The 144,179-nt window shown below is 38.3% G+C and overlaps 1 pseudogene; it reads left to right on the forward strand.

Moving 5' to 3' along the window:
* The first annotated feature begins 14,711 nt into the window (after window positions 1-14,711).
* Window positions 14,712-99,987, forward strand: LOC129206315 (uncharacterized; annotated as a pseudogene).
* Window positions 99,988-144,179: the final 44,192 nt, after the last annotated feature.

The following is a 144,179-nucleotide window of genomic DNA, read 5'->3' on the forward strand; positions in this document are numbered from 1 at the left end:
ACATGGAAAATAGTGTTAGGGATATTATCCGTATAAATACTTTTAAACGCTTTCTTTTTAAAGGCTAAGATAAACCATCAGAAATGTAATGCTTGGTAATATTTTACTGGGTTTTATCATGTTGCTGTCTTTCATTTCAACATCTGTTTTTCTGTCCTCTTAATTAAAAAGGTCTAAAATTATAACAGGTGTGTAAATTGGAATGAATTCATGGACCATTTATTTTCCTAGTCTATTTTTACCTGTGTCTTTTGCCTTTCTACAAAATCTCTGCAATTTTAAATAGTTCTTCAAAAGTTGATATATTAAGTTCTGGGAACTGAAACGAATCACTGATCCATTTTAATAAATACTATATTGTCATGCATTTGCTATCTAATTTATCCAGTGATTCATCAGTTTAGCTTTCAATATACATAATAGTGATAAGATTTAGTAGATCATATATTTGATTCAAAAGATGTATTAGATTTGGTAGGTCCTGACTTCAATTCAACATAAGATGACTTTATCTGTCTTATGAGGATATATGTGATTTCCAAAAGCAATGTATCTGGTTTTGAAAAATCCTCCACTGAAAAGGGAAAAAACTTAATTTATTGCAAGGAATGAAACATTCATTTTAGGAATCTGAACATAGAAATTACCCACATTTATATTAGAATTTCATAGCAAAGCAATATATTGTGCATGTCTTCACATTTCATATACTGCAAGCAATATTTTGATCATGATAACTTCACTGCATGTATTTCTGAGTTCTGAACTGAAAAGCACTTTGCTCTGTAGAATAAAAAAAAATCAATTTAACATAAGGTGATCTCATTAAACTCTATTTATCCGAGATTACAACAATTTAGAAGAAGATTGAGAGTGAAAGTAATTGTTCTTTTATTAATCCAAGTAGCTTTTAAAAAGAAATCTAGTGATTAGGAAGCTCTGCTTGACTTCTAACTTGAATCTCCCAGGACTTATTCCAGGAGGTTCTGATTTCAGTGATGTGTTCTGATGATATCATAAGCAAGTATGGCCATACCTTGCTGAAGTCACAGAAACAAGATTGCATAACAGGTTAACGTGATCTGTCAGTATATTTCAGTATTAATTTGCCATAGAAATGTTAATATTTTTAAATGTTCTGCATATATATGCTCTCTTGCCAACTGGTGATTTAAAAGCTGAAACTTTAGGCTTTCACTTTTTAGGGATGTAGGTTTCTAGGTTTAGTTTGAAAAATTAGTACAGTGCTTTGAAGATTCAGTTTTTCAAATTTTAATGATATTTGGCTTTGAGAAGTTAAATGGAAAGATCTTCAGAAGTGAAATTGTTTCTGAATAATTCTAAATGAAAAGTTCACAATGGTTAAAACTGAAACAGATAAGTGGGAAAATAAATATTTGTAATCCTTTCTCTCTCTCTCCTTTCCAGAACTAGATGGAGGTCTTTGTGCTGCTTCAGTGTTCCACTTTCACAGAAATGATCTCAAAAGAGGTAACCTTTCTGAAGTCTTAGTCACCTTTTGTTGCAGTTACTGGTTTTATTTTTTTAAAACTTTTCATACAAGGTGTGGAGAAAAATGAAAGGTTGAGCTAAGTTTGCAAGAGAGAGGAGTTTATGGGCTTTACTTCATTTGGTACTTGAAAGTACACGTCAGAACAATGATGTCTTTAAATGGTGTTGGGCTAGAGGAGGAGCTGAGCAAATAAGGCAGGTTGCTTCAGAATAAGTCAATAGCTATTGTGATTTCATAGAGATGTTTTGATTTCCAGAGAACTGATAATAAAAGGAAATGTGATGTTCCGTGTTGTGTGGTAGGACAGATTCTGCAGTGTGTGGTAGAATGGTTACTGAAGGCACTGGGTTGATCAAAAAGAGCTAGACCGGCAGAGTCTCCTTTCCACGTTGTTTGACAATTAGATTTTAAGATACCTACATGTCCCTGGCTGTGCTAAACAAACCATTTATAGTTAAAGATTTCTACTTCAACAAAGTGCTTAGTAGGTCTCCTGTGTGGACATTTAAAGTAGCTAGATAACTGTCATTGTGGGTGATTTCTCTGTTAATAAGATGTGCTATCTGATACTGTTCATAGAGTGGTGAAAGTAATACTACTTTAAATATTTGTTGAACTGATCTATAAATCTCAAGTTCATATTTCTTAAAACTTTAATTTGTTAGAGTATTTAGATAAACAGAGGCTTTGAATTAAAAAAAAATGGAACGAAACTGCAGTATCTCAATATTGGGGTTCTGAAAGGAAGATTATTCTGCATCTCTAAAGTCCCAATGTGTACTGGGTTTGTGTGGCAAGGTTTTGGTAGCGGGGGGCTACCGGGGTGGCTTCTGTGGGAAGCTGCTAGAAGTTTTCCCTGTGTCCAATAGAGCCAATGCCAGCCGGCTGTCATTACAGACCCACCACTGGCCAAGGCCAAGCCCATCAGTGATGGTGGTAGTGCCTCTGTGATAACATAGTTAAGAAAGGGAAAAAGTTGCCGTGCAACAGCAATTACAGCGAGAGAAAGGAGTGAGAATACGTGAGAGAAACAGCTCTGCAGACACCAAGGTCAGTGAAGAAGGAGGGGGAGAAGGTGCTCCAGGTTGCAGAGCAGAGATTCCCCTGCAGCCCATGGAGAAGACCATGGTGAGGCAGGCTGTCTCCCTGTAGCCCATGGAGGCTAACAGTGGAACAGATACCCACCTGCAGCCCATGGAGGACCTCATGTCAGAGCAGGTGGATGCCCGAAGGAGAGTGTGACCCTGTGGAAAGCCCACCTTGGAGCAGGCTCCTGGCAGGACCTGTGGACCTGTGGAGAGAGGAGCCCATGCTGGAGCAGGTTTGCTGACAGGATTTGTGACCCTATGGGGGACCCACACTGCAGCAGTTTGTGAAGAACTGCAGCCCATGGGAATGACCCACATTGGAGAAGCTGGTGGAGAACTGTCTCCCATGGGATGGACCCCGTGCTGGAGCAGGGGAAGAGTGTGAGGAGTCCTCCCGATGAGGAGGAAGGAGTGGCAGAGACAACGTGATGAACTGACCACAACCCCCATTCCCCATCCCCCTGTGCCACTGGGGTGGGGAGGCAGAGAATTTGGGAGTAAAGTTGAGCCTGGGAAGAAGGGAGGGGTGGGTGGAGGTGTTTTAAGAATTGGTTTTATTTCTCATTACCCTTTTCTGATTTGGTTGATAATAAATTAAACTAATTTACCCAAGTCAAGTCTGTTTTGCCTGTGACAGTAATTGGTGAATGATCTCCCTGTCCTTATCTCGACCAACGAGCCTTTTGTTGTATTTTCTCTCCCCTGTCCAGCTGAGGAGGGTAGTGATAGACTGGCTTTGGTGGGCACCTGGCCTCCAGCCAGGGTCAACCCACCACAGTGTCATAAAATTCTGAGTGTGCATATTGTTTCTGGAAAAACTTAAATTTAGGTCTTTTATGTTATGTCTTGAACTTGTTTTTTCTTTATGAAGGACTACTCTGCATATCCTTATGGCATAGATATAAACCATGTATACACTGTCAAATGGAAACAACTGTACACATCTGCAAATAGTGATGATTTTCATTGCAAACCACCTTTAGGGAAGCTTCAGAAGTTCTGTTTTAAAAAATTAAAATACAGAGCTGCTACTGAAATCTCTCATGGCTTCATTTTTGCTTCAGAGTACCTTTGCTTTGCCTTTTCCTCCCTTTGTCAGCCATATCTACTATATTTGATATTATATTTCTCTCATGCTTTTCCTAGTTGTGTGTCTTGTTGTTAACACCATTCTGTCTCAGATATATCTGTGGTGTGGTACCCATTCTGTTGTGATGTTTTCCTGCAATACTGCTTGTTATCTTATATTTTCTTTTCCATACATACATGTACCTTCAGATTAACAAAAACCCCTCAAAATATGATGTTTACAGCCTGGTACTTGTTTTGAACAGTTGTTTATGCTAGGGAGAGTTGGGGACCGATGACTGTAGATAACTGTGCCTCAGCACTTGGAAGCTAAACAGAAAAGTAAAGTAGATTCATTCCACTGTTGAGATAACAAGAGGGACACAGAGATTCCTAAATCCCCAGATGTAGCCAAAGAAAAAGTGACAGAGTATTTTGAAGGCCTAGAGCTCCCCTAAGCATAAGTAGTCAGAGAGCAAAAAAAAAGGTTAGCATCCTATGGCATGCTCCTTCAACTGACAATTCAGTGCTCGAATCTGTGTTACTACTTATGCTGTCAGTACTATACACAGAAGGAGAGAGTTTCAGTTATTCCTGTGGAAGTTATAGGTCTTTCTAGACATAAATGTATCTCTTCACTTATTGCTAGTCATATCCCATAAATGAGGAAAGGGAGACAGGTTTTTGGCAATGAAAGAGAAACTCCTCTTACCTGTTAATTTTTATTTTTGGACAGGAGCCACTTGATCCAGCTGACCTGCACAGTATTTAATATTCACCAGCAATTTTTTTTGATATGCAGTATTTTCATGCTGCTTTTCTTTCTCCAGCAGGTTCTGATATTTGCAGCTGACCCTATACTTTCCTCTTTTTTCTTAGCCTTTAACATTTACAGTTATGAGTCAACCTGATACTTTTATTTCCCAAGTGACTGCTAGAGCTAATACCATTTTGGGATTGATTTGCAACTTTGCAGAAGGTAGCATTACCATGATGTCATTGTTGTATTTTTCTGCCACAGAGTATTCTCGTCTCTGCTCCCCCATTAAAACAGACAAGCAAACAAACAAACCAACCAACCGAAACAAGCCAAAAAGCTGAGCACTGGTACCTTGGAAGAACAACTAAGAGAAACTTCTTTATTAAAAATATTAGTTGTTTAAATATACCAGATTAGCAAAGCCTTTTGTAAATGGTAATAAGTTGATTTTATATATATTAGGAAAAGCATGAAAAAGCCAGTGTGGACCCAAGAGAAGTCAAGAGGGCTGTGGATGATGTTCAGGACTATTGTTAACATTAGAACAGCTATAGAATGCTTTTTAACAGCTCCAGGAGTTGTGGTGGTGTCCATAGCACCATTCTATAGATGATGAAAACAAGATAGAGTGCTTTAGTCATAAAGCTTAAGTATTGAGCTTGTCTGCCCTATGAATAGCCAGGGATTCTCCCTGCCCAGATCCTCTTTTTGAGGGTTGGCCAAATTCCAGGCCCTGCCATTGAGCTCCACCTGAGCCAATCACCCAAGGAACTTCAAAGGAAGAAGGGCTCAGTTTGCAAGATGCACAGCCCATCTACTACCACTGACTCATGCTGGTCTTCTCACAGGAGCTGCTTTTGTCCTGTTAGTGCCTTTCATCTTGCACTTAGGAGAGAAACACCTGTCATATTTGGGTGTATTTCTTTGCACCTCTGACTGTTTCTGTACTACTAAATAAAATGAAGGCCAGGATCTGTTCTCTGGTCCTTGAGGTCAGGTGGAACAGACTGGACACATTCACATTCCTGGGCATTCCCCTTTGCCCATGTTTGTCCATAGTGTCAAATAAAAGAACAGCAGTCCAACTCAGGCACTGGACTCTTGCTCACTGTGTTTTGTACTACTTCAAACAACTTTCTCTAAGAGAAATCAGCATCCCTTGGCCTCAAAGCTGGGGCTTGGTCCTGGACCACCGTTTACTTATTTATATTTAGACATAGAAGGTTTTATAGACATTCCCCTGGCTTCAGAGTGAGCGTTGAGGACCCACCTGAAAGAAGTGCCAGAGCTGGGACAGGAACTCCAGAAAGGCTACCTAGTAGTCCTGTGTTAAGACAGATCTTTTCAGTCTCATACCATCTATTGGTAACACAATCTTATCTTAACAAGGAGTGGTAATGGCAAATGAGGTTTTCCCTACCAATAGTTTCAGGTCATAAGGTTTCCAAACAGTCTTTTAAAAAAATTATTTTATTAAATTTTATTTTTAAATAAAGCCATAGAATAATACAGATGAAAAGACCCTCAGGAGGACTTTTGGTGCAGTATTACTGAACCTCCAAGCAGCTGATCTGTGGTAGTTGATAAAGCTTCTTAAGGTGATCTACAAAATGACTCCCAAATCTGAAAACCCTGCACATATACTCATGAGCTGCTGATATGGATGCTCAAATATCATCATTAAAAAAGATCAGAATATTCCATTAAACAACATTTTACAAAGGAGTTAGTTTATTTACCTAAAAACTAAATACTTTTTTAAAAAAATATTTTTTCTGGAATGTGCCAGGTAAATCAGATACAAGATGACCCTCTTTTTCTCAAATTCATCATCCACTTATTAATTACAAAGACAGTTATATATATATAATTGTCCACCCAAAAGCAGGATAAGCTGTAGCAATACCATCCTGTATATGCTCGCCAAACCTCTAACAGTGGTGCTCAGCAGATTCCCATAACAATCCATTACAGCATTTCCTATCTATTACATTGTTTTTCCTCATAATTAACCTATATCTACCCTGCTGCAATTTTATTTCTTGTCTTGTCAGTTGTGGATAGAGTGTATTCTTTACAGATAACTATGTACAAAAGCTTTTTGTTTTTCCCATTCAATCATTTTATTAATTGTCCTTGTGAAGTTAAGACATCTTTGCGTGTGTGTATGTGTATGAATAAAAGCGATTTTCTACAAACAGGAATGGAGGGAGAAAGGGAAATTAAATGAGAGTCTCCCCAGAAGTCTTCTTTTGCTTTCATCCTGCATGTGTACCTTCCCACCAGCTAACTTCCAAACATATTGTGAGAAGCATTATCTTTAATGACAGCAGTCCAAGGTTATTCCTTGCTATTTAACAACTGGTAGCAATGCAGTAGGGAGCACAATTAGAGTGAGTCTAATCTGGGTTAAAACAATAGTTTGGAGGTAAAAACAATGTGGTGAATTTGTAAAGAATTGCAGATTCCTTTCTCAGAGACATCCCAGAAAAATAAGGCCCCGCTTACTGCATCTGCTCATAGTAAAATCCTCCTTTGACTGAACACTGCTACTTCAACATTGTCATTTTCAAGAATCAGATCGGGAACTCCAGGGTCATTTTGATGAAGAAGAAGTCTTTTCAATGATTAGAATTAAGAGGTTTCTCACAGAGTCTCCTGCTGCTCAACTAGTCATTGTTTCAATAACAAGAAGTTACCCTGTGGTGATGGTATCAAACTTTTCTGCTTCCTATGGTGCATTCAGAGGTCAGCTGCAATGAGAATACAGAAGTCTGTCTGACAGCATAAAAGGAAAACTGCAACCTTATAAATCATCAGGAAAGAGGTAAAAATTGATGTCTTAACAAAATAGAATTACTTTTTTTGTCAGACGGGAGGGTAAGGGAACAGGTTATATTTCTGGACATCTTTGGGAAAAGAGAGAAGTAAAGGCTCTGCAGAATTTATGGTCACATAAGGTAGTGTTTTGGCTGCAATTGCCACAATGTGAAGGTTGAAGGTGAACTTTCTTTCTACATTCCCCTTCACACTTTGAAAAATTATTTTCACCTGTGCTGTAATTCTAAGATGATTTTTTGAGAAAAATAACCCATGAAGCTTTAAATTCAGGCACAGGGATGTTGATTAAAGCCTTATTTTCAAATATGGTAGTCCATATTCAGGAAGAAAATGATTGTGTCATACGTCTAAACAACTTGATAATTTTTCTCTCAGCTCCTTTGCTTCCCTCCAATTTGCCTCCTACTGGCTATTTATCATGGAACCTGCTGTCATGAAAATATTGCATTTTATTTTTTACCTAATTATAGATTTCTTCTCTGTATAATTTTTCTTTCCCTGCAGAAATTATCTACATTGTTATTATTATTTATTGCAATAAACAATAACATGTATTTGACAAAATAAAATCAGCATAATCTCAAATACATTACTGCAGTTTAATATTTCATACTGTTCTTTATAACAGAGAATCTTTTAAAGTTACAAAACAAAAAATATATTTGGAAACATCACCAGAATACTTCAGGGTTATAATAAACAATATTTAAACAATATTTAAACCTTTAAAAATGAAGCTGATGCTGAAAAACTAACAAATTAAAGTATTTCTAGGTGATTAGTCAATGTGTGTACAGTACTTTGAAAATTAAATGCTATATCCTTGCTTAATTATGAGTGTCCTTAGAGTTACTAGATGCAGTCTGAAGAAATATGAAAACATATGGATGTTCGTTTTAATTTCTGATGCCCCTCTTACCCTTTTGAGTCTTCTTCCCCCCCCCCATTCCTCTTATAAAATACGTTTTCAAGAAAGCTGGAAAATGCTGGGTCACCTACCCCTCTCGAGCAGATGAGGATTCATTTAGTATATGGTCAGTCTGTATATGCTGCAGTTTATATTTCTCTGGTGCAATTTATCTTTTCTGTTGCAGTGGTATTAGGAATCCCTCTATTCTCCATAGGTCCAATGAATTCAAAGCTGGAAAAATAATCTAATCTAGACTGGCTTCCTGCATAACATGGCTGAGGAATTCTTGCATGATGCCACAACTTTTTCAAATACATCCTTTAGATTAACATCCAATCTTGACTTAAAGATTTCAGATTATGGAAAATCTAACATCTCTCGGTGAGTTTTATCTTACAATGTCTACCTTCAATGTAAACAAGTGCACTTCATTTTAATTCTACATGTTGGGTTTTGCTACACCTCTCTGTGTCTGATTAAAAAGCCAATTACTATTTGAAATCTTTCCAAGTAGGCACATACAAATTGTGATTTGTTGCACAAACCTTCTTCTGTTATTACAGAAGATTTTTTCCTTCACTGTAAATAGGGAAATTAGAATTTGATAGTTGACACACAAGGTTTAATGAATCTTTGTTGGAAGTAGCACAGTAAGTGTTCTTAGTTTGCAAGCAATTCAATTTTTGTTGATTCCTTTAGAGATATTGTCTGTATTTGATGAGGTGGTTCTAAAGGAATTGTCCTTTCAACTTTCTCTGGATTTTTCTTTATTTCCAATGCTGTGGGTTTTTTTTATAAAAAAAAAACAAAACAACAACCCCAAACCACCACCACCCCCAACCTCTGAGCCCCATTTAATGTCTCCATCTTCTTTTCAGATCTGAATTTATCTTAATCCTTCTTTGACCAGCTAATCCAGATTCCTTTGTTCCTTCTTTTTGAAGGAGTGGTGTAAGAAAATACATTATGTTTTCAGCTGGTGACTAAACTTGTTTTTTTTCTGCCTGGCCTGAAAAGGAGTAGTGATAAGGCAACATCCCTTCCTTAACTCTGATATTGTCTGTTTTCCTGATTTCTTGGAAATTAACACTGCCAAACTCTCACTTTAAGAGCAATGATACTTTTTATATTGAGCAGTATTAACAGAAAGGGAAAAAACCTTCTGCAGGTACATAACTAAAAACTGTTAAATAGTTTGATTGCTATCTATCTGTATGAATTCTGTATACATTACATATATGTGTTCCTCTAAACAGCTGAGACTTTAAGCTTATTGTCTTCCACACTTTCTGCTGTTTTACTCTAGCTTCTCTCAATGTGAGCAAATAATCTTCTAGCATTCCCTTGATTAAACTAAGTATATTGACCTTCTCTGGTCTTAAGGCAGATTTTTCAGGTGTCAAAGTATTCTTCTGAATATTTTCCATTTTTTAATATGTTTTTAAAAACGCAGATACCAGACTAAACATCATGTTCCAGCATTGGTGACATCAGTTTTTGAATACAGAAATAATGAAAAGCATCTACTTCTTTTCAATATTCCTTTACATTTCCAAAGATCGAATGAGCTCATTTAGCAACAGCTTTGCACTGGGAGTTCACAGACAGTTTCTTACCTACCTACAGTTTCAGAGTCACTTTTTTCAGTGTCGCATCCTATAAATATGACCTGCATTCCCTATGCCTAGATTTATGACTTTGCATTTGTCCTTATTAAAATTTATCTTGTTCAAATGAAGCCACCTAGCCAATCGAGACAGATCATTCTATAGAACATTTACCTTATTACTTGCCACTCCACCAATTTTTGCATGGTCTTCAAGTTTTACCAGCAATTGCTTTGTATTTTCTTCCAGATCATTGAAAATGATACTTAGGACTTAAGACGTAGACACTGGCTAGCCCATATTAGAAAAACTGTGATTAGACAGGCATTCCTCCTTTATAACTGAAGAGGAATGTAGAATATATTTATAGCAGCTATAGCTAATAACTAATTAATACTTTTAAAAATAAACAATGATTTAAATACCATTTAAGTTATTGTATCTAATACTATCCACCCTCACTCCAAGAAATCAGCAAGAATGTGGTAGCTCGGAATGTGGAAATAAGTCAAATGCTTTACAGTCATGTAAGTACAGTATATTAACCAATTTTCTTCTCTCAAGAAAAAACTCTAAAGCTTTCAGCTAGAGTGCTCAAGGTACAATCTACCATTTCCATAAAATCAATTAAACTTTTGGGGAAGATAAGAAAGCCACATTTCACAATCCTTTTTTCTAATAGTAGGATGTAAGCTCCAAAATGTTATTTAAATTTTAAAACAGTAGTTCATTCTAAGCTTGCACAAGATTAATGCATTGTGATGTCCCTGCTGGACCATGAAGAATGACATCTGAAGCTAGCAAATGGTGTCAGGTGTTTTGGTTATGAGGATGGTGGTACCTCTATCTCCTTGTTGGTCTGTTCCTATTGAAGGAGCTCCAAAACAGAGTAAGCTGATCTAAGTCAGAGCTGCTGTAGTCCTTTTTCCCTCATGCTGCACAGAGCTGCATGTTTTGTATCACTATCAGTGTTCACTTGGATCTGTGGTAAGGAGGCTTGGGGAGTTAAACCAGCTCAAAACTATGAGGATGGTGATGATGATGATGCAGAAACCTGGCCAGCTCAGCTGTGCAGTAGGAGTGTGAGAACATGGTCTGAACTGAGGAAGGTGTAAAACTGGGGATCAGTGTAAATTTGATTTAGCAGCCTGTGCAAAATTTTTTACGTCTGTTGTGCCTCTCCATTTTGTAAACTGGTGACACATGATTTTTTAATTCTTAGACTGGCAGGATCTTAAAAAATATTTGGCTTTGTCTAGCTCTGTTTTCTGCTGGAGTCAATGGGACTTGCCTTCCTGCTGATGATGGACTGGGAGAGGAAGGAGTTATTTACTCAACTGCACCATTTCCTTATGGAGCTAGTGTTCACAAAATAGTTCAAATGTATGAGCAGCTGTAAAAAGAATAGATAAAACATTCTTTATCACACTGCACATTAATTTTTGTCATGCAGGCACCATCTTGGTGATAATTTTTTATTTGTAATGAACAAGACTATGCTACGTAAGTAAACATAGACATTACACAGAGAAGTGTGATGTAGCATGCATTTGCAGGGTGAAGTGACATGCATTCACAGATAATTTTTCCTACAGGTAAATGATATGAAGTTAAATACGTGATGTTGTTTTCCATAGAAACATATGCTATAAAAAAGCAGTTCAATCTGATTAAGCAGTTTATAGATGCTGTGAGCCGCATAGTACCTCTCTATACACAATACCTCAAGCTGTAACATGCAGGCAGGTCTCCCTTCAGTAATTTCCACTGCTCCATCTCTTTAGAAATCTAAATTCATTGGCTCTGCAAACAGAAGTATTTACTTCATTTCTGTAACTACACCTTGAGTCACTTCTAGTCAGTGTTCTGTCTCAACACTTTCCTGAAACTCCTCTCGGCTAGCCAAATCTTGGAATTGCTTGGAATGTCTTCCACTCTTTTCTCTCCTTTATTTCCTTTATGCCACTGACACTTTCAATTCAATCTTTCCTTCGAGAATAATATCTTTTGCAGGGTTTGGTGAAGCATTCTTCTAATTTTCTGCCTACCTCTCTGCTTAATTCTACAGCATCTCTTTCAGTTGTTTTTCACACTGTGAAAATGCCAGGGGCTTTCTATCTGTCCCTAAAGGGTTTCCCCTCTGCACTGCATCCACTACCATTTTTATATTGTTAATTTATTTCTGACCCATCTCCTACAACTACTGATCTTGGTTCTCATCACCCATTTTGGTAGTCCTCCTATCTCTAGCTTTACTATGCCCAGACTTTGTACCTCTCCAGATCATCTATAATGCCCATCATACCCTTTCAATCCTTTTACTGTCTCATTCCTTCTTGCTAAATTACATTGTTTCTATTCAAGTTTCTTCCACAGTTTCACTTTTGTCATATGTACTTTAACCTCTACTACATCATCAGTACTCTCTAAGCCTCCCTAATGAAAACAAATTTGATGAGGAGTGCTATATTCGTGCTTCTCTTGTGCCTGACAAGATCATATCCTTCTTGAGAAAAGCTATATAAGAAACTCCTACCTTTTGCACGTCCCTTCTAAAGCTGGTGTCAAATTAAATGCCTCATGAAAATAATTAATTCATAATTTTCAGGGAAAAGGCAATTGAGGATAGCTGCAGTTTCATCCTTTTCCCTCTCATTCAATGTTGCTTGTCTTTGACTGTAAGTGCTTTGAATTTGGGATTGTACACAAATTTGGAAAGTGACTAGCCCAGGATGCAGATAATAATTTTTAGAAAAGAGATTCTCTTGACTTATGAAGAACAACACCCATCATCATTGTAAAATATTTAAAATATTACTACTTGGTGTGTTTAACACATACAGCCAAATAACTGCTAGCTGCCTTCTCCAAACAGTGCATCATTATGGTGATTTTTATTAAAATACTTGAAAACTCACATGATTCTCCTGATTTAGAATCCAAATAGGCATCATTAAGCCAACAAACTCTTAGAGTGTAAATATCACCCAGCACCTCTAAGTTACCAAGCAGAAGACAACATCGTTTCTGATCATTGAAAATTTTTTCATGTAGGCTCCGAAGAAGAAGGAATAAAGGAAGGAATGTAGCCCCTTCAAAAGGATGAAGTCAACAGGAGAATGAAAATTCTCTCTTATTGCATCTTGGGCAGAGGGTTGGTGGAGGAGGAAGTCACAAGTTTCAAGGAGCCTACAACAAATTCAGATTAAGGACAAACCTCTTGAGGAAGGTCTCGGATGACACAAATTGTCATAGAACTGATTAAGTTACCTCCCTTGCTTACTTTACCTTTCATCACCCATGATTATTAAACAATTATTAACATATATTCAGATGAGAGGGGCAGTCTAAGCATAGCTTGACCACATTAGCCTACTGTATTTGAGCCATGGAAAGATGTAGTCAAGTTGTTTGTAGCAGCTTGGAGAAGCATGTACCACCATACAGAGCAGCACAAATGTGGCTTGTGTTGGGGTGCAGTGCAGGCTAGCAGTTCCCAAAGGAGAGGAGCCAGGAGCTCACCATGGGGCCACCAGCAGGTCCCATCCCTCCACCCCAGTGAGGGAGTGGGGCAGCCCAGGGCAGCCATCATCAGGCAGGGAGACAGGGATGGTTTACACCCAAGGCTTGGCCAGGAAGCCATGCTGCGAGAGCGCCCTTCCCCAGGATTGCACTTGGGGTACTCATTTGTGAGGCGTTGTGGCTATGGCAGGAGCACACATGTTATCCGCTGCATCCCTGAACAGTGGCCCAAGAAGTTATTGCAAGGCCATCAGAATGTACAGTGAGGAGAACTTAAGATGGATGGATGGATGGGATGTTGGGCACATTTTATCAATCAAGGACACTTTATTTTCAGGGGAGTGAGAGAAAAGGGAGAATTTTGGTGTCATTTGACACCAAAGTGGGAACTTGTGTCCTTAACTGAAGCTAGAAATTCTGGGACAGTGAATGCATTGATACGCATGACCTGTTTCTTTTTTGAATCTGTCTTACAAAACCTCTCTCCCTTTCTTTTTTTTCTGCTCAGCTGCTACCCTTCTTGAGTCTGGTCTGTGCTGTCTGTTCCAGCACAGAGACTGGTTCTCTCCACAGCCCTTTCCTACTGGTTTCAACAGGAACTGGCTTAGTTATAAAAGACCTTTAGGATATTTTTCACCTACTGAAAAGAGTAGTTGAGGCCTTCTGAATGCACCCCTCTTTTGTGGCATTACAGCCATGGCAAAACCAGGCTCAGAGTTTAGATGGAAGAAGGACTCTCTAAAATACTGTGTAATTACCACAGTAATTGACCTCTGCTGAACTACCTATAGATATGTGTGTAAAATGATTGTCAATTAAACTTTTCATCATTAAAGGTCTAGTAATTTTACCTACATGAGCGTTACAAAATGCACCAATATATTGGTCCTTGTTAGAACAAGGACCTACACTGTACGTTCTCTAGATAACACAGGGATCTCTGTACTTCATATCTGTGAGCTACCAACCATGCTGTGGGTGTGACAGAATACTAAATAGCAGTAACATATTTAAAATATAATTACACGTATTTGACTACATTCATCCATGGCATAATGGGGCAGCTGTATTATTAGGCTGTCCTTAGGAAATTGAATTACTTTAATAAATGGAAATGACTGTTATTTAAATGGAAGGCTATTTGCATAAAATAGGCCAATGCTAAGTGACCAGCTGTTAAATAGGTGTAAAATCTAATCTCAAGGTTCTGGGTCAAGGATGGATGGGTTCTTGCCAAAGATTGTCATATTTGGGCACTTAGGCCGTATATAAAATTTCTGCAATCAGAAGAAACTTCAAGATCTGAAAACTGCAGCTCAATTTATTAATTTTCCTTTTTTCATATTTTTATTTAAGAACAAGCTAGTGATTGTCATTCAACAAAATCAACAATTTCTCTTAAATGGAAATAAAGAATAAAAAGTCAGATGATGAATCTTCATTTCATAAGGGAAATGAAGGGAAATGCCACTGTTGGACTTGTGGCATTTCTGAGGTAACTGTTAATTTCACTGTTATCTTATTTGATATCAGGGGCTTGGAGATAATTCAATACAAAAGAAATTATTAAAAACTATCACCATCTTAATAACATATATGTTCACATTATCAACAGAAATGCAACAGGTCCATATGTTCCCAGCAGCTTTCTGTAACTTATTGCAGCTGGGGCTCATCTCAGACTCCTGTGAATGCTCCTTCTATTTCAGAAAATAATGCCAACTTTTTCAACACCAAAGCTTTTGGAAAGGCAAGCTGGAAAAGAATTTTTCAGCAAGATTTTCGGTTAGAAGAAAAGTTGTACAAGTTACCTGCAAGACCACTTTCTTCTGTAACGTTCAACCCCACATTCCCTGAGAAGGCTGGCAAAAGTTATAAGGCTTACATCTACCCATCTCCACAGTACGCTGTGGAGCAAGAAGTTGAGAAGTCTTTCCTTTCACGTGTAATTTTTTAAACAGGAGGAAATTCAGCACTTTACTGTTTGCCCACTGCTGCCTTTTTTGTCACGAGGCCATGTTTACATAGGACTTGACATTGGTACTTTTCCACGTCCATTAATAGATTTATGCAGCTGATGAGCTACATTCTAATCTTCTCGGTCTGTAAGCACAGTGTAGCTAAACTGCAAACTAGCAAAACTGCACAGTGAAAAAAATTTTGAACAGAACACAATTTTGGAAAGTTGGCTTTTTTTTTGTTTTCTGTTTCTCACAAGTAACTTTTTCTGCTGAAAGCAGATAATTTGGATATGAAATATTAATTTCCTAAAAGCTCCGGTTTCCATCAAAACAATATCTTTTCAGCCAACAGGTTTTTATATTCAACATGACTCTTATTTGTTTTTTCACAATGATGGTCTGAGTCACTCTGATGTGGAAGAAAATGAAGCAGATGACATGTGAATCATGTGGCTATTCTGTGGCATTCATGTGGTGTCATGTGATTGGTCCTGGTTTGGGGTCAATTTATTTATTCCATGATGTGGAAGGGAGCTTCACATTTTGTGAAGTTAAAGAATTTCTTTCTTTCTTTGACTGAAGACCCTGAACTCTGTATGTCAGAAGAGGACACATTCTCCAAACATCTCTGTGTTAATTTTGCTTTGAAGACTGGAGTTTAATACTCTTTTAAACATGAATGTCCTGGCTTCGCGTGTTCCCCTGCCATCTGCTCAAAAGAAAACTACTGTAATAATAGACATTATAGAAATATTTCCAACATTTTCAGACCTAGCCAGCTGATGAGTCTAATAACTTTCACTACTTCTACTTGAGATAAAACAAAACTCATACATGGTTATAAAGGGCTGGTGGATGCATATCTCTGAAGGAAAATACCTGTAAGTCTGATTTTTCCTTTTCTGTAGAGCAAATGTTCAAGCCATTCAACACTGAGAATACTGTTTGCATTTTGGGGAAAATGCCTTCAAACGTTACTCTTTTGGCCATGTCAAGTATTTATTTAGAGATAAAAGGAATGAAGCCACTAAATACTGCAAGTTATAAACCAATTCCAGCTTCCTGTCATCTTCAACCTATAGACTTTTATCTGTGCTCTGTACAGGTGGCCCAAGTCCCACAGTGCTATGAAGTTTGGCAAGTTCTGAGGGAAAAAAAAAATCTTTGCAATTTAGTAAGAATGTTGAGAAAGTCTACCTGGCAGTTCTGAAGCCCCAAAGATCCAATTTTACATTTAGATTTGTTATTTACATTTTTTTCCCCTCAAGAAAGAGTGTACCTACCTTTGGTGGATTGCACCTCATTTCAAATACTCTGAATCAAACCAGCTTCTCCATTAGTATCCATCTATGTATTTAGATAGATAACTAAAACTAAATGTATTTATCTAAATATAGATATCTAGAATCAAACCACAGCAAACAGGAATAGGCAGAGGAGCCTAATACTGTAATATGTAGGTGAATATATGAGTGACCACTCTGTAAAAGGTGACATGGAACTTGTTCATGGTTCATTTCATTAGCTAAGTTTGGGCCCACCAAGAAGATCTTTATTGATACCTGCTATCTTATTGAAGTACGTGTGGTTAGGTAGTTCTCTCTAGGCATGAGAGAAAATAAGAGTGTTTCTAGAGAGAAAGTGTCTAGGGCAAAGTTGTTTCTACAAAGAGAATCCCTAAACAACACAGAAAAGTGAAGAAAAGAATCTCTGAACAACAACAAAAAAGGGGAAAAATCTGAAATTTCTATTTTTATGAACTCATACTTTCTGCCAGTTTTGGTACCCTATTCCTTGAGTTAGTAACACAGCAATAGCTTAAATTATCTGTGTGCGTCTTTATTCTTGTACTGGCAAAAGTGCAAAATGGACAATATTAGCTCTTCTCTGCCTCAGTTAAAAGTCCAGCTCTCTAGCTGACAATAGACCAAGACAGCTGTCAGAGATTTTATTTTCTCACTTTCTCTTACTTTTTCTTTTTTACTTTTCCTAAAGAAATATTTCTGAAACCTTCATTATACTTGCCAAAGCAAATAGAGTTATTGGGTTGCATCTCTTTTAATATTTTCTTCATTTGGGAGCCTTTTCTTCAGGAATAGAAGGATACGATAGCTTCAGAAAGGATAGCATGAGCGTAACTGTATTAGCACACCATGGTAAGTTTTCATGCTCAGCATGAAATCCCTGTTTCCACATGTTGGAGTAGGCTTGAGCTGCTACTAAAGTGAAATCAGGAAAGGTTCAGGGACTTCTAAAAAACTGAGACCTCCTGAATGTGTTTCTCACCTAACTGAATATTTCAGTAGACTCAACGCAATTATTAATCAAAGCAGGACTGGCACAGAATGTGTGAGTAGTCCCACTTTCTTTGCTCTGTTTATAAAACTTCCCAAATTCCATTAAATAAACTTTTCCCTAAAACAATCAGTTTTATAACTTCCTGTAACCTTCAGCTCTAACCTTTTTTAGACACTTGTGAAATCGGATCTCCTGAGCCTTCCATGATATCATCAGAAATGTGTAACGCATTAGCATTGTATTTGTTTAACTGCATAAATACAGGCAAGCAGATTTATTCATTTTAGCCCTTGGTAACGGCAGTCTTTCAGAGTGCTCTCCTCCCCATTAAGTTTTTCTACAGACACTGTTGGTTTTTTTCTAAATGTAAGTGGCAAAGAAGTGTCCCGGGCATGTAATTTTAGTAGTATCTTCTTCCCTTATGACTCATTACTGCTGAAATCAACACAACTTGGGATGTTCTCAGGAACTTCAGTACCTCTTTAATGTTTTCAAATAGTAACATCTGTGCATGTTTATGACTTCATGCTCTGCCTTAGCGTTAGTCTTGGCCAATGTTTCTGGCTGTTAAATGGTTTTACTTTCAGAGAGTAAGGTCCCTGCACATGGCAAGAAGCAGGAGAATTACCATTATTGAATATTTCATTGAGCAGAACAGCAGCAATGCTGCAGAAACAGATCTACTTTTATCAGAACCATACAGGTTTGTGTAGAACTTGCACCATATATTCAAAGGTAACTGATACACCTTCCCCCCCCCCAAATTATGACCAAACTCTTCCTTTCACTTTCCACCTTCATTTGGAGACAGTAATGCTTCTGGATTTGAACACCTCTGGATCTTCTTGAAGACCCACTTATTTCAGCTTGCTGTCTACCATGATGGCTGGCTGAGGGCAGAAGAGAAGAAGGTGAAGAAAAGCCTGGCTTGAAGATAGGTAGTGAGAAAAGGAGAGAGCAGATCTAAGTGAACAGTAGTGACCTAAACCACCCCTTCTTTAGGAGATGGTTGAAAAGGAATCTAGCAGCAGAAGCCTGCAACCATTCTTGCTTGTACTTACGCAAATGTGTATTTGTATAGAGGCTATATAAGAGAAATATCTTAAAGAACAATTACACATAGTCTTGATGGAACTTTTATCATGACCTGACACTGTATCTTGTGTATTAATATCAGAATGCCTGGTCTTTGAAAAAACAATACAATGTGCAAATTGTCAGACATGATTCTGCAGTGTGGCAGGACTGCTGTTTTTGCTACTTTAGACAATGGGCAATTATACTAGCTCAATTTCTGGAATGCTTTCAGGATAATTATCTGTGTCTGACTGTACTCCATCACTATCTTGCTCTACATCATTATATAGTGTATTCAAAGTTTTGTGGCATCTAGATATAGCAAATAAATGAGCTATCTTTCAAAGCTCAAAGTGCTAATAAAACTGTGAAGTATGAAATGAAAGTGCCAAAATGTGAGAGAGATGTTGCAAACTTGCATGCAAATAGGAAAGACAATATCAGCTGGAAAAGCCATGGGATTAATGCTAATATTAAGTCTTCTCATAAAAGATGTGTACCTGGCATTTGGAACAGTAGTGTACTGCTTGCTGGGGAAGTTACAGATGTCCTGTAAAGCTTTTCCATGTACTTGATGATACATAAAGAAATCTTGAAAGGTTCATGCCAAAGACAGAATTTTTCTGCTTGGTTTCTGCATTTGAAATTCATATTCTCCAAGGAAAAGTCTCTGTTGATTGAGGAGCTAATGACATGTTAATAATGACAAGAACAAAGAGACTGAAAGTTGTACAACTCAGAGGAGAATGGCTTTAGGGTCATTCTGTTTAAAACAGAGTTTGCCAAAATGCATGAATGTATTGAACACAAACAAGAGGAAATATCTAAAATAAAGAGAAGACCAAAAATATGCAGCCTGCCTAACTCCCCCCTGTGGAATATGTGAATTTACTTATGGCACTGAAACTGAAAAAACTTTTACCTGTGTTAAACGAACATGTACACATTTTAAATGCAAAAGAGGAATGATCTTTGATTTCAAAGTGATATATTATAAAGTACAATATAAATCTGGGGGAACTTTATATTCCTAAGTGGGTACAAATCCAGCCATCAGCGCTGCTACTCTGGGTTTGGCACTCCTACTAGAGATACATGCTTTGGCAGTATTTTTTCCTGTCTGATACGTGAGTGTGACTGTACAGGCGTATTGCCAGGCTACTGGGAGTGAATGGGTGACAGTTGCATGCGCTGCATTGCAGCTGCTGGAGCCAGGTGAGAGGAGTTCACAGGATGAGTTGGAATCGACTGATTTCTGAATCCCCGTATATTCTTTACTCTCAAATTACAGTTCAAATGTGTATTCCGCTTTGTTTTACTGAAATTAAGGGACTTCATTTGTTTTCTTCCCAGTGTTTTGTTTCTCTGTGAAAAAAGTATGAGTGTTTGTAAGAGACTTAAGTAATGATTTGTTTGCCAGTGTGCGGAACTGGCATGGTGGGGCTTGGAGGCATGAGCATCTTCAGTTCTATGTCACCTATAATGTACTGTTGTATGATTATGTGGGTACTAAAAGAAACAGAAAGCTTCCAAATTCATCTGTCTGTATGTGTGAACACAGTACAAAATTTTTAAAATTAAAATATGCTAATTTGAGGAAGTAAATGGGAAGTAAATATAGAAGGAATATTTTTACTGTTTGAGGAAAGTTCCTGAAGGGAGCGAGGGGAAAGAAACGGTACTTATAGTGTACATATTTGAAGGCTATTGAATGTTTTTGCTATCTTTGGTACTTCTAAAACAATTGCTGTATGTGTACATTCCTAATATCTTTTCTAAAGCAATTTTTATGCTTAAAAGTGGTTTAGTTTTCTCCGTGCTTGTGAATATAAAACAGAGCTATGTGGAGTGTGTGGTCCACTTGCATAATGGTTTGGAGTCCAAAATTAAATGCAGAGTGACACTGGAGGAGAAGTCTGTTTGCAGTATGTGCATATGTTTGTAGTTTTCCTGAGGAGTTTCTCATAGTCTTGTAGAAAAACATGATGACTTGGTGTCTCTCTTTAGCTGGCTGTGCTTATATGTATAGAAATAAATATATTTTAAATCTTTCTTATATCACTTGCCTTTTTCATAGAGAGAATAAGTATGCCTAAGTCATTGTCTGGGATTGACTCTGTCTGTAGAGCTTTGGAAAATGAGAAAAAGGAAAACTTCTCATCTCTTAGGTAAGACCTGAGATAATTGACTGGACTATTGTTTTTCCTCTCAAAGCCAAACAAGAAGTCGACTCTGCCTTTTTAAATGTTATGTGTTATATTTACTGTAAATTTCTTACTGTAAATTCTTTGAGACATTACAAAGTTCTACAAAATCTAGGAATAAAAGTTCTATTTGATTTTTACATTTATTTTTATGGAGTTCACTATTGCCTCTTCAATATATAGATTATTCCCAAGATCTCACTGAAAAATGCAGGATGAGCTATCTTTCCAATGATATACTTTAAAGACTTTAGTTCTTATAGTAAAAAGAACGGAACCTTCCTTTTTATATGTATAAACTTAATAGTTTAACCTCCTGATTTTTTTTGCCATTGACTTTAGTGGTCAAACTCATACTTACAACCTATGATCTCTGGTCAGGCCCTATACTTAAACTAAAACACTATTGGAATGTAGTAAAACACTACTGAAATGTAAATTAAAAAAAAAAAAAGAAGAAGAAGAAGAAGAAAAAAAAGATGCACTTATATAATTTTTAGAGTACCTACTTTGCCTATTTAAAACATCAGCTATGCAATAAACTACCATATCTACAAAAAGAACAAGATCTTTCATTGCCTTGACCAAACAAGGTGGTGATAATTTACAGCAGCTGAAGATCTGACCCAGTTCTGCTCCCAGAAATCGTTTTTTCCCTTTGTTCTGTTCTGATCAGCATGGCATAATCATTCTGTAGCACATTTCTCCCTTGTGGTAGCACCACCTCTTGTGAATCTGCACAGACCTGGGCTGTGCAGCTCTTAACTCTTTTGGTAAGTATTTACTTATGGCTGCAGACCATGTGCTCTGAAGATACTGTATGTATGAACACATGCCCACCCACCAACATGAGTAATGGAGCACACTCTAACCCATTATGGATATTTATTTGCAATCTTGGCTGATACTTTGTGAGCTGAATCTTCCCAAAAGTTGCTTTATGCTTTTGATAATTTGAAAGATTCCTCAAACATCCTTATTACCATTTCAAACACCTTTCTAATAATGCCTCAAAACTGTTGACAATAACTTTCTTTTATCATCTGAATTCTAGCACTTTAAGGAACATTCTTAGCAGAACATTTTCAATTTCAATTTGAGATTAAAATATTGTTAGGAGAATATAGAGATCTAAGTCTTAGAGACTTACCATTTTATCTGTTTAGCAGGGTAATTACATTTGCCTTGCATGAACACAATGAAGTGGCTGCTCACAGGAAACGGTTTAGCTGTATCAGTGAGCTTTGGCTCCTTCTTTCCACATATCCTCAGAGGAAGATGAAATTATAGCTTATGAAAGACTTTTAATTTGTTTCTGCTTCCATCCAAAAAGAAAAAAAAAACCTTAATATATTTACTAAAATGTTTATTGATTTTGAAGGGTTTCCACTGTTTGGTATCCTCTCTTCATCTCCCAACTCATGTGTACACCTAGACAGAAAAGAGAATTGGAATCATAATGAGGGGAAGAAGGAGGAAGTAACAAAGAAAGAAGACCGCTATAAAGCAGAAAAAGCAGAGGTGAAGGATGGCTATGTGCAAATGGATTTTGCACTGAGGTCTACAATCCTGAATTTTTGGACTTCTCTTTTTTTATTACCTTGAGTTTACCTGCACCTTTGTGACAATTTTGACACAACCCTGTGTACTGGAAATCCTTGTGTGTGCCTGCTACAATCTCCCACACCTGTAGTTGCATTTACACCTTCTTATGTGTTTTCTAAGATAGTGACATGAACACATTGCCTAACTACTTTAAGGGCACACGCACATCCATTGCAATTGTATATATGTATTGAAGTGCAGAGACCTGGCTGAAGATAAAATTGATAGTGGCCCACCATTATCAGTAGTACATGAACATGAACCCTAAACTCGCAATCAGTGGAAAATCCTATTCAGAATTTCTCCTTTGCCTTCTCTTACATCAGGCTCTTAAGATTCTTCAAGAATTCCATGAAAGCTCGTTTAGTCTCCCCAAATCCTTGTGAATTTAAGTAAGGTTCCAGTGGTGACACTCCCAAAGAAAAATAAAATATAGCTGTACTTGTGATTTAATCCTGTGTTGCTTTCAGTGTAACCTCTTTTCAGCCTGAGTATGTCATGTAACCTTTCCTTCATACTTGGAATTCACAAACAACTTAAGATCAGCCTCCTGATCACTCCAGGTGTACATTATAAAAGAACATGAGAGATTTAAAACTAAGGCATATAATCTGGATTTTATTTTTAGGAAGTGTAACATATCTCAGTAATAAAGCAGAATTGGGCACTATGCTTCTGGATGATAACTCTTCTTGCTGGGTGTCACAACGTATTGGGTTAAGGAAAAGGCTAAATACATTTTACACTGATGAAATCTGATGATCCTCTAGTAACTTTTCTATACAGATCGTATCCTAGATCTTCATGAACATGAATTTGGCTATTAAATAAAATAGGAAAAAAAATCGCATTCTTTACAAAATGGCATACTTAAATACCAAACCTAATTACATACATGAGTTGCGATAGTGATTTATTTCCCATCAATTTCCTGTTGATCTTTTGATAATATCTGAATCCTTGTGACCATGGTTGCACAGCAGGTATGGAACAAAGTGTTCAAGTTTTAAAAGCACTTTGTTTTACTGTTGACTATGGCAATTCTTGGTAGCTTTATTTCCAAGCCAGAGCTGAAACTGAGCTGTGTGTATCCCATAGAGGCTCCTGTGGCTCTTAGTTATTTCACAACAGTTCTAGAAACTGGCCATGGGAACAAACTCGTTCCCTGGGATGAGTATGTTTTATGTGTCCAGAATTATGCAAAATTAACCATAGTTAAGCAGCTAGGTTGAAACACATTAGATAAGCTTATTTATGTTAATATAATGTATTTATATATTTAATGGCACCCAAAAGCACAATCTCCATGACTGAATTAAAATTCAGCAAATATGTGACTGGTACTCATTAACAGTGAGTAGTTTTCAGTAACTGATTTTTCAAATAGAATATACTTTTTCATTTCTGAAAATCACCCACTATGACAAGCTACACACCACATTGTTTTAATGGTAAAATAAATGAAACATCTGGAACCGACAGAATTACTCCACAGAGCAGGCCGTGAACAGATGAGCAGACAGAACAGCATGACTATGAAGAAGCAAAAGCCAGACCAGCCTGCTCCACCCATCCAAAAGAGAATGAAGCTTCACATAAGTCGTTCTCCTTGTCTAACTGACACCTATGATTCACCTAACAGCTGGAGCATATCTGTAGGCAATGCCACTTGCCCAGTCTTCTTTACCAATGTGGACAATTATGTGCTTTGCAGTGCTACCATAGAAAATATTTGTTTACTTTCATTCTTTGACTTCCATACCCACAATACCAACAAGAGTGGCAGCTAATTACAGTCACAATGACAGAAGTAATTCTGTGAAGGACTAGAATGAAGCCATCAATTTATTTCCTATTACCACAAAGCAATTTTTAGATTGTAATGAATTTAAGCACATCTAATAAGAACAACTAATTTGGAAATTAAAGACTCTAGCATTAAAAAGTCCCCAGCCCAAAAGCTAGTGTTTATTCAAATGGTTAATTTTGACTATTAAGTGTTTAAAAATATGTTTTGAAGTGATATTTTCCACAGTATGAGACTTTATTTTACAATATAAGCTTGTAGAGATAGAGAAAAGATAAAATTTTGCTTTATTTTTTTAAAGCAGATCCTTGGATTTACCCTGTGCTTCTCCTAGACCATATGGTATTCCTGGATTTCAGATCACACACACAGGTAAAGAGGAGTAAATTCTGTTCTGGTACAGAGGGTAGATATAGTCTGATTAACCTATAGTGAGTATTGGAAAAGAAAAGTTATCTTGAGCTTTTGGAGGGAGAGGTATTTAAAAAAAAATCATGTTAAGTGCATTCTTTCTAATGTTTCTAATTAAGTGTAGACAAATTTAGATATATTTTTTTAAAATTTCAGAGGTTTTTGTAAATCCATGTATCTCAGGTACAACACTCAATATTTATCTCCTAATCCCCTCCTACTGAATAGGCTTTACTAGCTTACTTGAAACCTTTATGCTCTGTCCTTCAAACCCAAAGTGAACAATTTCTCTTTTCCTGTGAGCTATTACACATATTTCTTTGTATCCATGAGCATGTACCAAGAGCTTGACTGACTGACACTACTATTGCCAAGTCCCATTGTGCCCCCTCCTGCATTGTGATCCAATTCTAGCATGCATCAAACCCCTTTCCAAACCTTACTTGGATACTTGGGCACCTAATCACTGTCAATCCAAACCGGAGAGAAATGGGCTGGCCACAGTCTGTCCCACAGGGATTTAGACACTGGCTTGAAGGCTTGGTTGATGGTTTTCTCATCAGTCGGGTTTCCCCGTCAGGCACTTGGGTGTAGCTCTGGTCTGTGATCCTGAGACCTAACACCTGTTTCTATCTGGTCCAGCCTCGGTTCTTGATATCCTGACTCCTGGATATGTATCCCTCTGTCCTGCCTCATGTCCCAGCTTGTTCCTGCTGCCAAACAGCCAGCCTAATTCTGCTCCAGCCTTCTTTGTTTGACACCTCCATCTTGCATGATGGATCTCGTAACCCTCAGCTGAGTCTTCCCTTTGCCAACATCGACTGCTTGAATCTTGACGTGAGCTCGTATTAGCGCTTCACTGGCCTAAACCGCTCTAGTATAAGGGCCAGCTGAGAGCCTGAACTCCTGTTCCTCCGTGGAAACTCACTAAAAATAATGTGACTGAAAGGAGATCTCCAGTAAAAGCTCTTGATGCAAAATTGGAGACTTAATGCTTTTGAGACCTAAGGAACTTACTCAGTTCCATCTCTTTCAGCCAAAGGACATTGAGAAATGGATAAAAAAATCTGACTCTGACTTGAAAACAAGACACTTCTCTGACCTGAGTTTTCCTTGATAAACAGAAATAATAACAAAAATGTGTCTGCCATAAATGCTTCTTAGGGCTTTCACAGACTTAACTGGGCTCTGAATCATGATAGTCACTAAACATTTTCTTAATCTACTGCTTTTAAAAGTCCCCAGGTAGGCTGTTGCTAGCAGCAAAATGATCTGTCTGCTCTGATCTTCCCTTTTCCTCTGCACTCTATAATCTTGGTATAAGGAAATGTAAGACTACGAAAAGCCAATGGATTCTGAAACAATCAGGTATCGAGAACGAGTTAACATCCGTTCTGTCTTCCAATGCCTTCTGTTTAGGTCTTTTACATATTTCAAAATCTAAATTTTCATGCAAACAGACAAAAAGAACTGATTTAAGCTACTATCAATAGGATACTGCTGTCTCAATGAACGGGAATGTTTAGACTGTATCCACAATGTGTTTTTGCAAATATTGTTTAAAAAGGCAAAGAAAGGCTCTGAAAACCTTCATTTGATTGTTCTTTAGGATTAAATTGCAGCATGACAACTTGCCTTAAACTGACTCAGCGGCAGCCTATAGTTGTCCACCCCCAGATCGGATCAGGCAGGGAGCTAGCTCTCAATTACAGTTTGTGCTTTGGTCCTCCATTCATTACCAGAAGGAAGCAATCTGTTACCGTCTATTCAGCACAGGATTACTTTTCCTTCCTAGCTGGTCCAGATCTGCTGGCCAACGAGGCTGGATATCCTGCTCCCACCACTCATGCTGTGCATATTGCTGTATGTGATGAAGAGCAGAAACCTCTGTGGACTCACTGGGAGAGCTTGATGCTATTCAGTGGAATGGAAAAATGAGACAATCTTGCAAAAAATCATAATTGTCCTTTTTAAAGGACACAGTTGTTTTTACTTTGTGATAGTCTTTGGGTCTATTAGTCAGAAACATCTACTGTGTTTTTTTTGAGCTGGTATATGCGAGTAAGCCCTAGATGTGTGCAAATCTTGCTGTGTGAATGCTGGCAGATTAGATGGCAGTGCTGGGGTCATGAATGAAAAGAGGGAGGAACATAATTCCACAGCATATTTTAAAACAAAATAACTGATTATTTTATTGGTACTACCTGTACATTTGTACTGTAGGTAGAGAAAGTTGAAGCTGAGCATCGGCTCAGCTATGAGATGATGTTTGTTACATATCTTTATAAAAAAGCCTCATAATTACGTCCTTGCAATATCTGCAAAAAATGTTGATTTCAAAGAAAGAGTTTTAAAAAATCTGCTATTTAATGCTTGTAAAGATTTTAAGTCTTTGCATTTGTATAAATATGATTTTTTTGAAAAAATACACTAAAAGAACACAAACTTCAGATTATTCCTCTTTTTGAGGTAAAAGTGATTCTTTCCTTAGGCTTAATGGGTTTTATCATTAAGAGCTAAGAATTGGTAAATAATGATGAAAAAGGCTAGGAATATGCAAGAAAAATATGTTTTCTAATAATTTATTCAATGGTTAGTGCCAATATTCCTCAAACCATATTCAAGCAACTGTCAAAGTAGCTGAATACCTAAGTCCTCAGTAAAAAACAGTAAATTATTTGATTAAAAATGTCAGGATTAATTCTAAAATGTTTTTAGCAAATGACATTAGTCCAGCTGTCTTGTAAAGTAAGAGGACCAGAGCTTTTTCCATATCTCCTAGGAACAAAACCTGACTAATTCTGTAAATGTTTGTACAGATTTGGTTGTATTCCTTTGAGTCTAAACTGCATATTAAATTATGCATATTGTCGTTCCTCTTGCAGGAGAGGCTTGATACACTGTTAAAAAAGCTAAATAAGTCATTCAATTAAAAATATGAGGCAACAGTTTTAAGGCTGTAGGCAAACATCAATTCTTGTACGTTAACATTGGTGTTTGTGTGTATATCACCAGGCATACGTAAAAATACTTCTGAACTCCTAAGATCTACTGATCCACTTTGCTTACAGTTAACAGCAAAGTGGATAAAAATGCTTTCTTGATAGTACAGAATGGATAGGATCTGTTTATTTGTTAATGCCAAATAATTAGCAAACTGCCTTTTTTGAAACATTAGTAACAAGAATAACCCTCAGTAATGTTCTGTGAGCTTATCAACATAGCTCCTTGCAGTACTTCCATGAACCTCTTAAGGTTCATACTACCATCTTGCATGATGGAAAGGCAACACATATTTTTGTCTGTTTCTTGCTGGCAGTCTTCCTCCAGGACCCTGGAGAGATGTTCCACAAGAGTAAAAGTGGGCAAGTGAGGAGAGACTGAGGGAAGAGGAGTAAAAGCGCTTCTTTTGCTGTCTTCCACCCACCTTTCTTGAAACGAGTTCATATGAGTAATAGGATACAGAGGAACTAGGTGAGTTCAGGGTAGTGTAAACTGTGGAGTAGCCCTGATTCTTTTCTTCTGGTAGTCCACTGTGGCCTACAAGGGCCTAAGGGGCTTGCAGGTTGACCTAGACCCTGTTTTTTATTCCTTCTCCGCTCAGAAAAATGTGAAATCTTTTCAACAAAACTTTAAGGCTGGTTTTTTTCTCTTTATTTGCTGCTATAAGTTATTCCACATATAAAGGTGATAGAATGCAGAATATTTCTCTTTCAATGAGCTAGATATCTAAAGATGTGACTTAAATCAAGGGTCTAGCTTAGCTGTATCAGCCAAAAACAATCCAAGCCAAAGGAGCTGATGACAAATATGTGAGAAATCAAACATATTTGATGATAAGGAAATAATGCCAGAAACCTTGCATTGACTTGGTTCATCCTTATTCATGAACAGAGATGAGTCACAATCAGGCACTGGCTTGAACTTAGTTCAGCTTTTTCATTCTGTTGCCCACCTCTATTTCTGTCATATGGAATAATGATTTTCTAGCAGAATACAAGGAGGCAAGTTGGAATTCAGTTTTTGTCTACTAGGCTGTTTTGGGTTTTCGATTGGGGTTTTTTTTTGTTTTTTGTTTGTGAGGTTTTTTTTAAGATGCATATGCTCAGCAAAGAAAACTTTAATTTCAACACCTGAAGTTACTCCAAGTAGCTGAAAACAGATCATCATAATGGAAAAGCGTTGCCCAATTTTGATAGGAAGGGCTGGTAAAAATGGTCATGTTGCCCATTCATGCAAAAGCGTGGTTGAAGGAAGATTCACTGAACATATTAGCAGCACCCTCGATGTTGAGTGAGGTGCTTCAAATAAGCCATCTGGTTTATACTTTGAAAAAAAAAATAATGCTATAATTGAAACACTTGCAAGACCACTCATCTTTTATGGTTGGACTTACTCAATGAGGTAATACTGCTGTCTCCAGAATGGCTCATCCTGGCCAACAAAGCCTAATTCAGATTCTTCACCTTTCTTTTAATGAGTTGAAATGCTGCACTCTTTCCAAGTCACTGTTAGTATATATATATATTCATAGTTAAGCTATGAGAGATCTGGTTCTGGAAAGAAAATAGAATCCCAGAAGCCATAGATCTATAAATATTTGCCAAACCTATCTTTTCTACAGATAGGTTCTATATGAAAAAATACATTAATACTAGGACTTCTGAATGCCCTGGTGAAAATTAACTTTTACAATGAAAGTCAGTTTTCCTCTCCTGGCTTAACAGATGATTCTAGTAAGAAATCTGTTTTCTGAATGAAAGACTTGGTGTGATAGAGGCCAGAAACTGAAAGGCCAAGTGTTGGATGGTATTGCTTTATCTATGACAGCTGAACAGTTTTGAAAATCTGATCTTCAGAGCTGAAGGACTGCCAAAAGCTGGAGGCCTTAGTATGTTGCTTAGGCTCACCACTAAACAGGGGTTGCAGAATCACACTGTCTCTTGAGTTCACTCAGTGTGAAAACATCTGCGCCCCCTTTTTCCTCTATAAAGGGACATTGGCTAGTTGCTGAGCTTCAGCTGAAGCATAAGTCTTATCTCTAATTCTCTTTTGTGTCACCATTTTAGGTGATCTGTAGTCAGTCACACCTGGGTAGAATGGAAAAAATCAAGGCTGGGATTCAATTTGAGTCCTCAATATAAATGGGTTTTTAAGAAACAATCAAATTACTCCTGTCTGCTTCAGGCACATTTACCTAATTTTTTCTTATTGTGTAAGAGAAATGGCCAATTTTTCTGTCAAAAAAAAAAAAAGTGTCAGATGAAGAGATGTTATCCTTTTTAGATTCCAGTGTAACTGGTTTTAAATTATGTGTTCCTAAAATGGTGGGGCCATTGGTAATTAACACTATTACAATTTCAAACCATCTAGCAAAATTTGTGGGGGTTTAATGTTATGATGGCTCACTTCGATCTTACAACAGGAAACTCTGGAACTGATTATTTTTCTTGCTTGATTCATCACAGTTCATATATCTATCAGAAAAAGCATACTTGTTTAATAACATGAAGATACACAACTGATGGGAGCGTTTTCATAGGAATACATGTAAAATGTTTCATTTCATAAAGGACAGTGTTAGCTGGAAATCAGATTTGCAGCAAGGAAAGGAGAAGAAAGAGCTGTAGCACTGCAAATAAACAGTGCATTTTCAAATACAGCTTGAATCATAAAATAAAAAAGGTGAGGAGATTTCACTTTCTAAGACAGGAAAACAATTTGACCTTTACGAAAGATATTCACACTATGTATTGCTCAGGCCCTTTGATGCTTTGTTGATAAAATCAAAAGCTGTTTAGAGCAAATTAGAGTTAGCTTGATTTTGAAGCAATTGAAAAAACAAGAACAGTTTGCAGCAGTGATAAAACAGACTTTTGCTCTCCTAACCAAGGCCATAGTCTTTTGAACTCCCGTTTTTATTCTTTCCTCTGTTTCTTCTGACCCACTATTATTTCTTGTTCATCTTCTATTTTTGCATTACAGTTTAACATAAAAGCTTTGCTGAATGGAACAGGGTTTGTTTGGGACTACAGCTTTGTATGGATTTCTAAAGGGATTTGTAGGCAATCTTTATGAGTACTGCTATATTTTTAGTAGTCCTCTCACTTGCCTATTAAATACAGGGCTGAACAATAGTAATTACTGCACAAATACCAAGGTCCCAAAGTAGTACCATTTACTTCAATGAAGAGCTGCTGTGAAAGCACATTTGAAAAATAACCCATGGTGACAAGAGATGGGGAAGAAGGGAAAGAAACTGCAGTTCAAAGGGCTTTTTCTGAGGGAACATAATTCATTCATGTGTATACAAGATTCTTTTCCCCGTTGTTTGCATTTTCACTACAATAAAACAGGCCCATGGAAGTGCCTTGTGGGCAGAAAACGAATTCTTTAATGGAAAGGTTTATATGACTGAAGTAAAGAAAGGCAGTGAAACAGGGCATCACTGGGAGGCTGGAAATGAGCTGGATCAGCTAGGAGGGGATCAGCTATACAAGGGGTTGAAGGGAGAAGATTAACTGTGTGATCAGACTTAGTAGCAGGGTGCAACAAAAGACGTGCAAGGTGCAGCAGGAGAGATGTCAAGGTCAAGGAGTGTCAGTGAAGACACTTTCCTGAACTGGAAATCTTAGGGCTGCCTTCCATCAATGTCCCTGTGGAGGTGCAATGCCAATGAAGGACCCCCAAGGTATTCAGGAGCGTGCTGGTGTAACTTCTATTGTGTTTGTAAATCCAGTATTGCTTTGGTGAAGATGAGCCATCGTAGCGGCATAATATTTTCATTATTTGCAAGCACTAGTTGTACACCACAATTGGAAACTCTATATTCATTTATTTTTTCAGGTTATGTTTCTGCTCTTTCAAGACTGCTGCAAAATAAGAACTGTTGATTTTATTAAGCTTTTCCTTTTTTTTTTAGAAATGAAAGCTTTCTTGGGAAAGTATCACTCTTTTAAGGATTTATTTTGGTTTTGCCAATAAATATATTTTTCTTATACCCTTAATTTTTTTCTATGTTTATGGAGCCCACAGTCTTTTTTCTTTTAGATTATAAAAGGAATTAGCAAAGGAAGTAAGGAAAGAGAAAAAAGGCATATGTTTCCTTTTTCCCCAAAATCTTAAGAATATAGAAGATAAGGCATTTGACATTGTTTTCACTCATTCTAGCATTTCACATTTTGTCTTTCTTTTGTACATTATGAACTCCAGATCTCAAACAAAATTGTGTACATGCCAATACTGTCTCGAGACAGGTCCACTGCTTGGTTAAGTAGACCACGTCATCATTGAACTCTGGCATTAGGAAAAAAAAAATAGAGTCTGGGGCTTTGCTCATGTTTCCTTTTAAACAGGGTAGCTTTGTAGATCCGCCTCACCCCATGTTTACCCAGTGAAGTAAAATTCATCATAAACGATCCCCCCCCCCAACTGCCACCCCCTGGCTTTTCAAAAATGCTGTCTGCAAATGCTGTATGGGAACCCTATTTATAAGTAGATTTCTGCCATTCGGGTTGAAGACTCCATTCTCTTCCCTGGTGAGGTGTGGGTGTGCTAACCAAGCAGCTGAACTGGGTGAATGATACTCTGATATTACAGGCACTTGGAGGAGATTTCATGATTTCTAATGCACAAAAATAAAGCTGCTGAGACTGGCATGACATAAACACTTAATATTCTTCTCAACACAAGCAGGAAATGAGACCAAATTTCAGATGTATTTCTTGAATTACTGTTGTTTTCTATATGCCCTTGAAATGTGTTGCATGTAAACAAACCTATCCTCTGGGTTGGCTAACCGGACTAACACATGCATTCTTGATTCTTCAAAGCAATCGCTTTACTTGCCAACATCAAATTCAATTCTAAAGCCTAGGAAAATTTAAGGACATATAATTTCAACATCTGCTTTTTTTTTTTGACCAAAATGTAAAACACAGTCTGAATGGTTTATGATTTGAAACATGCTTAGAAAAAACACACTACTTTAATTGAGCATAAATTTATTATAACTCTAGCATGGGCCCACTCAGTTGCAGTGTATACCAGCTTTTCCACAGGACATTTTATCAGAGTTTGTGCTAAGCAGAGAGCACCATAATAGAAAGTTTAGTTTACAGAGAGCATATTTATTTCAAGTATTTCATGCATGTAGATGTTTTCAACATGAGCTGGCAAAACCACTTTACATAAAATGTGCAACAATGCAACTACCTTTTCTAAACAAAACAAGGTTGTTCTGTTTGCTTGTTAAGCCAGCTTTAGTAGTTCTTAGAAATGCCATTTATTAAATGTCAAACTAATTACTTGTAATATCAACCCTGAAAAGCAAACCTTTGTGGGTGCACTTTCAGAAGCCTTATTCTTCTCTATTCTGTCTGGTACATTTCCAGTAAACAAACTGATGTTTTCCCAAACATACTAAACTATTTGCTAAATATGTATCTTTGTTTAGAATATAGAAGGATGTTTCATAAAACTGTAATGAAAGGAAATGCAGAATGTGTTTTAATTTTAAATAACCAGGTTTTTAAAACGTGTCTGTGATACACAACGAATGAAATCTAGCAAATATCCCATGTCTGGCAGGGACCAGTTCCACTTCTGTGGGGTAGCAGGGATTGGTTTGGTTCTTGCTGCTGAACCTGACACCAAAAGCAAAATTAGTGCCAATTCAATAGCTATTTCTACACCATGAATCATTACATCTTCCATTGGCGGCTTGGCACTGAAAGTGTGCTACCAGCAGTAACTGTGCTATTAGGAAGAGTAACAGACCTCCTTTAGTTGAGAAAAAGAGCTTAGTAGAAAGAAAACAAATTTCAGTGTTATGAGTGCTTTGTCTGCAACAACATGCAAATCAGTAAAAATGAAATGAAAGTTGTGAATCAGTAGAAATAAGAGAAATGGACTAGAGAATTTCTATACTGTTTAAACTACAAAACCAAAATTCTTGCATTTGAAAACTCAACAAGCTCTGAAGTAGCCTAAGTATATAGCTGAGAGGGAAAATGATTATGAGCACTGTCATGGTGTGTTAGTTAAATCTAGTTTACCTAGGTAACCATGAAGTAAAATTGCAGCAGTCCAAATGAGCTAGCATAGGGTTAAAGTCAAGGGTAGAAGTGACAAAGGCTGAAGCTTGCAGATGAAAGAGCTCGGGAACAGAAACTGTAATTTTTGCATTGGTAGCTGCTGTACCTACACGTGGGCACAGGTAGTTCCCGTTCGGGAAAGTTTGCATTCTGCATATCAAAAAAGGCAAGTTAAATTAATGCATTCACAAAATAGACCAAGAATGAGGCTAAAAAGTCAGACTTTAGCAATGTTTTGGCATGTCAAAATGCAGTCTGAGCACTGGATATTTTAGGAAAACCCATCAAGTTTTAATTGTTCTATCGATCCATACAGGAGTTAAGGTCTTAGATTGCTCAAAATTCCATTAGACAGCCAAGTTTTTGTATGCTTTTAAAGTTTGCCCCAAACAAATCACGTGTCAAGCAAAAAAGTTAATTAGCAAATATTTTCAGATGAAGTTTTGAAAACAAAAATAGTTCATAACAAAGGAATTTATTAGCATGATATTATATCTTTAAGTGTTATGAGCTTCTAATGAGATCTTAAATGCTCCTATATCTTATATTACCTGAGAATTGCAAAGACATCATAACATTATGTTCATTCTGGAATATTTAAATACTTTCTTGCTGCACTGAAGTTGTACTTTTAATTCTTATATATGTATATAATCTCTTATTATACATACACATAAATATACATAAAACATTTCCATAAGTTTATATAAAGTTGTATTAAAAAAGACTAATTCTATTACAGCCTGTGCCACTGGAGACATACAGAAAATACTTATTTCTTGTTATGCAACTTAAAATAAATGTAATAGAAGTTGCAATGTAGACAGGGAGTGCAGTCTCCTATTTTGGTGCTCTGCTGAGCCACAATCTTATTTATGCTATCCTGGCAGTGTAAAAGATACCAAAGTGGATACAAACTTCAACCTCATGCATTCCAAGACTGCTTTACGTTTCTTGATCCTGGCCACTATTTTTCCTGTTCACTATTTCAGAGCACTCATAGACTGACTTTATAGATAAAATTGAAATGCTTTGAATTAATTTTCTAACACAAAGTTATTAAACTAGCCCCCTTTAAATTTTACATATAAACTATGAACTGCTAATTCTATATTGCAGTTAATATTTACTTGTAAGTACTATAGATTAAAAATGAGTGTCTTATTCAAAAAGGCGTTAGCTAGCTGTGAATTTTCATCAACTTCCTCCTCTTTCCTCCACGTGCTCATTTTTGGAGTGAAATGGTAACTGGGAAAAAGAGTGCATTTGTGAGAAGCTTGGTTTAAACTCTGGCTTTTCTCAGTTATTTATTGGATCATATAGATGTTTCTTTCACAGGATTCCTGCAACAATCTTTGACTTTAAAAAGGGTCCATGAAGGTTAAAAGCCCTCCTGGATGACTTTACACAAATGTTCTTTATAGGAAAGGGCCAGATAAAAATGCCTGACATCAAAATGAAGCACAATGGGAATTCAGAAGAGAAGTTAATTTGGGACCTGATAAAGTTCAATAAGTGTAGAGAACTTGGGGAGGTATAAAGAATATTAATTTGTTTATTTCTTTTTTAAACTGAATTTTGACTCACTGGTCCCTGGAGTTGCAAAGTGATGTAAACTCTGTTTTTTCCTCACCAATTTTTTTTTATATTCCTGATATTTATTAAGTTCTCAGGCTCCAAGGTGAACGGTGTCATGTATAATGGAAAAGCATATTGCCAAGCTGTGGGAATACACAATCGAAGCAGAGAGCCCCAATGTGTTGTGATCTCTGAATGTCTCTGCATTAAAATATTTGCCTGTGATCATTACATGGCTTCTTTATCTTTCATACCTAGGTGTCTCAGCCATTTTTCAAACATAATTTCTCTTCATAGAGGAGGGATTAATGCAAATACAGGCAATAGACAACATTCTGCAGTATTTCGTAAATGATCAAGCTTTTTAGAAGTGACTCAAATAAGTGAACTTTGCAGTGGATTCCATTAGACATTCACAGACAAAGTTAGAAGTTGTAAAATCTGCCTATGCCTAACCGAATAAATAAAAGGTGCAAAAGAAAGAGATAGATCTTTAAATCCTGTTCTTTCTTGCATGTAGAGGCTTAAACGTCATTTAGCTGCATGTTTCCTAATGGTAAGCTGTACCTGCTCTATCAAATATAGAGCAGAATTTACTGTGTATTTTTTAAATATAGTCTAAGAGGTCATTCAGTCCTAAGGAACTTAGTAGTTAGAAAAATCATCTATCCTGGTAGCAGCCATGAGACTACCATCAGTTCCCTGCAGGGATTAAAATTATGTAACCTTAGAGACAATGCTGGATCTAGCTGGCAGCGATGGCAACTCCTAGGCTGGTAGAGATTGCAGAAATTATCTGGCAAAATAGGAAAATAGAAGAGCATGGCCTGAGTCTTAAGCATTGTATCACAGCATTCTTTACATGGTCATCTTTCCCTAGTGTTTTTCATCTTTTCTCATCGGTAAATCCTTGACAGAATTTTTGTCGGTTTTGGGTAGAAGGCTAAGCTGTCATGTGCTATTAAATGTAAGTGTTGTGCACAGTAGAATAAAAGAAAGCATATGATATTTTTAAGGGTTAATATGGCAAATGCAGAAAGAATAATAAAGAAAAGAAAGAAAGATAATAATAAATTACCGGTGCTGAAATAGAGTGTGCAGTCCTGGTCACAGCATTCCAAAAAGCATGTGGCAGAAGCAGGGTGGCACTTTTACAGTCCAAGGCCTTGACAAAATTTACCTGGAAAAAGCTTCAGAAAAGAGCACTATACTACAAAAAAGGGACATTTAAACAGGTACCTATGTCTCAGGCTTACTGAGTAGTAAAGAAAAGACAGATCAGGAAATTCCATCTTCATGTGCTCCCTTGTTCCTAATAGAAAAAAAAAAAAAAAAAAGAAAAAGGATATTTCAAAGAGAAAATACCCCCACACACTTTTCACAAAACTGCAATTACTTCTTGAGGTAATTTTTTAAAAATGAAATTATTGATACCAACATGTAAAAATATCAAGAATACCTGGAGTCATTATTAACTGTAAAACTAAAATGTGCTAGTGACATTAAACTCCATGACTGAAGACCAGCCAATCTAGAGAGGGGAAGGAGCTCTGTTAAATGGAGATTTCTCTGTATGGTTTGCAATTAAAATTGTCTCAGCAGTGTTTAGTGTGTGCTATTTTTGGAGAATGAGTCCTGGACAAGAAGGACCATTGACCTCTTTCAGTGAGGCAGCTTCTATTGTTACGTATGTAATGGGCAAAACTAGCATGATTTTCATTTTCATTTCATTAGCCAGATTTGATTCTGTTTTTCTGAAATGGTCACATCTACTACAAGAGGTATCAAACTCTTTTGATCTCCCTGATGTTCCAGAGCACTCACTGAAGTCAAGATTGTATTTGCTTTTCAAAAACTAGAGCAGAAAATTCTTTCTCCCATCAGTATAAAAACTATTGCAGTATGGGTTAGGCGTGTTGCCATTTCAAATTTGTAACGTAACAATCACTACCATCTGATGGAATAACTACTTACAGTCATTCATTTGTACAAAACCATCAGATGATCTAATTGTTTTCGAGAACTTTATCATTAAGTACTTTATCTTAAAATGTAAGCTGGCAATTAATGATTTTAAGCAATGTATGCATTTTCATTAAATAAGGTTGTATAGGAACCAGGAATTCAATGAACTTGAAGCTGATAGGAAGTCTTAGAAAATAATGTAGTGTATGTGTATTTTACAATTCAGAATATTTTGACGATAGAGTATATTATCAGAGTAGAGCGAGAACTAAGTTGTGAGTTGGCACGAGGCACTCATAGTGACTGTAGTGGAGTTGTAGTTTGATAAGAAATCAGACTGGCTCTTCAAAATACCTTCAAAAGCAGCCCTGTTCCTGGTTTCAGCCCTGATCTGAAAAGAGGTGTACTAATTAGGTAATTTTCAGATAAAAGAACAGTAAGTCTTGCAGCCAACATGCTTGAAGAGAAGGACAAGAACCTATGCTAATTCTTTCCATGGTAGGGTGGATGGAAGAATGCAGAGCTGCTTTTATGCCTTGCTGTGGAGGATATCTGGATGAAAATTAGGCTTTTTATTTTTCCTTTGAAAATACTTGTGGGACTGCGTTAAAAGCTATGCAATGAGCTGCAGACTTTGAGTTTTTACTAGTTTTGTTGTTATTGATCTAGACAATGAGCTTGAGAATATTTTAAGTGATTTATGGAAACTGCTGACTGACCCAGTAGGAAGCAGATGGCAACTCCACTTCTGGGAACTGAAACTACTAATTCAATAACTTGAGTACAAATAAATAATACGACACAATATGGATAAATGACATATTTTTCAAAAACACACCGATCTTCCCAACAGGCAAAGTATACCAGGACTGGAGAGGCATGATTGCCCCAAATCCTGTGAAGGACTACAGCCAAGCAAGGCAAAAACCATGAAGGGCAAGGAGGTGTGTAAAATGACCAAATATTGGTCAGGAAGAATCAGCTCTGTATACACTAGAAATTCTTGCATTTTAGTAATGACCTTTGCTTTCTACATCAGTGATCTATCATATAAACAATGTTGTTATCAAAACAGGGGAACAAAGTTTACAGTTGGAGCAGTAGCCAAAATTTTGGGTCCAGAGAATTCTCAGCTTACCAGATACCCTTACATTATTATGAGTACCATTATGAATACCATGCCCATTACTATGGACAAAGCAGTGCTTCAGTGTTGGTGCTCTACCGTGAGTAGAACTACCACGAGTACAACTTCCATGAATGTCAGTCTATTGCTTTATGTACATGCATATGACATATTACATACAGACTGTCATATAAAGAACAGATCCCTGTTTTAAACTAAACCAAACAGTACATCTAGATTTCTGGAGTACCCAGACTTTTAAATGCTGATAGTTACCATGTGTTAGATAACACAGGCTAATTTCAAGACTGAAATAACTTTATCTAGATAAACCCTTTCTTTAAGAAGAGGGACAGGTAGACTGATATTTGATTTCCAATATTTGCATCGTCATGGCACGGCTATCTCAGGGTTTCACCAACTTGACTCTTTTACAACATACTATCCAGAAATGTAAGCTTTTTTTCCCAGTGGGCTAATAATGCTGAAATTGTTTGACCTAGCTTCATGTAATATAAGACAGAAACTGGATAATTCAAGTTACCATACCTTTATAGAAATTTAAACAAATATTTTATGAAAAATACCAAACACTTCAAAGATTACAGATTCTCAAATTCATATAGTTAAAATGAGGTAAAGCTCAGAAAGCAATAGAAACATTTAACAAAACTTTACACGTTCTATACACAAGATTTAGATACTATATGGTTTGAAGTACAAAGATTAAATGTTAAAAGTAATTTAAAGTAGCAAGCAGCTGTTGGAGGTAACTTCCCTACTCAAAGTTTTCTATTTGACCTTAGAAGTGAATAGATCCTATTATTCAAAAAATAATTTTAAACATATCTTAGCCTGTTGGAAAACACTTGTGGTGACTGAAAGGCTTGCAAGAAACAAAATATTTCTTTTGCTCTTAAAAAGGAGCCTCTATCTGTGAATAAAGCATAATATAAAAGAAGAGAGAAGTTTTAATAGCATAAATGGAGTTGGACAGGATTCTGGATAGTGACAGTTGAAATTCTAGCACCTCTTCAATTGAGAGATGTTATCCCTAAAAGCGTCTTATAATGACAGTTACTTTTAAATGAGTCATCCTCAGATATATACAGTCAGATAATTGTTCTCTGTATTCTTTGGAAAACACTACGAACCTAGCCTTCGTATAAACAAGAACTCTTCTTTCTGTACTGTAATTCAGTCAGTTAATTCACAAAGAGAATGACTTTGGACTGATAAGGGTATTTTCACCTAATGAATCCAGGACCTTGCTGAGGGTGGCTGTGCCATTTAGATATTCATTAAGCACTAGTTTTCACTTATTTAATTTTTATTTTTTTTTGCTCCCACTTCTTCCATGAAAAACCAGCTCTTGTCTCCTTTGGTGGTCAGAAACCTTCAGTTTTTATCCTAAATTTAGGCAAGGCCAGTTTATACTTACTCTTTGTTTTGTCAGCATTGCTATTTGGTTTTATAGCTCTTCTCCCTCCTTGACCTTTTACACCCACTCCTGCCTGAATCAATTGTGTCCACTGTTCACATTTGCCTCTCTGGGCTGAAAAAGGTGAAATTACTTTTGTCCTCTCGTATGAGACACTGTTCATTGCCCTAATTGTCCTCACAGACATTTCTCTGCACTTTAACTAGTCAGAATTCACCTTGCTGGAATGCTGCGTGACCACAGTGACACAGAATATAAAAATTCTCTCAGACGCTGAGGTAAGCAACTCTGGTGCAGTTTGTGCAGCAGTTCATGTGGAAGGGCATGCACGAAGGGCGCTGTAGCTCTGCCAGTTCGACCAGGGAGCAAAGGTGTCCGCCTGGCAGAAGGACATGGGCTCTGCACCCGCCACAACTGATGCAGCTTCTGAGACAGAGCCCCGGTGGGAACATGCGGTGTCAGGCTGCAGGGGGTGCCCTGCTCTTATGCCAGTGTTGGACAACAGCAGTGAGCACACCTCATTTTACTTTGCTTTGTAGCACTTGGTGAAAAGTGTTTTTTTCAGCAAGGATAAGCCAGCATTTCCTCTACAAGGAGCAAATGACAGAATTAAACCTGGCAAGGATGTCAAGGATAACAAGAAGGGCTTTTTCAAGTACATCAGTAGAAAAAGGAAGACTATGGAAAATGTGGGCCCGCTGCTGAATGAGGTGAGTGCCCTGGTGACAGAAGAAACAGAGAAGGTGGAATTACTGAAAGCCTTCTTTGCTTTGGTCTTTACTGCTAAGGCTGTCCCTCAGGAATCGCAGACCCTGGAGGTAGGAGAGAAAGTCTGGAGAAAGGAAGACTTTCTCTTGGTCGAGGAGGATTGGGTTAGAGACCATTTAGGCAAACTTGACGTCCACAAATCCATGGGCCCCAATGGGATGCACCCATGAGTGCTGAGGCAGTTGGCAGATGTTACCGCTAAGCCACTCTCCATCATCTTTGAAAAGTCATGGAGAACAGGAGAGGTGCCTGAGGACTGGAGGAAAGCCAACATCACTCCGGTCTTCAAAAAGGGCAAGAAGGAGGACCCAGGAAACTACAGGCCAGTCAGTCTCACCTCCATTCCTGGAAAGGTGATGGAACAGCTCATTTTAGGGGTCATCTCTAAGCATGCGGAGGAAAAGGAGGTTATCAGGAGTGGTCAACCTGGATTCACCAAGGGGAAATCATGCCTGACCAATCTGATAGCCTTCAATGATGGCTTGACTGTCAGGATAGATGAGGGAGAGCAGTGGATGTTGTCCACCTTGACTTCAGGAAGGCTTTCGACACCATCTCCCATAACATCCTCATAGATAAGCTTAGAAAGTGTGAGTTAGATGAGTGGACAGTGAGGTGGATTGAGAACTGGCTGAATGGCAGAGCTCGGAGGGTTGTGATAAGTGGCAAAGATTCTAGTTGGAGGCCTGTAGCTAGTGGTGTGCCCCAGGGGTCAGTACTGGGTCTGGTCTTGGTCAACATATTCATCAATGAGCTGGATGAAGGGACAGAGGGTACCCTCAGCAAGTTTGCTGACAATACAAAACTGGGAGGAGTGGCTGATACACCAGAAGGCTGTGCTGCCATTCAGTGAGACCTGGACAGGCTGGAGAGCTGGGCGGAGAAGAACCTAATGAAATTCAACAAAGGCAAGTGTAGGGTCCTGCACCTGGGGAGGAATAACTCCATGCAGCAGTACAGGTTAGGGGTTGTCCTGCTGGGAAGCAGCTCTGCAGAGAAGGACCTGGGAGTCCTGGTGGACAACAAGTTCTCCATGAGGCAGCAATGTGCCTTTGTGGCCAAGAAGGCCAATGGTATCCTGGGGTGCATAAGGAAGAATGTGGCCAGCAGGTCGAGGGAGGTTCTCCTCCCCCTCTACTCTGCCCTGGTGAGGCCACATCTGTAGGCCGGTGTGTCCAGTTCTGGGCTTCCCAGTTCAAGACAGACAAGGAGCTACCGGAGAGAGTCCAGTGGAGGGCTATGAGGATGCTTAGGGGACTTGAACATCTCTCGTATGAGGAAAGGCTGAGAGCACTGGGTCTGTTTAGCCTGGAGAAGAGAAGACTGAGAGGGGATCTTATCAATGCTTATAAATATCTAAAGGGCGGGTGTCAAGAGGATGGGGCCAGACTCTTCTCAGTGGTGCCCCGCAACAGGACGAGGGCCCATGGGCATAAACTGGAGCACAGGAAGTTCCATCTGAACATGAAGAAAAACTTCTTTACTGTGAGGGTGACCGAGCACTGGGACAGGCTGCCCAGAGAGGTTGTGGAGTCTCCTTCTCTGGAGATATTCAAAACCTGCCTGGACATGATCCTTTTCAACCTGCTCTAGGTGATCCCGCTTTAGCAGGGAGGTTGGACTAGATGATCTCCAGAGGTCCCTTCCAACCCTTACCCTTATGTGATTCTGTGATTCTGTGAAGTATACCTTGACTTTAGGCAAATCCTGAAGCTCTGCTGAAATGTTTTCCCTGCAGAAATGAGTTTCAATGGCATTTTTGTCAAGAAGAATTTCTCAGGCCTAGAATATCTACTGTGGGGAGGAAAGGAGAAAAACAGAAACTCTAACCTTTTCATGAAAACAAGCATGCAGAGGGGGTTTTGGGTAGGCTGTGAAAACGTGAAGTTGAAATCACTTTGCTGATTCATTCAGGGCATTTTATTCAATATGTGTTTCCAGCATCACAAGTGAATGTGGTAGCCACTGTGTAGAATCTCTTGACTTTGTTCTGCAACAAAACAAAGCTGTACTTCAAAATCTTGAAATGTCATGTGAAGTTATGAGTGAGCCTGTAAAGAACACATTATCCAAAGACAGGATAGTACTCTCTATTTGTATAGATAAACGTAGCTAACCTACCTTCTCGAAAGAGGCTTTGACGATAGGCCTGTGTTGCCAATGCAGTTACGCTGTTTTCACAACTGAATCTGGGGTACATCCTTTCAATTATTTTCCACATCAGTTCAGCTTTGTATTTGCAATACCCATGTTCCTGGTAGGTAAGTTACCATGTAAACTTAGGTACTTGCTTCATGGCATTTTTATTTGATTAAAGCCAGCTACAGTGTCTAATCTACCAAGAAGAAAAGATAACCTGGATTAAAATGCAGAGAAGAAGTGAGGAATAAGAAGTAGAAAGCATGCCATACACAAAGACATCTTTGTTACTGAACATTTCATGTGAAGGAAAATCACCTTGCAGAGTATTTCCATGTCTGACTGCATTTTCTTTAATGAGAAAAGGCAACAGAGATTTTATGAATCTGGATAAAACAGTGAGTGTGCTCAGAAAGTGCCTGTAGCTTTGCTTACATCTACACACAAGGAGTATTGTTGTTTCAGAATGGCTTTCATGTTTTCTCTGAAAAATTAACAGAAACAAAAAAGTGAGAGTGGCTCATTAAACTTTAAAATGTGCTTAATAAAATTGTTCCCCAAAAGACACATGTGGAAGAATGTGTTATAGGCAAAGTGTTACGTTACCAGAATGCCATTATTTTGAATTATTGATTTATTTTCTTTGAGAGGAAATAGAATATAGCTGTGGTGTTTTAAGAGCTGAGATAGCTGGGTTTGCTTGCAATTTGCACTTTAGTAGGGTTTCGCACTTGACCTAAAAGAGGAGACATATATTTAAATCGAAAGCTCTTTCAAAGCTAGCTGTGAACTACCCATTTCTACATTATGATTCAAGGCTGATAAAGAGTTCTACTGTTTATCATGCAAAGTGGTTCCATGGTTCAAATTCACCAGTTTAGACAGAATACCATAATAATCTGAATTGAACAAAATATGAAACACCCTTTTCCACTCTTATCATCTCTGATTCACAATAGAATGATTAGCTTCTGTTCTTCCCGTTGATGAATGATGCCAGTTTCAATGTTCCAGCATGCAATTGTAGGTGTTTTTCCTGTGCTACCTTGTAGGCTTGGCAGAAACTCTTTGTAGATGGTCCAAAAAAACCTCTTTAATGCACTTTATGTTCATTCTTAAGATTAACCTTTACCACACTATCAGTTCTAAAGTAACAACCATTAAGCTCCCGATGTACTGTGACAACTCGGTGTCATGCTGATCAAAATCACTTCGTTTCCTCGTGTTACTTCATCTGTCTGTATTCCTTTGTTGTCTCACGATTTTTACTGCAATTGTGAATTATCTGAGATAGTAATTGTTCTATACTTACTGTATTTAAGCAGCGTCCAGCATTATGGGGCACTGTGGCCAAGACTAAGGTCTTGAGTTTCTGTGGCGTGGTACCACTAACTATAACAGATGAGCTGAATTTTTTGTGGTTGCTACGTAGTCACCTCTTCCAGTCTTTCATATGACACTCTTCGTCCAGTTTCTTCTGGGCTGCAGTGATCTGTGGTCTTATTGCAAAAGTTCTCTTTATTTATTTATTTTTTTTAACTTTGGGACAGAACCCTTAATGGTCTTTTGAGTCATCAGGGTCCTGCATTTCAGCTTTTCCTCAATTTCAGAAATGCTGGAAATGTTACTTTCAGAAATTGCTGGAAATTTTTAAATGATATTTTGAGAATTTTTTCATTATTTTTGTAGATTAATGGAATTATTATATCCATATATATCCTGTCCTAATAAGAAAATTGAAGGTATTCTCAAACAGATCTTGGGCCCTGTACAAAAGAGGAACCAGACTAGCAGAGCTAGAATGGAATCTATTAGTTTGCTACCCCTGATTCTGGAGTAGCTTTCCATGCAAACATTATTCTTAAATAAAAAAGTTACTTTTATTCCAGAATAATTATTCTGCTCACAAAGCAGCACCAGCTCTGAGACAAAGCTGAGACTTCTAACACTTTGTAAGTTTATCTCTGAATTCCTGCTGTGCAGATGGCACAGTGGGCTGGGGAGCAGCAGGACTGGGAAGCAATAGAGGAGTTGGCAGGTTGGTGAAGAAGATAACAGGTGGCTTGTGAAGTGGAAACAAGGTCTTTATTGCAGGCCACCCTTGTCTCAGGCAGAATAAAACTTTAAATTCAAAGGGGGGAGGTAGCCTTACATGAAAGCGTATGGAACCTACTGGACCACATAGTGGAGACTTGAAAGGTAGTTTGGGAAGTAAAGGAAAAGAATTGTGAATTTTTGGAAAGCCCTAGGTAAAAATTTGAAATCTAGAGGGAGGAATGGCTGTTCAAAGGGTAGCTACACTGAGATGGTGGACCAGTAGAAATAGAGGGCTGTGGAAGAAAAATACTCTATGAAGTCTTCAGATGAGATAGTTTGGTTGTGGGTTTTTTTTCTTTTTTTTTTCTTTTTTTTTCTTTTTTCTTTTTTCTTTTTTTCTTTTTTTTTTTTTTTATAAGCAACCTTATCAGAGTACAGATTGCAGTAACAGCCAATTAAATTCCCTTTGCAAGTGGGTGGCAGGAGACTGAACTCAATTGGCAAGTGGCTCATCATAGTGTGAAGTGGGAACAGCTCAGTCAGAGTCAAACACATGCTTCACTGCACTGTTTTATATGGAAGGTTCTGAGAAGATAAAGCCATTTGACTCCTTTGTTATAGCAGTGTATCAAATAGCCTGGCGAGTGCAAATTGTAAAGAACCTTTGCATGTATTTCTCACCTCCCACTTTTCAGGGGTTGATAACATGATTTTCCTTATTGTTAAAAGGGAAGATCAAGCTATGTGGTCAACTTACTTTAAGAAGGTAAGGTAAAATATACCTTACTTAAGAAAGAATACTTAAGAAAGTAAGATGAAAAATAGTTTTCACTCAGCTGTATTAAGCCTGATGGGTAGCAATCTGCTAATCAAAGGTTTATCTTCTCAAAATGTTCATTTTTTAAATGAACAATACTTTTAAGCATTTGAAACTTGATTCACAAATATCAGAGATATTCAGAGATCAGGTCCCAGCACATACTGATCACATGCATAGTAGGATTATGGTTTCTATTGTCAGCTCATAATCAGAATCACATACTGATAAGCACAGCTGGAGGACCTGAGTCCCTTGGACAATGTCTTGATAGCATTTGGGAAATATGTGAATTACTAAGATAACTTTCTAAGTTACTTCAAATGTATCAAGTATCTATCTTGCTCTGAATTCATACATTTATACCCAGACATGTGCAAAGTCACTTACTGTAGTGTTGGATCTTTGCCCAGGAATTCATTTTTGGAGAATGACTCTTGAGGTCTTATGCAGATAGCATGCTTATTGCACCTCTATGTCCGTTCTTTTCTCATGTTTTCTCTCAGACAGCTGGTGTTACCATCCAATAAAATAACTAGTCACATCTCAATTGCACAAAAAGTGTAATTTCATCTTCATATTAAATCATAGATGGTGACTTTATTAGGCATTGCCTTGGCTTTAGACCACATGAACTAAAATGTAGATTGCCTTTCAGCATATGCCTACATGCCTGACAGGTTTCCAAATGGATGAATGGGATTGATAAAATGATGGCTTTAGCTACTCTAGCTCTGGGAGGAGCAACTTCAGGGCTCAAATCCCTAGATTTGATCAAAACCAGAAGTGAAGACCAAAATATAGGAAGCTAGTATAAAAGCCAACCAAACTGGACCAGAATACTCAGTGGTGACACAGAACTTAATAAATAAATGACCAAAGAACCATACACCTATAAAATAATGTACTAAGTAAGACTATTCCTGAGCATGGGAATGCATTTTAGCTCTCCCACCAGATAACAGTTAATTGCAGTGGTGGCTGATGATCCCAAATTATACAAGGGTGTGCAGAGCCAGGTCTTCTGTTTGCAATAGCAATTGCTTGAAGTGCAAGAGCAGTCTCGTAAGAAGAATGTTTTTTCTAACAGTTGGGTAACTCATACCTCACTGCTTGAAATCTGTAATACAAATCAGCACACTGACTTGCAGCCTTTAAAATCTGCCTTCTTTGATTAAAAAATGATAATCAGTGTCTAGCATTCAAGCTTTGTGGGTAGACTTGCTAAATGAACACTTAAGAGAGTGATTTAGTTGTACTTAATTCATTGCCGACATTAATCTAGCATGTACCACATCTGATTTTTCAAATGAAATCATGTTTTGTTATTTGTTCATGAAAACATGCTGGTAATTGAAAAAGTAATGAAAGCATTTGGTGGAGGGAATCACCCTATACACGTACACCTGAATGAGCTCTGAATTTGGCATTTTCACACAGGCAGGAACTTGGAACCATTGTGGTTAGTTGCCTGAAATGGCTAACCAAAGGGAGTGCAAAACACAGTAGGAGGGTGGGTATGGAAAAGAAAAGAACTTAGTGGTGAACAGAAAACATTACTATGTCTGTGTAACTTGAGGCAAGTAGCAGTGTGAAGAGAGGTTACAGTCAGGAGTTAGTGACAGAAGCCAAGCACGTCAAGTCAGAAGAAGAATCAGGGGAAGTATTGGGAGAATAGCATGGCTGAGAGCTAGGCTGAAGTGTCAGGAAGTCCATAGAGAACGGTAAAGTCTAAATTGGTAGATAATAGGCAAGGCTAGCATACAATTAAATATGAGAGTCTGGTTTGAGTAAATGAGACTAAGGAGCAGGATCTGAGGCATGAGGTAGCCAAAAATATGTGGAAACATACAACCAGTGGGACTCACTTTTTAATGAGGTAGATAGGAGCAATTCACCTGTCAGGCATGCAGTCTTTCCTTCAGCTGATTGAATGCATCAGGTCCTTATCTGATAGGAAGACTCCTGAGACAAACTGTAATGCTGGTAATCTAATTGGAATTTACTAAGACTATCAAAGTACCTGTGTAGCTGGCTGCTGATTGGGATAGAGGTTTTATTACATCCACAGTACACCAATGTCTTAAATACCATGTGCCAGCAATGCTGTCCTAAAAAGAAGGAATTTAGAAGGTAGTGTATGGCATTGCCAGAGGTGTGCAATAGTTTCTGTCATAAAACAGACTAAATAAGCTGGGAATCGTCAGGTAGGAAATTGTTTCATGCTGTATTTACTGATAATGGATATCATATACCATTTTACCATCCATTGATTCAGTATCATAAAATCTAGATGACAGAGGTAACAGAGCAGGAATAAAAATCTTGAAAGTGGGGGAAAGGCTAATAATAATATAAATTGTTTTTCTAGCTCAAGAACTAGAGGGATGTGATGAAATCACCAGGTAGCATATTTAGAAAAAAAAATACAAAAATCTTTTTCATATAATGCATAACTGAATTGTGGATCTGGCAGCCACAGGTGTTGCAAAGTCTGAAAATAGAAAAGGGATCAAAAAAGGGATTAGACAATTTGATGTCTGATTGGTTATTCAGTGGCTATTAAACATGTTGTCTCTAGCTCAATCACTAAACTGCTGATAATCAGAAGTCTATAACGGAGACAAACCAACCTTCAAAGTGCCATGTTTCTTAAGCCTGCCTATACTCCTTTGTTGGACGTTGTTAGGAAGAGCATATTGCAATGGGTTGGTATTTGGTGTGATGTCAGATATTTATTATTAAACATGCTTTGTTTATCGCTGCGTTGCAGGAACACAGGAATTAAAATGACAAAGGACATCTGAGGGGGTTATAGTTACATGCTTCAGTTATATACTGGTTTTGGGGTTTTTTTCCTTCTTTTTTGCTCTGAGACTTTTACAGATGATGATATCCTTTCTAAGAGGTAGCCAGGTCAGAAATGCATCACAACAAAAGCCAAACAGTGATAGCAAATGTTTGTGGGTTTTGTGTTTTCATAATTAATTAAATGAAAACGCTGTTAGAATTATAATGTAGCAGGACAGGGAGTAGTCATTGAGGAGATGGAAAGCAGAAAGCAATATTTACCCTTTTTGAACCTGCACATCTGAATTTATAACAAAATATTGCTAGGTTCATCCCTAACATCTGCTGTTACCGATTAGGTTGGTTTATTTCTTTAACTTTTTAGTTTTGCTCAGTAAAACAGTAAGTCCTATCTAAATTTAAAATCTTTTAAAGTATATGTACAGTTCTTGACATACATGGCAGTTATAAGCTGTCTTAGATTTTACCTATCTATCTAACTGATTAGGTCTTTCTTCTGTCTTTCCAGATTGTGGTAGACTACCAAGCCAACAAAAAGAAGAGTGCTGCATCAAGTGCTAAGTCAGAAAGGAGGAATATGAGGTGCTTTTTTTCCTATTCATCTTTTGTAAATATGGCAGCAGATGAAACTGATTTACTTATTTTCAAACTTATTTTTCAATATTTTTCTTTTAGAAATTAATATTGAAAACTGACAAAGGCATTAGAAAGCATGAATAGCTCTTAGTCATACATTTACACTATTTCCAAGTAGAATCCATAGTTTCTCAATGTCATTAAGTTAAAAACCTCAGAAAGGTGATTCTGGGTTCTTCTGTGCGATGAATGAGATCTGTTTGTTTGATCTCCCATTAACATCATTGCAGCCTCAGGAAACTAGGCAAATTTTAGTATCAGGCCCACTGAAGTTGAAAACTGTGTCTCCAACTGGAAGTGAAAGCTGTTGTGCCTGTCCTTATGGCTTGCCTTTATTCCTCCGTGTTGTTTCCTTGTCGTGTTTTGCCTTCTGTGTACAACCTGAGTGAATAATTTGGGATGTATCTTTGAATTTAAGCAGTGTTTCATCGTCGTCTTAATTTATGTCTGCATGAATTGTAATTAGCTGGTCATCAAAATTCTACTAAGCCATACATTGATTATGTATATGCATATCTTCAGATTTTATTTGTAAAGTGATAATTTCTGGATTGAGAACATACTGACACTTATGAGTAATCACTGGGCTCCAGTTCAGCACTCCATCTGTATTCAGCAAAACACTTAAGCATATGCTTAATTTTAACTCTAGCTCAGGTAAGCATGCAATTGCCTCTATAGCATTTTAAGTATATGCCTCACCTTAAGCATATCCTTAAATCCTACTAAAGCTAAAATCAAACACATCCTTAAGTGTCTTCATGAATATGGATAACTACTAAATGAGGTTTGATGAAATGAAATAACAAGAAATGCCTGGCCATGATTTCGTTAGTGTTCTACAGGCAGGGAAAATGTAACAGAGAAATAATATATTTGTTTCTTGAAATTCTAAAAGCTAAACTGTGTACTGTTGAAGATAAAATATTTTATAAACTGAGGGAGTGTCTTTCTACCCCTAGAAGAAGACTGTATCAGTAGGAAATCAAGACTTCATTCTCAGTATTTCATTAAGTTCAGAATGTTCAATAAAATTCTGTTTCATTCTTTAAACAAGACATTTCAGATAATGTATCTAAATCTGTTTAAAATTACAAATAATAATAAGAGTGCAACTGGTCACAGAAACTTACAAAGCAAATGAGTAAACTGTACAGAGGTGGTAAGGATGTTACAGCTTATAGCGTGTTTGCTATGATTTTGTTTTATTTTCAATGCTGAAGTGTTTGATTCACAGCACCATTCTTTGTTTCAGTCCATTTTCACTCTTGCTGCTTCAACCTCTACAATCTTTCTGCACTATTTATGTGAAAAGCTCTTTGCATTTTTTATTTCAGATCCTCTCTTATTGCAGTTCATGAAGTCTTTCAACAGTAGGCTGTTAATCCTTAGCAGATTAATATGATTTCAGTGATAATCCTTTCATTTGTTGAATTTTTAAGACATATAATCATTAAAGAAAGTGCTTGACAGATTTTCCATTAAAGTAGTACAAAGCAGGTGGTATGTCTTTAATGTATGTTGGTAGCACTTTATGTTTCTCATTTATAAAATTAAATTTGCAGATGAAGCAAATAAGTCTAGGGTTAGTTATTGGTCTTCTCCCTTTGGTATTACAGTTCAAATCCAGTCAAGGAAAAAAAATTATTCAGGGGTTTGCAGACAAACTAGGGTTAGAATACTGTTTGAATACTCTTTTCACAACTCCATTGCTACTTTTCATCTGGAGTAAGGGTCAGCTTGGGTTCTGTCCTGACCATCTGTCCTGTAAAGCACCAAGTTAAGTATATGGAGAAAACGCAGCGTATAATTTAATATGTGAGATTTGCCTTTGGGTAGGCCATAGGATGTAAATGGTACACAAGAGTTATTCCAGCTCTCTGCACTAGACTAATTCCTGTCTTCATTTAAGTTAAACATGTAACTGAAATACTCTTCCCCAGATGGAACTGAAGTCTGTAATCATCTCACAATAACGGCACACACAAATCTCTTTCCATTACAGTTTTTGGTTTGGTGTTGAATCCCAGCTCACTATCCATGACTGTCTTTTTCATTCAAATTCTTTACCCTCTGTTTTGTCTTCTTTTTCCTCTGATATTTCCCATATTGAGTTATTTCTCATTTTCCTGTGTTTTTTTATGCACACTGATGAAACAGTAGACAGGAAGAGAAGGCACAGGCATTGCAATATAGTGATACTGAGTACGCTCGTAAGCCACATTTTAGTAAAGATCTCAGAAGTGATGCTTCAAAGTTATTTTACAAATGGCAGAAATGCTTTTCAGCTAGAGATCTGAGGGAAAGGAAGCAGACACCACAACTCTTTAGGAAAATCAGGTCCTGAACTTGGCAAACCTTTAGCTGATTTTGTCACATATTTGCAGCTTTAAAATGATTTGGCCTATGCAACAGCCAAAATAAGTGTCCTTTAATCACTTCCAACCTATTAACAGATGGGCATACAGCTTTTATAAATGGGGCATACAAAATACTCCGATATCAGCCAAAACTAATTAGTAGCATTATCTGAACTGAAATTTGTGAGTGATGGAATATATATTAATGCAGATAAACTGTTGGTTTGATAGAAATTCCTTTTCAAACATCATGCTTGCTATTTGTTCTGTTCTAGTATGTTCTAAACACTTATTACATAAAAACTACCTTTTTTTTCCTGTTTAGCTATTTTCTTCTATTAAACCAACAAATTTTCCTGTAAAAGTTATCACTAGAGATAGTATGACTGAGAGAAATCACATAAAGCAAGTGGTAGTTTAGTATGCATTTTTTGTGACATATAAGAACAGTGTAACTTGAACACAACCTTAAACTAAATCTTAATCTTTAAGAACAGCACAAAATACTGATATAAGACATTATTTATACAGCAGTGCCAGAGCATATTAAATATATCTTTACACAGCACTATTAATCAGAATATGTAAATTGCATGATTGTGAGATTATAAAAAAAATTGCCACATGTATAATTCAGTAGGAAGATCCATTTAATGCATTGCCATCAGATCTGCAGCATGGATTTGATTTTACAAAGACATCTGTAGTGCAGACAGCTGCTGTACCTAAGTGAGGATTTGATTGTACACTCGATCTTTCAAACAGCCACTTGTCCATATCTTTCACATCATTTTTATTATCGTGGATTTAAAAAAGAATGTAATGGTTACAAAATCAGAATTGTTCTGAAATACATTTTCATTTTTAAAAAGTAAAATGTGTTGATTTTAGGAAGACTTTCTTTCCTTCCCTCCGAGTGCCCTGCCTCCCCCAAATAATCTACCTCTACCTCCACTTACATAGTGATTTGAGGATCTTGCTTGAAAAATCAAACTATATCTAGAATCTGAAATAAATCTGAAAACAGTGGTAAGAAAACATTTCAAACTTTTCTTCCTGTAAGATAGCACAATGGGACCTGCCCTCCCAACATAGATTGTTGCCTTTGATAAAAATTTTCCCAAAATTTGGAAAAAAACAATCTATAGAAATACTGTATATATTCTATATACCCATGTTTCTAATAAGTCAGGTAGTTCCCTTCCAGTCCCTCTGACATAATGTTTTTCCTTGGTTTGAAGACAGTTGATTTGATCAGTCCAGAGATGTAGGTCTTGGGTATCCTCATGCTTGGCACATTCTCGTGTCTCAGAGTAGATAGGCGTTACCTGCAAACTGGCTAGACCTGTCTAGAAGCAGTTGTGGTGATAAGTCCACTCATTTCCCCGAGCAACCTATGAAACTGCAATTTACTTAACAATCTACAGGCAAATTAAAATGCTGCTGTTCTCTGATAGAATCGCTGGGGAAAATAATAAATGCACAACCTCTGCTGGTATGGGGCTGAATTAAGCTGGTAGAGGGTTTCATTCTTTGTTCAGTGGAAAAGGATCGAGGGTGTACCAGATTACAAGTGAGTGGTGAAATTGTGGTCCCATACTGTGAGGTTATATGAAATACCTGGAAGATTTTTTAGCCAGTAGAGAGATCAAGATTGATGGAACAGATTTGTCTTGGTGACATAGAGTGGAATGATGAATACGTGCAAATGATATTTTTTAATTATAAGAAGATGGTCCGATGAGAAATCCTGCAGGCTCTTGGCTAGAAAGAGAAAGTGTTACAGAATACCAGAAAATAACCAGTTTGAAATTCATCATCTAAGTTATTTTGTTTAAAAACCCCCACAATATATTATAAACTCAAAACCAAAAACCAAACAAAAAACCCATCAAAAGATAAGATTTTGATAAATGCTCAGATCTCAATTTCTCAAGCATTTTATCTGACTAGCACCTTGCTTAATTAAGACCAAGCATCAAAAAACATTTTCCTCTCAATTCAATGATATTTCAAGCAGATTGGTTTAGTCTTGGCACAATCTGGATGTGGTAAGTAAAATTACAACTGACTTTACAGCACACAGCTACTTATGACCTTTACTATAAAATTACTGTTTTGATTCACAATTGTACCTTCAGAAAAAAAAAAAAAGTTCTAAATGTGGTTGATGAAAAATCCTCAGCTATGTTTTCGTTTACATTTCTGCCAGTTACACTGCTTGAAATGCAAAATGTAGCATTTTGATTATTCATCATATATATTTTGATCATTTCCTCAGCTGGGACATAGGCGAGTAATCACACAGGAGGACTTTAGAAATGAAACTTTGGAGAGTTCCTTTCTACTCATTCTGTATCAAGACAAAGTTGAGAGCTTTCAGGGTTTTAAAATTACTTTTACTAATTTTACTGTAGCAAGTACATGTACAATTCAGATTATTGAATAGCTTGGCTTTTCTGGTGTTTCTGCTATCTTGTTTTGACAGGAAAATCTCCAATACAGCTTTTCTTGGTGTGTTCTTATGAAAAGGATTGGTTTCAAAACTTTGCTATGTTCTCGTAAAATATTTTTTTGGGGGGTTATATTTCCTGGCAACTTTAATGAATACACATTAATAAAAATCCATGGAAGTTAGCATTCAGATGAAAGAGACACTTAAAGGTTTCGATGTGTCTATCTGCTATAGTTTGTATTATCAGTTCAGTTGTAAGACCTGGTATGTAAGTTATTTTTTTAGTCTTACTCAAATAATTTTTTTTTTTAAATAGTGTATTTTCACACAAAATATGACTTTCTGTGTTCTCCATTTTGTAAAAAACTGTACAGTTGAATAGGAATTCAAAATGTTAACAATGTTTGAAATAATAACTTAATCTTTCTAGTTTACAAAGCCATGGGCATTGTGCAGATCTACACAGCTGCAGCAGCAGAGTTGGAAAGCAGATTTGGATGCTAATTCTGTAATTGTAGATGGTAAATGACCAACAGTTCCTTTTCAATCTTTTCAAGCTATTCATGTAAATAAAAGGATTCTATGTGATTCTGTAATTATTTTAGGTGCACATTACAATTTGTCTTCTAGAATTTTGATTCATAGTTCCAGCATTTGTCCACCAAACTGAAAAATAAATCTTCCATACTTTAATTTCTAGTGACAAACGCCTTGACCTTCAAACTCAGAAGAAGGTGAAGAAAAACGTAACTCACCCGGAAGTCTTTGGAGCTTCTTGTGATAGTAGAAAGCATATTAGCAATAGAGAAGTACTTAAAGCAGTCCTTTGCGTTCAAAGATATGTGAGAGGGTGGCTTGAACACAGGGCATTCAAGAGAGTAAAAATTAAGGTAAAGTCTTGATTGTTTAATCCATGTGCCATATTATAGTAGTTAAGAATTCTTGATTATTACTATTTTGCTATGAAAAAAACACCCATGCTTAGCTAGTCTGTCTGTCATGGCTGTTCTGCCCCTTCAAGGTTAGGGAGAATTCAGTGTTAGCGAGTGCTCTACTGGGACCCATTTCCATTACTTGATCTCAAGAAAGCTCTCTATTAGTTTTTACAAGAGAATGGCCTGTGTGACATTTGCTCCCTCTGCCTTCAGAGAGTCTTGGTGTACATACATGTTGTACTGTTAATTCTGGGGCTTGCAGTTTTTTGGGTAGAGAATCAGGCTGTAACTAAGAGACTGTTTATTGCACTCTTCTTCTCCCACTCCCTTTTAAGCTTCACTTACTGAAAAAAAATTAATCATGGATTCTATAGTATAATTATTCTTTTTCATGTTTGCCATGTAGTATTGCTAAATGACGCACCAGTTCCTGAGAAATGACATACTAGAATGCTGTAATACACACTTTTGCCTTCCGTCTTGTAGTTTATATCAAGTTAAAAGAGCTTATGCACATTGCAGGTTGAGTGCTAATGGAGGCTGCATAACTTCAGTTAAGATATCATTTTTCTGGTGATGTCTAAGCCTCCTATATAAGAAGTATATAATAAAAAAACTTGTACCTAATTCAAATAAATAGGTCAAATAGGAACTAAGTCATCCATTAAACAATCTATTTTATTAGTTTTCTGGAATTGTAAATTAGGGTAATAACAATCAGGTCATACTATTTGATAATCATCAACCTTTAAAAGTATTCCTTCACTTTATATACTGGAGGAGAGGGAGTTTTTGCCACTGATACAGTTAATGATGAGGTCAGACAGAATTTTTTGATATCTGCTCCTGGGCTGTAGAAAACAAACATGTATTTTTCCTCCCACAAAAAACTTTAATCAAAAAATAAAAAAAAGAATGTTGAACACCGAGTTTCTCACCTTGTCAAGTTTCACTGTGCTACTTTTCCTCTGCTGAGGTACAGAACCTTGTCTTTCCCCCAAGATTCTGATTATGTGCAGATGGTATTTCACATAGTTGCTGATCTACTTCTGTAATTTGGGATAAAATTTATTTATCCCAAAATAGTTTTATTCAATAGTTTTATCCAATCACCTTTGGAAAGGATCATTCCTTATAAGCACTATGGAGTAATTGTTTTTATGTATCTGTCCATATGAGTTTATGGGAATGGAATTTGTTCTCGCTTTCTTTTAAGATTTTCTTGTATGCTGCACACCTCTTAGTTCCACATTCTTGGCTGTTTCTTTAGTCACTCTTCACTTATTTCTTACAGCAGTGAAAGTGAAACATCTGTAATTACAGTCTACAAGTCATGGAACATCCCTACCAGCAGTCGTAAGGTACTACTGTAAAATGATAGCCTGCATTAAATGTTGAGCTGGTGTTTTGGATCTCTCTACGCCACTTCAGTATTTTGAATTAGAGGAGTGGATCGACGAGAAAAAAATGTAAAAGTCATCACATTTTTAAATAGAATTATATTTTATTTTAATTTCAGTTGTGTGTCTATTCTTAAGTAATATTCCATGTCCACAACACAATTATTTTAAAGTGATTTTTGGTGCCAGGAAGATTTCATGTCTCCATATGCACAGCAGCATTTCTAAGATGTCATTCTGGCACTGCAGAACTGTAGGGTTTAGCTTGCATGAAGAGACTCTCCTGGTCACTTGATGAGGACATTAATTATTAACTATTATCATTAATTATTTTATCTCTCGCACTTTTTGGTTGTGTTGTGCTGTCTTTCTTAGACTGTAACTGTTAACTATTAAATGATGGGCAGTGTCACAAACTGTCAGGAAGGAGGACTTGTAATGAGACAGTAGGTGAGAAAGTGCGAAACTGAGTATCAAGACAATTTTCTTAACACTTTACCCTCTTCATTCATTCTTGCCAAGACTTTTTCCCCCTAATATTATTGCCCTATTGTATTTTTGAAGGACTGTGCAGAAAATGAATATCGCTTAAACATCTCCCACAATGAAATAACTAGTATGTTTAGTGAGCGTCTTTAAAGATGACCCATTTGCAGATCCTTTTGAGCAATCCATGTAGTATATATTTTATTAATGGAACTAGTTTTTATACCTGCTTTTGCTTCCCGTTTCCTCATCAGTTTGATGGCTCACTGTACAGTCAAGCAAGAAGATAGATTATGTTGTTCAGCTGTATGGTAGAAAATTAATGGACATGCACAATAGAATAAACAGCAATGGTCAGGAGAAGCATAAATGACAATGGCTTGAAGGCATAATCAAGAAGACACAGACACAAGGGCTGCTTCTCCTGATACATAAACAGTGAAGTGTTGAATGAAGAGGAAATAGTTGTATAATACCAAAATTACTTGTTCCTTAGCTCCAGATGCTCTGCTTATTGCCTTCTGCATTCTTCTGAATGTTTCTGTTTGTGTAGTCCTTATCACTCCAAGGATTACAGGAAAATATTAGGGAAAATAAAATACAGTTTAGACTGCAAAATTTAATCTAAACTTTCTTTTTGACCCATCCGTTGCCCCTCAAATTCCTCTTCCAGAGTAAGAGATGGCCATCTCATCACAGAGACTATTTAAGATCAGATGAGTGTGTACACTAGAAAATAACTTTCCTGATGGGAAAAAGCTGAGAAAAAGAGAATTAGTATGAGTTTTCAACCATACACCAAAATGCAATACTGCAAGTTAGACTTAGGTGACCATTTTCATATCTAAGGTTTAGAAATGTACTTTTTTTTTTTCTTCTTCTCTCCTTTAAATAGGCATTAGCATTCCAGAGAAATAAAGATGTACTACCTATTAAATATTGGAATTAGGTTCTAATTGATTCTTATGCCATTTGAGCTTGATATGTATTAATTGTTTATATCTTGATTCCCATTCCATTCAGTCCTTTACTTCTGCATTCGTAGAGTTTTATATTTCAGTATAAAGTAGGAGGAATTAGTATTTAATTTGAACATATTCAGTGGGTAGACTTTGAGTTCCCTCCAAATGCCTCACTGATGCAAATCAGTCTCAGTTTTGACTTCTAAATTCCATGATTAGGTATTATATTCCTAACATCACATAGGAAAAAGAAAAAAAAAAACCAAAACCTGTATATATGAAATGTGTATATATATACATCCCTCTATAGGGGGATCTGGACAGGCTGGTTCAATGGGCTAAGAGTGATTGCATGACATTCAACAAGGGTCAGTGCCGGGTCCTGCACTTGAGTCACTACAGCCCCATGCAATGCTACAGGCTTGAGGAAGAGTGGCTGGAAAGCTGCCTGGCAGAAAAGGACCTTGTGGTATTGGTCAACAGCTGGCTGAACATAAGCCAACAGTGTGCCCAGGTGGCCAATAAGACCAACAGCATCCTGACTTGTATCAGAAATAGTGTGGCCGGCAGGACTAGGGAAGTGATCATCCCCCTGTAGTTGGCAATGGTGAGGCTGCACCTCGAGTTCTGTGTTCAGTTTTGGGCCCCTCGCTACAAGAAGGACATTGAGGTGCTGGAGCATGCCCAAAGAAGGGCAACGAAACTGGTGAAGGGTCTAGAGTGCAAGTCTTATGCGGAGTGGCTGAGGGAACTGGGGTTGTTGAGCCTGGAGAAAAGGAGGCTGAGGGGAGACCTTCTTGCTCTCTACAACTACCTGAAAGGAGGTGGTAGCCAGGTGGGTGTTGGTCACTTGTGCCAAGTAAAAAGTGATAAGACAAGAGGAAATTGCCTCAAGTTGCTCCAGGGGAGGTTTAGATTGAACATTAGGAAAAATTTCTTCACTGAAAGGGTTGTCAAGCACTGGAACACGCTGCCCAGGGAAGTGGTTGAGTCACCATCCCTGGAGGTATTTAGAAGACGTGTAGATGTGGCAACTTAGTGACATGGTTTAGTGGTGAACTTGGCACTGTTAGGTTAATGGTTGGACTTGATGATGTTAAAGTTCTTTTCCAACCAAAACGATAGGAGAGAAAGTCTAGAGAAAGGAAGACTTTCCCTTGGTTGAAGAGGTTTGGGTTAGAGACCATTTAGGCAAACTTGATGTCCACAAATCCATGGGCCCCAATGGGATGCACCCACGAGTGCTGAGGCAGTTGGCAGATGTTATTGCTAAGCCACTCTCCATCATCTTTGAAAGGTCATGGAGAACAGGAGAGGTGCCTAAGGACTGGAGGAAAGCCACTCCGGTCTTCAAAAAGGGCAAGAAGGAGGACCCAGGAAACTACAGGCCAGTCAGTCTCACCTCCATCCCTGGAAAGGTGATGGAACAGCTCATTCTGGGGGTCATCTCTAAGCATGTGGAGGAAAAGGAGGTTATCAGGAGTGGTCAACCTGGATTCACCAAGGGGAAATCATGCCTGACCAATCTGATAGCCTTCAATGATGGCCTGACTGTCAGGACAGATGAGGAAGAGCAGTGGATGTTGGATCCGGACAGGCTAGAGAGCTGGGCAGGGAAGAGCTTAATGAAATTCAGCAAAGGCAAGTGTAGGGTCCTGCACCTGGGGAGGAATAACCCCATGCACCAGTACAGGTTAGGGGTTGTCCTGCTGGGAAGCAGCTCTGCAGAGAGGGACCTGGGAGTCCTGGTGGACAACAAGTTCTCCATGAGGCAGCAATGTGCCTTTGTGGCCAAGAAGGCCAATGGTATCCTGGGGTGCATAAGGAAGAGTGTGGCCAGCAGGTCGAGGGAGGTTCTCCTCCCCCTCTACTCTGCCCTGGTGGGGCCACATCTGTAGGCCGGTGTGTCCAGTTCTGGGCTTCCCAGTTCAAGAAAGACAGGGAGCTACTGGAGAGAGTCCAGTGGAGGGCTATGAGGATGCTTAGGGGACTTGAACATCTCTCGTATGAGGAAAGGCTGAGAGCACTGGGTCTGTTTAGCCTGGAGAAGAGAAGACTGAGAGGGGATCTCATCAATGCTTACAAAGATCTAAAGGGTGGGTATCAAAAGGATGGGGCCAGACTCTTCTCAGTGGTGCCCCGCAACAGGACAAGGGGCAACGGGCATAAACTGGAGCACAGGAAGTTCCATCTGAACATGAAGAAAAACTTCTTCACTTTGAGGGTGACAGAGCACTGGGACAGGCTGCCCAGAGAGGTTGTGGGGTCTCCTTCTCTGGAGATATTCAAAACCTGCCTGGACACGATCCTTTTCAACCTGCTCCAGGTGATCCTGCTTTAGCAGGGAGGTTGGACTAGATGATCTCCAGAGGTCCCTTCCAACCCCTACCATTCTGTGATCCTGTGATTCTGTGAAATGCTGGTTGATGGTTGAGTCACTGATACATTAATAGGAAATCTTACATTTATACCTTCAAAGCTTCTTTGTTTGTAGATGTGATATGATGTTGCAGCCTAATGTATTGTCTTTTTTTGTTGTTTTGTATTTATGGTCTTCAAAGATTAGAATGCAAACTCTGCCGTAAAAGACTCTGCTGTTTTTCTGAAATGTTAAATTGACATTAATTTGCTCTGTTTTGATGAAGACAGAAAGAGGCATGTTACAGATGCTCATGCATAACATAGAGCGTAATATGATCTATTGCTGTTCTACATAGATGTTCCTGCTGTTCAATATATCTGTTGATCTGTTTCTTACAGGAAAGCTGGTGGCTTGTTAATGTCGTGGTTTAGCCCAAGCTGGCAACCAAGCACCACACGGCTGCTCGCTCACTCCCCACTCCCCCTGGTGGAAGGGGGAGGAGAATCAGAACATAAAGGTAAAACTCGTGAGTTGTGATAGACAGTTTACGAGGACAGCAAAGGAAGAGAAAAATAACAAGAACAATCATAGAATCATAGAATAGTTTGGGTTGGAAGGGACCTCAAAGATCATCTAGTTCCATTCCCGCCTGCCATGGGCAAGGACACCCTCCACTAGACCAGGTTGCCCAAAGCCCCATCCAACCTGGCCCTGAACACTTCCAGGGAGGGGGCATCCACAGCTTCTCTGGGCAACCTGTTCCAGTGCCTCAACACCCTCACAGTAAAGAATTTCTTTCAATATCTAATCTAAATCGACCCGCCTTCAGCTTAAACCCATTACCCCTTGTCCTATCACTACACTCCCTGATAATCAGTCCCTCTCCAACAAGAATACTAATAAAAGAATATACAAAGCAGATGATACACAATGTAATTTGCTCACCACCTGGAACCTGATGCCCAGCCCAGCCCCAAGAGGTGATCCCTCCTCCCTGGCCAGGTCCCCACCTTTTATACAGAGCATGACATCACATGGAATCAAATATCCCTTTGGCAAGTTTGGGTCAGCTACCCTGGCTGTGTAACTTCCCACCTTCTTGTGAAAATTAACTCTATCCCAGCCAAAAACCAGGACAGTTAATTAATAGTAAATCAGCTAGACTAGTATCCTCTGTCTCTTGGAGGAAGGTTTGCAAAATTGGACCAATTCTGCAAATATCTGAGGTATGTGTATCAGCTGAAATGTTCTGTGGATATGAAAGTATAGGAGACTGTGAAGTTTTTTGGTTTTAATTTGTACTTTTCCTTCCCTGAGCAGTACAAAATAAATCACACAACACCTATCTCTGAGTTAGTCTTTTTGACTTAAGCTATATTATTTAATATATTAAATTTATCAAGAAAATAATTGACCGTTAGCCCATAGGTAAGAATCCTCCTTGTTCTTTTTTTTTTTTTTTTTTAAGTAGATGTGGCAAGGCATCTATGGGCATTTCTGGTACGATAATACTGGGGACAATGTCTTACATTATGAGTTTTCCCCTTGCCTTGCACCCTAGGGGGAGCAGTTTAATATACTGCTTTAGGTAGCTTGAGTGTATCTGCCAAGTAAAAAAGAGTATTAACCACTTTAATTTTCTACGTACCTTGACCCCTTTCTACCAGCCTGTGGCAGATGCACCTGCCCTGACAAAGCCCGCGAAAACCTGACAAAGACCTGACAAAAAACCTTCCTGCCACAGTCTGAATTATGCCCACATGGCAGTGTTCATTTCAGTTGACAGGTGATGAAGCTGAGGCCTTTGGCCAATGGGAGGGCTAAGTTACAATATATGACCACAGGTCAGATTTGAATTGGGTATAAATGGAGTCCCATGAGAGAGCCATTTTGCGTCGATCTCCCTCAGAGCAGCAGGTCTGTGGTCGGAGGCTCTCCCTGCGGGCTGGCATGCCACCTGCGGTTCATCTTCCATACAGAAACAGAGACTTTATCTTACACGGGTGAGTGATTATGCGCATTTTGGGTCATCAACTATATACCTTAGGAGCTCTTAAGTCAGCAGTGTAGTATTAACATCCCAACCCACATCCTGAACCTGTGGATTGTTAATGTCTGTTGGAGTCTCAAAGCAGTTTCGGCTAGAGTAATTGTGATTTTGTTTCCATCTTGTAAAAATAAATCCAGGTTTTAGTTTGTTAATTGGCCTGGCCTGGTTTGTGAGGTTCCGTGACACAGCCTAGTTCTGCAGAGTCCATCACCTTTCCATACTGAGAAATTCTAATATGGGCAAGACGTTTCTCAGCCCAACTGGTCCCCTTTGCATTCGATGAAGATGATGTGTGTTTCACTTTAGTGCAAGAGTAAGTCAGCAGCAAACTACCCCTTCATATGAGCTCTGCGTAGGCCTAAGTTTTCATAGAAAGCTTATCAAGCATATTAACTTATTCTGAAGAAAATATTTCTAAAAAAACCCAGTGCATAATAACTTATTGTAAATATGTATCTGATGGAAACTTCTCTTCTTCAGTTTATGAAAAATGTTTTCCAAGAGAGAGTTTGACAATACCTGCTAGTGGAATACAGCGTGTCTTCCTGCTGGTCTGTCCAGGTAAGTGGTTTCTTAAAAGTGCTTTGCAATGCCACAAAATTTCAACTGCAGATACTGCAGGCTTTGGGGAGTTTTTTTTGTGTTGGTTTGTTTGGTTTTTTTTTTTTCCCCTTGCATGGGTAAAGAAGCTACTATTCTTAAAATCATAGTCAGAACAAACCCTACCTGATGCAGCATTTTATCATTATACTTGAAATAATGTACATTTTCTAGAATTCCATTGTGTCTAACAATGCTGGAATATAATCCCATACTTTCTTGGGATATACTTAAGAGAGTGTAGAGCATTTTTGGCAGGTCTGCACTTGCAGACACCTCCAAGCAAAGCATTTGCCCATTTGTAAAGTCAGTGGTGCTTGCCTTCCAACATCCTTAAAAACTCAGCCCAACCATGAATGTTTGTAAATAAAGTATGATGTCACAAGGCAAGAATCAAGATATCCTGTACTGTAAATAGGAGGGAGATCATTACCCTTTAAAAATAGAAATAAAACTGTAAGCAATTAAGCCCTTTGAATAAATTTAGAGTCTCATCTTCCTTCTGGCTTTTCTTTTTCCCAGGGTTGTCAGTGGAGGAGCCTGCAATGCTCCACTCTTAGTGTAGACCAGCAGCTCCTGGGTGAGACTTGTGGAGGCAGCCTCTTTGGACACCTCACAAGTTGAGGTGGGAGATGCCACTTGCAATTTCTCCTCTAGCACACTTTTGTAGCACACTTTTTGTTTGTACTGACATATGTAGGTGCTGTGAACCAAAGCTGGTCTAAACATGAATTTATGTTACCTCTGTGTCTTCCTAAGTCTGACTGTCATCACAACTGGGAGATTCTTGTGGACAGTGATATTCTTTGGAGATTATGGTTAATTTTATGTATCAGCAATTCCAAAGAATGCTTTTAAAGTACAACTTAGTGAGAGAAACCATGTTTAATTGATGCTTTTGATTTGTTAATGACCTACATGTGGTTTCTTTTTATCATAATTTTTTGTATGCTTTCTTCCAGCCATCTCTGTGTTCAAGCTGCATCTTTGAGAGGGGTGGTCTCTTTGAGTGTCTGACCACACATCATACTTGCACATTATCTGCTTCTTAGTATTGGCTCCTAGTAAATGCAATTAATTTCTCATGGAAAATCATGTATTACATGTCATTTAGGTCACATTCCTAAGACAGTGTGAATAAGACCAGGTATTTTTAGTCGTTTGCTCAGTCCCCATCACTATGGTAACAGGAGATTTTATGACTGTGAGATAGATTTCTGTCTTATATCCTAGATTTGGGAGACTATTGCTACTTTTCACCGTGTTCACAGAAAGACTAGGAAAGGTTCATGCTTCCCTACTCATTATTTAATTTATTTAGGGTCTCTTTGCTATGAAGTGTTATCAAGGCTTGTTCGGCCATTTAAGGCAGTGTGTAGGTTTCTTATTCATGTTGAGTTCAAAACTCCCAAATTATGAACGTGTAAATGATGAATAATTGCTGAAACATGGAGAAGTGCCTGTGTCTAAAGGGCACCCATAAAATGATTTCTAACATGGAAGCATTTTGAATAAATGGCACTTATCTGTAAAGTGCTCTTTTTCAATTTTATAATACAAATATCATTATTTTCTGAAGATAAGTTATTAACAGAGTATAACCTTGCTAAATTGCCTGGGAGAGACACTGCAACTGGTTGAATGCTTTGAATTGCTGAATACTGATTTGATGCAACTGTCTTCTGTGCCAGTGCAGAGGATCCCATATCACCAGACTGCCTATTCAGGAATGGAAAGATAAGGGCGAGGGAGGTGTATGTGTCTGGGCAGAATGATGGAGAGATCTACTGATAATTACTGTAATGAACTTTTTTGGGTGAACATTGCATCCTGTACGGCCATGTGACTGATCTGTAGAAGGCTAAAACAAGAAAAGGAGCCCTGGCCTTGTGGCTATTTAGTCTGAGTACAGGGAGAAAAAAAAATAATTCAGATTTTCTCTTGAAAATTTTTCCATTTCATTTTACTCTTAACCATTGTCCTTTTTTTTTTTTTTTAATGAATCTAAACATTGCTGATAAAACAGGGCCTGTGAAAATAAGTGCCCAGATGTTAAATGTCCTGTCACTTTTCCATTTATGATGAGTACCATCTTTGGCTAACAATAATTTAGGCAGGAAAAGCCTGAAGACTTTATTTTACATGTTCTCTTGAGAGTTTTAATTACATCAATCATACATAACTACAAATCTGATTTGTATGGGATCTGCTTATTTGATGTAAAGATTAGACAGTGAAGATAAGATGGTAAAATTATCAGAATAAAATAAGAATATTTGTAGCAAAGTGCTAATATTCATCATTACATAACAAAGAGCTTTCTGTCAAAATAGGAAAGAAGACTATCTGTTATAAAATACTGCAAAATGTGAATTAGAAAGTTTAGGTGGAACAGAAAAAAGTATGGAATATATGGAAGGCTACTAGACATACTGTTTTGAGTCTCGATGTTTATACAAGCAAAGCTAATACAATAATTTTATGAAATGAGAATACAGTAATGACACTGTCGGGTCATTAAATAAAGACGACATTGGTACCTGGAGTGGACTTACAGGTGCTGAGTGGAGGCTTATACAGAGAAATATGTTTGTGATTTCCTTTTGAAATCAGCTTTTTAACTTCTGGGGAACAAAGTGAGCTTCCTTTAGGTCAAATGAATTTAACAACAGATGATTCTCTAGATGTATCTATACATATCTTGTTCCTCATACTGTGAGGAAAAATAAGTGACTGCATTACTAGCTAACACATTGCTCGCGTATGAGTTAGGAATCAACTAGAAATAATTGAATGGTTTTCTATCAGTGGTGAGGTTTAGCTGCTGGTTTCAAGAAAAAGCCAATTAAAATTAAGGTCATAGTGCAGTGATTTTTAGATTTCATAGACGAGTAATGATGCTATTTCATCATATTTCAAACCAATTTGTGCTGCTCCTTCATTCTGCTATTGAAAAGCAGAATGCCATGCACTATGCAGTCAGGAGAAAACCTCAGTGCAACACTGCTGTACTTTCTTTGAATAAAATAGGAAAAATAGAGGTAATGCACCAATCAATTTTGGCCCTATACTTGGAAATATCCATTGAAATTATACCTAATTGTTATGAAAAATATGTCTTTAAATATTTTTCAGAAAGCAGTATTGTAGTCTATGTTTAAATATATTTTTTTCTCTGATTGATTCAAAGTGCTGCATGTTCTATTCAGGTAAATATTTACATTGAGTTCAGAGGAACTATGCATGCATGTAGTTTAGGTACTGCATCTGCCAGATATTTTGCTTCTAGATTTGCTGAAGAGTCCAGCAGTAATATCTTGTTATTGAATGTAGTCTGCAGTCACTGGAATTACTGCTGTTAGTGCTCGTCGAGACTGGTTTAGGTAAATAGTTGTGAGCTGATCCTGGTATCTGTTGTTGAGGCAAACTGTTCACAGTTGTAGCATCCTGATAATTGGAGTATTTTCAAATAACATTTAAACACAGTAAGGATTTTCTCTGCAATTGGCCCTTCTGAGCTGCCCTACTAAACCCCAGATTTTTCCATCTCCATATTTGTGAACTTGATAACTAGTCTTGTATTCATACAAAATATCCAGTGTTTAGGCTAAGGATATGAAATATCACACATTCTACTTGAATTTGAATCATTGCCTATAAGCCATCTCAATTTATATCAGCCTTGCCTGATTGCTGATTTTTCTACATTTGCAGGGAGGTAATAAACCATCTCTTCATTTAAGAAGTGTCCAGAATTTTCATATATTTAAATTTTCATATATTAGTGGAAGGTAAGGGTTTTTTACGGGAGCTTTTAGGTTGCAGACTGGTCTGGCTTGATTTGAAACAACAAATTATACTGCAAAACAATGGACTCTAACAAACATGTCAAAGCAATGTGTCTTCATTAAAGTCAATGCCAATTCCCCTTCAAGCTGCAGAGAGGGAGGGGAGATGCAGGAGGTCCCCAGGGAATGCTTCCTTGCATGAAGCTGATAGAGGGTAGTAGAGCACTCCCACACTGCCCTTGTCACAATCTGTGGTTCAGAGCTTGACTCATACTGAGCCTTCATCATTTTTCAGTTCCACTGGGCTGTTGCATGATAACTGGTGCCTGTTATTGGAGCTTTGGAAAGCTCTCATGTTTTTGGAGGTTCAGCTCAGAGACGGCACTGTGTGACTGAAGCTTTCCCCGATGCACACTGCAGTTATTTTCCCTCTCAATTCTTCTTTACTGTGGTTCATATTTGTGACATCTTATGCATAAATTGTTAAATATAAGCAACACCTAATAGCAATTTCTGTTGCAGTCATGCCAGAAAAGCCTTATTTATAGAGCAGGACCCTTCTGTGTTGAGTATCATGCACATTCTGAAGAAAAATATGCCTCCTGCATCACTGATAGGAAATTGCCTCCTAAACCAGTTTATTTTTCATTAAACAAAATCTTACAGGACAAGCAACAGGAAGCTATGAATACTGTAATAGGAACAAAGGTGTAATAGCGCTCATGCATCTGGCAGAACACAATACTTGGGAGTTTCTTTCATTGTACAGCTGTTTAACAATGTTCTCCACAGCTATGTGGTAATGAACTCTAAGGCAGAGGTAGGCTATCATTATGGCCATTTAAGCCAAATATAACATCAAGAAATTTAAATGCCACTGTGGAAGAACTCTACAGGTGAGTTAGTGATAATGAATAGATGCTTTAGTAAAATGTCCTAATAGAACTATTGCAAAGCTTTGCATTTCCTACATAATGGTTGCTGGATCAAGGCTAAATGCAAATCTGATCTAATGATCCCTTCAGGTCTTAAAGACTGTGGGTCATTCACTATCAAGTGCAGCAAAAGGAAATAAAATATGTATAGTATACCCCTCTCCTTGGCTGCTGATTCTCTCCCAAAAGAATTACAGATAAATATGAGTTCAAAAGTTTAAAGAACTCCCACATCATCTGGAATGTTTGTCAACAAGCATGCAAGGATCCCTGCTGCATCCAAATGCTATCTGCTCAATGTTTGTCCACCAGCATCCTTTCTAACCTGCCACATATATACAAACATAAGCCATTGTTTCCGTTTCGGTTTTCCCTTTTAAAGGAAGGTAAAATTCATGCTTAAGAGTTTAATTTGCTTGAGTGTTTTGCTATTAGCATGTCATCAGTGTGCTCCTCCTGGGGCTGGCACATCGGAACAGGAAATGCAGTTTGGGTTACCCACACAGCCAAGAGTATCCTAGGCCAGCCACTGACCTTGTTCTAACATGATTAAAATGTTATTTCTTTTTGACAGTAATAATAGTCCAAAACATCATTATGGATTTATGAAGTTGTTTTGATAATAAAGTTGAGACCTAAACAGAACAAATTACCTTCTTAGTTAATGAAGAGATTTTTTGCAAGTCTGTTCACATTTTGCATCATATTTAGAATTGTTCTAAAAACCTGCTTTGGAACAACAATGCAACTATCTGAGAAGTAAATTTTGTCCTTAAACTTCTCCTTTGCTACAATGTCTACTGAATAGTTGACAACAGTTGAACTGGTAGTATGCTGACACTGCTGCCGGTCATCCAGACTGATGCTGTCTTATTTATATTCTCCTGTCTTGTCTCTTCCTCTTACACCTAAGTTATAAAATCTTGGACTGGCTTTTTGTTCCATCTGTGTTAGAATCTGACACTGAGGGTCTTGTTCTGTGCCTAAGGCTCCTGAGCAGTATCCTAATACTAATAGATTGTACAAATAATGATGCATTGTCAAATCTGCTTTAAAGAAAGTTGAGGAAGTTTAAAATTTAAATGATGGAACTTCTCTACACCCATATAGGCAGGGTATAAGTCCTTACACGTGACCAGTTTTCTATGCCAGCTGCATCTCTACACCCAAATATAGGAAGGATGATCCCTATCACAGTGAATCCAGTGGCAGGTTATGAGTGGGAAGTACAACAGGACTGCAGTACTTGTCCGTCAGTGTATGGCCAGTGGTGGAACACAGAGCAGTTTCTATGCTGGCCTGACTGCTTGTGGGACCATCTGGCTGAAGATTAGGGAGAAAGGATCTTCCCATCTTCCCTGGGCCAGCATTGTTCATTGCAAGTGCTTATCACAAATTTGTGGGGAGTAACCTCTTGTCTGAAGCTTAGGATGTTTTTTTTCCTGCTCTCTCTAATGACACTGTTTAGGATCACTGCAACAGAGTGGCTTGATAAAGTTGCCCTTCTTCTCTCTTAGCACTTTGGCCTTTCTCAGGCCCAGAAGGACGATTTCATCAGATGACATCTCCTTCCACCTGGCAGTTTGTGTTTTCATTAGTGTCACTACAGGGAATTTATATTTTTATAGAAATATTAGTGGCTCAGTTTGCTAATACATTTCATGCAACAATATGAAGTGCAGTTCATCCCCTTGGTACAACAGCACACATATTTTAAAACTTTTTTAAAGGTGTAAGTAAACTAGCAGGTGTGCCACAGCAAAATAGTTAACAAGTAACCATAATGCTGCTTTGTCTATTTTGCATTTGTGGAGTCTTTATCTAGATTTTCCAAATTGGCAACTGGTACACGTAAGCAGTCTCCATTTCATTATGGGCAAACATGGAAGTATTGCAGCAGTGTGCACCCACTGATTTGTCTCCAGCTCATCCTCATCTGTCTCTGGCCTCAAGTTTTCTCTTTGCTGTGGCTGGATCCTATACATCTCTTGAAATCTCTATTGGTGTATCCACATGAAGTGAAAAATGAAGTGCCTTCCATAAAGAGAACTCATCAAGTTCACTTGTGTCTTAATGGCATTAGCTTTTTAAACTTTTTTGCTTGTAGAATTTGACTTTAGTTCCTTAATTGGATGAACTGCTCTTGAAGGTCCACCAATACTGATGGAGCAGGTTCATTGCCTCTTACGCCTGAACAGCAGCATAGCTGTTAAAACATCTCGGGATGACAATTGCTCTTTACGCAATTGTGTTGTTAACTGCCGTTCTGTTTGTTGTCCTCCGTAACACAAGTCTTTACTGCTGCCTAGACAGTTTCCCCATTTTTGAGCATTTGATAATTTCTTTCCAAGTTTACTACTTTGCACTTGTCTTTACTGAATTTTATCTTATTGACTTTGGGCCATTTCTCCAATCTATCAAGATCATTTTAAGTTTGACTGCACTCCTGTAAAGTGCTTGTAACTGCTTCCAGCATGGTGTCACCTACAAGCTTTGTAAGTGTCTTCTCTATTCCATTATCTTAGTAGTCATTAATGAAAATATTGAATAGAACCAGACTCAGGACAGACCTCTCTGTGACCTCACTTTATACTTCATCTCAGTTTTGACAAGAAAGTATTTATCCACCCTTTCAGTAGGATATTTCGGTCCCTAATAAGAAAAAATGAGTCAGCGGAAAATATGAGCTTAAAGATTAGTTAGCTATTCAGAGATTCACAAATTCTAGCATAGAATAGCAGTATGTGGGAGAGAAATTAAATGTTCACCATTTATTGCTACAAATATGTCTTTTACATGATTTAAGAAGGTTTATTCTCCAATAATACATGAAAAGATTTATCATTGGAGTATTCTTGGTCAGAAAGATATATATTAGGTTTTAAAAGTTCAAAGAACTTCTTGCTCTCTGTGGGGAGACGGACCCTATAAATTGACTTAACCATCACACCCATTAACATATATATTATAATATTTATAATATATTTTGGTAGATGCACAGTACAATGCATCTATACAGATACGTGGATATGTATGTATAGTCCATATAGAATATATAAAAATAAGGTTGAAGACTTGCATAATATATCTTGAAATAAAAATGATCTATCTTCAGTGAACAGAAATCACTTGTTACACAGGAGGAAATGTGAATTATTGCTGTTCCCATACTCCAAGATCTCTTGACAGGGCAATGAATGCAAAGAGTTTAAACATCTTATTTGATAACTATGAAGGCAGAATCATTCTAATATCCAGTTTATGTACTACTTTATGGATTATGCTAGAATTTAATCTCTTTTTTTGCAATTTTTATTCATACTTTAAAAGCACAATAATCTTTCCAATCCTGCTGTGTTGTGGATAAGTATATATTATTCTCATTTCTTAAATGGAGAAATAAAGAAAAGCGTTTAAATTATTTGTCTCTGTATACTGAATAAGTGTTAGAAATTTGGCCTGGATTGTTTAAAACTGGCTTAGAACTAGTTCTTATGCCCATGGTCATCAAATATGTGATTTAATCATAGAATCGTAGAATGGTTTAGGTTGGAAGGGACCTTAAAGATCATCTAGTTCCAACCCCCCCTGCCATGGGCAGGGACACCCTCCACTAGACCAGGTTGCCCAAAGCCCCATCCAACCTGGTCTTAAACACTTCCAGGGAGGGGGCATCCACCACCTCTCTGGGCAACCTGTTCCAGTGCCTCACCACTCTAACAGTAAAGAATTTTTTCCTAATATCTCATCTAAATCTACCCTCCTTCATCTTAGGTAGCAATTTATTTTCTAAGTAGCAGTTTATTTTTTTGACTGTCTTTCATATGTGTATGCACATACACACTCATACTTAGCCCTTTCCCCTAGATGCATACTTAATGCACATGTACTCAACTTCAGCTAGTTCTTGTTGCCTGTTGAGAGAGGTACTACTTATGAAAAAATGGTCCTGAATTCTTTCTGTCCGTATGCAGGAGACTGGGTAGGATATGAAATCCTTTAAATAAAAATCACACTTGCTTTTTCTGATGAAAAATAGTTATCAAAGTAGAGAAACTGCCCCATTTGTTTAATAGAACCGTAAAATCTTAACTTTGCTTTGGGTTTTTGGTTTTTTTTTCCTGTTAGATTTTGATAACTTGGCGCTTTTTAGACAAATTCCAATCTATCAGTAATAACAACATAGGGCTTTTTGTCATGATAACAAAAGTAGGAGCATGGGGACTTTGCCCCATTGAAATTACTTTGCCAATTAACTCTATGTTATTATACAAGACCCTTCCCAGTGGAAAGCGGTGGCAAAAAAACCCCAAAACCACAACCCAACCCCAAAAAACCCCACAACCAAAAATCTTTCCTAAAGAAAACAGACTTGGTTGTCAGTTTTGATCATGAGTAACTTTTTGGTTTTCTCTTATTTGGTTTGCTGGGATTACATTGGTCTCAGTTCTGCTATTCTGTCTGAAATTGAGTTTTAGCGTAGCGTTGCTAATATTGTCTGTCACCCAGCAAGAAGCTATGTTTTGCACTGGGGACATCTATCATTGGGACCATTGTTGTTGGAGTATTTTTCCTCTGGTTCATGAAGTATTATTTTAATTTCTTTAAGTTGTGCTGAAAGCTGCATACTTGTGGCAATTTCTTTTGAATCCATTGTTTGAAACTGCACCCCTTGCATTGGATGCCTTTTATATAATGTTGTGATAACCATCCAACTTCTTGAAACAGTCTCTAGAACATATGGGGAGGATAAGATCCAAGATGTCTCTCTGCTGTAGTTCAAGACAGCATTTAATAAATCTCTGTGTGGTAGATGACTGAATACTTCAGAATACCCACCAACAGACTGCATTTTCTTAAAGAAAGTCATCAACACTGTCAGCTAAAAACTGCACTTAATATATTTTTACTGGTTTGAATACTATAAAAAATGATGGTTTTCTGCATTTCTATATTAATAAAAGTTTTCTTTTAAATGGAAAATTAAAAATAATGAGAAACTAATAATACCTATATCTAGATTTCCTAGTTTCTCATCCAAGAACATGCAATCATGGTATATGTAGTTTAAGACAATGATAGATAAAATATCTGTAACTCTTTTGTTAGAAAAGATTCCAGACTAAATCATTAAGTCTCAAACAGATATTTCAAAGTGTATTGTCTTCTAAATATACAGACAGGCTCTCGGTTGTAGGATTTAATCTAGAGGCCAATGACATCAATAGAAAAACTGATTCAAATTAAGCTCATCAGTCCAAATAATTGGTCTTCGCCATAGGTTCAAAGACATATGGAAAACTCTCATTTAAGCATTGGCATAATACTGTCACACAGCATTAAATATTTGGGTGAAAGTAATTAAATAATGATTTCAGTCACTTATATCCCTTTTTAAAAACAGCTCATGATATCAGATTAAATGTCTGTAAAACTTATGTTGAAAGTTTATGCTAGTATAACGAATACAGTTACTAAAGCTGCTTTTGCTATTTGGTTTTTCCAGCACTGAAGGGCTATTTGAATGTAACAGAAAGGGTCTAGATAAAAACCTAAGAATTAAAATTTAAGATTTTTATTAATGTCTTTATCCTGGGAAAAAAAAAAAAAAAAGGACTGCAGCTTTACTTATGGTCCATTCCATTAAATTCTGTAGAAACAATTGCAGCACAGTCCCTGGAAAATGCTGATATTTTACAAAGATTTACCAATTTCATCAATATTTCTAGGTCAAGGAGAAAATTGGCAATCTATTATGAGGGAGTATTTTAACAATATTCTATTTTGTTGATGGTTTCAGAACTTTTTTCCAGAACTTTCTTCCAATGAGGAGTCAGAAAAGAATCTCACTGTAGGGGAATTAGTGGGAAACACCCTGTTTTGGTTGTATGGATTTAACAGAGTTAATGGTATGTTTTGTGTTAAAGACACATATAAACATTTGAAATTGCATGATCCAGAATAGAAATTGCATTTTTATTAATTTTACTGTCTGTCATGGCGTAAAGTCTTTGTCATTTTAAAATAAAATTGCACCTGTGTAACAACTAAAAGTTATTTAGACTTTCACAGCTTGATCTTATGCTTCCTGTTGAAAACAAATCTTCTGCTGACAATCATGATACAGGAAAAGAAATTTTCTACTTTCAGAAGTGACCAGAAAGGCATTGCTGTGTGTAAACTTGTATTTCTTAAATGTAAGCCTCTGCTTTTGTATTGCTGAGTTCATATGGAACATCTGTACATGGAAGAAGTGGGATTTTCAAAAGCTCATTGAGATATGTTTATGCTGTGTGACAGATTGTGGTCTGGTACCCTTCAAAACTGTGGACCCTTGATCAACCAGAGCAGAATTAGACCTTTTGTCAAAGCACTAGAAAAAAAAGTGCTTATTACACTGGTTCTCCCTTTCTCTTGAATATGGAGTAGTTCAAGCAATACCTCATGCAGAGGAAATCTACATCTACATTTTCTGTTATTAAATACATTGTCAGTGATACCTTAACATAATAGCTCATTAAATGTACTGGCCGCAGATATAATTATAGAAATGACAGGGGAAGGGAAGAATGTAGAAAATGGAGATAACTACTCAAAATTTCCTGAATATGATTCCTAGTAGGTAAATCAACTTTTTGGTACAAAAAGTACAAAAGTTCAATTTGGAACAACATGAAATTCTTTTATTCTTCAGAGTTCAGATCATACATAATTAAAATTTCTCAAGAAATATCGCCTGCATGAAATTTCAGCCAAATAGTGAAAAACTTGGTATGGTAGCTTATCTTCTGCCACCTTTAAAGGTAGAAATTTAATTAAATTTTAGAGGATCACTGTTTATAACCTTGGCTCTGTCAAATGCAAACATGTTTTTAATTCATTTACAGACTTCGTCCATGGCCTAAACATATTTGAAGGCATATAGTTATCTCTTCACCCCAAGACTACTGATAGTCACAGAATCACAGATTGGTAGGGGTTGGAAGGGACCTCTGGAGCTCACCTAGTCCAACCCCCCTGCTAAAGCAGGATCACCTGGAGCAGGTTGAAAAGGATCGTGTCCAGGCAGGTTTTGAATATCTCCAGAGAAGGAGACCCCACAACCTCTCTGGGCAGCCTGTCCCAGTGCTCTGTCACCCTCACAGTAAAGAAGTTTTTCTTCATGTTCAGATGGAACTTCCTGTGTTCCAGTTTGTGCCCGTTGCCCCTTGTCCTGTTGCGGGGCACCACTGAGAAGAGTCTGGCCCTGTCCTCTTGACACCCACCTTTTAGATCTTTGTAAGCATTGATGAGATCCCCTCTCAGTCTTCTCTTCTCCAGGCTAAACAGACCCAGCTCTCTCAGTCTTTCCTCATACGAGAGATGTTCAAGTCCCCTCATCATCTCTGTAGCCCAAATAGTGTTTGTTTGTAAAGCCCAATTAGGGGCTAGTAAAGCACACAGAATTTTTATACTTTTTTCTAGCTGGTGAAATTCCTCCATCCTTTTAAATGAACATAAAATTGAGGTAGATCTTTTCTTAAATGTTCACAAGAAGTAATGGGCCGTGGTGCTTTGTGGAAAACCTGAGATGGAATAACGTGTGTAATAGCTGTTTCCCTGACACAGCCTTTGCCTGTTGCCTTAGGAGATGTAGCTCACATGTGTTTTCCATTTGCCCATTCTCTAAAGCATGATATCTCCTAGAAGGAATAAATTTCAGCTTGCACAGTTTTCAAAATACTATATACTGTATGAAATATAAATACATAGAACTGGCTTAATTACTGAAAGCTGTTTAACCTTTCAGGCTATCAAAATGCCCTATGTAGAATATAGTGAGCTTTAGATGTTTTTACAGAACATTAAATACAAAATCATATTTTAAGATAGAAGCCAGGGCCAGCATTAGGACTTGCCCTCTTCAAAAGCAGTGGCAAAGCTTTTATTAATTGTAATGGTGAATGATTAGGGGATAATATAGGGGACTCATAGTTAACTCCATATGCATTCTACATGTTCCCCACCACCCTGCTGTCCTCAGTTAATTTTTATCAACATGGAGATGAGGTTAATTTATATGAAGTAACAGCTGAAACTTTGAAATTCTGGTGTCTTTTATTGGTTCGTGTCACAACCCGAGTGTTATTTAAACTTCTATTTTTTTCATATTTAATACTGGATAATACTCTAGAGGCCTCTTTAAAACAGCTAATGTTCCCTTTGGCACTGAAATCCACTTACCTTAACTGACTTCTGTTATACTTCAACCTGATTCTCAGAGTCACAATGGTAATATTCATTTTAATGTCCCAATAGGCTCTCAGTATTCATCAAATATTTGATTTACATTTCTAATAAGGCGTATGGAATGCAGAAACATGAAACCCATACTCTGCCATGATTCTAACTACTGTCTCTTTCATTAACACTGTGAATTATTTCTCCAAAATAATTAAAATCCATAATTGAATATACTAGAATAATTTTGGAAGATTAGTTTAATTATTCCAGTGCTTCTATTTGGAAAGATCACATAATTTATAACAACAGAATAGGCAAATATGAATTTACTCTCCCAGAGTCCTTTTGTTTATAGTTACCTATTAAGAAAACATATATACTTGAAATGCTTATGGTTGTTAAGCAACACAGTTACAATGTAGATGTTTTGTACTCCAGAACTGTACTTAAAAAAAAAAAAATCTCAGAATTATTTCAACAACTAATAGGTGTGTTCTCCCCTTTAGGAATTTGTTTTTTCTGTATGCATACTGTAATATAGAAAGTATTCTTTACCATTTAGCCATAGTAAAACTGAATATGCAAATGAATCATGTATACTATATGAAGAATTACTTTTACACTAGAAATCACTAGACTATGTATACAAAAACAAAAGTGCAACTGAAATAACTAGGAGATTAATTGAAAGGGTTAAAAATTCCTGGCATATCCACAGTTTTGGAAGTATAATGCTGCTGGGTAGGCAACTGCAAAGTCTTGCTAGGGTTCATAAGTGGCTTCCTGTGCAAGAGACTAAGGAGGTTTGTGATTCATCAGAGGGTGACCAGAAGGTCTGAAAACTGGCCATAAACCTCTGAACAGCATTTTGCAGCTGCTACTGCAACACATTGAGTTGTGGGACTGAATGGCATTTTGACCATTATAACCGTAGGCGGGAAGTGTATTGAAGGGAGCGGAAAAACTAGGCTAAAAGAAAACCTGAACTGGAAAATTGTTAGGAAAGAGAACTGGAGCGAAGGAACAGGACGGGAGATGAGTACATTAATAAAAAGACAGATATCTTAGTAACTTGAAAAAATTCTTAAAAAATCTTCAAATCGTGGGGCTCCAACTGCCCCAGGGTTCCCAGTCAGTTCTTTGGCATGATGTCAAATGGTACCCGCTAGGGACCTGCTCCCATCAATGGTTATATCTAAATTCTCTGAGTTACTGGACTGATGCGGCGTGGGTAAGCAGGGGACACGCACAGCTATACCAATGTGTTGCTCACATGTCTAATCCTAGTTATACAGAGGGCTTGCGGGTGCCTGGCTTCCAGTCTGGCAATACTGCCGTGCCTAGAAACAAATGGCTCCTAAGCTACTGATTCCTGTTGTGGGAATCCTGGTATGGCTCATTTCTCTTGTGGTACACTCGGTACCTCTCATTCACAACCTGCACTGATTCCTGTATTTATTTTTTTTAGTATGGTTTGTAGTGTTAGTTTGAACTTGTAAAATTTTAAATGTCTTGTGTGTGTGTGTTACTTCAGGGGTTGCTTTTGCTGCACGATGGAGTATAGCTTATAGCACTGCAGGGCCAGCTCTTGAACCAGGATAATACCACCATGCCAGCACATGTGCGGAACCTGGACTAATTAGCCTTGCTGAGAGACATGGCTAATTAGTCCAGACTTAATACAAATCTCACCATGCTTCTGGGAGCTGAGCCGGTATTGCTGCATGGTGATATGTCAGCCTGCTAATTCACTGAGAGCTCTCTGTGGGATCTCTGAGTGGACGGGGTCATCAGCTACGCCCTCGGATGGGTCCCTGTTTGGGACACCTTATGGCACAGAAGCTTTTAGTCTCTCACCAGGTTTAACCTCAAGGAACTGACAAGGGTGTCCAAGGTGGCTTCCTTATTCTAAACTTTGTTTCCATACTCAGTCTGCCAACACGTTCTGTTCTTCAGTGCATGTCAGAGGCTTGCTTGCTCATCCAGACTCCTCCGCTTTCCACTCTTCTTCGTCTCGCTGGCTCCAGCAAGCAGATCTTCAGTGGCAGAGTCCTCTTTCCAGTCCCGACAGGGCCATGGGCTCTGTGCAGGGTGCAGGGGACACCATGCATCAGGCTCCCAGCTTTCATGCTTTGGCTCGCTCGTTGTGAAGCAGCTGAGTGATGAGACAGTGAGCAATGCAGAGGGTCAACTGCTGGATCAGGCACCTGCCACGAGTGTCCTTAACAATATCCTTCCCAAACCCAGTATCAGCAAAAGTGGGATCAGATTTTTTTGTCTGAAGACAATTGTTTTCTGTAGTAGAGATGTGAGAGGAAAGGGATGCAATCATTGATTCTACCTCATTTCAGCCAGTTTTCAAATCACTAGCTGCTATTTTGTCACCTAATCTCACTCGGCTTCGTATTTGGCTCCTGCAAACTGTATGAAAATGTTGCAGAGTGCAGCACAGGAAGGACAAGTAAAAGCCATGTGAGGGGAAGATGGGGTGCATAGTAGGAGAGGAATAGTAGGCTATTTCCCTGTGTTTTTCCCTTCAGGCAAACAATGTTAAGTGGTTGAATTGCTTAGTGAATATTACCCTTTTCATCTGGTTTTATTCCATACATTTTACCAAACTGAATAGTGATTATTAATAATATGTGAGATTTTAATAGGTCTTATAAAAATACTGTTCCATGTAAAGATTGCTGATTTATCCCAAAAAGAGCTGTTACAACAGCTGTGTATAATCACTTTTTTTCTGAAAGAAATACTAGAGTTCAGACAGCTGGGCCTGTGTGTGCACACTGGGGGCAGAAAATAGCTTTTATTGTTGTCCTATTATTTCAAGAAAGGAGATTATTGAGTAACCTAAGAATTCTTGGAGCTGTTTAGCACTTTCCCTGTTCATGCCAGAGAGAATCACACATTTACTGCTAATGAGCAGAATGCAGCTTTATGACTTTGTCTGAATATTTTGCCTGAGATGACTTCCTTTGCTACTAAAATCACTGGCAGAACCTCTCCTGTTGGTTTTAATGAGGAAGGATTGGACCTTTAATAAGCATCACAGTCACGTAAACTTGGGGTTTGTTTTTTTAGCATCGTGCTTTTTAAGTGTTTTTAGTTACTGCCTGCAGTGTATACAGCTGTGAACTTGGATAATAAATAAGGATTATTTCTATGAAGAAACCTTTGGCAGCAATTTTTGCTTTGCTGAGGTAAGCTGTTAGTCATCTGCCACCAAAGGGTAATCAGCTAGATTTTAAATATTGCTGTGTCTTTCTACTTTTACTGTATTTTTGATTAGTCAATAAATACATGTTCAGTCTATTTCCAAAGCCCAGCAATCAGTATAGATGCAAGATACATTGCTGAAAAGAAACAAATCAACAACAGCTAATTGTAAAGCTTTTGGTTGTTCTAAGAAAAGTTTGGGCTCACTTGGAAATTAGTAGAAGGCGGTAAAGCTTCATTATGAAAACATCACAACCAAAAAATTGTGTTGACAGGTGGTAAAGTACATTCTCAAGACTGAATAAACTTATTCACAGATAGTAAAAGTGAAGCCAGAGAGACTGCACTCCCTGATACTAAGGGTGAATTTGAGCTTTGTACCCTGCAGGCAAACGCAATTCAGATTCAAAGGCCTAAATTTAGACCTCTAAATCCATATTTAGGAACCTGCCTGATTTTCAGAAGTGCTTAGTACCGACTCAAGGAGACTGTCTTGTGTAATAAAATAGAGATAAGAAAGGAATCGTAGTTTTCTATTCTTGCTTGTTATGAAATAATTCAGAGCCCAAAATCCAAATCCTTACCATCCTAACTCTCCCTTCCTGAATCCCCAAACAAAAAGTGCTGAAAAAGTCTAAGAAAAAGTTGTAACAAAATGTACTGTGTAAGTGGAATTGTTTAGCATATTGAGTAAATAAAAATGGCAATGGCCTGACATGGTTAAAAACCAATAGATACATCCTGGCTTACAGGTAGAGAGTTAGGAATTTAGCTGTTTGGGTTCTTACTTACCCAGCCAAAAAGAGAGAGATTTATTACTTGCATTACAGGCAAACAGGACATGTGGTATATTCAGTCATTGGATGTACTGCAACAAAACACCAAATAAAAAGTAATGGTTTAGCCATATCTAAAGAAACTCTTCTGATAAATAAGGAACATGGTGTATCATCAGGTATTTTTCTGCACCTCTGCTATTTTTTGTCCACAATATGGATGCAGGGAATGACATGTGCGCTATGCAGATGACTTTTGGTTCAAATCTGGTTTGAATAAACCTTTACTCAGTATTTTAACTTGTAAAGTCTTTAGCTGATAGCAAAAGATTGAGATGCATAATATTTCTTCACCTCAATAAAGCAGTCCTTGCTTAAAAAGACTTCATTCCTTGGAATACTCAAGATCATATCTGTTATCATGTAGCAAAGTCTTTCTCTTTTCCACCCACTTCAGTAAGAGGAATTTTCATTTTAAAAAAAAAAGTATAAATAGATGAAATAAGTGTAAATAGATAAAATAAAAATTGCCATTGCACAAACCAGTCAGATTTGATTATACAGTTATAACAGATACGAAACTTGGAGCACTTGAAGGCCCATGGATAAAACTGTGAAGAGAGACTGCTTAAATACTCCACTTCCAAGATGTCAGTCAAATTTGTAATGTAGGTATGGATGCCTGCAGATGTTCAGCTATTGATTTTCCACTGCTATATCTTCAACCGTGCATCAGCATGTATGTCATGCAACATACCAAAGGATAGAATCTAAGGTTTTAATTAGATGACAACTTTTACTTTATGCCACTTTTGTCATACTATGCCAGTTTTTAGGAGAAAGCTGTCCTTCAGCTCTTTGGGCGATATTCAGTCATTGGCTATATTTCAACAATATATCAAATGAATTGTGCATAGAAGATGAATGTTTTATAAGACTGTGCATCACATTGTTCATTTTGCAGATCCCCATTTGTTCTTAATCTTTGGAACGTAGCAGTGCCTTAGAAGACATCGTCAGATAATGGTAGTCCAACTTACAGTATTGCAAAAAAAAAGAAAGTAAAAGAACCATCCTAAAATTAAGCAGCAGTGTAGAGAATCCAGTAACGTAAGTAATTCTGACACACAGCAATAATCTGAGGAAAATTGAAGCACCTACAAAGCTGGAAAATTTATTGCAGCCAGCCAATGCTTAGCTGCCATGGATGGCAGAAGAACATACAAAAGGATTAGTTTACAGTCAGGTCTGGGAAGCAGGGCACAAAAACAGGAGTGCAGAAGCTTGGGAATTATGCCCAGTTCTGCTACAGTCTTACTGGGCAACCTGAGTAGTCGTTTCATATTTTTGTTTCTTCCCAACACTGAGTTTTGACTATTCCTGACCTGGTGTTACAACACGGATGTTGACGGGAAATCAAGGTTTGGACTGTAAATTCCCCTGGGCAGAGCACCATCCTGTGTGGTAGTACAGTGCCTGGCACAATAGGGCTGGTATCTCTGTGGGAGACTGAAGGCATTACTGTAATATAAGTATCAATATTTTAATCATCTGCCTTTTTTCATCTGTTATCTCACAATTGTTTAGAGTAATTTGGACATTTGTTTCCTTTGCACATTTAAAATGGTCCCAGGGAGACTTCAGTGGATTGAGGTTCACGGATTATGTGGACCTGATTATTCAAATTCGCTGCACCTGCGGGGGTTTCTTTTGATATTGCTTGTTTCAAACTGAATGTTCGCTAAATACAATGAATTTAAAATATGGGAAAAATGAATTAAATGAAAACATTAGAACTGCATCTAAGTTTATAATCAGCGTGATATGGGGGATGGAAATGAATGTGGAACCCAGCTGAACAGTGTGTTGGCATAAGAACTCTTGACTTACAGCTGTTCCTTTGTTCTTTTTTGTTAGTTTTACAGCATTTTTTTTCTAGAAAACCTTACTTTGCATGAAAGACAAATTCATACTAGAAGATTGTTTAGCTTTGTGCATCATAATTTAAACAGAGTGAATTGAAATCTGTTAAAGTTGCACAGCATTCTGATGGAGTGGGCAGTTCAGCCTAATAGGTCGCTTCTGTTCAAAATTAAAACCTACTCTTTTCTGCAATGTAAAAATCAACTTAGAAATATTCTTACTGTCTAGTAAGGCTAACATGGCTTTAATACCAGAATTACTGAGATAAAAGAAGATAAAAATCCGTTACAAGAACTATACATGCAAATTGTCTGCAAATAGCTTCTCTAGACATTGTGAAAGAATGAGAGATGGGAAAGAGTGGAAGACTCTGGTAAGCATTCCTAGTCTACTGCAGGTAGTTCTGAGATTCTCCTAAGGCATGGCTTCAACTGTTGCTTTTTCCACAGAGTAACTGGTGAGGAAGGCCACCACCCACTTTTGCTGTGAGAGCATAGATTAATTCAGGTTGGAAGGAACCTCAGGAGGTCTCTGGTTCCACCTCCTGCTGAAGGAAGGCTTAACTATGAGATCACACCAGGTTGCTCAGCATTTAATCCAGTATGATCTTGAAAACCTGCGGGAATGGAAACTGCACAACCTTCCTGGGAAGACTGTTCCCCTCCTTCACTGCCCTCATGGTCAATAAGTTTTTCCTTTTATCAAGTCAACATTCTTTGGGTTTTTTGCCTGGGACGTGGTATTTCAAGTTCCAGTGCTTTACCTAACCTGAAAAGATTCAAATCTGTGTTTCCAGCCTCTCGGATTAATCTCATAATTGTTGTGATGTAGGCTGTTTGGGTGGGTTGGACTGTATTACCTGTTGAAATTGTTGTGCTGGGCAGAAAGGACTCCACGAATCGCTAGACTAGAGAAACAGATCTAGGGGCAGCAGGAGTCTAGTCTCGCAGCTAGGGGAGGAATGAACGAGGAAGAAGAGGTATTCGGTTCCTGGTCCATAGTGTAATATTTGCTATTATGCATTTCATGTTAAATAGCCACTGGATAAAGTACATGACCAGAAACATAACCCACATTTCTTGCCACCCACAGGAGTATCCTGTTTACTGCATTAAAAAGTCATGTCATGGTTCTGAGATTTCGTTTCTTCCACAGTTTCATCTAATGAAGCTTGAATATTTTTTGCCGAGGTTGTCCAGCTTAAACAGGAAAGGGATCATATCCTGTATAGCCAGGTGGTGAGAGATCTGTTCAAACAGATGGACTTTGAGCCTCCTTCCCTTAAGGTGGTTTAGCCAATCAATGCTTTAGCATCAGTGCTTTGATCGCTTGCCTGTTACAGAACAAAAAGCACTTTCAGCAACCCCTCTCTTGGACATCTTAGTGAAAGTGCCATATTCGCCACTCAGCGCTTAGCTCCTTTCTGTAGCTACGTATCAGCCCATGCTCACAGAACAGCCGCTGAATGGCTCCATCATGAGGCAGGTTTATTCCCTGCCAGGTTTGTGAATTCAGTTCAGGCTTAGGTATTGAAGTCAGCCCTCATTAGCTTTAATGGCAACGGTGTTAGATGAACAGTAGAATTGTCTTTCCCACCAACGTCTGCCCCAGGTTCTCCAATTTAAAAGGGAATTAGAAAACACAATAACAAAAATATCTCTAATTTCTCAGGTTATTATTATTTTTCTTTCTTCCTTCCCACCCTTTTTTGATTGCCTGTTCATTTGTTGCAGAAATTGTAGTGTGCAAGGTGCAGAAGTGTTAGGGTGGAAGGGTTAGTCTCATGGTTCACATGAACGAGTGCCACTGCGGGGGACCGGGTTCCTCCCCTACCTTCACCACCGTGTGCTAATGGGATCATCAGCAGATTTCTTCAGTCAGAGATTTCAGAGATATTTTACAGATATTTTCTGTTTATGGACATGCTAAAAGCTCATGGGTAAAGTACAAGTTAATAGGGGCTGTATTTGAAACGTGTGCACTGCTACATGAATTACAACTTCTTTCCCCCTCACCCCCTCCAGAATACTTAGTTGTGTCAAAGCAGGAACCCAAATTAGTGAATATTTAGCAAAGTGGCCTTCATCTCTCTGTGCTTCAATTATATCATTTCTTAGAGGTGTTGGGAGGATAGATTAATTATAGTGAGAGCTGAGAGCACCACAAAAAAAGCTGAGAAAACCACAAAAAAGCCTATGAAGAAATTGGTAATTTTGTATTCAGTGCAGGGTTTTGATGGTGTGTGCTAAATAAGGTCTGGAATCAAACATAGAAGGATGAGGATAAAAAGAAAAACTGAATAGCTCCCCATTCAGTTAATGTCCATTTTATACACTGAATAAGTCCTATGGGGCGGGGGGGGGGGGGGAATGCAGCATTGGTTCTCATATTTTATAACTTTTGAGTTCTTGAATCTGTAAATTTAATATTTGTGTAGCATGAGATTAGAGAAAATGCACAGCAGAAATAGCACAAAAGAGTGTTCTTCCTTGAGGACATCTCACAGATTTCATTTAGGCAAGACATAAGAGTTTGTGCAAATTTTTATGTACAAAGAGCTTTTGTTATTGTTGTTGTTAGTGCCGGAAATGAAGCCGCTCGTTATCAGCAAACTTCTCAGCAGCTGCCCAGCCAACAGGCTGCCACGTTTCCTTGTCCAGCTACACGGTGCTGCGTACAGCAAGTACGTCTGGGAGTAGTAAATAAACTTGGAAGAGATCTAATATTCCTCAGCTGACATGATGGGCCTGCCTTTTTGTGAAAAGGAATTGAAGTGTGGAATTCAGATACATGGGAGCTTAATTTTTAAGCTTTATGATTAGAGGTAGAGTCTTTACTGCCCTCACCTGTACTCTAACTATTTAAGTCTCCTGTGTGAATCACAGTCCTCTCTGGAATCAAAAGGCAAAGGAAGCCTCACTTTTTAATTTCTGCCTGTCAGTCACTTGAGCAGAATTGATGACCCGTTCACAGGGATTTACTAAAGCTACACAGGCAGGAACCCATTTGACAGGTAAAGGAAAACTCCCTTTTTGTTTGGTACCTTCGTGGCTGTAATTAACATTTCTGTTTTGTTCTAATTATAGTTTTTGTATCTTAGCCATTATGCTAATGGTGTTGTTCAGTAGTATGTGAGATTGCATTCATTATCACTGGTGAATTAAACCTTTATTAAAGAAAAATTCCCCCAGGCCTCATTCTGAAGTTAAGTAATTATTCATTTGGTTTTATCCTGGCAATTAGCTTATATACTGTAGCACTCGTGATTGAGTTTCTATACCTCCCCAGATGAGATTAACCCACCATGGTAAATAAATGCCTAACAGCTCCCAACATGTTGTTTTAAGCGCATTATTATATAGCAAAAAAAAAAAAAAAAAAAAAAGAGAGAGTCATCACTCAGTAAAATAGCTTTTGAGTTCCTAGCAGGCAATACAGTCAGAAGGAGATTGTGCTGGACATTTGGGGCTCTGTGGAGCAACAGTAATAACAAACGAGTTTATGAAGCTCTCCAACAGAGCAGTTAATTCTTTCTTCAACTGCAATGACTTCCTTGGTCAATATGCTTCACAACTGAGATATGCACTCTACTCAGCCATGCTCACGTTGTAAATCAAGCCTTCTGAGAGCTTCCGGACATAAATAAATTTCCTGGATAATGTAGCCTAGCTCTCAGTCATGAGAGGGGAAAAAAGTATGGAGGAAAATCTTATTCGCCCACCCCTACATAATAATGACAACAATAATAATTTGTGAATGCCTCACAAGCACTATTGAATTCAACAATACTTCCCTGAAGAAAGATGGGGTTTTATGCCTATTTTACCACCAGAATAGGGAGGCATGGAGAAATTAGGGATTTTCCAACACACACACAAGAAATCATCAACAGAAATGGATTCTAACTGTGGTTCCCCTGTGGCCTAATCAGATGATTTACTTGTGTTAAGAGTTTTCTCTCTCAAACCTCTTTTTAGCACACATTCAGTTTAGAAATCTCTTATAAAATGAGAGTCAAATGCATTTGAAGTCTCTTTTTACTGATCCAATTCACCTTATGATGCTCTATGGGGAGAGGCAACCATTGTCCTGCCTTTAATTACAGCTACAGTTTTTAGAAGTATTTTTAAATGGAACACCTTAACAGCATTAAATTAATCAATCAAGCATCCTTGATTCCATACAAGGCTTCAGTGATGGCTCATAATCATTGCATAAGGTGAAACCTAGCGTGCTACCACAGCTAAAACATTAATCAACTACCTGAGAGTTTTGCCTCAAGAAGTAATTTAGGATTTGACCTTGAATTTGGTTAGCTAGTATATATGAAATGCAGGCGTTACCTCTACTGTGTTGTGAACCCAGCAAATTTGCACAGATAGGAAAAATTAAATGATGCTTATCAAAAATCAGTGTATACTAATCTCCTGTTTATTCTGGCAATATCTACCATATACCCACAGGATCTAAGAACCACCTTAAACATCTCCACTTTCAATTCCAAATGCAAGCTGCATGTCATTAACCTTGGATCAATATCAAACATGTGAAGCACAGCAGACATAAAATAAATAAATGAAAAATAATTTTGAAAACTTCCACATAATTTTCCCATTGGGGAAAAAAAAAACCGAGAAAAAGAAAAAGCGAAACACAATGCTGTTCCTGTCCTTTAATGCATGACATGAAAGTATTGCACTTCAGATTCTGAAAGGTTATCTGCCTCACCTGCACTGCTATCAGTGGAAGCTGCATGCCTAAATATGTTTGAGTTTCTGGGCATTGGCTCCATGCAGCTGAAGGTAGGATGAAAATCTGGATAGAATTCAAGGTCATTAGTAAATCTTGTTAAATTATGTATTATATGTGGAGTTATAGATTGCATAAAACAACACAATATTGCTTACAGTAGGGTTATCCCACCTCTTGGGATACTAAAGATGTTGCTTGATTAATATTCATAAGGTGTTATAAAATAATAAAGTGATATATAAGTGACAAATATTATTGTACTCTACTATATCTCATTAATCTAGTAGGTTTGAATTGTGTACTGTGACTTCGACACAGAAGTCATTCTCCTCCAAATGTGCTTTACAGACCACTGCATCCATTGAGGGCTCGGTGGAACTATGGTGCAATGATCAGGGAGGTTCAACGTCCAGGCTTTGCTCTTAACCACTTTGTGGAGTAGCAATTACATCCCCATGGAAATAAAGGTCTCACCGATAAAAAAGAAATTGCAGATATGACCTGTTGATCAGTCCAAAAGGAGTGTTACCTGCTATTCAGGAGGAAAGGGAGGAGTAAACTTGAGTTTCAGCTGAAAAATCATCCTGTCAGATTGCATTAAGAAGGCTTCCATGTTTAATCATGTGTCAGTTGTCTTGCAGCAAATGTTTCCTGCTTATCAGTAAATCTTTTTTTGATTTCCACAACAGCAAATCAGGCTTGGTTTTCATCCCTCCTGCATTATTAGAAATTATGCTTTCGTGGTAATGAAAATCCTGAAGACCAAATTATTTTTTTCACTGATATCTAGTCAAGTGAAATGCTGTCTGAGCCCTGACCATCCAGCGTTGGGATGCCAGCAGATAATGCTGTGCCTCAGGACATCCAATGCAGTTGTGCAAAAATGAAGTAGGTTTCCTCCATATATAAATTATCCACAACATGATAGTCCTTTCAATCATGGCCCCTCAAAGTTCTCCAAAAAAGAAAGTGGAAAAGACAGGAAGAAAGTTAAGCTCCAGAATTTTCCACTGCTGAAATTATCTTCTGGACAGTCTTCTGACTCTTACCATGGATTTTTGTCCCTGCAAGAATGGGAGACCTAAACCTGCATTCTTAATTGAAGAGAGACATTTTTTTAAAAAAAAATTGCTATTGAGACAAGTGGTATTCACCTATCCTTTGATGATGGGACATCGGAGCAGCTGAGGTAGGCAGTGAGCTGTTAGGTAGAGCCTGCCAAAGTGTTGATTCTGTTTCCAGACACTTTTGCCTCTACCAAGAAGTCCATTAACTGCTGTGCGTGCTTCTGCTGTGGCAGATTAAGTTTTACAAACTTATTTACTTAGCAAGAGTGATTTTTTTTTTTCTTTTGCAAGGGGAAAAAAGCACTTCTGTTTACTTTTTTGAAAATTGCTTTCTTATTGAAATGCTGAATTTCCGTTAGTTTTGTCATAACTCTACTCAGTGTAAACAGGAAACATTTGCATTTTGAATCAGCTTATCATATAAAAGTAGACGATATTTCAGTGGGAGAATTTTGGACATGTCTGTTTGAATGCTGTGCTGTTTTATGATGGTACTGTGGAGGAGATGCTAGGAGCTTGTGACAGAAGTGAAGAGGGTTTGGTTTGAGCAGTTTATTGCCTCTGGTAGACACTCCAACAGTGAAAGTTGTGCACAGTATTTGAAATTGTTATTGTCAATGAATAACTGTAAAAACCATATGCAATTGGACAGAAAAGAACTTTAAAGATGTTCAATGTTAGCTGATTTAATTGGTTGGTGAGCAGCATATTTCTTTCAGAGGAAGATTCCATGTGTGTTATTCAACTATATCAGCCTTACGTTAGAGCAATATCTAATGAAGCTGTTCGTTGCTTTGCATCATTTTCTGTAGTGGTGATCATAACAAAATATATAAACATAGCAACAGACTTTAATTTTAAATTAATAGAAAAAAATTTCTTGTTAAAATGAGATATGTTGATCTGTTAGGTTCCAAGTCTTTGAGTGACAAACTCTGAAGTAATGACTATAGAGGTTAATTAGGAAAACAGGCCTTGCTTTGTAAGGACAGGTCCCCAGTGCTATTGCCTTCATGAAATCTGATCATCTTGAGGAAAGCTTCCAGATAGTCCAGTAAAAAGATGCTAAAATATGTATTTATTAATAGCCTTTAGAAAAATGTTACCTTCACATTTTTGTGCCATTGCCTCATTTACATCTGAATCACACCAATTCTCTGAAATGTTCGGAATACAAATATTAGTCCATTGGTTATTTTCACAATTCCTTATATTTACTAGATAGGAAATTCCTTAAAATTTTAAGTTCTTCATTCAGGCTGCTCTTCAGCTATAATATACAGCACTTTTAAAATATAAATTGGAAAAACTATCCATTTCAAAAGAGTATTCCAGAATTTACCTAGAACAGGGAAGTCCAGAGCTCCAATTTCTTTTTATTTTTAGAATCCTTTTAGGAAGGTGGTCTGTAGTAATCTTGAAAATATTGGTGGCCACTTGAATTAGAGGATCTTAATTCTGCAGGATAGCAAACCTGCTATCTGCAGTTAGGGTACAGATGATATTAGTGAAGTTTTCCCCTGAAATTTCCTTTGTAAATAGAGTGAAAGTTGGGATATACTCAGATTCTGCTGTCATAACTCTTGACAGATGTTGGCTTGACTAGTCACCATTATAAAATTTTCTGAAAATCTGCAAGTTTGTTTCACCTCCATTTGGCTCTGTCTTCTAAGTTTCTAGGTATACATCCATGCATTTACTCCCACTGCAAACGTGAAGAGAGTATCTGGAAAGTTTCAGTAAATTATCAACACAACTTTTTATAAAATTTGAAAGGTGTTTCCAATTTTTGCTGACATGATGAGAGCTAAGCTGCGAGTAAAGAGATCACAAGATGCTGTGCATATGAGCAGAAGGGCATGTTTTTATTCCTGGCTGATACCTGTTCTTTTCCAGATTCCCTTAAAAGGAACCGAGCAGAAATGATACCATTCTTGTGTCTTACTGAAGCACATTTGAGTTCCATTGTAGTAATGACCAAACTAAGCTTCTCTATATTGATGCTGGGAATGGATTTCCTGAAGAAACAGAGATAAAAATAGTTTCAAATCAGGACAAACTTTTGCTTACTCTTTCAACAGTCAGGTGAAGTAAGACCTTAGAAGGTTCAGAACCAGGAATAAAAAAACCTGCAAATGACTTTGCCACAGGCAACTGTTTAGTAATGTTAAAATATTTTTAAAAATTTTTTTGTCATATTATTTTAGGAGGTTGCATGGTCAAAAATAGAATTTTCAGCAGGTCAAAATATCAAAGCATATTTTTTAAATCACTTTGACATATTAGTGTTTTTATTGCACATACCATGGTAATGGCTTGCTGCCAGTCAGACACATTCTGCTTGCTTTATTTACACATTGAGGTCAATGAGATTCCAAAGCAGGATTACTCATTTGTCCCTAACAAATTTAGATTTGCCAGTGAACTGACCTATGTTGTCAGCAGGATTGTCTTAAAGCAAAGATCCTGAGTCCATACTACATGAGTTAAAGGGGTTACTAGTATAATGGTAATAACAACATCTTTGGTAGACTTACACTCTTTGGTTTGTTTGAAGAGTACCAGTTGTTATGACAATATGATATTATAACAATAATATTGCTAACAGCGTGTAATGTTGTTGGCATTTTAATGACCTCCTTTCCATTTCTGGAACCCTGACTCATGGTTGTGAATGGTCAAGCCTCTTGCATTGCCTGGCTGTGGTGCCAAACTGCAAGCTCAGAATGACTTTGAATCCTTTGGTGATTCTTGTCTGTTCGTCTTTTCTACATGGGTAACCTTTGTTTCAAGATTACTCAACATACAACAGGAAATACAAATTTTAGACCACTTTTGTAATTCCCAGTCCTGGGTTTTGTAACTCCCTAACACCTGGGTTAGGTGTTAGGACCACAAGAACTTGTATTTATGCAGTTTCTGTCTACACACCATAAATGTTAAGGTTTTAAATGTTTTCTTTTCACAATTTACCCACGGAAGGTATACTGCTTCCTTTTCAGTGCTGGGTTAACATAAAATATATATTAGCCTGGAAGAGATAAATTACTTAATGTAATTTCGTAGCTACAGTCTTTGTCATACTCAGAGGCTTGTTATTTAGCCATCCAATTGTATAACCAATTGTTCCCATAATCCTCAGCATTAAAGAATAAGGTTTCCATGGTAATCTTAGATTTTGTAAATGCTTATCATTTCTCTAAATGGATAGCTTAAATAAATAAGTGATCAGCTATCTCGTAGCCAGAATATACTTTATTGGTATAAAAAAGCAGAAATATACCTTTGTTATAAAAATAGACTAGTTTGTTCAGCCATAATAAGTTCACAATCTGCAGAATCATGACCCTACTGATAGTGTTAACAAAAGCTTGCTCCTTAATTATCTGCATCGCATTCAGCTGCTGTTTCCCTCCTAAACTCAATTATAATTCTAATAGCAGCTGTGCTGCCATTGTTTGTTGCAATTCATTTTAAAGAAGTTTGATTGGATGTCATTGGTCTTTTTGACTAAATGTGCAAGGTTCAAAGTATCCACTGCCACTAATAGCCCTCATCTCATCTCAAGATTATACTAATTATTTACATAATTATATATTGTACATTATAGAGCTATTATGTATTATTTCTAAATGATAGTTCTCCATCAAAGATGTTGAACAAAAGAATATATATAGTTTTATTGTCCTTTACACATATTTCAGTGTTGGTGAAGATATGCTTATGATTACTCTCTGTTTCTGTGTTAGTCAACAATTGAAGTATCTTTCTAGTACATTGGAAATTTCTTAGAGCATCCAGGAGTCTCTATTGCTTTCCATTACGACTCTTCATTTATTATTTCTTCTGTACATCTATGTCTGCAATGGATGTGATAAGCGAATACTTCTACAGAGACAAAAATGTCCTCTGATGTCCTTCAAGTTTTGTTGTCCTATTATATGACAGATCTTAGTTTGAAGATTTAATGTAACAATTACAACAGCTAGTAGAAATACACTTCATGATTATCACTTATATAATTTTAAAAAGCCAGCTCATCTCTGGTATAATATAAGAATTTATATGTTGGAATATTTCAGGTCATTTATACATGAGTAGACAAAAATAAATTAAGAAATTGCTGTAGGTCTTGGATTTTGGATTGGATTCCATGTGTGGAGCCAGTTCTATTGCCTTTATATCACTACTACAAATATAACTTTATTTCAGGATAACTCATATATGTCAACAAAAATAAAACAGTAAAAAAAATAAATCTTTGATTATATTAAGGAAAGGCTATCTGTTTAGATACAGAACTGTATTTCTTTGATGTTTATAAGTGAAATGAAGTGACTTGAAGTGGCAGTTTTATTTTGAGGACTGTAGAAGCCTGAAGTTTGATTTGGGCACATCTAACACAAAGGCAAGGCCTTGAATTCTGCCTTCTTATCGTGGAAATGATGATAATGGTCATCTGTGTGTATGTGGGGCATCAAAGGGCTTGGTGCCTTTTGAAAACTCAGGAGTGTCAGTATATTAAATTGTGAGAGCAGTCTTCCACTTTTTTTCTGTTTGTTCTTTCTAATATCTTAAATGTTGCCACCCCCACCCCCCCAACAACTCCACACAGCATTAAAAGAACCCTGTTGGAGTTGCAAAGTCAAGTGATTTATAGTTTGCACATCAGCTGCGCTGCATATGCAAATTGGTCTCTGCATATTTACATAGCATAATGGTCTTCAGTTGCAAAATCATGTACATATTTGGGAGAAATTGCTGCCCCATTCAGTACAAGAGATTCAGAGTTTATGGCAAAAGAGATTGCAGTCAAGACTCCTCCATTTTTTGCAGAAGCTAGAAGGTACATAGCAAATGATGATGAGAATTGCAGGGAGAGAATGGTTTAGAGTATTTGAAAATTGCCCACAGCAGCTCCACAGAGTTTCTTTTTGCTGATAGTTCATTTACGTAAAAGTGTTTGCAGAGGTGTTCAGTATTTTTGGATGCCTGACTTGGGATCTTGATTACTGATACGCAGAAATGCTGAGGATTCAGAGCTAGAACTGATTAGATTTCTGCTGCAGCTTGAAGCTTGTGTTTAAAGCATATAAAATGTTAGTAGAATGCCAAACACTCTGAAGACGAGATCCAAGATGTCTGAGAGTGGGGACCCACAGTTCATGGATACTCTCATCCTTAAGTCTGTTTTGGTCAGATTTTAAAATGTATTTGCATGGCTAGTGATGGGCATAGTCTTACAGAAGAAATTTCAAAAGCACCTGTGTGCTGGAAATGAAGTGTTTTAGCACTTTTGGGAAAACTTTTAGGCTCCTTCATGCGTTTTTGGGTACCTATTTAACTGTGAAAAATCTGATCCTATGTGCCTTAGCTCCTAAGCAGTAAAATGGCCGTAATAAAACCCATTCCTCCCTCAGGATGTTGCAAAGGTAAATTTGTTAATGTCTCTGAGCATCTGATACTCTCATGATGAGTCCCATGAAGAAGGTAACGTGGAAATTAGTAATTCCATCTTCAGCTCAGAGCAAGAGTACTGTATGGTAATCAAGTCCTGGGATAACACACTGAAAAAGGAGACAACGAAATACCAAATAGCTGCTCATAAGGTGAACACCGTCAGCTTGATGCAGTGAAGGAGACAGGGCTCATGTGGATCGTGAAATTAAGGACCTTATCATAATGAACATGCAAAAGGCATTCCTAATGCTTGAGTAGTACTTTGACTTTGCAACCTTAGTAATGATATCAGAACACAGTTCTTTTATATGCAATATTCTATAAAGTTTTGGTTGACAGTCGTTTGGGAAAATACATATATCTAACTTATAGCTCTGCCACCTGTTATTAATAGAGTCTTCCTAAACCAGAGGCGATACAAGCTTTATTGCACCTCAGGCTGTCATATATCTATATTAGGGGAATGATGAATGCACTTTTTCTTTTTTTCAGAGTTGGCTACCAAATACTTACAATTGAAATCCTCTGGAAAACAAATATGAATCTGGATAATGAGACAAGTCTGCCATGTTGATGAAAATAAATGTAAAGTTTATTCTAATAGAGCTTCAGAAGCACAATCCATTTAGAGAGTATTGTATATCTGTTCCAACTATCTCATTGTATGGAAAATGAAAACATATTTTAGAGTTATGCATGGCATTTCACACTGAATCCAAATTTTAATCATGGTTTAAGATTTAAAGGGTAATTTCATAAGAAAAGAAAATCCATATTTTTAGCGTGAAATCTATCCCCCCCAGCCCCCTTTCTTTTTTTACTATGCTCTTGATATCTGCATATCTGGACCTTTGGTCTAGACTTGGAAAATTCGGTGGATTTCCTTAGATTTCTGTTCCAGTACTATCAGGTAATTATTTTTTGGGGTCCTTCATCCTGTGAATGTATTTCTACATACTTACAGAAGGTAACCAATATGTGGGATTCATGTTCATCTTAGTCTTATTTCTGCTGCTTCACTTTTGTCCAGTGGATAAGGAAGAACTAGCAGTTATACCATGCTACTCCACTTTGAAGCAAAAGCTTTTAAAGGTCTTATTTTTGTCCCATAGGTAAACATTTTAAAATAATTCAAAATTAACTGAGGATTCTGTTTGGTTCCACAAGTTGTTTACATTTTGACTTGAAAAACGGAAGGAAAAGAAATAGAGGGGAGCAAAATAAAATCCCAGGGTACACCATTAAGAAACTGCACTTTTGAGATTTCAGCCTAACCTGCATCTGTTTTTCTTGTACATTATTCTAATCAGCTTGGATCTCTCTTGCCTTCCTGTTTACATTTCTTTTTAGTATATCTTTCTGATTCCACATTTTTTTCTTCTATTGACAAATTAAATGCAAAGTGGTGAGTGGTGTAAGGTACCAGACATGGATTGCTTTCTTACCTCTGAAGCAAATAACCCATAGAATAACTACATGTATTAGGGAAAAAATGGCAATACCTTGTATTTGATTGGAATCATAGTTCAGAAAATACAGATTAATATTCAGAAGTAAACCTGTGTTTTCTAATAGCAAAGGCATAATGTTTTAAGAAAAATTAAAATCTAGGATGAGAATAATTATAAAAGTAAAAAAAAGCAAGCAACGATGGATACATTTTTACAAATACATCACTGAATAGTTTTTGAAAGAGATGCAGCACTAAAGGTAAGCAACCCAAGCATGCATTCTAATGTTTATTGTATTATTGGTCATTCTAAGCAAATGTAACCATTCTAGCCTATTACTTCTCTTATATTGAAAAGAATTATTATTATTCTGTATTTTAAAAAGTGATAAGCATACATATCTCTGCACTTTTTAGAGATTCTCATTGAATACAGATTAGCTAACAGAAGTGAAGTCTTCAAAATGAGTTATAACAACTAGAAAATTTCTGAATAGCAGTAAGAAATAATGTAAGAAAGACATGCTGCTGTGACTTTTATAGTCAGGTGATACAGATCCGATTCCAGTAGCAGTAAGCATTTCTATTTTATAGAATTACAGACCAAATGCTCTAGTCCTTGCAAGAACACTCACTCACTGCTTGTGGAATGGGGTAAAAGATGTTAAGTTAGCAGCACCATAAGTCTGCCTAGTTGAATTTGCACATCTTAATGGATTGGTAAGGTATCTGTGTTCCTTCTGGTTCGTGACCTTGCTTACGCCTGGGATTATCTGCCTCGCTTTTAAGAAGCATAAGAATTATTTTTCCTCCACCAGTTTGCAAAAGGTACACCCTATATGCTTTATTCCACCGTATATATCAGTACAACAAGAGTTAGGATCTGAGTCCCTAGTCCAGACTGAGTGCTTACATACAGAGTTTCCTTGTGGCACAAACAGGAAGCTATGACATGCCAGAAAACAGGGTAGCGGTAATAAAGAAGCAAAAGTAAAATGGTTTGTCTGACTGTTCATAAAATGGCATGTATGTTCATCTAAAGAAGGAGCTCTGAAAATGAATACAGTTCAATTGTTGGATTTTTTTGAAAGATATATATATGTGTATTTGTTAAAATGGAGAAAATGATTTTTTTTTTTTAACTTTGTGATGTATTCTGGAAAAGATGAACTCATTATTTATCCAAGTACTTTAGTGCTCAATTAAAGAGGGAATCAATTTTTTGTGTGTTTCCTGATAAACCTGGCTGTTCTAAGTGTTTCTGTGTTTGCTGGTTTCTAGTTCCCATGTCCTGTGGGAGCAAAGAGGAATCTATTTTTATCGTTTGATTTTCAACATGAGAAGCTTCTTGTATCTGGCAGAGAAATGACCTTCCTAAAACACTGCAAATCAAAACCTGGCAGTTGCTTCTTAAACTGTTTTTGGAACATTTGGAAGATTGTAGACCCGATCCCTGTATGGGAATATTCCAATACACGTGTGCTAGATCTACGTTCCATCTGCTGTTGTATGTTGTAAGTCTTTTTAATGTACTCAGCGTGCAATTTAAAGCCTAGTATTTGAAAATTGCAAGGTGGTCTAATGTTGTAAAATGTTTGAATGGTATAAAGGGACATTACCAAAATAAAGTTTTTCTGCCTAAGTGCTGGGAAGCAAAGAGGAATTAGACCGGGTGATTGTTCCTCCTGAAGTCTGATAAAAGGTGACTATTGTACTTGCTGGCACCTGTGAAAGTCTTAAGGCAGCCTGATTGTACTAAGGGGCTGAGCGGCAGCAATAGCACTGAGAAGGAGGCCTGCGTTCACTAATATTTATATCATAGACATGCTCTGTCCTTGCCAACTCCTGTTTCTGTTTATCACCCACCTTTCAGCATGCCTTTGTAGCAGGCTGCAAACTGACTGCTTTGCTAGCTAACTTGGCAGTTCAGATTTGAATTCTCTGTTCTGTAATTCATCTGGTAGGTTGGCTGGTTTTTATTTTTTCTTTTCAAAATAGGTAATATGTTTTGTCATTTCCCAGCCCTGGGACCTTGGCTGTTCTCCATTAGTTCTGAAGAATAATAGCCAGTGGCTCCAACACTACTTCTGCAAGTTCCATTAGCTCGCTGGGATGAATTCCATCTGATTTCTGTGAATTTTCTTTTGTTGCAATAAGCATACTGTATATTTAAAGACCAGTTATTGCATTACTTAAGAAAGCCTGGGCAAATCTGTTCTACCAAATTTTTTAGAAAGAAGGCTAGGAATGTGTGTGTATCAGTGTCTGGATGGCGAGTGAGAGCTGGATTTACAAAGGACAGCTGAACTGCTGCTGTGATTCTAGGGGACAGAAATGTAACGTATCACAATATCAACAGATGAACTGGGCAATGATATGTTTTGGGATGTTGCACACAAGTGAATTGTCTTTATAAATAATAACTATTAATAACTACTCTTATTTTAAATTGGAATAGTGATTAAAAATCTATTTTTAAAATTCTTTTTATTAAAATGAAAGTTCTTCTTGTTTATAAACCTGAGCCTTCCCTAGTGCATCTGCTTGGTTAGTCCTGCATCTTAGGTTCTGAGTCAAGTTTTAATGAACTTTGTTGTCCTTTCTCCTTGTCATGTATTGTGTATATTTAATTATGATATCGTAGATCAATGATTCTTACATTTATTTTCCTAGACTGCATCACTCGATGACATGATTCTGAAACGCTTTTTTAGCAGTTTTGCCCTTCAGCTGTAAATTGTGATTCTGTACTTCTTCATTAATGATCTTGGCATGCTTACATAACTACTTAAGAGAAAATATTAAATGTAAGATGGTTCCATTAATTTAAGAGCAGGGACATTCTATTTAGACTCCCCTTTCCTTGCTCAAGGAGTACAGCATTTTTCATTTTGATAAATGATTTGCCTTGTTATAACTTTTTTAACTAATGGGTATAGAAAAAAAACCTGTTAAATAAAAATGGTATGACAAAAAAGTGTGACATTCACTTTATTTTATAGAGAAACAAATGAATGTAACACAAAGTGATTTTATTGAACTGTAACAACAACACATTGGAAGTTCAGTGCTGAATTGGCCTTGAAATTTATTCCTTGTGTAATTTAGATCCCTTCGCCTCCAGACATAGGTTCAGACATAGCCCAAATGGTTAAAGACCAAGACTGCTAGCAACGCAGCGCTATAAGGCATTTGGTTCATTTCCCTTTTCTAAAGGGTGCAACAGGTCTTCTTACCCTGAGTGTCAGTGTCAGCATCCTGGACATGGGTTGCATTTGGATGTTAATCAGAAGGGAAAATTACCGCCCACCTCTCACCCCCAAAATGCTTCTAGAGAGGTTATTCTAATTGTTGTTACAAAAAGGTCACATCCAGAAATTTACATCACTTGAACTGTTTCTGCAGTCAGGAGCAAGGCTATGGTTTCCAAGGAAGTGAGCCCTCCATATGCTAGTGCCAAAGCTCCTTGGTCTCATGAGAACTAAGGCTTTCTGTGTGCAGTAGAAGCACATCCGTGAGGTGCACTTACAGGATCAGACTCCTTTTTCATGTCAGAGTTGTTCCATTTTTAAAAATAAGTTATGATCAGCTGCTGTTGAAGATCAGTGTATAAAGTGTGGTGAGAATAGTTTCTTACTTGAAATTTTAGGTCTTTATTTTTTTTTTTAATAGGTTACTGTTAACAAATATTTCATTTAACCATGTAATTTAATGGTCTAACTTCAGGTGTGCTACAGTTTGTGATCAATAAACAGTATCAAGTATGAAATTTTCAAAGAGGCTGAAGAACAATTATACATGCATCTCCCAATAAGTTTTGAATGCCTTTGAAAATTTTAGTCGTGCTTATCACTGGACTCTACTCAGAAAAGATTGAACCACATTATTTAGTGAGTGTCATTATAGGAGACATCTGCATATTGAACTAGCTGAAGTATTAGACCAGAAATCAATTAAATCTTTCCAAACTGGACACCCTTGTCCTGCTTTTTAATCACATCCAGCAGCTCCACAGCTTATAACCCACATACATTCTCAACCTTTTAACATACAGAAGTAGACAGTTCCATCCTAATGTGTTACAGTTAAGTAATAAAAGGAAATCTATGTGCATAGGTTATTACCTTGCCTGGCAAGATAACAGAGCAGATCCTCCTGAAAACTATGCTAAGGCACATGGAAAATAAGGAGATAATTGGTGACAGCCAACATGGCTTCACTAAGGGCAAATCGTGCCTGACAAATTTGGTGGCCTTCTATGACACCATTACAGTGTTGGTAGATAAGGGAAGAGCAACTGATGTCATCTACCTGGGCTTTTGCAAGGCATCTGACACTGTCCCGCACGACATCCTTGTCTCTAAATTGGAGAGACATGGATTTAACAGATGGACCACTCGGTGGATAAGGAATTGGCTGGATGGTCGCACTCAAATTGTTGCCGTCAACAGCTCAATGTCCAAGTGGAGAACAGTGATGAGTGGCATTCCTCAGGGGTCGGTACTGGGACCAGCACTGTTCAACATCTTTGTCGGTGACATGGACAGTGGGATCGAGTGCACCCTCAGCAAGTTTGCCAACACCACCAAGCTGTGTGGTGTGGTCGACACGCTGGAGGGAAGGGATGCCATCCAGAGGGACCTTGACAAGCTTGAGAGGTGGGTCTCTGCAAACAGCATGAAGTTTGACAAGGCCAAGTGCAAGGTCCTGCACGTGGGTTGGGGCAATCCCAAGCATAACTATAGGCTGGGTGGAGAATGGAGTGAGAGTAGCCCTGAGGAGAAGGACTTGGGGGTATTGATTGATGAGAAGCTCAACATGAGCCCGCAGTGTGCGCTTGCAGCCCAGAAAGCCAACCGTGTCCTGGGCTGCATCAAAAGAAGCGTGACCAGCAGGTTGAGGAAGGTGATTCTGCCCCTCTACTCTGCTCTTGTGAGACCCCACCTGGAGTACTGCCTCCAGCTCTGGGGTCCCCAGTACAGGAGAGGCATCGAGCTGTTGGAGCGGGTCCAGAGGAGGGCCACAAAGATGATCAGAGGGCTGGAGCACCTCTTCTATGAAGACAGGCTGAGAGAGTTGGGGTTGTTCAGCCTGGAGAAGAGAAGGCTCCAGGGAGACCTTATAGCAGCCTTCCACTACCTGAAGGGGCCTACAGGAAATCTGGAGAGGGACTGCTTACAAGGGCACGTGGTGACAGGACAAGGGGGAATGGGTTCAAGCTGAAGGCGGGTCGATTTAGATTAGGTGTTAGAAAGAAATTCTTTACTGTGAGGGTGGTGAGGCACTGGAACAGGTTGCCCAGAGAGGTTGTGGATGCCCCCTCCCTGGAAGTGTTCAAGGCCAGGGTGGATGGGGCTTTGGGCAACGTGGTCTAGTGGAGGGTGTCCCTGCCCATGGCGGGGAGGTTGGAACTAGATGATCTTTAAGGTCTCTTCCAACCCAAACCATTCTGTGATTCTATGATTACTGTGAAAGTTAATTGCATTTATATCTATATCAGAGGAAATATGTTGGTCATTATAAATTTTCTTATTTTCTCCAGCTTCCATTGCTACTGTAAGAAGCATCAAAAAGCATCAAGCAATTGAAATGTCTTTCACATTATTTCCCCTTCTCGGTGCAAAAGTGAAGAACCTACAGTGCCGCTACCACTAGTGCACCCTCTTATGGATGGAAGATGTATCCAAGAAATGAGGTAAAAATTTGAACCCCTCAGAAGGATTAGAATGTAATGATGGGCATGAAGGTATTCCACCTTCTACGTAATCTATTAGAACCTGTATATGCGGTATATACATCTCCACAAACAAATTTACCACAACCACCGCCCCTGTTGCTGAAGAACTGATATATACCTTCCAAAAACTGAGTTAGTTTTCCTATTGACTTTCCATAGGATGAGATAAAATCCTTAGTTTTCAGGAGCTTCCAACACAAAACCTACTAACCTAGCAACTGAGCCTCACACTTAACCTGTAATAGTTTTCTGATGTGTGTTAATATTAAGGAGGGCATGTTCAATTGTCATCTTTTCGAAGGTTCAAATTCAGGGGCAGAGCTGGTGTTCTGCCACTTTTGCCTCAGAATTGTAGGCAGAGGAACTCCACATTTACATGCAAATGAATCTAGACGTGCAGAAAGAATCCACAGTATGTGCTGAAGAGAGGAATTGAAAAGGATAGAGAGAAGGATGCCTCTCTGGGTTGTGCTAGCATTGAGGGTACAGTGCTACTGCAGAGTCTAAACTGATACACATAGCATGTCTCAGGGCATGGTTCCACTGAGAACGGGATGATGACTGCAGTCAGGGACTGTGTGAGAGGAGAGAGATGAAACTAAGAGGAAAAAAAAAAATCAATTTAAAACCTCCACAGAATTATGAAGTGTGTAGCAGGCTGAGTTTTTCATTCCTTAACGTCAGAATAAGAGTCTTCCTTGTAGCAAGCTTGGAGTCAGAGAAAACATCAGACTAAAGTCTGTATGGGAAATGGTCCGTGATTTGCACTTCTTATACCCTGTCCCCTTACTTTGCCAGGGAATAACAGCCAAGCTATATGTTAGAAGCTCAAGGCCAAAATCTTGTTCATTACTCCCACACCTTTATGGGAATTTCCTGCAGTTCATTTAGTTTCTAAGCCTATTTCTACGATGTTGGCCCAAAGACAGCACTCTGTAAGCTGCACAAAAATATGGAATTTAAGGACATTGAAATACAAATGTCAATCTCCGCATGCATACATTATTTTTCAAATGTGTATATAAATCAGAAGATTGGTGGAAAGAAGGAATAAGTGGCAGAGTGGGAGCCCTCCCTTGTCCAGGCAACGTTCAATGTTCTCATGCTGCATTCAGATGAAAAGAGCACTGGATTGAAATTAAGACGGTTGTGCTTGATATGTTAACAAGACAGTCTCCTTCCCCCATCACTTTTCACAAGTGTCCTCATGACAGCTGCTGTGCTGAAGAAATTATTATTCAAAAAATAACTTTCTATCTCACTTGAACTTTAAGTTGCAGGATCTGTTTTTAAACTAATTTTTCATTACAACATTTTCGTAAGTAATAATTCATGGCTCTAACAGCTGTAAGGCTCTGACTGAAAATGAAATGTAAAAGGATTTTTTTTTTTACCTGTAGACACAAAAGGTACTTGGCAAACATACAAAAGCTTTTCATTGTTTTTGATGTACCATTAGCACTGTCTTTAACTGTGCTTGAACTGGTGCTACGATATGCTGAGTTATACTTTCTTTGGGCCAGATGCCTGTCTATTGGAAATAGTCATAAAATCATCGATTTTAATGCAGCAAGGCTGGTATGCAACACTTGCAGACAGGTGCCATTTTTGTGAGATTATTGAAGTCTGCCAAGTATTTAAATACTCTCCTAATGTTAGCCAATATTCTAGATAATAACTTTTCATTTAAAATGCTTATTCAAATCTTTGATAGCATATTGGTCTGTCAGATTTTGATTATAATATAGACAAGAATAGTGGAGGAGACCAAAATAGATCTTCAAATAAGATTATGATGTATATGGCAAGATCTGCTTCTGGAGGGCTTTTGAGCTTTTTGCCCAGTGACCAGAGTATTGCATCTTCTTGAGTTACAGCAGTTATTAAACTGGTTGACAAGAGAGATGCAGTAGTTGCCTTGAAAAGAGATTAGTCTGTTGAAGGAGGACTTTCTGTAGCTCAGAGATTCCTCTTCCAATAAGCATTTTAGCTCTGGATAGTCCTGGAAATTTATTGTGTGTTCCACCATTAATACTCACAAACACTACAAGATTCATAGAGCCTTTTTTTTGCTTACTGTGTCTATTTCTGTGGCTTCTGAGATACATTGAGCTTTCAGCGGGTAACTGAGAAGCAGTGAACACCCACTAACTCACTCATCTGCAGGCAGGGCTTTTACTGTTTGGTAAAAATCTAAGCCAAGATAAATAATCCCATGATTGTATTTAATTCAAAAGTGGAAGTTCCCATAGGCATGTATTTATACCGTATATGTAAATTATGGATTCTGGTGCAGTATACAGTTAATTTCTAATCTAAGTATAAAAATTCTACATGTGCTTAAATAAGCAGAAATTACACTTTTAAACTTTTTGAAATACAATAGTTTTTTCATATCATGGATATACAAGGCATGTTTTCATAACACTTCTGCACTTATGTCAACTATTATTGCTCCTACATTACCAGTAAGTAGTGTGCTAACATCTCCTTTAAGGATGAGTAATCTTCACTGTGTTTTTTAACTGGAAAATGGAAGATAATATTCACTTCTCCTTGGAAAAATGACTATATGAAAATGCATCTTCCTACTCATTTTATTTGCTAGCTCTTTTGTTCAGATTGTCTTACTGATTAAAAAGTCAGGACATCAAGATTTAATTCACATCGAATTTTGTCACTGTGGTAAGTTTTGCAAGCATTTCAACTTTCCATATATCCCAGTTTTGATCTTTGAAAATGGGACAATATTTCAAATTCACTTTTCTGAAGTGCTTTTAGGTGAAAGAAGGCATGGTTTCCTTATTTAAATAATGGCATGGGTGATTGATCAATACTTTTATTTTGCTGTGTGAGCAATTTGAAATAAATACTAAGCTGTATAACACTATCAACAATGACATAGAGTCAGCTTTTCTCTATTAGCCTTGTTGTACAATATTTCCTTTTGATAGTTAAAGGAAGGACACAATTTTTTACTTTTTCTGTTACAAAAGTCTTGTTCTTCTATGGAACCAGGACATGTTCGGGGTTCTTTTTTTGCCATAAAATAAGACTTTTTTCAGTGTTTTACTGCAACAAAGAAGCAATACCACAAAAAAATGTAATGTTATTGTGCTTGCTGGAAATACATACGTACCTTGAAATTATCAATATTGATAGTACAGCAATGGGCTTAGGGTGGTTAATTCAAATAGAGAAGTAAGGTTACAAAAGGTTATTGAAGAGAAGCCTTTCCTTGAGAAACTAATTTAGAAACCCACTGTTTACTACCAGAGCCTCTAGAAGTCAATGGAAACGTTCAGTGGTGATGTAGATCTGTCCCTTATGACATGCTGGTGAATGCCCACAGCGGTCTGTTTTCTCATCGCTAGCTATCTCACAGGTGTAAAGAATCTCTGCCGGGGATGGTTTCCTGGCAATATTCAGAACAGACACAATTCCATCCACCTTTCCTTTCACTGCTAGACTAAACTATGATAAGAAGGCCCTGAAAGTGCTATGTCCTACCGATTAGGAGAATTGTAATACTGTTCGGCCCTGCTGTGTACGTGAGAAAAAGCTTTGTAAACATGGACTCAGCAATTCCGTGGGGAAAGAAAGAAGCAGAGAGGAAGCAATGTAAAATGGAAGGCTGAAGCACTCATACTTCAAGGGGCAGAGTGATTATTTTACTACCTGAGCAAGAGACGATATGGCAGGTGTTTAACTGTCTGTATGTAGTGCATATTAGCTCTTTCTTTTAGCTTTGATGTGATTTTCCAAGTTTAATTTACATGGTATAGCTTCAAAAATAAAAAGAAGATATTGAAGAGCTATCATGGCAAGCTTTTCATATGGTGTCAGTTTGGTATAAAGGAATAAAAAGTTCTAATAATATCTTTCAAGCATTAATCTCTGCAAGATGTCGTGAAGACCAGAATTAGAGCAATATGTGGTCTTTGCCATCTTTGACTGCTGTGACTCAAAGACACTTTTGATCACTTAAAAAGCACACAAGCCAGTAGAATTTCCACAACAATCCAATTCCCCATTTACATCCCAACATGGTCAATTTTCAATGCATTTCACATAAGAAAAAATATACTGTTCTCACGATTGTGTGTGTACTTCTCCATACCCCATGCTGTAACTATACCCCACAGTGTCAGATCCATGCTGTGACCAACAATATATGCCCAGTGGGCTAGGCTAGCAGTATCTACTGTATGTTTATATTTTTTCCTTTACATTTTTGCAAAGCTGCTTCTTCCTCTGTCTTAGTCTGGCAGTACAGCTTGCTATAGTTTGGGGAATTGTAAAGCTGTCTCTAAAAAGCACGTTGGAATGCAGCATTCGAATTCACAAATGAAAGCTCAAGCTCTCTACTGCAAGGCCTTTATGTTCTAAATGTTTGCAGTGTATGCAGCAGGGCGGAAAAGCTTCACATCAACACGAGCGTTTGTAGAAGTTGTAGATAGTGCAGCGGCATCTTAGTGCCCGCCTCACTTAAGGTGAGAATTGTGGCTTTCTCACTATGTGGCATTTCACATTAGAGCACACCTTAGTTTCCTGAGCTGTGTTGGATATCAAAGGAATCTGAAGTAAAATTCAGCCTAAAACTCCTTTTAAAATATTGGAAATGACAGCTTGACTGCTCAGAAAGGAAGAACTTTATTTCATGAAAAGTGAAAAATAGTATTTGAAATTTCTTTAGAAGAAGGCAAAAGGGAGATGTCACATCCCTTCCATTCCTATTTTCATATTATTCTGTGGATGTGGCACTTGCGTTGGTAATAATTTAGCAATAAAATATATCCAGTAATTTGAGAAAAGTCAACACTTGTCTAATTTTACGTTTAAGAGGTTCTTGGAGTGGCTGCAGTTTTCTAAAATTTCATCCATCATATTGCAAAGTCGGAGTTTGAAATCTGACCTGCATGCATGTTTGTGACTAGTCAATTAAATCTCACCGTCCTATTTCTGTTCCCTGATTTGATTAACTGAGCCCACTGAAACACAAGTAATGGAGCATGAAGACTTCATATTGACTTTCAAATAGGCTTTGCATTACTCAAGCCTGTTCATCTGAAAGTTTGCTCAAAAGATGCAGAGACATGCCCAAAGCAGAATTATGGAAAAATGCCACTAAGTATTCAAATTATTCTGGGCGTGTATTCACAGAGTCAAGCCTGAACCATTTTGAAGTGTTCTAGGATTATCTAGAATCCTAGAAATGCAGATTTAGGATTATTTCTATACTGTTCTACATCTACTAGACTAAACGGATATTTCTTAAATGTAAAGCATAATTCATTGCAACTTTTGAGGACTGGTATTAGCGTAGCATTTCTTTTTCACTTTTTGAAAACAAACACAACATAATGCATCTCCTAAGAACAAACTTTCCAAAAGACTTTAACAATGAGAAATAGAGAATTGTATATATATGTACATACATACATGCATTTATATATAAATGTTTAATATATCAACATTATACATATCTAATCATTATTTATTTTATCACATTAAATTGTTTAAGGGAAGTGCAGCTACTGTTTTTTAATTTTTTTTTTTTTTACTGAAGTAGTCAGCATCCTTTTTTTCTGTATCCTCTGAGTAAAAGATATCAATTTTCTTCAGTGATACTTTTTTCTTTAAAAAATCTCCTTCAGTGTATTTGAAATACAAATTTCAAACTCTTCAAAATAAAAGAGAAAATTTTTAATCAAGCTGTCACTTTTTAAAAGTTCTACTTAACTAAAATATCATTATTTCATTGTGAAGCAAGACAAATTTTAAAAATATCAAAGATAATGGCCAAAAATACTTTTATGTTATCCTCTTAACTGCTGATTATTTCAGCATTGTCGTTTGCTGCCTATCATGAAGCAAGGAATGATAATCAAATATTATCATAAAGAGATTTTTTTTTTTTTAATTTGCAATTACATGGTTAAATAGAGTTACTTATCCACCTAGTGGGCCACGAACACAAATCCTAATTGAAATCCAGAGTTCAGTTAGCCTTTGTTAGTGAGTTTATAAAATCAAGATATTGTAAAGGTCTGTAAGGGTCTTACAAAGAGATCATAAAGGATTTCAGTAGGAATCTAGCTGGAATTCTGCCCTTGAATTAGGGATTTAAAGTCCTGAGAAACATCGTTGATGAATTAATGGCAGAATAAGAAATATTTGTCCTATTCTGCAAATACTCTGGAGGTAATTTGCATCCCAACAGCTACATGCAGAAATCTGAGCTATTAAAAAAATAAATGAAAATAATTTTTGCTTGCAAATTAACTGGAATGCTGGAAAGTTAGTTTAATCTAAAAAATTCTGCTTTTAGTTACAAGAATATAGAATTATATTCATCTCCTGAACTGGAAAGATAATGAAATTGTCCCATTTATTAACTATACTGCTAGTCCATTCATTAGAAATACTAGAAAAATATGTCAGTTTTGTTATAGTTCTTGCCTACCATTTGAGAGCTCCCTTGAATAAGAATTTCATAATTCATATAAAATAGTAAAATGCATGCAGTTCTTTATGAAGAACTGGCAGAGTAGGAACACCATGTTATCTTTTAGTCCTTATATTAAAACATTACATACAAAAGGAAAATTTAAGTTTCATCTCTTGAGGTTACTGACATAGATATGCAATCAGGAAATCAACTGATTTACTAACATTTTTGTCAGTTTAGGCTAGATAGCAGAAGAAAATTCTGAGCAAATTCTGAAAGGCATTCAAGTTTGACTCTAGCAAGTGCAACAAAGCCTTGACTTCAGAGGGCCATAATTGCCTCAAAGAAATTACTGCGCTGTATTATGTCTATAGCAAATATGCAAAGACATACAATTTTAATAACTTAAAAGCTTTGGAATTCCACAGCAAGAAGAGCTCTATTTCAAAATTCTGTTGGGAATGATACAAGTGTAACCCTGGAATCAGATCCATTAGAAACCAAAACTGCAATATTACAGTTAAAGAACATGATACTCTGAGTGACGAAGCTGCAAGCAAGACAGGGTATCAAAATAACAATTGTTTTCTAACATCACAATTGCCACCTACCCTTCCCAGATAGATACCTGGAGATAGCTTAGTATCTTCCTGATAATTTTAATAAAAGCAAGGCTAGTGTGAGGGGTGTTTTGGGGAGAAAGGTAATTGTACTAGAGAGGCTTTTTGTTTTAAAAAATACTTTTTCAATTAACCAAATACAAATATAGCTTTATGTGTACAGTCAACAAATTTGGTACTGTCAAATCTGTGATTCATGCTTGCAGTCCTTAGAATGTGAAATCCATTGGTGAGATTGATTTCTAAAACCCTGGAAGTGAGTTATATTTTATGAAACTAGAAATCTTTAAATCCTACTTTCTTGGCTCTTGAAACATATTTACTGTTTATTACCATACATCTATTTATATTCTTTTTGCCTGATCTAACTAGTTAGGGTGCTAGTTTTCACAAATATGTTTATGTTGTTTTTCTATAATGTTTTAAAATTAAATTGTTTAAAAAATATGCAAAAAATTTAGTGAATGAATTGTCTGTCTTTGAAATCAATGTAAACTACGTGCTTTGTAATCCTGCTAAAATGCCTGCTTGCATTTGCTTTGGGTACCATAGGCAAAACATTGCTTACATTTATTTTACTTGATGCCAGTGGAAATTTTTAATGTAACAGGAATCAGGTTGCTAAACGTTTTCTATGGCCCAGGCATTTCACTTTCTAGTATTTATAACTGCTGTCAGAGTTTCAATCACAAGGAGAAATGCTGAAGCTGTTGCTTAGCAAACTCCTTCCTTAATGAGCAGGAAAGACATATCAGAAGATATAATTCAAATTAAGAAATTTGAGTCAATTGTTTTAGTGATCTGATTGTTGGAGTTCCTGATAACTTCTCAATACTGGCTAGTAAGTATGACAAATTATCCACAGAGACAAAAAAATGTGCAAACCTGCAGTTATTTTCATTGCTACATCACATAAAACCAGGGTCTTGGATTAATAGACTCATAGATCAATACAACACTGGCCACGTTATAAGAAATTGCTAAGCATCAATGAGAAGACAGTTTCTAGTCAAAGTGCTAGGAAAATGGGAATCCATTCATTTCAGGGCATTTTTTTTCTTCCCTAGAATCATTGTTACTGGCCTTATTCCTGTATCTTTGTTCACTTGAATAGTCTCCAGCAGGTGCCATATTTAATATAAATGCTTCCAGTCCTGAGTAACGTACTGGAGTTAATAATGTAGTGGCAAAGTTTTAATATTCGCTAATCTGTTTTCAGTTGGTTATCCTGAAAATAATGTCTGCTTGCCCTATTAGGAGTTCCAAAGACTACAGTGAACAGGTGGGGCGTTTTCTTTCCAGGAAATGTCAGTTTGATGTCTGGAAGCAGATGTAGTTCTCCCCAGCTCAGTGTGGGTCTCTCTTCTAACTTAATAGGAGCTCTAAATAGCTGACAGGTGATAATACATCTAGTCAGCTCGAAGCATATTCTGAATATACTGCCAGCTAGTAAATGGGAAACTTTCACTTCTGCAATGGTGATCTTAAAGTGAGCACCTTTTAGAGCAAGAAATCACGTTTAAAAAGTTTCAGAAAATCAAGTCAGCCACCTTCACTGATATACGTAATTGATACAGCTATGTGCATAGAAACATTACTTTGTAAAACAGCTGATATATTGGTTATCCAATATTAAAAATAATTTTCAGGGAAAAAGAGATTATTTAAATCTCCATTGTAGGAACCTCTTAAATGAAGGAAGATAGAGAAGTCTCTATCTAACCTGACCTCTGATGTCGGCTCCAGAGCAAGGATATAAGCCTAAACCAATAAGCCATTCTTTTCTTCCAGAAACCCATTTTCACTTACTGAGTATTTTAGATGGATCAAGTGCGGCTCCGTGAGTGCAGTTCTCCTGGCCTGAAAGATTTTTCTGCAGGCTCTGGTACTCTTGGTGGTTTCTGCAGTCATACTAGCTATTCCAAACTTGCATCATTTAGTTCTTCTGAGAGAAGAAGGGGAGGAGAGGAAGACAAGGGAAGGAGAGTTCAAATATTAGTTTTTCTCACTTGCTCTGAATCCTACAGTCTCCCTCCAGTCTTCCCTGGTCTGAGAGAGAACCATCTGTTCCTCTTACCTTCCAATTTTTCCCAGCAGTTGGTCCAGCATTTAGAAAGCAATGTTTTCTTCTAGATATAATAATTTGTTCTCTGAGAGCTGCACTGCTGAGGATGCTCAGCTAATACCCATCTTCCATTCCTGCTTCAGCTAGTTCTTGGTGTATGTTGCAAACTGTGTACCCTAAAGTGAATATTTGACATCATGCTGAGATGCCATCTAACTCCAGGTTACGGTCAATTCCTGGTTTGGATCACAGCCCACTTAGAAAGCAGAAAATCCATTTTAGAGTTGCTAATACAGCACATGGAAGCAACGGAGATTTAAATCTGAGGCAGCTGTTCTAGCACCATTAATATGTAGGAGCCACAGTGTAGTGATCAGCTTTAGGAAACAGAAAAGTTCTTTGCATCCCAACCGCATGCAAGGCACGTGGGCTCTTTGGGTTAGCTAAAGAAAATCCTGTGGGAACGTAGGATGTAGAAGGTGTGAGAGCTGAGCTGTATTGTAGATGTGCTGATGTTCTGCAAGGATTGTAATGGGCAGCCACAAACACAGAAGATCCCCTGTCTGTGAGGCCAAAGCAGTTCTAATATGAAAAGATGGAATATTCATGTCTATGGAGATGGTGCACATGGTGCACCAAAGCCTCAGTCACCTGGGGCTGCCCACAGGACCATTCTCAACGGGAACTGAGTAATGGCCAAGATGATCTATGAGAAACAATACTCACACAGTTTAGGGATCTGCAGATCCTACATTTCCTCCTGAAATGCAATTACTTTCACTCTTTTTTTCCCTTAGTAAAAAAGATGGGACCTATATTCCCTTTGTCTTCCTTGATGTAACCTGGCAATCTGAATTATGAGGATTTGGCCCTTTGTATGTTTGCAGTTGTACAAAATGGAAACTTGATTTTCATGAACTTGTTCTGGTATGTAATCATCTCCAATACAGAATATGCTCTTGAATGTGGCAACATTGCTTAATATATTATAAAATATTAAAAGAAAAAATGTCAGCTCAGTTTGCGATACCTTATTATATACTAATTCTGGGTGAGAAAGTTCTTGGAGATTTAGGACATGCAGAGAACCACAAGCAAATATTTAAACCTCAGACCTGCAAATATTCAATTAGATTATTTTTGTCATCAGGAAATCCAAATTAATTTGACTGTGTGGTGGGTAAATCATTTGCCAAACTCTACTTTTTAGAACAATGGTGATTTTGAGCTGTATAAAGTGATATTCTGAATCACTCACCAAACGGATGATTCTGTCAGTCGGCATTGTGTACTGCAGGAATGTAGATTATGTGTGTAGATAATAGACAGACAGACTGACTGACCAACCGACTGACCAACTTTATTTGCTAAGCCTGAGATTCAAGGAAGAAAAATTACCGGCAAGTTAAAAACTCCTGAAAAACAAGATTTAAAATAGAAAGGATGACACAACTCTAACAATAGAATTGTGAATGGCGACATTGTCATTCTGAATGGAGATCTGCTTGAGTCAAATTGAATAATAATGCTCTTTTTCTTCATTAAGGCCATTAAAATCTGTAAGGCTAGGGGACCTGGATAGACATAAAGGTTTTAAAAAGCAATGAGGAGAGACTAATGCTCATTGCTGCATACTTACTTGAAGAGCCCAATTAAGTAAAAGTTTGTGCTAATTTGTGCTCTCTGAAAAAATCTAAGTGGAAAAGCCTCATTTTTGCTATTGCTTTGGTTCAAAAAAAACCCCCCAAACTTACTTTGTTTTCTCAGTATCACCATATAAATATTATGAATTCTTTTTGGAATGCAAAATGATTTTTACTATTGTAACTAGAGAAAAATGTTATTTGTGCGTAACATCAAAATGTAACAATTCACCAAGATTCTTTCTCTGGGCCTCACTATGCTGTTTCAATGGAGTGTCTCTGGGAATATTGCAGTTTTCTACTGTTTTTTGGAAGTGCTAATATTAGTATGAAATGTGATAAGAATTATTTAAGAACCTAATTGCATGCTCTCTATTTGGCATTTGAATTTTGCATCTTTGGTATTCGTCTTTTCAGAGTGCTTTATTTAGTTTCTATTAATACCCTATAATTTAATAATTGTAGTGGGAGGCTAAGGAGAATATGGAACAAGGAAAGATTTGCATATTTCTTTGAGTAGTTTGTGATAGGCTCTGACCTTTTTTTTTTTTTTTTTTGACTAATCTGAAAAAGCAGTTTTGCTAAGGCTAGCATGAACACCACAGAGCATGGAGAGACCAGATAGGGAGACTATTCATCCTTTATTTCATTCATTTGTCATATGACTAAGGGAAGGCTGAATCAATCAATCAAAGCTCTGCAAAGTAGTATTAAGCAATGTAATTCTTGATTAAATATTGCTTTCAATGTAGATATCAGTCTGAAGAAAAGATCTTTTAAACTAAATCTTACCATGAAAGCAGAAAAAAATTTTTGCTTTTTCTGTTGCGCTAAGGCTATGCTGAAAAGCGCATCTGAAAAAAATTGTGGCTGTGACTTCATGTTTGAGTTTTTGCCTGTTAAAACATATTACTACAGGCCTCTGTTTTTTGCACTTGTAACCCAAGTAAGAAAATGGCATGCAAGAAAGAAATCTTCTGGAAAGATTGGCTAATGGCTATGTAAACAGCAAATGCTTGCCACATATGGGCATTAGGAGTTTTTATTGCAAAGACTCAGTGACTACTGTGAACAGGGTAGAGCTCTGAAATGTGGTAGCAAGGCAAATCTTTCGGGTGAGGCTTGGCAGTAGTTTGGCAATGTCCTTCCCAGAGGCTTTGGGACTTTTTACTCAGGGCCTGTGTAAAAAAAGGACAGCAGCTAAAAGACAAGGCTGTACTGTGCTGCTTGGGTCTTCTGCAAGGGCCTGGGATCATGTGAATGAAGGGAACACATAGTCAACAAAAGAGGGCTTAAGCAGAGTCACCTCAAGCATTTGCATGCAAGCAAGGAAGTGCCTGCAGAGCACTGTTCTGGGGAACCCCCTCCTTGACCCTTTCTGGGAAATCCACATGCCAGGGTGCCTCTCTGAAGTGCCTTACACTAACACATGCAGTATGGGGAATGAGCATCACGAATTACAGATCTGTATGCAGGTGCAGGGCTGTGATCTTGTTGGGATGATGGAGAAATGGTGGGATGGCTCACGTGACTGGAGTGCTCTGATGGAGTCATACAGGCTCTTTAGGAAAGACAGGGTGGGATGATGAGAGGAAGGAGTTGCACTTTATGTGAGAAAGTAGCTGGAGTGCATGGAGCTCTGCCTGGGGATGGGTGATGAGCCAACTGAGAGCTTGCGGGGATTGGAGACATTGTAGTGGGTGTCTGCTATAGGCTGCCTCATGAGGAAGAACAAGTAGATGAGATCTTCTACAGAAAGGTGGAAGTAGCCTTGCATTCACAGACCCTGGTCCTTATGGGGGATTTTAACCGCTCCGATATCTGCTGGAGATACAACACAGCAGGGCAAAAGGAGATTCTAGGAGACCATTAATGACGACTTCTTGACAAAAGTGATAGAGGAACCACTGAGGGGAGGTGGTCTGCTGCAGCTCGTACTTACAAATAAGGAAGGGCTTGCTGGGGATGCGAAGGTCAAAGGCAGCCTTGGCTGCAGTGACTAAGAAATTGTGGAGTTTAGGAACTGGAGAAGAGGGAGCAGGGCAAAAATCCAAGATCACAACTCTGGACTCCAGAAGAGCAAATTTTAGCCCCTTCAGGGAACTGCTTGAAAGACTTCTATGGGATAGGGCACTAGAGGAAAGAGGAGTCCGAGGCAGCTGGTTGATATTCAAGAACCACCTCCTCCAAGTTCAAGAGCAGTCCATCTCAAAGAGCAGAAATTCAAGGGAAAATGCCAGGAGGCCTTCATAGATGAGCAAGGAGCTTCTGGCCAAACTCAAACACAAAAAGGAAGTATAGAGAAGGTGGAAGCAGGGACATGTAACCTGGGAGAAATATAGAGACACTGTCCAAGTGTGCAGGGACACAGTGAGGAAAGCCAAAGGCCATCTGGAGCTGGATCTGGTGAGGGATGGCAAAGGCAACATGAAGGGCTTCTACAAGTATGTAAGTAGCAAAAGGAAGACTAGGGAAAACATGGGCCCACTGCTGAACAGGGCAGACCTGGTGACACAGGACATGGAAAAGGCTGAAGTACTGAACGTGTTCTTTGCTTCAGTCTTTACCAGCAGGAATGGTCTTCATACAAGCAAGACTCTGGTGATCAGGGGGAAAGTCTAGAGCAAGGGAGATGTACCCTTGGTGAAAGAGGAGCAGGGATGGTTATACTTATGCAAACTGGGCTTATGTCAGTCCATGGACCCTGATGGGGTACCTTCTGTTTTTCCTGTTAATAAGAAGTATCCTAAATTTCTCTACAGATTTTACTTAGAAATTATTTTAACTACCCTATTTATAGGGCTAAATACAGACCATAAATGCAATGGTATTTGAGGTCAGCTCAAATAAACAGAATGCATCGAGACAATTACTGTGATTTAACAAGGAAACCCAGTCTAATATATTGTTAGTTGGTTGCACTACATCCATGCATGGCTTATAACTCTGAAGAAAACTTTCCATCAACTAGGAATAATAGCCCTGAAAAAACCTGAACAGGCTTTGTACTGTGCTGCCATTTCTTTGCTTGCTCTGGAAAGATCAGGAAAGATAGAAGTGATTGCCAAAAGTCTCTGCAGTTTGCACAGAAGTTTCTCATTTTCTGACAGTGGATGTCTGATGTCATGAATGTACAGATCATAGTGTTTAATCTTCATAGCTTCTCAGAGCAGAATTATTCTAGATAAATTTTTGTATCTATGAGAGCTGACAATACAGAGAACAATGGAATTTAGAAGCCTCAAAAGCATAAAGTATTTTTATTTATAGTTATTCATTGTCATGGTTTAACCCCAGCCAGCAACTAAGTACCACGCAGCCACCGCTTGCTCACTCCCCCATGGTGGGATGGGGGAGACAATCAGAACAGTAAAAGTGAGAAAACTCATGGGTTGAGATAAAGACAGTTTAATAGGTAAAGCAAAAGCCACACACGCGAGCAGAGCAAAACAAGGAATTCATTCCCCACTTCCCATGGGCAGGCAGATGCTCAGTCATCCCCAGTTAATTCTGACAGACGATTTAAGTGTTGCTTTCCCAAGATTCACCCATTGATAAAATAGTAAATCCTTATAGGACAAAAGGTGTGTTTGTTGCTAACTACGTACTGGCTTTCAACTGATGAGGAGTTTTTTGCTCCCAGATATAAAAATTATTGAAAAATATATCTTAGCAAAAGGGAAAAAAAATGCAAAGGGATTTAATTGAATAGTATGCATTATCTCTTAAATTCTTGATTTAGCATTTTGATTTCAGCATTTCTATTTCATCACCTGACTCCCCGACCACTTTCTCTGAAAGAAAATGTTGACTTTTCAGGAAATTACAAGCTTTGTTGAGTGGTTGGAATTTCACTGAAGGCTGAGTAAAGGATTACTTGCATGAGAGAGATTTTATAGCAACAGCTTCCCAGATGTGTGGGTATGTTTGCATGTTTCAGGAGCATTGTATAAGGACATGATCCAATATTCTGTTGTGAAATCCTAATTTTCTGTTTCTCAGAGTTCAAGGAATTCTTGCTTCAAATGCAGCAGGAGAAATAATATTGTTCTTTAGAAAACGGTCTTGGACAGATTGCAGAAATCTGTTAAATATTAATTCCATTAAGGCTGAATATTCAACTAAAATTAATCACAATGCTATGTAAAAAATAATTTCATGAATTTCTTTAAAAAGGGATGCAATGAAATGTATAGAAACATGCAAGCAGTATTTTAAATAACAAAGTGAAGCTTATAATAATTTAATTGTATATTTGATGGTAATATAGGTACAAACTTGAGAAGAAAAGATCGCACATATAAACTTACACATATATACGCATATATGTGTGTGTGTGTGTATGTATGTTACACACCCACATATAAACATGACTGGTGAACCAGAAGATAAAGCAGAAAATAAACCGGTCTTGGACAGCCAGCCTACAAATGTCCTATCTCTGCTTGTCCAGATTACCAGTCTTCTGAATTCCTGCATCCATGTGCCTGAACCTGTTCACACCTCCATTTCCTGCTCTGTGGGTTTTAGCAGCGCAGAATTATGACTGGATATGTATTGATCCAGACTGGTGCCTGATCTGGGCGTTTGGGGAAGCTGGTTACTAGAGCATGGTGGAGCATGATAAATCAGCAAGGAAGTACAGATGCAGTGGTTGTGTCCTCACCGAATGTGATTGGAGATGGTAAAGAATTTAGAATATTAGGAAAGAATTATAGTGCCTGTTCTCCATTTGCTGCACAGTTTTTTAAGGGAAATAAACCTTTTCGATTTTTTTTTTTTCCTTGCCCAATATTTCTCTCTATCCTTTCTCATGTGGCCCATCAGCCATGTGGATATTTTGCAGAAAGAATAAAGACAGATATATGAGAAGTAAGGGAGAGAGAACTCAGCATAACTACTTTTTCCTTTCATATATATCTTTTCTCATGGTATATTTCCCCTCAAGAACATTCACAGGGTGAAAACAACATAAGGGCTACTGAAAATATGTAGCAATGTATTGCATGCTTCTTATCCTCATTAATTCAAGACAGATAGCATTTCAGTGTAAAAAACCCCTCAATATCACTACAAAAAATGGAAATACAAGATGAGCAATGCAGTATTTGTTTCAATGATCTTAGTGTGAAGTTCAGTGCACCGCAAGGGACTATAGCATAAATGTTCAGAGGTGTTCAGTTTTCTCACCCTGTGTGTTAGAGGGTTCAAGAGAAAGCCCTTGTGGGATAGCTAATCTGCTTCTCCGAACCAGATAGGCATGTAGACACTATTTCTAAGCCCTGGTTGGAAAGTGCAGCCACTGTGGGGAACTACTTGCTGTTCATATCCAATGTGCGACTAGGTATTAAATGTAATGTTAAACGAGTTTGGTGGGAACCTGAATGCTTGTCTGCAAGAGCAGCAAGTGAACGGAGACCTCACCCACCACGCAGGCCCTCCGCCTGCCGCGTGATCTAAGCCATCAACAAGTGCGTAAGTGCTCTGATGAGAAGCTGGCGTGCTCCGCATTGGCAGCGAGTACCGAAACCATGAGTGGGTTCATGCCCAGTCCTGCCGCTTTGTTGCAGTCCGTAGTTAGCGTGTTTGCGCACTGCGACGCTGAAGGGCTCCGAGCCCCTGCTGGTCTGGAAGGCTGCTGCTTACAGATGTAAGCCTTGATCCCATGGGTCTTGGATGTCAGGGAAAGGTTACATTAAATTTGGTGGGCTTATGAAAAAAAATCTTTTCTATTCCATCGAGTGGTTTTTCAAATGAAGATTTCGGTACCTGACTGTCCAGTCTCAGACATTTTATTAAAAGATTGATTCAGGACTTTCTTCCTGTGCTTCCTGTTCTTTTTTTTCTAGGAAGACCAGTTGCTATGACCAAAATCAATCACCATTTCTAGATTCCTGGCACACATATGTAAAGACGAATCACTTTCTGTCATGCTTCTATTATTGCAATTATGTGACGAAAAGGAGAACACAATCCAAAATACAGAAGCTCCAAATCTTCAAATGCAAATGCCCTTGCAAATGGACCTTCTGCCCACATGGAGAGAAAAGATCCAGGCTTACAATCACAGTATGTAGCCTGACTCTGATTCTATGTATGAGAAAGCTTACTGTAAAACCAAAATCAAATTATGTCTGTGTTCAGAAGATAGTTACCATTAAATTCATCTCTGCACCATCTAATTTCATTTTCAGATGTTTGCATAGTTTATCTTAGGTAGTGAAGAATGTTGACACAGCAGATCATGTTGCGCAGAGAGGAACTCAACTTTACTGGCTTTAAAATGGTTGTCTTCAAAACACTTCTGGGCAGAATGACATGAATGGAATAACAAACCAGACTTCTAGCTGCAAATTGGTATTAGAAAGCTTTATGTTAGTGTTAGGGTATCAGGGTTGCATTGTCAAAGAAGGGTAAAGATGCTAAGAGCATGAGAAAGGCTTTATATTGTGAATATTTAATTCCTAAGGAAAGAAAAGTAACATAAGAAAGTGATTCTTTTTCATCATGTCAGGCTGCATGTTAATGTCAGTATATCTAAGTGCATTTACAATGTGGTTTATTCTAAAATTACCAATTTATTTGTACTACAGCATTATTTCAGTAGTTTTGTTTCAGGCTGCTATTTTTATGTCAGGGAACCCAAATTAGGAACCTTGTGAAGTCTGAGATGTTTCTAAGTAATTTGCACAACATTTTCTTTTTCTAACCCCTTCATGATTGCTCCCAGGGCTTTTATTTGATTTTATTCTGCAGAAGATTAAACCTCAATATGACGAATGTTTTCATTGTGTCTGGTATATAAGGCTGCTAGAGCAAGATACCACCTCGGTAACATTGCTTGCTTTGAGTGAAACGTACTCCCAGGACAAAGTGCCAGGACAAATAACTCAACCTTTCTATCACATGAGTACCCAAAATGTGTCTGATGTGCCACTTTGAAACTCATGAAACCACTTCAAAGACAACTTCCTAACTGTGGCCATCCTCAGAAGAGTTATCTGCTTGTTACAGCTCCTGTGTGTCATCCCACAAAGCTTGAAAGCCCAGGGAGTCCTGCAGTTGTATCTGCAGGAGCCAAAATGCTCTCCAGCTTCTGCTGTCACTCCTGCAGCAGGGTCTGCTCCCAATAACAGTCCTCCCTGGCACAGGTGAGGCATCAAGCCCCAGGATCCCTATGTTTTTCTGTGCAGCCCTGTCATGGTTTTGCCCCAGTCAGCAACTAAGCCCCACGCAGCTGCTCACTCACTCCCCCATGGTGGGATAGGGGAGAGAATCAGAACAGTAAAAGTGAGAAAACTCATGGGTTGAGATAAAGACAGTTTAATAGATAAAGCAAAAGCCATGCACGCAAGCAAAGCGAAACAAGGAATTCATTCCACACTTCCCATGGGCAGGCAGGGGTTCAGCCATCCCCAGGAAAGCAGGGCTCCGTTACACGTAACGGTTACTTGGGAAGACAAACACCATCACTCCAAACGTCCTCCCCCCTCCTTCTTCTTCCCCCAGCTTTATATGCTGAGCATGACATCATATGGTATGGAATTTCCCTTTGGTCAGTTGGGGTCAGCTGTCCCGGCTGTGTCCCCTCCCAACTCCTTGTGCACCCCCAGGCTACTTGCTGGTGGGGTGGGGTGAGAAGCAGAAAAGGCCTTGGCTCTGTGTAAGCTCTGCTCAGCAGTAATGAAAACACCTCTGTATTATCAACACTGTTTTCAGCACAAATCCAAAACACACCCCTGTACTAGCTACTATGAAGAAAATTAACTCTATTCCAGCCAAAACCAGTACAAGCCTTCACTCTGATGATGACACCATTAAGTGGTCCCCTTTGAACAAAACTCAGGACCTCCTGTTCTCTCCCATTGAAATCTCAGCTCTTCAGCAATCTTACATTTTGGTACTTTGATAAATTTCTTCTTGGAAAAGTGAATTCAGGATCACTGCTCAGAGCTTTCTCAGCCTTTCTAAATTAAGTCAATCATCTCCCATGTGTTAACTAGACGATTTAGAGGCTACTCCACAATTAATTTTACCCTGGAAACAGTAGAGATGAAAATTCTCTTGAGAAAAATCTGAGGAGTTTTACTTTAGTTTCGTTGTGAGGAATAGCTGGTACGGGGAGAATATGAATTTGTGTTCATTATATTACTATTTTATTACTATTACATTATATTATATTGTATTATATTATATTATATATTGTATTGTATTGTATTGTATCATTACAAGGAATGTATTCCAACAGCAGTGTTACTGTACAGCATTATACAGTACAAATATGAGCAACAGCGCTTTCAGGACCTGTAAGAAAACCGAAGATAATGCCTTCCCATCCTTCTACCAATGTTTATTAGTCCCACACCAATAAGACCACCCTTTATTGGCAAATGCAGTTATCTCACTTGGCATCTGAGAAGCTTAAATACTAACCAGCCTGTGGCTTTTTCTTCTCTCCTTAATACACAGAGGATTACCCTTGTGAAGGACTACATAAATAGAAAATGTGATGGCTTTACTTTAACTACACTAAGCCTGTCTTTTTTTTTCCTGGCAACAGTTTTAAGCATCAGTGTTGCATCCATATTAAGTGTGAATTCCCTTGTGTAAATCCCATTAAGGTTAATAGAATTTTACTTTTACTGCTTAATAAATTTCAAAGTGGATTAACTTTTGAGAAATATTTAACCAGCCGTAACGCACAGAACACAACCCCATATCAGCATACATATACTGTAGCTAAGATATGGGAAGTGCTAATGGAGACATGATGAAGCAGCTTCGTATTATATGTAAGGAAAATAGAATAGAATATTTTCAAATTTGTAACTTAGTAAATATTTAAGTATCATTTGTCTTTTGTTGTTTGTTGCTTCCTTTTGTCACTTCAACTCATTTTGAAATTACATTCTTCCAGCTTTTGTGCTTCTGGATTTAAAATAATAATGAATGATTTGAGACACCAGCTTTTCCAAGCTGTTAGATCATAATGCAATCTTATATACATAGTAATCACTGGACCCATTGGAGGAACTGGACAGTGAGAGAGCTGGTACTCCATTGCATGTATTTTAAGAGGATCATAGAATCATATTTTAAGAGGATCCCATGACTTTACGTCACATACATAACACTGTATGTATTCACACTTTGAGAATTTGAAATTGGTTTATAGTATTATGATGGAACAGGTTGCCCAGAGAGGTTGTGGATGCCCCCTCCCTGGAAGTGTTCAAGGCCAGGTTGGATGGGGCTTTGGGCAACGTGGTCTCATGGAGGGTGTCCCTGCCCATGGCAGCGGGGTTGGAACTAGATGGTCTTTGAGGTCCCTTCCAACCCAAACCATTCTATGGTGCTAAGATTCTATTAAGTATAGACTTCTAAAATTACCATATTTGTCTCCCAAGAGCTTTCAGATACTCAAGTCACTCCTGCCTTTCTCCAAGTGCTGTTACATTGGATTTACCAACTTTAAAAGACATGCTTAAGGTAGGGGAACTTTTTTTCATTGGAGGCAGGCAACACTTCTGAACTTTTGATCATTGGTGCTGCTCTGAAGTCAAGGTGAGGCTGTATCTCCATGGGCTGGCAGCCTTTCCCCTGACCTTCTGTGGGGCAATGCCATTCTTCATGGGTGAGGGCCAGCCCTGTCTTCTCAACCCCAAATTTAGCTAACAAATGTAGACAAAAGGTCTAAGCTTTCTAATGCTCACCTATCTCTTAATTTCTGCTAGAATTCTTTGCTTTTTCCCATTGTTCACACCCCTCTGTACATCTCACTTTTTATTTTTGTTGCTGGTGTTATGAGTTGGGGAACCTGCCTATGTATAACTGTAAATTGCGGCCAAGGCTGTGAAACAGCAGACTATCTGAGTATTAGTTATATTCAGGAGACTGACCAAAAATGTCATTACAGGTTTCCATATTTATTATCTCAGAGAATTCATATCCAATAAGAATATGATTTTTTTTTCTTTACATGCCAGTCCTGTAACTCTGCCTGTGATCTGAAAGTCAAGCTGTCATCTTTGCTTTTAATGATTTTTTTTTTGCAACAGAAACTTACATTACAATATTGCTGCTAACTTGAGCCAGCATAGCACTGAGGCTGTTTTTATAGCTCCATTGCTTCTGCAAAGAGCTGAAGTAAAAAAAGAAAAAAAAGCCCAAAATTCTTTTTGTTATAACAATAAATAGTTATGATCCTAAACAGTGACAGGAACACCAGTGGTTCAAAAATAAAATGGCATATCTTCATGGTCTTTTTTAATGAGTATAACTGTACTTTCAGTGTCTAATGGCAGTAAACAGATGCAATAGCATCCATCTAAACAGGCAAGGTGACTTATGCTTCTCTAATACACATAATACCTTAAAATTGAAAAGCAACTTAAATATGTTTCATTCATGCTAAGAAGAATTAGCTAGGAAGCTCAAGAGGGGTATCACTCAAGATTTCAGCCTATAGCTTCCTTCTTGTGGAAGGATCCAAACTGACCTTGTTCGCTGTACCCGCCAATGTTCCAGGTCATGCTTGATTTCATCTTCAATTTTATCAGTTTTCAGTGGCCAGCTATGCCAAATCTGAATAGCTGTATTTGTGAGACTACCTAAAAATGCTTGCCCTTAAGAATCATTTATAGTTCTTTGTCTTTCCCCTGTGACTAGAACTTGCAGTTAGATTTGCTGCCAACCGTGTGACAAAGTCGTACAATTCTGCCTTTATGCAGTCCAGGGTGAGTTAGGCTGCTGTACCGCTGATGTTGACCAATGTAAGATGTATATTTACTGCTGCACTTTTAACAACAAGTGATACATAATTTTTCTATAGCTTTTAAAAGAATAATAGATGATAAACGGTTGCAAAAGGGTTCAGTATTATCCTAACTTTCAAGATGAGGAAACTGAGGCAGATGACCGAGGCGATCTATTACAGTCACAAAGTGTGTTCAAGGCATTTATTAAAAACAATGAGCAGTTGCAGAAATGGACACATCAAAACCAATTCACTTAAATGATCTGGTTTAGACTTTTCTAATTTTTTTCCCCACAGGAAAAATATTCAGTATCAGTATCTCCTTCCAATGTGTCATTAAGAAGTTATAAAGTGGCTGCCTCTGCTGTGCAGTACGCTTGTGCAGCTTCATGTGTGAACACTACAAGTTAATTTTTAGGTAGCATGGATTTATCTTGGAGAGCTGGCTTACAACTTTTTGTTTATCTGCTCTACAAGTATCTTGAGGACTAATTGTGAAGGATGCTTTGTGTGGTCAGTTTTTTGCTGATTTAACAACATGCTGGTTCTTGGTTGTTTTTTTTTCATGAAATACTTCTGGCGTTTTTTCCCATACTTCCCACTACCCAGTCCCACTTCTGGCACATCTCAGTGCTGATGAGACTTTGAGAAGCCACAAGTACTCTATGCAACGAGGAGTGTTTTGGTGAGACAGTCTCCATGTGCAAAACCTGAAGAGACCAAGTGCACCATGCAGAGGAAGAAATCGATTTCACTTGACCCTTCTTATTTGGACTGATCTCTAAACTATCAAAGGTCCATTTTTTTTCTTTACTTGAACAGAATAGGTACTAGGAAAGTTTAAATATGTGTATTATTTAAGTCTTTATTTGTTAATGGATTATTTTATACAGTTCAGCTCTATGGATGTGGGGTTTTTTTTCCACAGATCCTGCCAAGAGAGTTTCCATTCTGGGGCTTCCTGCTTATTTCTTCCAGCTGCTTCTCTTTCTTATCCCTTCTGTTGTTATTCTCCTTCTGTCTCCTTGTTTTCACTACTGATGGAGGAGAAGCTTGGTTAGACTTTGAAATCATAATATAAATGTTCTTGGCAATAGTTTCTTTCTATACTCTTTATAATTACTCTCCAGTGATTCCAATTGTATTTTCCAGTTGGAGACTATCAGAGAGGACTGCATTGCTCAGTCAGAATGTTAAAGGTGCAAATAATCTTTTAAGAGGATTCATAAGGAACATGTTCGACATCGAGACACAGCAGGAGTAACACAGTGGCCAAAATGGTGTTGGCTGTGTTGACCGGAGTGATGCAAGAAGAAAAACTCTTTAAATAGGTCTTTGTCTCCGGCCTCATCCCAAACCTACCCCACAAAGTCTGTCTGCGACACAAAGCCTCCCAACAATCTCACCGTGCAAGTTCACCATCAGCAATAATGGGATTTGTGGGACTTGTTGACCCAACCTTCTTCAACGCTGTGGTACTGGTTAAATGCACGAAACGGGGTGTGTGTGTGTGTGCACGTGTCTCTGTGCATCATTTGAATCCTCTATTGTAATAATGACATAATTTTAGAAGAAAAAGTTGGTTTACATCTCTGAAAGTCATTTGACTACCTGTTACTCTGATGGCATTAATCTTAGTCTTGTCAGGAGTGAATCAGTCCTCCTTCCTGCAAAAATAACAACTGGCGTGGAGGCAGTGAAGTGTTGTTTTCTCACATGTAAAAGTATTTGTGGAATGAAGTCCTTTGTTTATTTGTTTGTCTCTGTGTGTGTGTTTGTTTTCTCTACTTTTGGAACATATTAGAAAGCATCCTGCTCTTGTTATTTCTTTTGAATAGTCTATTTTCTGTAGAAAGTAATATCCACATGGTAAACTCCTATTCATAAAAACTGTGCCAAATATGTGCCATTTTAAAGCTAAATATATGTTATTTTATTTTACTTTAAAGCAAGCCAAAATACATATGAAGAACATAGCTCTGGATGGTGTTGGTCCTGTTTTCAAATGAGTATTTATTGTGCGAGGCACTTCTGTGCAACAAGCTGAGTTGGTAAGGGTCTGCTTTATGAATGTAGTACAGAAAGCAGTACTTCTTCCTCCTCTTACTGTGAACTTACCTTTTAAGTGTGAAAATACGTATTTTTCTATCCTTGGCGAAGCATGCGAAGCACGACCTTGTGTGCCTAATGCACTCATACCTGGCTCTCTAGCACTCCCCTTTCTCTTGCATTTTGGGAGTGTTTCCCCAGGGGAACATAGAGATTACGAAAAAGTGTTCGGTTTGGGAAGTAAAGTGTTAGTACTTAGGAGCTTCTGTGTCAACTCCTATATCCTTCTGTACGTATGACTGGCTGATGTACAGGAGTGTATTTTTGGTCCTATTTTTCTTCCCTCTTGATGGGTGCTAATAAGTCTTTCCTCTCGTCATGTGCTAGCGATATTTTTCTTCCTTGGCTTGGTTAGGATGAGAAAAATTTCTTAAACAAGCTCCTCTCCCATTCCTCTACACCAAAACAAGGACCCACTTCAGAATAAATAAAATAGGGAGATTCCTGGAGTTACAGGACCACATGGTAAATATCTTCCTTTTCCATTATTTTGCTTTATAAAATGTTAAAAATTGCTCTTTCTCTTTTTCTAAGGATTGCATTTTACATATCTGGCTCAACTTTTCTTTTTCTAAAAAATAAAAAAAAATGTTACTGAGCAACTTTGTTAGCAAATGCTGAAACTAAAAAACTGTATGCTATAGCATGGCCAAATTAAGGATGTGTTATGAGGTTTATAAATTAAAAAAGAAAAGTTTTTTAAAGAATTGAAAGTAATCCAAACCAGCAGTACTTTCTCTTTGATCACATGGAAAACATTTCTACACAGCCTGCAAACTTACTGACTGAGGGGAATCCAATAATTGAAACTAGGAATAACTTAGCAATTTCACATTTTACTTGGACATTTGAACTGAGCTTTGCTTGCAAATACAACATGGTTCTGTAAACAAAGTCAGATCAAGTCACTCTGCTTAATGATTTGTTTATTTAGAATATGAGCTTGGCCTCCCTGAAACAGTCTGAAAATTCATCCTAGGTTTTCTGAATAATCTCAGCTGGGAAAGACATTTATCAGTCTTCTCCCAAGAATGTAGAATTTGGGAGTTTTAGTGTTGAAACATTATTGGCCTTTGTTGTCAAACTTCTAATCATTAAACTTCTGATATAATTCTAATTAATAAACATTTATTTTTTATTGCAGCATTTCCCCAGCGAAAGTCAAAGAAAGCTGATTTTCAAGTGTCAGCTGCATTAGCATCTTCTTCGATGAGAAAGCGAAAAAGAAAATCCCCTCTCTGATCAGGAATTCTGGTGCCACAGCATGAAAAGTAGCTGGTGAAGTCTGTAGAAATCAAGTTCCAAGACACTCTTTTGCAGGGAAAGAATATTACATCCGAGAGTAAGCAGGACACAGGACTCTTCAAGTTGAAGACCTCCTTAACAAGGACATAAAATTAAATGTGAAAATCCAGCAGGTTATATAATTTTAGACCATTTTTTCAAACATACATTTGCATATGATGGGCTGAATCAGTGTGCAATGTTCATAATGGATTCAAAGATCAAAACACTATCACATAGTCAATTCATAAGAAAAATATAAAATTGTACCAACCAGTAACCCTCCTAGGGCAACATATAAGCCACTGGATTTCTTTTTTTAGGTCTTTTTTCTTTAACTTCTGTAAGGGACAAATCGTTATGCTGACAGTCTTCCTGTAAATGGAGAGGCAACATCCTCCAATAAAAATTCAGTAAATATTTCAGAATTTGGGGCCTAAAAGAGTAAATGGCACCTCTAATTTTTCTTAATGGGTGCAGTGGCACCTCTGTCCCTGAAACTGGCACAAATCGGTTGTGCAACAGGGAGGCAGGTATTGAGGACTGCAGGCAGGGCTTGTTTCTTTTGTCCCGTAAGCACAGCTGACAACCGAGGCAAGAAATTTGTTAAGGGGTATTATTTTCACAGAGTTTTCTTCTCCATTGCCGCACAGGCACACCAGCAGCTGGTTCAGCATCCAGCCCACCTGGAGGTGAGAGGCAACGGGGACCCGCTCAAATAGATGTGCTGCTTAGGGAGACGTGTCTATCCGCTGCCAGCTGATGCCCTCCAGGAGCTTCCAAGTGCCCGTCCCCAGCTGTTCCCGCCCCTTCTGCCAAAACAAGGTGCTTAAGCATCTGGCAGAAGGAAGTCAATCGATTATCATTTCTGAGATTAAAAATGTTATCAGTTAAACACCCTGCTGCTGATTAGTTTGAAGGCATAAGCATGTCACACACAAACAACTCAAAGCTGCAGCTTTGAGGTTACCTGGGCGCAGAGGAAACTTTGGAGAAGAGTTGGAGCATTTGCTGCTGCTGCTGCGTGGCTTCTGCCTGCTTTCTCTCAGTGGAACAGTAGGGTAATTGGAAGGCTTCTTCTCTCCTCCCCTTCATCCTTTTTAACACAAAGGTGAAAAATAGACTTCTGAATAGGTGCTACTGCGGGACATGTACTCTGGCTCTGTCCAGCTACTAGAAGGAGGGTACACATGTTCCCCTTTGCCCGTTTCAGTCTTTTTCAATATTTGTAGTATTATTATTTCTTTTCCTATTATTTTTATTATTAACTATAATTCTCTATTATTATATTTCTATTATTTTCTAAAAAATCTTCTGCCGTGCTCTTGACCTTGTAAGTAATGCTTTCCAATAGCAAACACCCTAAGCAAAGTAACATTAACCCGAGTGGTTTACTCTCCCTCATCCTCTCCAGACAGCGAGTGCACGTCCATCATCTGCTATCACTGCCAGACCTTTGGGTACGGTTCACCACTGGTTCCTCTGCTCCTCCACTTGCTGTAGCACCTAAGCGTGAAACTCTATCAGGGACTGAACCCTGCTTTGCATTTGCCTGAGACAGCTGCAGCCCACTGTGGGGGTCAGACCTCCCCCCCCCCCGCCCCCCCAAATCCAAACCTTGCTAGCTGCTTTACAGTAAATGCAGTGACTTGTACTACCAATGAATGCGGCCAGAGCATTTTTCTATGAAACTTATGGTTGTTTTCATGTTTCTTGATACCAGCTTGCTCTACGTGCCTCTTTGGAGGAATGAACTTGTGTTTAGCGGAATGACAATATGTCACTCCAGATCTGCAAAAGACAGTGTAAGGTCAGTGAAGAGAAACCTTCACTTTTCAATAGTTGGTTTCTATGTATAAATTGGCACTTGATGCTCATCAAAGAACAAGAAATATTGGATATGCTCTAAATGTCCATTGTATTTCTGAGCCAACTACCTGATGGAAGTCATCACTTATATGTAAATGAACTGTCAATGGCTTGCCTCCGTTGGCAGTCGCTGGACTGTGAAGGGTATGTCTTAATAAGAACCAAAGCTTTTCACAGACTTTGATTTACTGGAAATAAAATAGAAAAGTCCTCTGAGACTACAAAGGACACTTGTTTCAGATAAAATGTCTAGACAGTAGCAATATATTTGGGGCTTTTATTATAGCAAAACTGCAAATTAGAATAGAGTGCTGAGAAAGTTCCTATGACCCAGCTGAGTTCAAAAACACTGTTTCAGACTGATCCTTGAAACACTTACACTCAAATTAAGTTCATGAGCATTCAAAAAGGGAAAGAAAAAGATGTGCAAGGTCAATGTTCAGGTTTGCTAGAACTCTAGAGCTGCCCAGATTTTACATTCTCTCTGACAAGGAAGTATTTGCAATTCAGCTGTGATTTAAATCAGTTAAAGAAAACACAAATCACGCTTTGTGCTTCACTGCATTAGATAACGGTCTGCTTTACAGTCCTTTGCTGTATGACAGCTTTTTTTTTTTTTTTGATTATTGAAAATAAAACACAAAAGAGAGATTAGTTCTGTGAGATGTTACGTTTCAAAATGAAACCAAAGCATGCTTTTGCTGAGACATGTCTGTCTCTTGTTTTAAGGAAGTCAAATCATACAGCTTTTCTGATGAAGATGTGGAAATTTCAGAACATCCAGTTTACTTGAAAACTATTATTGATACTAATCCGTGCTTTTATGATTTTCGTCACTGGTAGTTTTTTACCATGCAGAATTTTTGGAAGCTTTACTGAATTTTTAAAAAAAAAAAATTGCTGGGGTGAACCTATGCCTTTTATCACAGTCTGTGTAACCTGGGCTCAGTATTTTTGCTCACGAGAATTTACTTGCCAAATATAAATACAGTATGTGAGAGCTTGGGTACTTAAATTAGAACCTTGGTTGCCTGTATGGCTAATGGAGAATCCAGCAGGCAGTGCGGTGAAGCATCAATTCCCAGCATCGGAGTGCTATGAATCATCTTCTGCATGATTTATCCCAGCTTTCCAGGAATCATCCTGCACTCCTTGTGATCCCCTCCTTTTCCATCTGTATGGAGATCAAATGGAGACACATGGTGGTGCACCCTACCAGCATTTCTTCCTAGTTGCCACCTTTGGTATTGGAAACTCTGGCTTTGTAAGAAACACATCAGTCACTAATTTTCAGAGAATTAATGCATTCATAGTTGTGTTTCCACATACCTGAAACAACAGCTCTGGGAGGTGTGAACTGCCTGGAAATCTGTGAGACACATTGCATCAGACAATTAAAAAAAAAAAAACAATTTTGTTAGCTGTCAGTTTTTTTCACAGTGTGGGTTTATGATGCTTGAGGGAGTGTAACTCATCTGTGATGTGGGTCTCAAAGCAGAGACTTGTACAGTGCTCTCAGTCTTTGAGCGCTAGTTTTGAAGTGGAAGGTCAAGGTGGGATTCAGACAGAAGGCTGAATAATTTTTGCTGACCTGAATGAGATAATCCATTTGCCATTGCCGTCCAAATATAAAACCAGAAATAGTTTAAGAGGATCAGGCTGAGTCTGCAAGCAATCTGAAATCTTATCTCTGAGAGGTACGAAAGGCCCCTTCCAATTCAATAGGCTGCTAACCCTGAAAGCTGAACAGTAGCAATTTGGCGTCCTTCTGAGTGCATAGAAATCTAGATTCAGCCCAATGCTTGTGTACCTAGGTAGTCTATTAAATGAGCATGGTCTATGGTTTTAGTTCCACTGTAAAATTAATACAAGCCCTAAGGTTAAATGGTACACATTGTCAGCATGATGACTGCATTAGCTGTAGCTGTTCCAAAAATAAAATTTATTTGATAGTAACTGAATTTCTATGTAGTCCAACAGATGAGTCATCAGATAATGTCCACAGAGATCAATTTCATTTATACTTTCAGAAGATTAATATTCACTGTTTTCTAAATCTAAGGGTATGCATAACAACAGACTGAATTAAATCGAAGAAATGTACATGGATAATCAGAATGTCTTTTGAGGCTTCCTACCGATTCAGTATTTGATAGTCTGATCATAGCCACAGGGCACCATGTTATCTTTTATCCTGTCGTATGGCTGGTAAATACCATTACAAATACAAAATTAATGGACTCAATCCCATACAAGTATAATTTGATGCAAATCATACTAGATTGTTTACAGAGTCCTCAAGAAGGCTTTGCACCCCATCTACCCTGGCATGAGGTCCTTCAAATATTTGACAAGTCACTGTTGTCAGAGAGTACAAAGCTTTAAAAAAACACATGCAATATTAGAAAATTGAGGCTAAAGAGCACAGAGGAATCAGATTTAGAACATTTTCTTTAAATGAGCAAAGGGCAATATTCCTACCTATGTCTTCCCTGTTTTGAAGCATGTGATTCAAACATTACCTGTCGTCACAGAAATCATGAAAAGGGCTGTTTTCCCTGATTCCCTGACATTATACTTATGAGCAGTACAGTGTTTTAGTAGTTTCACTGCCTGAAGTATTATCTGGAACATCTATTTTGCGTTCAAGTAAGTGCTATATTTAGAACCTATTTTTATTCTGACTAAAGTATACAGTACACTAGACCTTAATGTACCCTCTAACATGGGCACAGAAGATGTAGGCTAAAAATAGTTATTACTCCAGAAGCAATAATTTGTTTGAAAGCCATCACCTGAACTCGCAAGCAGTAGTGAATGATTAGGACTCACTTGTCTTCTCTGCTGGAGAGAGACCTCCTCAGCAGATCCTCATTTGCAGTTGGCAAATGTGAAATTTGTACAAAAACAGTAACAGAAAAAGTTAGAAAAATTTCAGCATGCCATTAACTCCTGCAGGAGGACAAAGTACTATTTGTGAATTCCTCTCAGCAATAGTTACTTTTCGGTGCTTTATTTTCTCCATTGGGAATAAGGTAATTATCAGTAGGAGTAGCAGCGAGGAAGAAAAATAAAATTGTTTATTATTGGACCAATCGAGCCCAGCGAGATGGAGGCCAAATTGTTTTTTGCTTGTCTGAGTTTGATTTTTAGTCAGTCTGGATGTGTTTTTTGTTTAGCAGAGAACTTCAGTGAGGAGTATGTTATTTTATGACTGAGGCCAATAGAAAGTCATTGGCATAATAAAACTGCAGATTTTACAATTTCAACGCAGCTGCTCTGTGACTTTTAAGCAACTGTGAAATCACATTGTTTAAACTGTGTTTATAAGGACGGATGCCTGGATCCATCTTTTTTCTTCCTTTTTTGCTGGAGAAGTCAACAGAAATCCCTCAGATCGACAACTGATATTGCAGCCTAACCATTTTAGTGAGCATTCACAAACCTCCATTTAGAAATAGCCACCTGGTCACCCTGTGTTACGCTCGTGTATGAAAATGAACGTGATGTTACCGGTATCATCAGTGAATTTGCTCATACTAATTCACCAGTGAAAATCCTTTCATTTAATGACAAACACACTTGTTTGGATGACACACCGATTATGTGCAATGCCCTGAGCAAACTGGCATTTCGATTGTTTTTACAACTCTCTTATGACTTCTTAAACTGCAGCAGTTGGTAGTATTTGGACATATTGTTATACTGCGTTATCGAGAGTATTTATACCTCATTTATAAGAAGTATTGCTTGCTTCTCATGGACCAAATTCTTTGCAATGAGAGGTGAATTCTGGAGCTGAGCTGCAGTTGGGATCTATGCCTTCCTGCCCTGAGCCTGTGATCCCATAAACATCCACAGATGTGCGTATTTACACAAGTGAGATCTAAGTGGGTTTTTTTCTGCAATCCCAACACTTGCGTAACCTTACTTGTTTAGCAGATTAGGACTTAGAGCTAGATTTTAGCTCTGCAACCCGAAACATTACATGTCAAAGTTGAATCCCCCCCTTATTGACAACAGAGTACCCATGCCTGGCAGCTCTCAATGAATTAAACAAGCCCTGAGGGTTCAGCCTGCTGCCTTGAGTCTGCAGATGTGTCAGGCCCCATTCCTACAGCTGTGGATGCAGATGTGGAAAGATGGGTGTTTGTGATAAAAAGGGGCTAGTGATGCAGGGAGGAGAGATGTGAAACCGGCAGGTTTTGCGTTCTTGCCAGAAGGATGGTGACAAGGAATAGCTTGTCTACAGTAAGGGTCACTATTAAGTTACAGGGTAGGAGCTAATTCTTGTGGTGATTGACCCTTAAGATTGAGAAGACCGATAGGTCAAGAGTCCTGTAGAAAAATGGAAATCTAGTTCAGAGGTTTCTGTGTATTTTGTTTGGCTTTTGAGCTTTGCCCAGAGCCTCAAAGAAGGAGCCCAGCAGCTGCTGCCCTGAAAGAAAAATGAGAGGTAGAGGAGGCTCTGAAGAGACAGGAAAAATGTGACAGAGCATTTGAATTGGAGACAGCAAGTTTGTGATATATTTGAAAAAGGGCATAGACTTCAGAGGAACCTAGAAAAAAGACCGCATACACTTTTATCAGTATTTTCTGGGATAAAAGTACTGAGGATATCATCAGGATGGTGTACATAAATCATATGATCAACACAATGGGTGAAACTGGAAACTCTGAGAGCTCAAATGGAAAGGATTGTATAGCAACTTTTTAACTGTTTCTTATGACTTAAAAATTCGTACCAAGGAATAAAATGATTCTTTTATCTTCAGAAGATTAACTCAGTTTATTGCATCTGATTCCAAGGGTCAAATCTGTTTATTTACACAAGCTTTACTCAAGGGTTGTTTGTAGGTGTCAGTGCAGTCATTCTCTTAGAGATGTAGAGAACAATGAAAGTTTATCCTCAACAGGATTTTTGGTTTTTCATGTTACAGCCCATGTGGGGCATGAGACAAAAGTACAGTCCTATGTTCTTAGGCAGGTAAGAAGCCACACTGAAATAACCGTGCGTCACAGGACCAGCTCTCAAGAATACACCCACCCTAAAGTTACCACAGCCAAAAGGTTTCCACACACTCATCAACCTCATGTGTAGGAGTCATACGTGGTAGCCTAATGCCTTGGGCAGACAGAAAGGATATGTAATCCCAAGGCATTATTCCTTTGCAATACACGGTATTTTCAGAGTGTGAGTGGGGAAATCAATAATATGGCATGTTTTAGATTTGAGTCGTGTATGCACAGACATTCCTCAGGATGTAGGATAGAGCTTTTGGAGCTGTAGAGCCATCCCTGGCTTTATTAAAAATACCGTCTTTCTCTGGTGTTAATACGGTCATCAGTAGTGGTTAGTTATTCCTAGGCTTGGATTTGAATGATGCCTCCTGCAGACTGAGGAGGGAAGAGGGAAATTGTTGCCATTTCCCCTGCATACAGTGCTCCTGCACAGCTGAAGGGAGACTTCATTTAGCCTGCAGCGGGTTAACGTGTGAAGCGGACTGGTTAGATAAAACCTCGACTCAAGTCTGACATCTTTTTTAATATGCATACAAAAATAATAACTCAGGGATTCAGTTTCTATTTTGTTTTTCCACTGCACAAAGAAAACAAAAGTACATCTGTTGCTAGTCTTTCTCACTCATTTCTTTGCCATCTCAAATTAAGATGAATTGCTTATGCTTGTCCCTTGAACAATAACACTGCTCAAATATATAAACTGGGATCTCCTTCTGGCAAGTTTTAATTGTGGGATGAGTCAAGCTGGCATTTACCTAGAAAGTTCACACATGCAAAGACTCTAGTGTCAGACTCTGTCTATGCTGCACTATAAAAACAGGAAGCTGAATTTCACGAGTGCCACGAAGGGAAGGTGTGGCATTTGCAGCGAGCCTGGAAATTCAAGCACCATTAGAAAACTTCCCAGCAATGCATGTAACGAGCATATTGGGTTCCCTTGCAAGGAAGGGGAGAGAAGTCTGTATCCAACTGGCACATCAGGAATGATCCCCTGGGTCCATGTGTAACGGTAGGAGAGGAGAGAGGAGGTGGATGGGAATGAAGAGCCCAGTAAATTCACAAACTGGGAAGAGCAGAGAGCCCCGCTGCTTCCTGAGAAAAGAGTCTGTCTGAAGTGGGTGTTTTCCCAGAGGTTTCAGCAGAACGCAGGAACCAGATTATACACGTACGATTCTAAAACCAGGACCATGGCTAATGTTTAGCATGTTTTTAATATGTGGGACTGTACTCTTTCCTAGCCATAGAACGAACAAAGGAATGAATGAATGTGGTACTGAATGTCTAGTCCCGAGGACAGAATTCATCTGTTTGTTAATATATACTTACGCATGGTACAAAAATATCAAAACAAAATTATTCAAGAAATCCTGCATTTCCATTCATGTCTTTCAAAGCTGCCACCTTGTTACAACATAGATATTGAACAGCAAAACATCTGGGCGGCCCCAGAACTGGGGTCAAGAGAAAAGTACAGAAGGGGGTACCTATAGTATACCTGAAACTTGAGAAGAGGGGGCAGAGTAACGTGTTGGCTTTCTGGTTTTGATGGAAGACCTCTGTGTCTCTGAGCTTCTTGCAGTCTTAAATGTCTTGTATGCAAAAATGTGATGCTTGATCTGTTAATTATTTGTAAGCCCAAAAGCTTTGATATGGTGGCATAAATAACTGTAATTATTGGCAGAGGGAGCTCCTCCAAAATTATAGGGGCAATGTAGAATTAACCCACTTACTGCTGACCTGGGACACAAGCAAATGAGTTTATACCTTCTGCTCACATCTAACCTACTATCTGCAAATGTACTCCAAATTCAACACATTTAAATTGTACTGGGTTCTTGCAAAGATAGCAAAATTTATTCTGGACTCGACTTGATGCCATGAAATATAATACATTTTTGCAATACCTTGATATTGTGTAACTGACACACAGTACAGCACACACGAAAAAGCAAATATTGAGTTCACTGTGCTCTACCAAATGACATTTGAGAGACCCAGGGAGACATCAGCATGGTGGGTTAGGATGGGTCTGCACAGCAGGGACTTATTTCTGAGTGGGTAAGGAGCACCTTTAAACCTATCCACTAAAATAAGACTGGATTCATATTTTTTTCCTTCCTGTTCAGCAGAAACAGAAAGAAATCAGTAAGTAGGAAGTTCTGAGACTGCAAGGTTATAAAAAGCAAGAGCCTTAACTTTCCAGTAGAAGTGAGGATCTGGTAACATTTATATACCTTGAATTTGCAGAGCATGACATGCATGCCTCTTTCCACAAAACAAAGAGAAGGGGGGTGCTTTATTAATGGCAATTAATTGGGCTGCTTCTGTTTCTTCCTGGCTTTTTCATTCACTTTATTCTTTTTCAAAAACTTGGTGCAAGAATTGAGAGAGCAGAACAGCACTGATGTAATTGTAAAATATACATTTCAGAAAACAATAAAAGCAAATATATTTTTAAAAGCAGGGGAATACTTGATAGCCTACATATTTATAATTGAAAGCTGTTCAGAAAGGAATTACTTTTTTGTTCACTCTAAATTGTTCTAATCCCAAGACAAAAATCTTCCTGGATTCCAGGAACTAATAAATCCATCAATCAGCAACCAAGGGATAAAACCACCTGAAATTGCCAACAGGAAATAAAAGATAATAACAAGAACCCTCTGTTGAAAACACATGTTTGTCAAATGGAGAAAAGTAAATTTTGTATTACAGAAAGCAGAGTCCAAAACATCTCTCTCTCTGTTTTTTGGTTTTTTTGGGGTTTGGGGTTTTTGGGGTTTTTTTTGTTTGTTTGGTTTGGTTTGGTTTTTTTTAAACTAAAGCAGGTCACACTGTCCTCTTTAACCATGGATTTCTGAGCTCTGATTGTTTTGTGTAATGTCTTAACAATCCTTTAATGAAGTTTTGATGCGTCCATTTAAACAAATTATCCCCACAGATTGGTCAAATTTTAATCCAGGAAATAAAACCAATCTGATTTTGCAGCAAAAGTATCTGAAAGTGGATACAGTGCAGTTCTTTCATTGATATCACATTGGCTTTTGGAGCTAATTCAGACTCACTGGAGGTTTACATGCAAACCTGACTCACTGTGGGTCTTCCATTCATATCTGATCTGCTTCCAGATCTGATGTCAAGGGAAGCACTGCATACTCTGCGCTGCCGCTATCCAGCTTGGCCTCCCTCCAGAAACTTAATGTTTTTCTTCAGTTGCATCAGTGCCTCTGAGCAAAAAGAGAATGACATCCGTATGTTTTAAGATTAAAGCCGAGTCAACATTTCAAGTGAAAAAAAACGTATGCATTTGTAGACCTACAGTAATATGGTGAAAGGGTAAATTTCTTGAAATAACAGTTTAGGTCTCAAAGCTGCTGAGGCAATTGCGTGTGTCACATTTTCTTGAGAGAGATCAGCAGAAAGATACATGTAGATTGCCATGGTTTTCTTTTGGCAGCTAAATTTTGAACCATATAATTTACTGTATTTTTTTAAATCAAAGAAGAGAATTTGGCAATAAATATGTTGATAAACTCCCATTTAAAGCAAGTGAAAGAGCAGTTAACTCAGAAAGCTGATGAAGAGAGGTAGGAGTCTATTGCTGCGCGTGCAGAGAGCTCAGAGGTGTTTTCTGAGGAGAAACTTGTGTTATTGCAGTTGCACAACGCAACGACTGCAAACAGTTCCCAAACAATACGAGTCACTTGCATGCACAGTGAGACCAGACTGGCATTTTAAAGTAATTTATTGAAGAATTCTTCAAACACTTCCACAAACTTTAGCATTAAACATACCAGTCCGAAGGGTTTTATTTTACCTAGACGTGCTCCTGCAAGGCAGTGCTGCACTGGCCGTGCCTGGGCACCTCTGCCGCACGCGAGCCAGGGGTCCCTCCAGCACGCAGAGGACTGTGCTAGGGAACCAGCGCTCCCTCCACTGTGTAAAAACATCACGGACAGAGAGAATGCAGTTATAAACGCATTGTGGAGAGGGGAATTTAACTATCTGGTAGGACCACATGTTCATACCTTACTCCAGGCTAAGCGGGACCTTACTGGAGACACAATGATGGACAGATCATCTCATAGGCGTACAGAACAACTTTAGGGATCAGCACTCAGTTCATTTGGTCTTAATTCTCTTACATACTAGTAGTATTCTTCCAAAAGCATGATGCCCTCCAAATACATTTTGTAGTAGGTCATGAAGAAGCTGAAAGGCTAAAAAGGACTGTGTAGGGTCATTCCAAGAATTTTTCTTTAAAAATAATCCTTTTTTTTTCTTTTTTTTTTTTTTTAATGAGAGTGAGATGGGAACTGCTTGGTACTTTCCAAGTTTCTTTATTTGTTAAATACAATTTCTGAAGCTTTTTCAATATATTAGCAGATAAAGTGAGCTAAATTCTTGGATCTCTATGAGATCAAGATGACTTCAGCTCCTGGTTGCTATGGAAACTTAACAGACAGGTCTGAGCACCACCTAGTTAGATAAACATGACCCTGATTTTAGTTCATCTGTGTCATTGACCAAAAATATGATTACAGTTCTTTAAACTGTTTGTTAGTTTCCCTGAGTCTTTATTCACAAAATCACGACCAAACACCATACCCAGAGCATCTGTAATATAGCAAACTGCTTTGCAATGCGTAATTTGGAGTAAAACATGCAGCGTTCTGCGAGGGTGATGACTTTGGAAATAGCTGAAGCAGTTCAGGATAGGTGCCTATACACTTCTTCACCCCAACACCTGGTGAAAGGGTTGAGGAACTGAAGTAAATGCAGTGTGCTGGCATTTGCTGCTTCTTCTTCATGGTGGGACGGGGAAGAGCCATGGGGTGCTGAGCTGGGAAAACACAAGAAAATGGCAGCTGCCACCACTGCTACAATGCGCCTCTGCCTTCTGGTCTGTCTGCAGGCATGTTCAAGTGCACTTCACAGATATTTTTCATAGCTTTCTAGAGCATTTTCTTACACTGCTGTGTAGAAAAGCCACACATGAGAGAGCTTTTTTTTATTAAATCTAAACATAAAAAGAAAATTTCACAAATCTGTTGGTCTGGCTGTTTCCCAGTCGTATGTCATCTGAATTACATTACCACAATATTCCAGACATTAAATTAAAGACAGTAGGAACAAGTATAGTTGACATCTGTGCAAAATTTAAAACTAAGGAACTTCCAGTGGTTTCTTTAATCCCAGCCAAATTATGGCTTTTACCACACTCTTCCTTCTAGAAGGCCAATGTTTTTTTCCCCTCTCTCTCAAACACATTCACAAGATCACAACCATGCAGCTGAAAGGCGTCCTGTGCTGTTCCTGTGTGGGCTGGCCCTGCCAGCAGTTGCACCAGGGAGAGGGTGCTGGCTTGTCTCTGGGGGGTCGCTGCCCTGGCTTCCTTGCTTTTTGGTATCACCAGAAATGTGCAGTGCCTAGAAGAGGTAATCTCTGGTGTGCTAGGCATAGCTTTCATACCTTTTTTTTGCCCAACATAGGGAAGAAATCAGTAAGAGTTAAATTTCCTTGCTAGGACAAATGTACTGCACTGGAACATGGTATCCAGGGAGACTGTGAATCCGCCATCCTTGGCGGGTTTCAAGACTTGCCTTGGCATAGCTATGGCTGACTGGAGCTAGTGCTTGGATTAGACCACCTCCAAGGTCTCCCTGCAGCAAACATTTTTAATAGTCACTGCTCTGTCATTGGGGAAACTGGTAATGGCCATTGCTAGTGGCAGAGCAATGATTGCTTAACTGTAACTGTGACTTGTGACGATCTATCCACAGTGAGGTGAAGGAGTTTTGTTTTTTCTCCTCTTCGTAGGCTGAAAGGTGTTAATAGTTTATAGTAAACATGTCTATTGAGCAGTTGAAGATGAGGTTAAAGTGAATGGGCAACCTTTCTTTCAGGGCAACTAAATCATAGAATCATAGAATCAGTCATAGAATCAGAATCATAGAATAGTTTCAGTTGGAAGGGACCTTAAAGATCATCTAGTTACACACACACACACACACACACCCCCGCAGGGACACCCTCCACTAGACCAGGTTGCCAAAAGCCTCATCCAGGCTGGGTTTGAACACTTCCAGGGAGGGGGCATCCACAACCTCTCTGGGCAACCTGTTCCAGGGCCTCATCACCCTCATTGTAAAGAATTTCTTCCTTATATCTAACCTAAATCTACCCTCCTTCAGCTTAAACCCATTACCCCTTGTCCTATCACTCCATGCCCTTGTAAACAGTCCCTCTCCAGATTTCCTGTAGGCCCCTTCAGGTACTGCAGGGCTGCTATAAGGTCTCCCCAGAGCCTTCTCTCCTCCAGGCTGAACAACCTCAACTCTCTCAGCCTGTCCTCATAGGAGAGGTGCTCCAGCCCTCTGATCAGCTTCATGGCCCTCCTCTGGACTCACTCCAACAGCTCCATGTCTGCCTTGTACTGGGGACCCCAGAGCTGGATGCAGTACTCCAGGTGGTGTCTCACCAGAGCAGAGTAGAGGGGGAAAACCACCTCCCTCAACCTGCTGGTCACACTTCTTTTGATGCAGCCCAGGATATGGCACACTGCCGGCTCATGTTGAGCTTCTTGTCCACCAACACCCCCAAGTCCTTCTCCTCAGGGCTACTCTCAATCCATTCTCCACCCAGCCTGTAGTTGTGCTTGGGATTGCCTTGACCCACATGCAGGACCTTGCACTTGGCCTTCTTAAACGTCATGCAGTTCTCATGGGCCCACCTCTCAAGCCTGTCAAGGTCCTTCTGGATGGCATCCCTTCCCTCCAGCATGTTGACCACACTACACAGCTTAGTGCCCTCGTGAGCAGTGGTAGTGGAGAAAGCCACAGCTCAAGGCAAAGCCTGCTGTGGTCAGACCAATTAGAAGCTAAATCACATGCACACACTTATATGAGGGAGAGAAAGAGAAATGACACAGCTACTTGGCTGAGGCTGGCACGCTCCTGCCCTAAATCAGGGGGCAGGCAGAGGATGCCCATTCTGGTGCTGCAGGTTCCCCTTGATTCTTGCCCTTCAGTGCCCACCAGCATCCGCAGGGCTCCTCTCTGCAGCGTGCCCATGTGATAGGCTGGCCCGCACACAAGCGAATCAGGATTCTTTGCGATTCCCTGCGTCCCCTTGTTTTCCTCTGTGTTTGTTCAGCTGTGAGTATATTTGGAAACACATTGGTGGTGGATGGGTTGCTTTGGCATTGCAGAAGGAAGAGTGTGGTAAAGGCACTGTGTTTTCCAAATTATCTGATTGATACCATTCTTCTTTCCTCTTAATAGAAACAATCCACTACGGCTTTCAGACTGCCTTAACCACATAGGCCAGAAAAATTGGAAAAATGTTCCATTTTGGCTTGGTATGCCTAAACATAAATAGTGTTTTCAGTGGAGCTGATCAGGCAAAGGTAAATACAATGTTGTGTAATGCTTCAGAAGAAATGTCATTCCTCTACCTTTAATATTTCCATCAAGACTTATTTTGGTGTGGAAAAGTTGGTGTTTTGCACATTCTTTTCCCAAGGGGGAGACAAGTAAAATAACTTGAGAAAACATCGATGCTTTCTACCACAACAAAATGAATACTTTGCATAGAAAAACATCTGAATGCTAGTAGAAATGAACTAATTTTCCACTCTACATATCAGTTCAATATACTTAACTTTTTTGTTATATTTGGAGACTCTGAGGTACAGAAATGAAAGCTGGGAGTACACTTTCTTGTTTTAAAAACGTGACACCATGTTCTGCTATGTGGACTCAGAAGAGATGGCTAACAAAGACTGCACATTGCCATGAGAGCAAGGGGGACTGCATCTTAGTCTTACTTTTACAGAGCACCAATGGCCCTTTGATGGATCCTTCTGTGTTGTCTGTCTGAATTCAATGTTGTTAACATTGTACAATAATGGATAATTGTGGGGGGAAGTAGAATCTTTTCATGCTTCTGGGCAGAGTTATGTTTCCTATGGGTTTGTTACCCCTCAGGTGTGAAAATTGGATTGGGAACTCTCCTTTTCAGGTTGCAAGGTAGGATGGTTGGATATGATCCCTGGGACAGGGAGGCGACAGCCACTCATGGAGGCCAAGCAGACCATGAAGAAGACCTTGGCACATGGTGGCTGAAGTACCAGCTTTGATCCAAAACACAGCCATGTACTAGCTACTATGAAGAAAATTAACTCAATCCCGCCCAAAACCAGCAGAGTACCCATCAATCCTCTTGCTCTTAGCTTGGGAAGGAAGGCACGAGACCTTCCTTCTTTGAGCTTCAAGCAAAAAGTGGAAATTAAAGCATGTATAACCTCTATATGTCTATTATTTGTTTGTTAGGTGCTGGCAACCTGCTTACAGCACTGCAAGGCAGAAATGTGAATTATGACCATCCCCTGTAACATCATCACTTTATGGTCCAGACCTCAATTTGAGTATCTGCATGGGCCAAGTCAGTTTTAATGAAGTGTGTGTGGAATCTCCTGTGAGTAAGTAACTCTGTGCATATTGTTCTCTCTGAGGGATCAGAGAGGAGGCAATGATATGTGATGTTTTATTTCTATTTCCTTGTTCTTTTTCATTTACTTGCTGTTCAATTATGATTTTTAAACAGCTGCAAACAATGAGATTAAAATACAAAGTCCGACTGTTTTTAACATCAGCCAGATATCTGATATCTTCTTGGCAATCTGGGATCCAGAAGTCAATGAATAAATTGCCATCATCCAGTGAATAAAATAGTCATCTGAATAAGTACAGCACAGATGTGCCCTTTCACTTCACTAACATATACTGTATGCAGAATACCTTAAACATGATACAATTTCATGTTTTATAATACATGGTTTTTTTGTGAAACAACATATGTCTTCAATTGTGACTGTTTGAAGGTACTGCTATAAGCTTGATGGCTATTATTATTTCTGTTGCAGTTGGCTAGTCATTCTAGAAACCATTTTCCCCTGCTAGTAGAAGAGATCACTTTAATATAAATTAGCTGAATAAAAATATTTATTAAAACAACAGTCAACAATCTGCTCCTCCTAGCATGCATCTTGTACAGTTTTAGAGTAAAAGCACATATTAGCATGTTACTAAAAAGAAAACTATTGAAATAAAAAGATTTGTAAAAGAATAACAGTAAATAATCTGCTCAATCAGGCATCCTAATTACTTAGGTGTGTAATTATAGAAATGACACAATGTTTATGCAAGTGTCTTAAGAATAACAATAAAGTGCAATGTGTATCCTACCAAGGAAGATTTATTTAAATGAATATGCTATAAGCCCAGCAGGGCTACTCACATGACAACAGAGGAGTAAACAGGGAGAGGCATTCCCTAATGCACAGTCAAAAGGGCATAAAGGCAAGGCTATGGAATATGAGGTTTCTTCAGCGTCTGAGAGGTTAGTGCTCTGTCTCATTTTTCTTTTGCTGTGTTTCGAGTGTGCAGAAGGGGGTGGGCAGCATAAACAGAGCTTAAAACTGTGACACTCAAGGCTCTCCACTGTGCCAGGTGAATAAGAAGTTGAAAAGCTGGGAGGATGCCTGTTTGCATTTAGTGCTCATGTGCATCTTGCTTTATCACTGTCTCTGTTCCAATTTTCATATCTTGTTTGCTCTTGGTCCAAGAAAGTAATCTAACCTCTATGTCTTACTTGTAGATATCTTTCCTAATCACTCAACTTAGAGAGCAAATTCATCTTCTTTGCATCAAGTTCTTACTCTTTATAGCCCTCTTTCACCTCTAATCTTCCCACTGTGACAGGAAAATGTGCCCTGCAGCAGTGCCTTATGATGTCAGAATGAGAGGCTTCTGGCTGGATGAGCAAAAGAGTATTTAAAAGGCAATTTTAAATTCACAAGTTCTGACCACATAATCATCACCGGCCTCAAAAAAGAAGGGAAAGGCCTCTCTATAGCTTGACCTGCAGTTTCCCTTCTGCAGCCTCTGCAATCACACAGAGTAGAAAACACTGCTGGTTTGAGGGGTGGCCTTCTGCACCTATTCTGTGCAGGAGTTCATGATGGCAAAGCATCAGTCCCTGAAGTGTTGGGTCCTCACCATTTGTGACCAGCTTGTTTTCTGTGGCATTTCAGCAGATCTGAAACTGTCCAACTGCTCTAATACAATAGTCAAAATAATTTTTCATGGTATTTGGATCACATTAATAGCCTGCTCCCAGTCCAGTTACTTCCCTGCAGTACTATGGCCTGTTTAACCCTCCTGTCTGAAGTGGTGTCTGTGGTGTTTTCACAGCTGAAAAACTATTCTCTCAAGATGCTGGTCAGTAGGATGCAGGAGAAACCACATCCCTGCAATGCTTTGGCTGCATCTCACTCGTAACTGACTGTACTCACTGGTAGACATTACCTTACACTCTTATCCTGGGGTGGCCCAAGTGGACCTCCTAGCAGCGCTAGTAAAACTGAATTGAGTTGCCTCAAGGGTGCACAAAGATTTTGGCCATTTTGCCATAGGTGGATGTGGAAGATGGGATCTAGAGCCAGTAATCTGGGGTGAAAGCTCTGAAGACTTGGATTCAATGCATGTTGTACAATGGCACGATAAGACAATGGGCAGCAGCAATTGCTGCTGTGGGGAACCATGTTTATCTTATGTAGCCAGTTAGCCCCTTCCAGGTACTTCTTAAGCCTGACCCATAGTATTCTGCAGATCACAACTGTTCTGAGGTTTTCCAGACAGGATTTTGGTTTTCCTTTTTCACTACATTATTTGTATTATGTTATGGTAGCAGATATGTAGGAATATTAATGGTTCTGGCTTGAAGAACTTCCTGGCTGTGGTAGAGCCTCTAACCCCTAAGGAACCTGTAAAGTAATTCTGGTTTAAAGGAGGAAGGTGGGAAGCTTAGTGTTGTTATAACACTGATTTTGAAAAACTAAGGTTATTGTCACTTTTACCTGGGATAGTTACCCTTAAATTGTTGCCTCTTCTCCTTGAATAAACCTGATTTACTCCTATTTTTTGTAGCATTCCTTATGTTTCCCTAAAGTTTCCAAAGGGGATCCTGGAAACATCAGCATAGTGTTTGCTTTAAGTTATACAAGGAATTCAACACACTTAGAAGTAATCCAGACTTGAACACAGGTGCCAAGAATGACTAGAAATATTTTTAAGCCCATACGGATTGGGGTCACTAGGGCCCTTGGTGTGAACAACCAAACGCTCTGCACCCTCTGCTCACTGAGCTGAGGAGGGAAAGAGGACTCCAAACACCTACTGACCAAAGAAGAGGTACAAAGCAACACCTGTAAGTGCAAATCCATGTTGCAACGGATGAGCTCAGCAGCTGAGGGTAGGCACTGTTTCAATAACTAGTAATGAAACAAGGCATTCCTGTGCAGGGACAGGGCTGGGTGCGTATCAAAAATTAACAAGATCGAGAAAATCAGCTGCTGGTTTGACATTCAGACACACTCTCCCTACCAGAAAAGGTATCCCAAAAGACAACAGAATATGTATCACACTTTTAGATCTTTGGTTTCAGGGTGGTGCATGTCACATCTTGATTGTATGGTCACACACCTCCTGCTGCTGGCCCGCTTGCTGTGGGGCCGTGATTTTCTCCAAAGCAGGCTCAACACAGGGTGCTGATCCCCAGGCTTCAACCAGGGGAGAAAGGCTTTCAAAGCCCACTATGTTTGCATTCAGGAGCTGGAGATGAGCAGTACAGAGGTCTGCATGAACGTTGCTGATTGTGCTGGGGTAAGCTTTGCGGCAGCGTGACCCTGCAACGTTGGTACAGCCAGCCTGTGACAGCTTACCCAGCGCAGCGGTGGTCCGGGAGACCCTGGGTCCTCAACCTGCATCAGGCCAAGCCGTGAGCCCTCCCAGGTGAACTGTGGGAAAGTTAAATGACTTTTGGGGCACTTAAGGAGACTGTGGAAAAATGTTGGAGGGCTGTCAGCACTTGCATGATTTAGACTAAATCCTCTCAGCAGAGCGAATGTTCACAGTCTGAGGGGAAATCTCGCCTGTAGCTGTGTGCAAGCCAACTAACTTAGTCTGAAAGGACCAAATTAACCTTGGATAAGAGGTTTTTGTGCATGGATGGTTAGTGGATTAAAGGAGATTTCTAAGTGAAAGCCCAAGCTAGGCGAGGGGAAGGAGCAGCCCTGGCTGTGCACCCGCTCAGCCTAGCTCTGCTTCCCTCCTGCCCCGCGTTGCTGGCCTCGGGGCCGGGGGACTACAGGTGGCCTTGGGGCCACCCAGCCTCCTCTTCTGGCACGCCTTCCGGGGCTGCTGGCAAAGCTCAACACGAAACTTGGGCCTGTGGTTTAAAATTTATTTACTGAGAGCCAGTAACTGCTTTTT

Source organism: Grus americana, chromosome 4, assembly GCF_028858705.1.
Source record: "Grus americana isolate bGruAme1 chromosome 4, bGruAme1.mat, whole genome shotgun sequence".
NCBI classification, from domain to species: domain Eukaryota; kingdom Metazoa; phylum Chordata; class Aves; order Gruiformes; family Gruidae; genus Grus; species Grus americana.